Source organism: Dromaius novaehollandiae, chromosome 11 (genome assembly GCF_036370855.1).
Source record: "Dromaius novaehollandiae isolate bDroNov1 chromosome 11, bDroNov1.hap1, whole genome shotgun sequence".
Taxonomy (NCBI): domain Eukaryota; kingdom Metazoa; phylum Chordata; class Aves; order Casuariiformes; family Dromaiidae; genus Dromaius; species Dromaius novaehollandiae.
In genome coordinates this window covers 11,447,132-11,591,310 of record NC_088108.1, presented here as the reverse complement: position 1 = coordinate 11,591,310, position 144,179 = coordinate 11,447,132, and the positions used below count along the sequence as shown (strand labels likewise).

Here is a 144,179-nt window from a genome sequence, read left to right as displayed (position 1 = left end):
TCGGTGTACCCCATAGATATGGTTCAAATACCTAGGGAAGGACAGTCACAAAGCCCAAAGAATTCATCTAAAGAGACAGGGCATGAGGGAAGGAAAGGAGGGGAAGGTTATGGCTACTGCATGGCAGCCAATTCTCTGCAACTTTCCTAGATCTCATTCATTTCACAGCTAGACATATGCTTCTCAGACCCAAGGAGCAAATAAGCAGGGTGCATAGAATATCCAGCACACACTGTCAAAGGCCAGGAAGAACTGCAATCCTTGCATTTAAGGCAGCACTCAAGGGAGGGCAAGGCAGGAAAGTAGTGTTACTTCCCCAGAACAGTCAGCAACCACTCGCATGTCCTGATGCCCTCCTATGCCTGGACCACTCAGTTTAGCCCCAGGACCTGCTGCACAGGATGTTCCAGCCTCGTAAACGAAGGTATTAATCAACTCATTCCCTCATGCACCAGGTGCATTCGAAAAGAAGCCACTAGCAACACTATCCAGCCTAATTTTAGCTGTTCCCAGACTAAATAGGAACGTAGTCTGCCCTGCCTTTATTTTTCCACAGTTATCATTCAAGTTTTCATAAGACAGTACAGAAGATGACCAGAACATTAGAGGAATCTGGTGTTCAAACACCTTCTCAGCTATTGACTTGTTTTACTTGGGAAGGACAGCCTGCTCTGTGCTGTATCAGGAATTTCTGCTTTCAGGGCAAACCATGGGAGAATGGCTGACCGCCTGGAGGTGGCCACTCATTAGACCCAGAGCCTCTACCTAAAAAGCCATTCCACATTCTGCAAGAGTCTTTTGCTGCCGACTCTAGCAGCTGGCCTGTAGCTGAAGACACACTCTCTTCTGCTGTAATGGTGTTGGTTTAGGATTCAGGCATGGCAAATGTTTCTGCCTTCTTCATTAAAGGCACTAAGAATGAACACTGAAAACTAGTAGGCTGAAAGAATGTTATCTAGGTTGTGAAAAAGAAAAGAAAAAAATTTTAAATGCCAGAGCTAGAATCATTGGTGCAACCTTAATTCTGTTCCCTTGTGAATTTCTACCTAAGTCTTTATTTCCCAATAGTTTATCATGAGACATCTGCCTTATTTAGTGAATAGGCTAGGCCTGCAAAGGGGCAGGCTTAAGGTTGCAAGGACAGCTATAAATCTGGCAGCCCCAGCTTGATTTCATAGCCTAAATAACACTCTTCTGTAGTAAGGCGCTTTGGTACATGTATGCATATGTGCAAATTATTATAAATCCCCGGGGCTTTGACAGAGCTTTTCTTCTACAGTTTTAGTTAAACATAGGCTGGCCATGACTTCCACAGCTCCTATGAAGTGTCTAAAGTAACACGATGAAAGCATACTTCATTTCTCTCTGGATCCAGAATTAAATGTTCACTACACTTAAAAGTCTTATTATTTTTTAGTTCACTGGCTCATACCATCATATCTGTTATCCAATTATTTCCCTTTCTACATGGTTACTTTTACTCCTTAAACCTTCTAGTCCTTCAGCATTCTACAGCCCATCGTTAGTTAATTCCTGTTGACTTTTATCATTTCTACTCTCTCTAATTGGTTTGTCACACTCCTATTTCCTCTTCATTCCCCTTCCATTTTTATTTTCCTAAATTCGAGGAAGGAGGCTAGAATGTATTTTCCTCCTACATAAACTATGATTTTTATTGATGCTGAATGCAGCCCGCAGGCCAAAAATAATAGTCAGTCCAAAACCAAGTGACCACAGTGCTTCAGTTTTTCACAGATTCATTTCAGAGGAAAGAGGTTCTATTTGGTTAAATTTCCTTTGCTATATTTCTAGCTACAGAAGAAGCTGCACATACAATAAATATTTAATAGGAAATCCCCTCTAGCTGAATTCAGGCCCCACAGCATCTCATTACCATGTCTTGGAATAGCATCCTCATTGTCACTTGCTTAATTATGCTAAGAAAGAGTTGAATTGTGTGGCTGTTGGGATCAGAAAGTGATTAAATTCACTTGGCAAGACTTTGGATATCTCATTATGATCCTCATTTAGCACTTCTAATTGAGTTCATTTTTTTATTTTTTAGTTTTCTACAATCCTGATTTGGGAAAGGCTTTCCAACACTGCAAATATTTCCTTAACTTTTTCCTTTTTTAATACAATTTTCCACCACAAAAAAAAATGATTGAAGGTAATTTGATGCCCTGGTGCGCCACTTATCTTTCTGAACTCCTGTCACCCTTACAGCAAAGGGAAGTGAAACTCCCTGGAGTAGACACTTCATTTCTGATGGAGTTCTCTTTTCTGTGCACTAGCACTTGCTGAGCATATCACTCTCTATTAATGATCGTAAATGACAGCTTGCTCCCAAGCAAACCTCCTGACCACTCTTCTCCACTAGTCTTTTTTGAGAGCTTGTCAGGTGGGAGCATCAGCACGCTGAAGGTGAAGATGAGGATGCTGCTGGAGAGGAGGGGGTTCCTGCTTTAAGAGTGGCTACCTTGTTTGCAAGAAATTCATTTCTGTGAAGTAAACCAGCAGAAAAGCTAGGTATCATTTCAATCACAATTAAGACCTCAAAAGAAGATTCAAGTGATGCACAAGTGCCAGATATCTGCACAGGGGGTTAATTTAATCATAAGAAATCAGAAGACAGAGAGTGCTCTAAAAATCAACATACATATAGTTTACCAGCATATATATAGCTCTCACATTAGTATTGGGAAATCATCTTAATGGCACCATAAGACAAACTCTCATGGCAATGACTACATGCAGATAGAAGTAAAGACACTCATGCTCCCTGATTTGGCATGAAACTTCCCCAAAACAGCCTCATGCAAAAATACCTTCAACAAGCTATGCGAAATGTCTGCACTAATTGAGTTCGATCTCGGTGCAGGAACACTGATGAAAATCTCTTGCTCGCAATGAAATACCTACATAGCCTCAGAAATTATCTGTCATTAAAGGGCAGTGACTATGAATGGCAGGAATAAGGATTGGGTAGGATAGGACTTCTCCCACAAAAAGAAAACAAAACAAGAAATACTTCTGATGGACATCCATAGGACTCTTTACAACTAACAACTATAGTTGAAGAGTGGTTGCTGCTACTTTGTTCTGTGGAGATGTAGTCAGGAAGGAAGGTACTTTAAGAATCCCTGGAGCAATTCTACTGTAATAACAACAGAAAAGAGGAATAAAAAATAGGAAATCATGAATCATCTCAACATACAATAAGGCAAGTACATAAGAGAGAATCTCTGCTTTATACATGCAACAAATGAGATGGAAAAAAGGCTATGTGCCTTGCTCATGCTTACACAAAAAGGCAAGCATGACCTGAGAAACAGATCCTTTAACAGGAACCTTGTCCATGCAGAGCCCTGCTAGGAGACATAAGCTCTGGTTCAGCACACCACCACCACACCTCCAGTCTGCTGCACCCAGCATACTAACAATGGCTAGCCAGTCCTTCTCAAGTCCCACCTAGAAAAGCACATAGACAAGGGTGTTTGATTTTCCAAAACCGAATCATATTCCTTTTATTTCTTATTCCTGTAGCAAGACTCCTTTTTCTGGAGAACCTCTGAAGCACATGTCCCCTTTTTCAATAAAGAAAGGAGTTTTAGGGCTTCCTTCTTCACCGGTGTGAATTTACCCTGACAGAGTCAGGGCCTGTCAACCACAGCTAAGGATTTGAACCTTTACTTTTAACATATTGATTGCTACAGAAAGATTTGTCCCCAAAAGTTGCATAAGGATGTCTTAAAAGTATCCTTAGCTACTCTGAAAGTCCAGATTTTGGTGGTCTTACTTAATTTTATGAGCTACTGTAAACATTTGCTGGCACTAACACACACATCTCTTCTACCAGTTCTTTAAAGTTTATTCATACAAACAAAGGTAGAAAAAGAAAAAGCAGAGAAAAACTAAAAGCCTCAAGGCCACCATCAGCCCTAGGATTTGTGAATCTCCTGCGTGCATTTTTTTAGTGTCTCTGTTCAAGCTGGTACAGGAGATTGACTTTTCAGGTTGATGGTATCGATCTAGTTCGCAGCCCTATACTCATTTATCATGATTCTTTAATCAATAGTCTAGCTACTTAAGATACTAGGAGTTTGGGTCCTTATTTATCTAGATGACATTTTGATAGCACCTATCTCCTCAGGGGCTCTTGTCTTTTAGGTCAGCACTTCATTTCACCTCATCTTTCCCCAAGGTGTGTAAGCAGTGGGAAGACATTAATGTCACTTGCCCCAGTGTGCGTTTGGGTGTGGCAAGACCATGTTTCAGACTCCCCAGCAGGTTTTATCACCATAAATGCATATAGGTCAGGTGCTGAGCTAGTGAAAATTGACATCCTTTCAGCAGAGCCACAGTGATTTTCACCAGCCTCAGCTCTCTCCTTCACAATTCACGTAGGCAACTTTGCTTTATTTTTAACAAGACAAAAGGAGCTGTTAAGCTTAACCAAGTATAATCCGAAGTGCAAAAAGCCTCAATATTCTGTCTCCCCACCTTTTCCTTCCTTAGCATCAAAAGCAAGCAAATGGAGAATGCTTCCTGCCAGTCTACTCAACAAGAGGCTCAGATACTACAGGATGAACCAGTCTGTCTGGAGCACTCAGTTATCTAACTGCTTTAGACTAAATGCTCTCCAGTAAAATCTCTCTGAACTTCTCATACCCAAATACATGCTGGCAATGAGATTACCACAAAACCACACTTCTATATTGAAGCACAAGTTCCTGGTTCAGTTATTCAGTTTAAATGATCATTCCTATGCTGGGTTTGTTTGTTAGGGTGGGGTTTTTTTTTCATTCCAGGAAGAGGCAAAGGTTAGTTGATATCTGCCCTTCACTGCAGAAGGCTTGAGCAATGCACCTACACTGAAAAAGATCATTGTGCTCTCCAGTAAAAGCAAACTAAGAATAGGCAGGGATAACTTGGAGTTAGGCATGGGGTTACCCTTGATGCCAAACAATAGACTGGCTCCAGCTTTGAGGCACCAAAGAGTTGTATGCTACAACCCCAGGGTGGGGTTGAAGTCATGGAAGCTACTTCTAGTTTCACAGCTGAACATCTAGTCCCCTGCAAACAGGCTTTTTATTAGAGAAGTTAAATTTCTTTGTTATTACACAGAGATAAAGACGACAAAGGAGAGAAGCTGGAACCTTGAAAGTCAATCTGGCTGCATCACAAACAGCCCTCAACCTTTGATTGCTCCAAAACTGAATGTAAGCATTTAATGTTTCGCATGCCTCAGAGTAACTGAGACGCAAATATCCTTCAATTTTTTTTCACAGCTAGGCTCCACCTTACTCCAACTGCAACCTAAGCAGTTCTCTCTGACCAATTGCATGCAGAGCTCTGTCAGAAATTCCTGGTCCCCAAGTCTTTTCTGAAACCAGTGAGGAACAGAGCAGCTTCCCAAAGAAACAGGATCTACAACCTTCTGGGGAATAGCAAATGCTGGAAGCTGAAGGGAGAAGGTTTCTGGAAAGAAGATAAGAGCCCAGTCCCTTGGAGACAATGTGTTTTCAGGGGTCTATGGAAATTCACTCGATAAAAACTTATGCTATGGTTTATGCGGAACTACTACTATCCCCACCCTCCCCCCCCCCAAAAAAATCCAAAGCTTACTTTGATTGGATAAGTCTTGAATAATTATAATTTACAAGTGTAAATGCAGGTGTATGGATAAATAAGAATTCGCTGCTCTTGCTTTCATACTGACCACTACTTTGTGTTGGAAGTAATTCTATTTATCTCAGACAGGCTCAAGTTTCCTCAGGAAGTAGAGTTTTGTTATAATCCAGGGCCATGGGATCTCTCCACTTTCTTCTGCTACAGAAGTGTGTCCTCACTAGAGTATGGATACTTCGTATTATTAAAATCTGAGTGACTTCTACTAAGTTTCAGCACGTCACTGTATTGGCTATATTCTCTGTGTGGCACCACAAGGCTTGTTCTGCAAAATGTTTCCACATTGTTCCCCTGTCACTACAAAGCCTTCCTACTCCATAAACTTGCTCATTCAGCCTCAGTGTTCATTATAAACTCTTCTCACAGCACTGGAAGATTGGGGATCATCTCCACTGAGGTCAGTAAAGTTGAAGTGGCACAGTATGGTCATGCTATATCCATTCCTCATTCTAGTGAGTTGCATCAGAAAACAAGCATCTTCCATTGTTTTGGAAAGATGAACAAACAAATCCAGTCCTCACTTCCACCCTTACTGACAGATTTTCCCTAAGCCCACAGCAACTCTTTATGGATGAAATCTATTCCTGTACTCAGGTTTCACAGTCACTTCAGCCCTGCAGATAAGCTTAGCTAGGACAGAAGTGGTACTTGAACCTTCTGCCAGGCCTCTGTGCAGAGGGGTGAATCTCACCCAGTCTATTTACCAAATTCATTGCTTCCCAAATCAATGCAACAACTACAGCTGCTCCCTGACATGCAGAGAAGTGTTGCCTTTAAGATGGTCTACAGCAGGTTGCATCTCAAAGGCAGAATAAGTAATGTGGGGTGACAGATGCTTTCATAGCTGTTTTTGCATTGTAGGACTCACACAGCACATACATAAGTACATCTACCACACGTGCAGGAATGACTTCATTTACACATTTCCTTCTTGTCATATTTAATTCTCTCTCTCTCTCACACTCACACACTCAGTCTGCTATGTTCCAGCTTGGCTAAACCCATGTTCACCAAGCTATCTCCCCTCAGCACTGCAACATCCTAAGGGCACACAACTGTGAGGAGAGGGAAAGCCTATAAAGTGATGAGGAGGCAGTGTTTACAAAAATTAAAATGTGTGTCGGGTATTTGGGAAAGAATGAAAAAAATTTCAAGTGCTGTATTGAAGTGTGCTGAATAATTTTAAAATATTAAATCAAGGCCTTAATTACGATGTCTCTAATCTCATACAGTCACACTTCACTTTGAGGCAATTTGTGATTAAATAATAATACTTTAAGGCAAATAACAACACTTGGCACTTTCATAGTGCCTTTTGCCTAATTAGTTTGGGATTAGTTCCTTCGCATTGGGTATGGGGCTTTGAAGATATAAAGTGCTAAGTATCATTATGACCCGAGGATCTCAAAGCGTTTTACCCATACGCATTAATTAAGCCTTTAGAGCACTCCTATGAGGTAGGTAAGTATTTTTGTATCCCTTTGTGTTCAGGCATGCCCAAATGCAGAGAAGACTGGCCAACGTTTTCAAACTTGCAGCCTCTTTCTGCAAGCACTTATGCACACGAACTGCCTTCCTGGCTTGGCAATCCCCATTGCCCCACAACCAGGAAAGCATCCATATTACCAGCATCTTCAGGTTCAAGGGTGAGGCTCTTGCACCAGAAAGCTCTGCAATGACACCTGGGCAAGCATCCGAACTGCCGAGAAACCAGATCATTACTTAGGAAAAACACATATAAAAGTTCATTCCCATCTGCAGGAGCCCAAGTTAGAAAGCTATCTCCTCACTTTCTTGGCCAAAGTATAACAGAAGCAAGAGTGAAACTGAAATGTTCCATCAGCTCAAATCCAAGGATTTAAGTGGCAGAGTCAGACTTAAAACCACAAGCCATGCTCCAAGTTGAATGGCCCTCAGGCCTTCTCCAGAAACATGAGTTTCCTTTCTTTTGTTTATTTCCTACAAACCTCAGAACTCAGAGGCAGCTTAGGGACCATGGGCTGTTACCAAAGCAAAGAAAGGAAACATCTTCCTTTTTAGTTCATCCATTATGAAAACATAAATCAGCAATAAGAAGCTACAGCATCTTCATTCTATTTATAATTAATATTGTACCTGAAGCAGTCACCTGCAGAAGAAAGAGGTATGAAAGGATTTCAACTTACTTTGATAATTAAGGGTATTTAGTGTCCTTTAAACATAAAGTTTAAAAAAGAGGAAATCCACAATCTGCCTGAATGTTCTTAGTTCAACAAAGTCTTTGCGTTGACAGCTAATAATTAATTAACAATGAATGGTGTCTTTCAGCCTGTCACCGTGATTGACACTATCATCTTCTGAAAAGTGAAAGATTTGTTAATGTGGCAGACTACAGTCTGGGAAACATTAAAGCTTCACAATTCCCACTGCTTTCAGCTAAATGCTTGACATGACAGGTTAGCTCGCTTGAAAAGAAAAGGAGGTGAAGAGAACAGCAGCAACCTCTGCTGGTAGAAGTGCGGTTTCCTCTCAGAATAGTGATTTCACTAAAGACAGAAGAAATTAGGGATCAAAGGACCTGACTGGCTCAGAAAATCTGGGAGCTACAAATTGCTGGAGGCTGGGTCAGCAGACTGGGAAGCATTAAACTGTGTACTTGCCCTTTCCTTATAGCCTCCTGCAAGCCTTTCCTGGTCTCTGTCAGAGGCAGGACACGGGGCGAGATGGGCCCTGGGCAGTTCTCAGCTGGAAAGATTGCTGCAATAGCCCTCAGCCAGGATTACTGAGCTCAGCAGTGCTGCTTCTGCTTTATCCCAGCACAGTCACCAGTGAAATACAAAACGGCTGTCTAACACACTCAGTAACTGGGAGCTCATTTTCAATTTTTTTTAAATCCTATTTTTACAAATACTGCCAACCACTATGAAGTATGTGTTCTAACTTAAAATAACTGACCTAATTAAACTAATTAAGCCGCAGAAAGATACTTCATTCCAGTAAACAATGAATCCTGCCATCTCGCCCCCTCAATATTGCTCCTGTGTACCATGGACCCAGCTTCTCTTCACGAACCTTCCTCTCAGACTTTGAGTTTTAACTCTTTCAGTTTCACCTCAATGACCTCTGCTTTTATATTGATGATCTGTCCGAGATCTTGGCTACCTATCTCCTTGGTCTCACATCTTCAGGTCTGGCTTGGCTCTTCTGCAGAGGTCCTGTTTTCTAATTATCCTTACTAGCTCTGCCCACTTTTTTCACCTCATTCCCTCATTACGTCAGTCAGCTTTTCCACAACACAGTTGCATCGGATATCTATTACACTTGGAAAGTTTGCTTGCCTTAAGTTCTGCCTACTACCTTCTTTTCTATCTCTTCCATTAATAAAGTAGTTGATTTTCTTTGGTCTCTTCAACCCTTGCCTCCTCTTCCCTTTCTCCCATAACAAGGTCCAATTTTCCATCCCTCCATCTATAATTACCTCCATTTCCACCACTTCTGCTCACTCACTGAGGAAAGCAACTCCAGTAGAATCGTGAAGATGAGAATTACTTCCTCCATTAATAGTACATTCTCTCTATCATTTCCCTAATAAAGTAAGTTTGCTTCTCTGATTAAAATAAACGCACATCCATAATCTATTCTGTCTCCTACTTTTTATCCACACAGGATTTTTCCAACTTTATTCCAAGAAAAAGTGGACACAAGACTTTTGGAATTCGACCACACTTTAATCTTCCCCTCTGCCTTTCTCCTCCTCCTTTTCCATCAGACATAGAAATGACTTTGCTTCTGCTAACTCCTTCACTTCCCCATGAAGCCTTCTCATCGTCATCTCATTTCTTATTCTCCTCTGTGGTATTCCTCTGGCTCTTCTTCCACCTATTTTCAGTCTATTTAGTCTCTACCACTTCAGAAAGTCCCCATGCTGACTCTTCTTGCCTTTCCAGCTGTTGATCCAACCCTACTTCAGAGTCTTCCCATGCACATTTTGCTGATTCTGTCTGTATAACTTTTTTCCTGCCTTTTCACATAGGAACTGGTCCATCCTATTGTCACATTGACATTCTTCTCTCTGGCCTTGCCAGTACAAACTTCTCCCACTGCCATTCCTCCCAAATGATTCTGCAAATATTTTTTTCTTAGCTCATCTCCTTGATTATGTGCTGCTGTTTTTCCCCTTCCTCCTTGGGCTCTCCCTTCTCAATTAATTCTGAGTTGTTTGCCTTGACTTTTGAGGCCATGCATGATTTACTGACACTTCTCATTTCCTCTCATCTGTTCCCAAGATGTCAGTTCTTGCCTACAATCAGCCCTTGGCACCAAACTTCTCCATTTTGTACCTTTTAAAATTAGGACTTTCTTACTTTCTTTCCTTCCTCCCTCCCATGTTGTCCCCTCACACAGGAAACATCCTAAAAACTAATTCATTCTGATCTTCAGAACTCTTCTTTCCAGTAATGTCTACAAATAAATTGACAATAATAGGTCAGTTTTGGCTCAGACCTCTTCCTCTACCTTACTCTTTCCTTATACCATTCACTCTGCTGCCTACCAGAATGGTCAAAATTCGTGACTGGGCCTTCTAGTTGCTACAGAAGTGTAAATATTAAAAAACAGAAAGAACTTGTAGCCAAATGAGGAAAAGTATGTGCAATCCATATCGTTTGCTCCTTGCAGAAAAAAAAAAAAACTTCAGAGAGCACCTGCAGATAAAGTAACAGACCCATAACCCTAGAAGGCTTACGTGCCGATATTGATGACAGAAGCTACCCAAATTCTGTACACTGCTTTCTCTGCTCAGAGACCAGCTTCCTTCAAGAATTCTGTTTTTCTTTCTTATTATAAAGAAATAAGGGGGGTGATGGGGGGACAGGGAAGGGAAACCGCATTACAAGACACCCCCAAATATTCAGTTCCTCTGAAGATGAAAGTTAGAGAACTTTGTATTAAGTATGTTATCAACAGCATAAGCTAACAGATGCACAAGAATATAGCAACTTGACTTCAGTGGGACTCCTGCAAGCACAGTCTGCTTAGTAAAGGCCTTAATTAACAACTTTGCAAAGGACAATAAGATTATAACAATTATTCACTGCAGGCAGCCTGTTTTTTCCTCCTCCAGTCTCCAGCATTTGCTTCAGCCTGCATTCCAGATAAATATTTTATTCTGTACAGGCAGAAGGTTCATTATGTAAGGGACAAAAAGAATGCATCAGCTACCATATACATAGATCCTAATGTACCTGGTTAATGTAGTTATAATATGTAACTGCAAAACATCTTGTCAGCATTTTGTAATTAAAAAAGAAAAGCTATTGCAATAATAAAGGCAATGCATTTAACGGAGACAAATATCACATGTAAGATGATCTTTCAAAGCAAAAATAGACATTCTCAAAGTAAAGCCTTGATAACCTTACCCTACATACTTCAGTACCCTTGAATGCTTTCTTTGGACGAATAAAGTGCCCTTTTCCTCTCTCTAATAGCACTATTCAGATAAGTAACAGTGACCAATCTAAAGGGCTGCAACATTTTTCAAAGGACAAAAAGCATCTCTTTCCCATTGAGTCAGCAGGATATTTATTTCCTTGTAACAAAGAGTTTTGTGAACTGCTGAGAGATTTGTCAAAACGGAATCACAAGTGATACATTAAACAACCAGAAGGGGAGAACTTATTATTAGGCATTAAAAGAGAAAGCTGTAAGTTTACAAATAAGAATGGGACTGTGTACTTGACTTTGTAAATTCTCAGTTAATGAGAAATCAAACATGAAAGGCAAATATTTAATCTAGAGTAAATTTAGCCATTTAAATCACAGCTACTCACAATCCTGCTGTCTTACACTTCATAATACACAGTAAAGGGCAACTAGCAGGACATAAGCACATGCCTGCTTAGTGCTCTGAAATACGCTGCAGTTAGACAAGAGTTATCAAACCTCCAGAAGGAACTTCATACTAAACAAAAGGCCAGCTCCTTCATTTGCCATCTAGCCCGTAAAAGACAGGCCCCTGAACAATCCTCAGTGGTTCCTGGAGCAGGAACACACCCGCCCTTGTCCAAGCACATGCCCTGGTCACAGTTTAGGGATGGAGAGGAAGGCTAGGATATCAAGACTGTTGTGCTTCTTGATTTGGACAGTTCCTTTTATTCATCATTAAAAATGGACTCACCCCATCACTTCAGAATCTCCTGGGCTGAACTATGTCTTGGATTGCAGCGCTCTGACACAATTATCCTGCAGTCAAACATATGTTTTCCTCTCCTTTCCTGCTCATCTTTCATGCACATACACGAGCACACATGGTGTTCCTCTTTGATTTGGTATCCTCCAGCAAAACAGTTCTTCACCTGTTACTGCAATGAAGGCTGGTGCTGGAGGATAAAACAAAGAAAGGAAAAACAATACTGGAACTCTAGAACATAGGCTGGCCTATGCTGTGAGCACATACCGAATAACAGGAGCAATATATTGGCATTCATTGCAATCTGCCACTGGTTAGAGCAGCTGAACTGGCCCTGTTATATGTGTATTTTCAATGTTTTGTAACTTTAGAAAGAGCATTGATAAGAATATGTAGAGGATTCCAACCCATCAAAGATTCATCTAATAATGTATTAGGATGTGGCTCTTGGAAACATTCCCCTGCTAGGGACTCCCTCTGTCCTAGGTGCTTTACTTACTCCAATAATGTTTCCCATAAGGAACCCACTTGTTTTCTTCACTGACTTTTCTTTTTTAATCTAACATGTCTCCATAGCAGCAGAAAGTTAATCTTTAATTGATGAATGCAAAAGCTCAGACAAACCACAAATGCACTATTCAGCATGTCAGGCTTACAAAGGAAGTTCTGGTTCTATCAGGTTTCCACACCACATACAGCTGCAACATTGGCTTCTATTACTAATCACTTGCAGTATTTGTGTCTTGGGTTGTAACAGATGGTGTTTGTGAGGCATGCAAAAGCTTCAGATAGCCAAATGGTACAGCAGTTGAGATAAGGAAAAAAATCCTCAAAACAAAATACCCATCCCTACTGCAGAGGCTGGAATGTGAGCAGTGTTTAAATTATTCCTAGTCTCTGCAAGCACATTAGATTTACAGACTCTTAACCCTAGACAGGACTAGATTCAATCTTTCATATTTCGTTACCCCAGTAAATCAGCACAATGCTGGCTAATAGACCTGAAGTACAGTAAAATAAAACAAACCACAACAGATGAAATTACCTTTCTAAGACTTTGAGAGGCCTAGGCTCCAGATTACACCAGTGTCACTCACGTGTGGCTCACAGATGTGGCAGTACCATCTCAGTTCTGACGACAAGAGGTTGTACTCCACGTACTAAGGGACTTGAAAATCAACACCACATACACCATGAATTCAATCTGGTCTTCAGTAGGCAGACAGTGTAGAAAGCTGCTCAGCTGTGGGGAGAGGCAACCTAGACAAGATTGCAATTGTCATGGCCTATGTTTTCTTGTCTGCAAACAAAAGCATAGCGAGGATCAATCTGGCCTAGATGGATCTGTTAGTACAGAGTTCAGGGGCAAGAGGCATCTGATTATAATTATTTGGCTCTTTACCATTGGACAAAGTATCTGGAAAGTGCTCAGGAGTCTGTAGTGGTCTGACAAGTTGCAATTCCTAGCACTAAGTTGTTGGCAGGCAATTTTTAGGGGAAGCCTATGAGTACCCATCTCTGAAAGATCTTTTTCAGACACAAGCTTTTTGCCCACAGGCTAACCTAGATTACTAGACATGGAATGAACGGGGGACACAATGTGCATCTTCATACAGGCTTACTGATGCCTCAGAATATCTCCCAGCAGTTTTACACATGCTTAACAAAGAAAGAAGGATGTTAGAGCCCAGTGCAGCTGCCAGTCAAGATTTCCTAGGCTTGTCTTGAGGGCAAAGAATAGAGGCAACAGAACTAATTTCTGTCAACTCCTTACTGGATTCAAGTCAACAGCAGGACTCTCTAATAGCACTGGTGTAATAATAAAATTACGACTTTTTGCCTCTTACCTTTGGTTAAGTAAAGATCATTCAGCAACATAACATAGGTATTAGATGGAAAAAAATTACTTGTCACAAAAAAGTGTAGCTGATATTGTACTTTTTTGAACAAGGAAAGAGCCCCTTCCCAGTTTCTACTTATTTTTTCATTAAAAATAGAGGCAAAAGGTATAAAGAAATGAAGAAAAAGATTATTTTTCCCCTCAATTTAAAAAAAAAAAAATCAGAGAATGTCAGTTCTTTAAAAATAATTTGGAAAAAGTCCTTTTTTTAAAATAAAACTTTTAGAAGAGACTCTGGCCATTGCTAGATACCGTCACACAGAACTGAATCCCATTATACTGAACACAGCTGGATGCACTTTTAATTCTCTATTTCTAGGGGTTGTTAGCACTGAAAAACAATCTGTGTTGTTTTTAAAACCCTTCCAACATACAGGCTTTAGATTCTCTCACCGCTGGCTAGTGTGTTTAATTTTATGGTGATATTCATGCTGCCTTTGCTTTTAAAGCTGCCTGGTTTTGTTTAAATGATGATAATATTTAAGTACAATGCTCTCTGAATCGCCCTCACTACAGGTTTACATGATCTTGACACGCAGTAGCACAGACATTTACTGCCCATGGGCCTGGAGAGTATTTTGATGTCCCACCATCAAATTCTGAACAACTGAAGGGAGAAAGATTTTGCTACTACTCTTCACTGGAGCAGGGCTGGTCCCATAGAGGGAAATCTCAAAACATCAGCATGAAATCTTGTTGCTGCAGTAGACAAAGCAGAGAGAATTAATATAGCATAAAATATAGAAATATGTATTTGACTGGACCATTTTAGATAACACACCAGCTAAAGAGGAACGCACCATTCACCCAGGAGGCATATTAACACCCCCAAACCACCTGTCATCATGTCCTTCTGTTGTAGCAAAACTACAGTCACCTGCCCGGATAATCAGCACTTTCTTCCTGGGCCCTCAGTATGATGCTTCTGTGAGTGTTTCCAAAGAGCCTGATCCTGAAAGAAGCCAAGTGCTTTCTCATGTCTTCTCTCACAGAGGCCAAAAGAGAGCTGAGAGAAACCTCAACACTGCTCATGACAGGCACACGATATAGCTCTGTGTGCTTCTGCTGCACCACAAAATCATGAGAAGATCAAGGCAAGTGGAAAAAATGGCTCTGCATATATAGCCAGCAGAAAGGCACCCAGGAAGCCCAGTACTTACTCCTTGTTGTACCAGAGGCCTGATGGGAAACCTCACAAAGGTCACCTATCATTTTCACATCTTCAGTTTGTCTTACTATAAAATGATGACACTCGTCATCAGCATGATTGCTGGTTTTTGTTTGCTTGTTTGGGGATTTTTTTAAAGCCATCATCAGTCTCCTGGCACCTTCTAAGACTTTCTTGCTTCCTCCCAATGCACAATACAGTCACAGGCAGAGAATTCGGAGGCAGTGCTGCGTCAGACACACAGAGAGACAGCGTTAGAGATAGCTAGTGCTGCAGCTCTCTGTACCGAGCTTTAACGCATGCATTTAGTTGGTCACTCTCCCATCTAGCTCCTTCCTGATCTTTTCGTTCCACTTCAGTCAGAATACTTTCGTGGTTGATCAGGCGACACTTTTGTCAGTCATGTCCTCTAGTGCTACCATTAACAATCCAGCGAGTATTTCAGATATGGGTCAAAGGTCCAAAGATACTTGTGGAGCTGTATCTGGAACCTTCTGCTGTAGGTTTATACCAGATACTGAACCTGAGGTTGCTAACACTAAAAGCAGAAGGTCGTAACTAGAGGCCTCCCTGCCTGGCAACCCTGTTGCAGTAGACATAGCCTCTTATGTATACTAGCCACTAGAGATGCAAAATCACATGCTACAGTAATGCGAGCTACATTGATTTTTAGTATTATTAGGCAGAATTCTGGATCACTTGATTCCTATTGATGAGTAAAGAGGAAACAGTTTCTCCAAAACGCAATCAGTCTTGCTTAAGAATGTGAGTATAAACTGAATCAGAGCTTTGGAAACTCACTATCATTTTATGTAAAAATAGAAAAAGTAATATATGCAATAGAGCATTAAAATGCATGTCCTTTTGTGTGCAAGTTCTCTTTCTTCTCTTCCTTTCCTTCCTAGCCTGATAAGTATATTGTTGATAGGAATAAAACATTAGCCTCTCCTTGTACACATACCCGAGATCTTGTAAGTCATTACAACGTGTTTTTGAGATTTGCCACTTCACTACTCTATAAAAAGCTTCCTGAGAAAGTATTAACAGATGGCCTCTTACTCTCTGAGACTGTTCGCAATACACCAGATGGCAACCTGAAAGAGAAAATCCAACTTACATTTTCAAAACTGAAAGAAATGTGACAATATCCTCACAATAAATATACAGCATGAAGGTAGCAATAAATGATCAGTTTGAAGCAAACTCATTTTCTTTATTTAAGCAGTGGATCTAGCCCTCATTTTATAACATATTGCAGAATGTTTCATATCCAATGCTGGAAGTAATTTCTGATGTAAGCAGAAAGGTTGCTTTAAATGAGCAACAGATTTATGAGAGGCAAGGTTATCTGAAAGAGTGAAAAAATGGGCCAAAATAGCCTTGGGGGTTAAGACTTTGCATACTGGATCCCTGATATCTGGCTGTGAACTATTTAAGAACTAGTCAGTAGGTTGCAGTATTTTCGCTATTAATGTTTAAAGTATTAAACTCAACTTGGCAGTCAAGATTTTTGGGAGGGGAACTGTTCCAGATACTTACCGCTTCCCAGCTTTCTGATTCACCTGCTAGACAACAGCTTAGTTCCTGTGAGCTGGAGAGCTCTGCTAAGTAAAATCATCCCTTCTGAACGGACAGAAACATTTGTCAAAACACAGGCAAACACCGTGAAAGGTGCTTAGAAGTCCAAAATCCACTGGAGACTATTCCTCCTGCCCAAAGAGGAGTCACTAGTCCACTGCTGCATGTATTAACCTTCACCAAGCGTAACTCAGTACTCAGCTAGTGTGCAGTAAAACTGAGGATTATTTTTCTTACCTTGTTCTTTGTTCTCCATTCTGACCTCTGTGTGTTCCCGTATGTTCTTTGGGGTAGGAACTATCATTTAGATTGATCAGAATATCCTTCCGATAGAGAGAGTAATCCCTACACCACAAGAAGTCCCACTAAAATGCAAGGACTAATGGTGAGACTTAGAGATGTTTCCCCACGCAAGTCAAGAGATCAAGAAACCCTTGGTACTTCTACAGTATTTGCGTGATGGGGCCTCTTTCTGGATAAAGCTTTGAGCTGCTGTCACAATTTCAGTAATATTCACCTAAATTGTGATCCTATTCCCAATGGCAAAGTCCCAAGGGGTTCTGAAGAAAGCAAAACAGAGTTTTTAAGGAGGGAACAGGTAATTTTCCAACTATCTCACACCATAATTCAACATAATTGTTCCCAGCAAGTTCATCTTTCACATGCAGGAAACACCTGGAAAGCCCACCAACTTCCTCCTCCCAAGCGTCTCCAAATTGGTACCTAGAGACTGGCAGTGGAAATATAAATGCCTACACCAGCCTTCAGCCAAAAATATGAGGTTATCTATTGTGCCATCAGGTTTTAAGTGGAATTCCCTATTGAAGTCAGTATGCCATTAGCACTGAATAGCCTGTAGGACAAATTATAAAATTACAAACTAGACAGCTGTCCTATCATAGCCCAGGAAAGGAAACTATTTCTATAAAACTGCTATTTATTATTAATAGCATAAAATATTTATAATAGTACCAGATGTATGAAAATTGTCACAAGGAGAGTTTTCCTCTCTGCTTTCTCATTGGCAGCGAGCCCAATTTCACAAACTATAAACAATAACAAAACAACTCTGTGGAGATAAGACAATAAGGGGACTAATGCTGGTCCTTCTGTGCAAGTGTACCACCATGTAGCTAAAAGACTCTTTTTGTTGTCCAAGATAGCAGACTGTACAAGCCATTTGGAGACTTTCAGGGAAGAGGGAAGGAAATCCGCTAAATTCCAGCCCCTGTAAAGCCGATTGTGATACGCTCACTGATTTCACCTGGAGCTGAAACAACCCATTTGCTGTAAAACAAACATCGTATTAGTTGCTAGTTACTACTGTAGAACTCTGTGCTTTGTATCTGCTTAGACTATAGATCCATACTGTTAAAAACAACACTGTACAAACATTAATCTGCAAAAGAACATAGGAAAAAGCAGTATCACAGTGTTACTGCTGTTAATGTTTTTTAAAAAATCTGTTCAGTCATTAACCAAACAAAAGACACCAATATGATGCTCAAGTCATCATATAGCATGCATTTAAATGGTCTTTTCTGGCTAGAAAGTCAGTGTTGTAGAATCCTGAGCCTGCCTTCTTTGGAAAGTGGTTTTATTACTTATTAATTGCCTGTTCTTGATACAAGCTCACCTCATCCAGTTCCCGCTTGGTGTTCATCACCTTGTGGTGTCAGGCCAGACTGCCACCTTCTCCCCTTGCAACAACACACTAATGCACATCCCTTAATTGGACTACTGCCTCGATTCAACTACTACGTTACCTGTAACATCACTTGAAAAGTTCAAGTACATTGCCTGGAAAAGGACTGGTAACTGTATTAATTGCATCTGTCTTATTCTTGTAGGTGCTGAGTTCTGCAAGGCAGGAGTCATCTTTCAGGTCACATGCTCCTTCCTTTGCTCTGGCACTCCTCTAACTTCTTGGTAGGCTAAATCAGCAGAAAAAATGACAAGTTTTTTGTTAGGTTAGCAAGCCGAACCAGCTCCCAGGGAATCAGACAAGCACTGACAGAAGGGTGAGGGCAGAGCCAGCCAGTCGTGAACGGCAGTGGGAAGGTGGACCATCCCTGCTATTGGCACCTAGCTCAGCCATAACATAAAACCTCCCCCTTACAACGGCTTCTGCAGTATCTAGCACAACTGGGCCCTTATCCAGTCAGAGTCTCTAGACCCAGCTGAGAACTGGTGATTTGAAACACAGAGAATATTTTCTAGTAAAGAAACCACATGGCACTTCTTACACTAGATATCTACCTTTGCCATTGGAGAGAAACCATTCAAGGCAAATCTGCTAATCCCAGTGACTTTGATGCAGTCACACCAGCAAAGAGCTTGATTTCCTTTACGAAAAGGGTAAAATAGGAATTCCCATTGCATTTCCTTTACTCCGTCCTTTCTGTGATCAAATGCATGAAAGTCCTTGTTTCTTCCCCATAAGCTCAGGTTCCCATTTTAAGGCTGATTGAGTGACAGGGGATAACAGATGATGACGGCCTGTCACCATTCACTTCTGGAGCTGGCAGGCTGAAGCTGAGTGTTTTGCCAATGTGCTTACACAAGAAACAGAGATGCCAGAGCCTAAAAGATGACTGCACTGGGCTTTAAAAGCAGCTGTCCTGTTCTACCTCCAGTCACTGACTGCTGTCTACAAACATCTTTTTTGCCTTGCTGGTGCTAAAATGGGAGATGCTGGTATCACACCAAACAGGTCAGTGTTTTGACATACTAATCATGAAGAGATCGAGTCCCAGCTGGCCACAAGAGTTTAGCAGTTCTGAAGCCTGAAGGTTAGTCAGAGAAGATGAAGACCAAAAAAAAGTTTTTTTTTTTTCTTTTAAAAGGACACCACTTTTTAACCTGATCACAGTTCCACATGTAATGTTGTTAAAAACATCCTTACAAAGTAAATAACAATCCCCAAGCTCATTTTCCTTGTCCAGCCTGTAGCATTTCCAAGGCATAATCCTCTCTTAAAACCAGGCAGTTTTAGACTAATGCATTTTGCTGCTCCAACACACCAAAAAAACGCTCCTGTGTCTGCAGTTCACAACAGGAGCCTTACTGATCTGGTTTTATACCGTTAAGTTTTCAGCTCAAATTACAGTGCAAGTTTCCTAATGCAAAGATGACTTTCCATTCCCCTCATAAAAGGGGTTCCCTAAGAATTAATCTGTAGAGATGGTAACCGACTTACCCTCTAGAAAACACAAACAAGTCACAGAGACTTTACTGTATTCTCTCTTATGCTTCTCCTAAAATTTGAAGCAAAAAGTCACTCGGAGACAAAGCGCAAAATTCAGCTGAAATTAACTCCTTGGCTCAGTTTTGAGCCATCCTCATGCAAAAACTCTTTTAGATAGCATAATCATCTTTACCCTCTTATTTGAAGCTGAGATTTTCAGAGTCCAATGATCTTGGCCACGTCTTGGGGCTCTGAGCAGACAGCAGGCCTGCCACTCTTGGTCACTATTACATTGAGAAAGGCTTAGACCTTTCATCCTGGTATTACTTATTAGAATTACACCATTCATTACAATTCTCTGTTGTTAGAAATACTGTACAGTTTAGAAACAACAGACCTGGTTCCACTCTCACTCTCTCCAGTATAAATCAAAAGGTAGCTTGCAAGCATAAAACTGGTGCGAGGGAAGGAAATAGACCTAATATTTAGAGCTCATATAAGACGACCATCAAAATGTCTCATCCTGCATTTCTTCATGCACCAGAAGTGAACTTAAGCTGAGATAAGAAAATGCTGGGAACCAGCAATTTCCCCTTCATAAAGAATTAGAGCATAGCTCTGAGGAGTGCAGCATTCAAATAAGAATCAGCATTTTAGCTGGAGACAAATGCACTAATCATGGTCATGAACACAGCTGAACTAAATGTCTCAGCAAAACCACTCAGTAATGGCATTAGTCATGATAAAGGAAATGAGTATTTTCAGGCTAGGACACACTCAAAGAATACAAACAGAATCCTTTGTGCTTGCTTCTATGGAGCAATGAATCAGAGTATATATTTGAACAACTTGCTACTAAAATATCAGCACAATTCAAGACATCATTTAAAGAAATGTGTCTGGAACAGAAAGAGCTGCTCCATAAATTGTTTTCCAATTGCCCAGATGACCAATTCCTCTATCAGTGAGCAAGGAGCAGTTCAGAAGAAAAAAGAATGGAATGATTAAAGAAACAATAAGGATTATTTTAAAAGTAAACTGAAAAAAAAATCTATTTTACTTCTCAGTATTTCTAAACTTGCTCTTTATTCAAGAGCAACTGATCTATTCTATATCCTATGAAGCTGTAAGAACATGACAAATAGGGCTTTGAGCCCATTTGTAAAGCAATCTACTTTTAAGCACCTCTGCTTCACATACAGATCTTTTCTTCCAAGCAGATTAGCTATCACCACATGAAGAAAATGCCAATGCAACCAAAAAGATTATATGCACTGATTTAGCAACAAAAATTTCTAAAAATCACTTATTTTTAAGCCACATATCAGATGGAAATGTTACTTATCATTATGTAAGAACAAATTACACCAAAAGGGTGACATTTTGTCTTATTGTTTAAAATCTGCAAGCACTACTCTCAACAGGTTTCTAATAACAAAAAAAAGAGAGAAGGAAGCATTCCACGACCCTGGGTCAAATATCTCAGTGAATTATATCTGATGGTGATTAACCATATCAAAAGGCTGCACTTCAAATGCAAAATAAAAATGTCTAACTGTAGCTAATATCCTTCAGTTTATGGTTTGTCATCTCATACGTTCTTCGATGTGTTAGTGACCTCTAGTCGAGGAGCTCTGGAATTACAGGGCATAGCCTCTCCCATGTATGCAGCCATCTAAGGAATGATTACAAAGTCCTAACAAAGAAGCAAAAAGCTGAAGGAATTTGCCTCCTGTCAGCTGTGGTCATAAACCAAAGGCCAAAGACACAGTTCAAAATCAGAGACATGTAGACAAGCACTGTCTATAAATCAAAGGGAAGTTTTATATTAGGTTTGTGTGTGAGATTTGATATGGCAACATCATGTGTTTTTGCTTCATAGTTTTCAGTTTTACTGCCTGGTGACTCAGTTAAATCTCTCAAGTGAAATAAAATGTCATTTACATGCAATCAAGGATAGGAGAAACACCATGAGAAATTCCGACCTGGCTACTATTTCAAACCAATAAATGTGGGAGAGAGAAGGGAGATGAGGTACCCTTATAAGCCTGAGTACAGAAATCCAAATATTTCTGTACTCCTGAAGAGTCAAAAAACACGAGAGTCTTTATGTGAATAACTAACCTAAAAATATGGTGAGTCAAGGTATTTCTCCTAGCAAAAGTCTCAGTAACACTCAGTTTGTCACTGAGTAAACACTCAGTTTACAACAGGTAAATTTCTGACTCCTTCAGAGTCATTAAAAATTTTACTTCTGCTATTAAAGAGGGTCTGAATTTCAGATGAAACCAAAGAACAACAGGACAGGTTGGCATTCCAACAGCAGCTGCATCTAAATTCACCACAAAACATACATGTGAAGTTGCACTTCCCATAAAATAGGGAACAAAAACTTTTAGGTATAGACTGAGTGATCAGCAGTCTGTGCCATACCAGGTTGGTTACATCAGGAGCGGGCGGGTCTCTTCAGTCACACTGTCGTCCTTTGGTAGCACATGCACCAGGATGCATGTGCCCTATTATTGGTAGCAGTCTGCTTGGCAGCAGTATTTGGACACTGACTGAGCAAAGCACTTTAAATGCATACTTAGCGAATGCACTTAAGTGTTTTATTGAATAGGAATGCACTTAAGCACATGGTTAAGTGCTTTGCTAGGTTGGAGCCTATCTGTATTTAATGAAGGTAATGAATGCTAGTACATACTTATTTCTTTCACAGCGTGAATATTAAAAGAATCCTTAGACAAACCACTACTTACAAATGCAAAGACAAAAATTCTCATCTCAATTGCATGAGTCTAAATCAGCAACTGCATTGCTTTCATGGAGCAACATGAAGCAAGCATACAACATCCTCTGGGTGTTTCCACTGAGTGATAACTTGGGAAAAAAAAATATATAGACAGGAGTAACATTTGCGGAAACAAGTCACCCTCAAAAGAGATGAGGTTTAGCAAATTCTTAAAAATATGAAGACATGTTTAAAACAAAGCTATCACAGCTTCCTTATCCAGAGTGCTACACCTCCTAAATAAATAGCTTTAATCTGTACTAATCTTATTTCGGCAAAGAAAAACTAAAGCTGGTGACAAGAAAATGATTATACTATCAAGTTCAATCAGCCAATCTATTTGTTTTTAACATCCCTGACCTTGATTTTATTTAGTAAAACAAGGTATTCGAATTTTCCAGCAGAGCAGATAAAGGAAAAAGATGAGTATCCCACAGCTGCATGTAATGAGGGCTCCCTAAGTAATGGATCATATCCTTCTTACTGTGAGATATTTGAAAGGGCTTGAGTAAAGAGAGTAATTTCCTTCAGCACAAGCTCAAACTCACTTTGAAAACAGGAAAATACGTGGGAAGTATTAGGGCAGTCTATGGGTTCAGTCAATGATAGATATTATACGCTTCATACCTGCCAAATTCTGTCTTCTAGGAATTATATCCTAATTCTATTACCAGGAAAATAGTTCAGAAGGGGCTCTGTTCTTTAAAGCTGGAAGAGCAGACACAGAGATCAAAACAAACTTTTTCCAGACATGTGATTAATACTTGCCCTTTTATTAGGCAATCTGTTGCGAGAGAAAGCCCTGCTTCGAATTGCCTGCAGCTCCTCGGGGAGGGAGGCATTTCGCTGGCTCCGCAGGGGCTGCGTGGCCGGGCTGCCCAGGGAGGAGCACCCAGAGCGGCGGCCTTCCCACAGCGGCATTGCCAGAGCCTCCAAGGCAGCACGACAAAGCACAGTGTTGGGGGGGGGGGGGGGGGGGCAGAGGGAGAGGGAAGAAAAAGCTGCTGCTCTGGTTTTCAGAATTACTGCTCGTCTCTTCCAGTTGGGCACCAGTTCATTGCAGCAGCATCTCCTCCGCTCAGGCTACCTCTTGTTATCTGTAGAGCACATTCACAAAGCTTTGGAAAAGCAAAGACAGCCTTGGGTTAAAAGCACCAAATAAGGATGGGTGTCCTTTTAGATCCTCGTCTGCACACAGTTCTTGGCTGATCTTGAGTAAAAGCATTTCAGCTCTCTAGGCTGGAGTCCCCTATCCGTAAAATGGGACTAATCTTCCCTGACTGCCACTCTCTGCTTGTTTAGTGTGAGTTGAGGCACAGACATCACTGTGTTTCTAGAGCACTGAAAACATAACAGGCCTAAACTCAACGCAGGAACACTATGACAATGTGAATAATTACTTATGGATATAAATATCTGAATTTTAATATGATGGGAAGCTGCACTGTTTGGGATTTTCCCCTCACTTCCTTTTAGTCAAAATTTTGAAATTCTCCCTTAAGAAAATTATGAAAAATTCTACTTTAGAAATTTGAATTGACATTAGTGAAATGTCTCATTTCATTTGACAAATTTGAACACTTGCCTTCTATAGGATCAAAATGTTTTGCCTTGACTTTCTTATTTTGATAAAGTAATTGCATTACCACTTGTTATAAAATCCTTTTATACTATGTCAAAATTATGCAATATAATAAAAATTGAAATGATAAAATCGAAGTGAGGGTCAATGATCTTATCAAAGCAAAACTTTTCACTAAAAAGGTCAACAAAACAATGCTGCTACACAGAAGTTTGATTTAATCAAACATTTTCCTGAGAAAAAACTGCAGTCAGATGATATTTAGCCAACTTAATAGTCTATACAGAAGATGCAAAACCAAGGCTTTGTTCGTAAGATTTGCAGCTAAGTTTCAACTGCACTTGCAGCCCAACACAATCCCGAAGTGAATTCTGTCTTCATTTACATCCAGTTTACTGAACAGCTTTGCTGGGCTGGGTGAGAGGAATCCAGCCCAGAGCTTGGTAGAACATTTAGCACATGCTGGCCACGGAGGGGATCTTCGAGCAATTAGGAGTATCTAGCCTACAGCTAATTGCTCTTCAACTACACTGTAAGGTGTAAACCGGGAACTTTCTGCACAATGTATAACATACTAGAAATCAATGACTTTCATGATTGTCCTATAGCATCAGGACCAAAAGAAAAAAGCAAGGATTTTAAGAACATGGAGAATACCAAACTGAGCACACTTAAGACAAATCATAACACAAAATAGTCCACAGGTATGTTTTCAAAAGTGCTTCAGAGGTGAATTCAGAGAACTTTTGCAGTCAGTCATGACATGTATACAAAGCTTACAGATATTATACCCAAAATAGAGAAATAAATTAGAGCAGAAGCAGGAGGATCTGATTACCTATTGATTTCTGTGTCTAAAACCATAGATAAAAAATTATCTCCCTTTTCCAGTCCTGCTCTCTTTAGACTTCTGTTCTATTTTCTTGCTGGATCCTAATCTTTCATCCGATTATATCCGATTTCACTGTTCATTATGTCTTACTGTTCCTTCCCTCTCTGCTACTTCAGTCTGACTATCATCCCCATTCCATGTCCAGCAGCGCCTACAAAAATATCACAAACTTTGTCATTTGCTGTTGCTTACTCAAAGCTCCATTATAGTTCATCTTGGGGTCTTCACACACTGCTGGATAAAAATGTTCTTCTACTACTCAGCATCAAACCAGCTCTTAATGACAGAGGACTCTTTGCTGCTTCATATGGTGGATCCTGACATTGGCGGTCTATCTCCTTTCATAAGCAGGACTCCCACAGGCTTCGAAAGGAGAGCTGCACATGTAGGCAGAGAAGAATATTGGAATCAAGATCCACCATGCAGGTCTTAGAAGGTAATTTTCATTAGTAAGGAAGTCAGTCAAACACAGAGGCATAACAAGTTTTGACTCAAGGCCATCTTAACTTGGCTGGGAGTTTCTGATGTGAACAGCAAGACAGTCTACAGCCTAGAAAACTACGTGCTGGAAAATCTAGTTACCAAAAGGGTAATTTCATTCTTTATGTAGAGTTTCACATTTGAATACTAAGTAACCATTGAAAGAAAAGAATTCCATATTTAACTAAGGATCTCAGTTGCAACCATTAGGCACTTCCCAAACATAGTCTGAGACTCTCTCTGTCCCAAAGTGCTGAAACATGAGCTGACTGCAGCGCCCTGCAGAAGCAGCATCTCAACCACGACGTTGTGGCTGTTTCGACAACGGTAATATTGCTCCCCTCAGAGAAAATACACGTAAACACTGGGAATTAAGAAGCATCCCTGTCAGAGGCACTGTCTCTATCCCACCCCTCGTGCTGTGGAGCACTCATTCCAGTAGGGGCTCCACTTACCAACACAACGGAGAACCAAGAAGTGGGTCATAATACCTAACACAAAACTGTGATTAATTAGGTAACATCTAACCAATATCAGGACATGGAGCTGCCTTTGCCTGTCTCACTGCTCAACACAAAAACATTTGCAACTGCCACAGTTAGCTATTAATTTGAAGCATACCCTATTTCCCTCAATAAGCACAGAGCACAGGCCAAAGGAAGGAGTCCAACTGTTGTGCAGCACAGTATGTAGGAACAGCATTTCCATACACTCCAGTGTGCACAGCATGTCCAAAATTAGACCCAAATCCTTCCTTTGCAAACTGCAGACATTCAAATAGAATAAACACAGCCAGATAAACAGCCACCTCCCCTTTTCAAAGATTCCTATTACCTCTGCTTTATATACAGTGTATTTTTCCCTTTGATTTGAAAAGAACTTTGATTTTAGGATGTTACACATCTATACACTAGAAACAATGCCATGAGCTATGATTGACTGATGTATGCCTGGTTAGGGATCAAAATTTTAATTCTATTGCTTAATCACTCCTGTACATCAACTTATTAACAGAGGCCTGTTTATTGACTCTGTTTCATGCCAAGTGCTTACAACGGCTACTCTCGGGTCCCCAGTGGAGTCTCTCCATACATGTAGCACAGGTAACATTCCTGCTGACGCAGCATCACGCTGTTCTTCCAGCTGTTCCGGTGCCATCCTGACAAATAGGGTCAACACTGGCATCTCATTTATTTCCTGATGCTTGGCTTGCACCCTCCATCTCTCTAGAGAGAGAGGAGCTGTTTGCAAGAGCACTTTATTTTTATTGCTCTTATTAAGTTCTTTTGTTCTTCAGTGCAGGCTGCTTGGCCTAACAAAGCCCACATTTGGGCTCTCCAGGAGAGGCAGTATATTAGCTTGTTTTAAGAAGTCTGCCTTCTCCCTTCGTCTCCACTGCTTTTGCATTTCTCTCAACCAGCTTCATAACAAAACTGTAACTCACCTAGCGCTTGCAACAGCAAAGCGTGTTCACTGCTATGCCTCTCCCATGTCCTCAAAAGCATTACACCTCAGCTCAGCAGCAGGCAGAAGGAAACTGTGTTCTCTACGTGGACTGCAGTGCTGCTCAGTGACTTGTGCAATTATTCAAAAATGTCCTTGCTCTGAGCATTTGGATACCAGTCTTGTTTCACTGGCTGTTAAAGACAATTCTGTTTCATGTCTCCCCAAAACATTACTAGATTTTGATTAAGAAAGGTCAAGGATAGCTCTTCCCTTTCAATATAAAGAGAATAGCTCAGGGGAAAAAAAAATACTCATCACCTAGCACCAGGACTTTTATCTCCACTTGAAAAATTAAATTGCCTGAAGTGATGGGAGGTTTGGGAAGGGGGATGTAAGAGAAGAATGTTTTCACACAAATGTGTTCTTAAAAAAAAAAAAAAAAAAAAAATCCATCTACATGTGGCAATTTTAAGTCCCCAAAAAGTATTTTTACACGTCCTGATCTGTGGTCTTCACAGAACAGGAATCTAACAATTCCCCATGTAACAATCCCCAGTCTTTAACTCAAGTTGTAGTTTCTCTTACAGCTGGCTTTAGCTCCTGAAGTCTCTAATTTAGTTTATGGAATTGGTGAGGAGGTGAACATTGCCCATCAATCAGAGCAGGACTCCATGAAGTCACATACAGTCAAACAGAATACAAAGTCTGTCCCACATCATATCCACAGCAATGCGGATTCCCCCTGAATATACTGTCTCTGGAAAATGAGCAGGAAATTGTAGCATACTGGGCCATGGAACATACATTAAAACAGCACGAACATACATAAAAGGCACAACCACAGCCCTCCTAAAGCACAGAGGGGTTTTAAAGGAGCTAAAACCTGGTTCATTATGAACAATGCTGTAGGCTGTCCAGAGTTAGAGCGAACCATGGCACTTTTGAGGCAAGATTAAGTTTTCTTCCCCTTTACAAACCGAAGCAGAGGGTTTTCTTTAAAAAAAACAAACAAACAAAAAACAAAACAAACAAACAAACTTGTACTTGGAGATGATCACAAACACCTATTTAAATTATCTGATTAAGGTGTTCTAGCAGAAGAACAAAATGCAAACCTCAGGTAGTGAAGTCTGAGATGATACCAATTTGCCAGTGCAGTTTTAATGCACATTGTGTTACCGACCCAGCATACCAGAGACTTAGATTAATCCTTAATGCTTCAATTCTTCCAAAAAAGAAATCACTTTCCCAATATTCAATTTTCCTTTGAAGGAAAGAGTGTCAGAGATGTAATTAGCTCTAGCGGCAGACTTCAAATCTTTTCCTGGCACCATTCTGAACGAAGAACATCTTCAACCGGTGTGAAATTGGTATAGCTATACTGAATCTGCTACATGCAACTGCAGTATTTCACACCAGCTGAGGATCTAACTCTACATGCATAAGTGAAAAAAGGTGCATTCTCATCAGGAATAATAATGCTGCAGAACACACAGTATCTTAGGCAAAGTAAAACAAAATGACAAGCTAATAAGAAATACATTCTTCTAATTGAGTTTAAGTCACTAAATAACTGCTGTCTTCTAATGGAGAATCAAACTCATGGTGGGTATTTATACATTAATTAGAAATAAGACCATCACAGATTTTATGCCTGTGGCTTCTCTCAAATATTAAAGTCACTTTATCTGAGGAAGACAAGTTACGGCTGGCTCTCTCTTTTTGCAGGATTCAGAGGAACAGTTCATTGAGGAAGGCAGTAGGTGTTGGCATTCTCAGAATAAGTCCTTATCTACTCAGGCACAGATGAATAAATTCTGGAAGTCTTGATCATCAAGATGGAATTGCAGAAATCCAGCAGGCTGACAGAACATAACACAAATTATTGCCCTCACACTAGAGCACAGTATGCTTTATGGCTGTGAGCATGAGGTGCAGATAGCACTTAGGCATAATATTCAGCAAAAGCAGTTACCTGAGATACAAGCTTCCAAACATATCAGCCTTGATTCATTTGGCCATATGAAAATGTACTTATATCAGCATAACCCCGGGCAAATACTGCTCTACATCTTGTGTTGGCTAGCACCACACACACACACACACACACACACACACACACACACACACACTAAATGAAAGGCTTTTAGTGAGCCCTATCCAAAATTTAGATTGCAAACCCCACTCAACATCTGAGAAGGCAGACATCCAAATTTCTGTCACTGGACATGAACAACGTGGAAACCCTAAGTGTGCTAAGTTCAGTCACTAGACACCAGCAAGCTCTAATGGTTAAGTGCTTCTGTCTCTGTTCCACCTGTGGGGCCTCACTGGACTGATTCTCATTACAAACCTGAGAAGGAGAGCATACTAGGGCTATCTTAATCCTTCAGCGTTAGTCACTGTTTCAGTGACTAAAGCATTCACTTAATATCTGTAAATCCCAAATTCAGATCTCCTCCTTTGTCTGAACAGGAGCAAGAATCTCCAAATTAAAGCTTTTATTTTGAAAAGAATTAAATTGAGTGAAACACATCAGATTTCCCCTTCAGTTCTAGTCAGAGCTAAGGCTGATGATGGCAGACACCTCGGTTCCTCATTGCTACCGAACGTCTCCTTGACCACTCAAACGCCGAGCATCCACGGTAAAGCAGACAGGACCTGTTTATTTACACACAACATTCTCCACACAAACTTTTGTATATGAAAGTTTTTCTTTTGCCACCTTTCATACCACAAATTCCAGCAAAGATAATGAGTTTTTCTACTTCAGTCACTACAGCACAGAAGACCATGGAGATATTTCAGCATTGGCCTGCATACCCTGTGTGGACTTTTCAAAGTGTTGCATGGTGGCGTGTGAACACACAATTGCGGAACTGCATTTTGACTACTTAGGGCTAATAAGGGCTGTAACAAGACAAAAGCATTAGCTAATGTTTCGATACAAATAGGATTTTAATTCAATCCAAGTGTTCTCTGTACAACAAAAGTGTTTCATGCAAAAAAAGGAAATATTACTTTACTGGCAAGAATTTGCACAAATGAGTTCCTGAACCCTAATGCTTCAGGAAGCCAAGAATTTTTTTGAAAAGGCCACCATGTAAGGTATTGTTATAGATGTTATAATCCTGGTGTGGATCGCTCTCCACCATGTACAACTCTCCTGCATGGACATCCTTAAAGTCAGCACTAAAGTTGCTAGGATTAAATCCAACCCACAGAGTATATCTGTAGTCATGTGTACGCATGGAATACCCCATGACTCTGATGTCTTTCAGCTTTGGTTTGTCAGAGTTCCACTGAGGAGTGTCTGCAGGTCGGGGATACTGGCTGAAAGCAACAGGTTCTTCATTATAACCTCTGTAAGCGTCATCAAACCCATCCTTCTCTTTCTCCAGCTTCTCTTCAGAGGAATTAAAATACCGGACAATGCTTGCCCCTTCAGTGCACAGTGCAACAGAAAATGAAGTCTCTGGGCATTCAGGAGGAACCTGCAGGCCAGCAAGTTCGGCAAGCGTTGAAAAAAGAGACACAAGCTCAACCATTTTTTTGCTTCGCCCTACAAGAAACATCATCAAAGTACAGGTTAAGGAACATGATGGCTCAACAGACACTGATAGAACATTTTAGAAACTTATTCTGATAATTAAGCTGGTGCTTTATTGGAAGTGTGTTGTATTAGATTTGTGGGGTAACAAAACCAAGGCTATTTAATCAACGTGCAGCAGTTAGCTCTGGGGATGCTAGTGTATACGTTTATGTAATATTTTAACAAGATGAGATTTTGTCACTTCTGTTTCTCAAATGCGCAAACTCTTCAAGACACTGATATTCATTCCTTTGAAAAAGAGCTCTTCAGAAAGACAAAGGAAATTCCAGTGTCTACCGTTTAATATAAGGGTACCTCCACCAAAGCAGTTTCTGAGGCCACCATTTTAGGCACAGATGCTACACAGAGACTGTTTACTAATCACTGTTGGAAAAACTGCTGCAGCCATTATAAAAGGTAGGTCAAGTATCCTTTTAGGCATCCAAGCAACACAAAAATAAATCTCCTGCTGTGTTAATGCAGACATCTAGCTGTTTCCACTAAAGCAGGTCTAGCCAAAGCAAAATTTTTTGTTCAAAGATGTAACATTCCCTTCACCATCTTGTTCCTCATCGGTACAAAAGCTGAGTCGATGACACTGAGCCAAGAATTGGCTGAATGAGTTAGATGCAAACTTTACTTAGGCCTGAAGTGCAAATATATTTTACCAATGATTCCTCCTGCTCTTGCAGTCCTAGACTTAAATAGTAATGCTGTCATATCTTACTGTGTGTAGAGATAAAGAACATCTACACACAGGCATACTAAAGCCTGCTTTTTGCACCAAGCTCTCTAGTCCAGGAGAAAAGGAACATAATCCCTTTTTGTTCTTAACTAGACATTAAAAAAACTTAGCAAACTCCTGCACAGCTGTTCTGCCCTGAGCTCTAGCACAATATCCACAACAGGGAAAAAGTCTGGCAGTTCTGCTCCTAAGACAACTCAAGTCTGTTGACATGCATGTTAAGGCAAGAGAAGTCATTCCGTTTAAATCACAGAAATGTATGGCTGGAAAGGATCTTAAGAGACCATCTGAATATCTGAATTAGCCTTCAACTGATAAAAGATCAGGAAAGTTTAAACCTCTCTTAGAGGGAACCTGGAAGCAAGATTTGGCTTGCATTAGCTGGGAAGCAAACCCGAGCTGCTTGTCTGTCAAGTATCATTAAGTCACCACTTCTTTACATATATCCAGTGTGAATGCAAACAATAAATGCTGGAAATTTACCTTGAAGTACTAAGTCTGAAATATGGCTAAAGGGGTCAAGGTAGGGGAAGATTTTCTTTCCTTGGCTAGCAGAGGAAGAGGTCATTCCTGGTACATAAAACATCAGCGGCACACGGGTAGCAACATCAAAATTGCTGTATTTTGCCCATTCACCATGTTCTCCCAGGGACCATCCTGGATGACAGAGAGCATAATTTAGAGCAGATACTGGATTGTAATTTAGCTGTCATTTCTTTCTCACAGCAAAAGCAACTCCAGCTGTTGAGGCCACTAGTCTGTTGTCAAGGTTGCGCTAACCGGCAAGTAACAATGTGTGTTTAAATGTAGTAAGATATTTCTCTAACGTGAAAATTGTTTCAACAAACCACCTAAATCTTGCCATGTGCTACCCTTGTAGTAAGGGAACAATCACACCTTTCCCTATTTCCCCTAGTCTAGATAAGAATTAAAAAAACAGTATTAAAGCAGCATAAAAGAGGAACTGGAGTGCGTCACTGTGCCTGCAAAAGTCTCAAGAATTCCACAAAACACTCCTTCGAGCTTTACACAGCTGCTAGCTCTCCAGTACCCCTGTTACAACTGAGCATCCCGTGAAGCCAAGGCTGCTGTCTGTTCCAGACTTACATCAGGATGCTATTCCTGGGGAAGCAAAAGGGAGATCAAAACACCTTAGCTCTCCTCTTCATCTTAGATGAGATGCCAACGAGATGTTCTTCTGGGGCACGTTTATTGCCAGCTTCACTTTGGCGGAAGACAAAGGAGCTCCCTAAGAGCTATGCTAACGCATGATCTTTTGAGATAGATTTCTGTGGCATCACTTTGCTAGCCATAGTACTGGAAACACCAATGACTTACAATTAAACAAGGCAAGGAAAAGAAGAGCAATTAAGTCTACAAAGGAAAGAAAAAAACCCAAGTCATAGTGGCAAGTCAAAAGAGATATCTAGAGTAATTTTAGTACCAAAAGTATTAATCCTATTACTCTACAACACACTAAAGGATTGTTTACAGAGACTCACTCACAAAAGTCAGCCCAAATTAACTAAATATGTAGCTTTAAATTGGTTTAGTTAAGCCACATTAAACCCCATCTAGATTCTATCATTCAGAATACAGTAATTTTAATTTGATTTAGGTTATTTCATTTTGAAAGTGAACTAAATTAAGGATTCTCTAAAAAACAAACCCAGCTTAGTTTTCCTCAGTGGCTCTGTTGTAAATGATTCCAAACTGTTCCAGGCCAGCTAAACCATCCCCTGAGGGGACTCATGGGAGGGTTATTTTAATGAACATTAGAGTATTGAAACAAACAGTTAAATGCTTGAGGTATTTGTTCCGCAATTCAAATTCAAACAGGAATTTTACCACCAAGATCCAGAATGTGTAAGACCCCAATCACAAGAAGAGAAGCCATATTGCTATCAGTTTAGATGCTCTGCAAGCAGCAATGACAAGCACAAGAACACACACTTCAGCAGTTAATGAGAAAGCCTGTCACCCACTGTACCAGATGGCTCTCTGCAAATTGCAATGGGGGAGCTATCCTTTAGCAGCACTCTTCCCAGCAGGAGTCACTCTTTGGGGCAGGAGGTGGGAATACAGCAAGCTCAGCCCAGTATCCTGGCAGACAGCCTCATCGCTCACTAGCAAACCCTCTACCTGATCAGGGAGAGAGGTGCCTGCAGGGAAACAGAACTGTGCAGTCACAGAAGCCTGCGTCAGAGTCCATTAATTAGAGACTGACTAGCCACATATATGAGGTATGGTTGCACTGCTGCAAGTTACATAAACATACATGTGATTAATATGCGAGCATCAAGTTGCAGAATTAAGAAGTTATTTACATTCAGCTGGAGAAAGATTTGACTGCTTACCATGATCAGCAGTAAAAACTACCATTGTGCTGTTTGAGAGTCCTATATCATCCAAAGCATTCAAGAGTCGGCCAACTTGCATATCCAGGTAAGAAACTGCTGCATAATAGCTCTGGCGAATCTGCCGCTGCAAGTTATTAAAAAATGACAGACAAAAAGACAAAAAAAGAGAGTCTTTTTTCCACAAAGCCACCCCCTGGTCTTCCTGCAAATAAAGGGACTGAAGAATTTTCCTTGTAAAGCTTTATTTTCAAGTGTCTGCAGCCTGATTAATGTCCCAGCTGAAGAAGTAAGCCAGGAAGGAGGCAGTTAGAAAATTCTAACTATTTCTCAGCAGTTCTTTCAAGGAAGATATTGCAAACCAATCAATTCCCCTTCTTTCAGGATCCGGCCACATAAGCACTTGGGAGTCAACCAGAATCTTGCAAAAAGATATATTAAATGGTGGCTTGAAACAGATCTAGCTAACGAAAACAGATGGGATGTTGATAACTGATGCATACACTCCCTTACACAGGAACACACATCCCTCAGCAGTGATGGTGGAAAACAGAAATAATCAAGAGCACACACTATTATTGTCAGTTGAAGGCTCACCTCTTTGTCCCCTTGCTAGTAGACTGACTGCCTACACAGTGCAGTTACAGAGAAGGTTTGCCTACAAAGTTAGAGGCAACAGCATGAAAGGCGGAGAATTCACAGTTTTTGCAAACTGTCAGGTGCTGAGTACCCTGGAACATCCAGAAGCAGCAAACTATTCCCTTGTGTTTCAACAACAGGAGTGGTTTGACTTCAGTGCACTGTATTGACTGCTTACCTGGAAGTCCTCTGGAAGTGGTCCATAAGGGAAACTAACATTTAACACCTTCACATCATCCCTCTGTCTGATATCCGTCCAGGGGTTGTATGCCACAGAAGGTAGCCTCTCAGGCACCCAGGGATCTGGGGCTAATGTGATGTTTTCCAATGGGTACAGTTTGAGAAATTCCTTTACAATACAAACACATACAAAGATTGGCCTCACTTCTAAGGCCTACTGTAAACTTTTATGTTGTAAAGCAGCAACCATTTTTCGTCTCATAACCCTCCAATTTTCTTACCAATTACAAGACTTTTCCCCCAAGCGTTAAAGGTAGCAATGCTATGTTAGTCTGCCCCAACCAATTTCTGAAAAATACTAAGTTAGTAAGGGATGCTGTACATGAAAAGTCTCCTGTATCTAAAATCAGCAGTAAATCAAAGACTGAAATCATATATTGAGAAGCCACATTGAAATAAAAGGTCCAACAGTGCTTCCTCTAAGAACAGTAGGAGTTTTGCCACTGACTCAAATGGTGAAGGAAGAACAAGATCTTGTAAGGCCTCATTACATCATACTCTGTCAAGCTGAACAACATCGCCATGCAACAGCAGTCACACTATTATGGCAGAAGTAGTCTGCTTTTTGTTTGACTGGTCACAACTCTAAGTATTTTTAAATGTAACACAGGCGGTTACAAAAATTTCACTGAATCAAGGCTGTTTTTCAGCTTGCTTCCCAGAAATGATAACAAACCATTTCTAGGAGCAGCTTTGAAAAGAAAAAGTAGCACTTACCTAAGTTTCTTTCCACACAGGTGCAAGGTTCCTTACCTGTGGGTACCTTAATGGGATATGTGGTTTGTGGTAACCAACAGCCAGGAAGAATTTTTGCTTCTTGGTTTTCATAGACCTCAGTAAGCGTATGGCTTCTTCAGTGCTTTGAATATCAGGCAAAGTACCACTGGGCATTTCCGTCACATTCACTGGACACACCAAGTTAGCATGAAGTTTTCCATCTTTTCCTCTACAAGTCTTTAAAACAGAATTATTTAAGTAACTTAACTTCTGTAAAAGTAAGGAAATAATCCTCTCTTCCATAACTTTAAAAACCCACTCATTTCTGAGCAATTATTCTAACCACAACAAACTCTGTGGATTGGATACAACACGGAACTTCACAACTTCTGTGAAAACTAAAGGTGCCATGTAAGTTGATGTCTAAGACAGACAGCTCTAGGGGTTGAAGAACACACTGGCAACTTGTGTGTGCAAGGAAAAGCAGAATCCTCTCTCTAAAGGTGGCCAGAGCCTGAGAAGCAGTCATATAAAAAAACACTTCCATAATGAATAGGATCTCTGACCTATTAGCAAGAGTTTAAAATTTGGTTATGATATACATATGCATTATTGCTCCTTCTGACCCCCAGAGCTCATAGAAAGCTACCTGGAAGCTCCTACAGACTCATTAGTTGCTGGGCAAATTCCAGCAATCTCTGACGTATAATCAGTCGAGAAAGATGAATTAGAATAAACAGTTGCCAAGAAAATGTGGCCTCAGTGAGGTCTTTGGGAGAGATGCTAAACAGACAAAGAAAAGTATGTTGCTGATACAAACACTGTTGTTGTTAAAACGAGTAATGAGCGGTTTCCCTGCACTATGTTATAATCTCAAAAAAACATAGAATATAGGCTGGTACTTGACACAAAGAACTTCATTATGTCCAGAAAAGCCTTCTTCATTAAGGTCCCACAAATTGTCCTTACCTTATCATTTTCATACTTTTCAGTAGAAGGATGAAAGGGTGGAATGGACCAGCTGTATGGGTAGTCATCACTGTAATTGGATGAAACCCCTGAAAAGGGTACAGAGTAAAGGCATTAGAAACACTCCAGTAGTTCACTAAACTAGCAAGAGCTCATATACAAATTTAACTTGTTTTTACTACTTTTTAAGTATTCCAACTGCAGAAGCATTTCAAGTGTTTTTTGACAACTCAGGGAACAAAGAAAGAATATTTAAGAAATAAAAGTGAAAAAGTTTAAGACAGGCAATTGTCTCTGAAATAAATCTGATAATGGGGAAAAGGAGACTCAAACCTCTTGAGTAACCTTATTTCAGGGACAAAACAACCAGGATTAATGACAGTTTTCACATACATACCTAGTTAGATTTACTATCAACTGAAAGTCTGAGTTTGGGGTAAAGAATTACCAGAAAAGAGTCACATAAGTATTACAGTATTTTTAACTCAGTGTTGTTTTTTTTAAACTGAACTAATTTCCTAGTTTAATTGGTAGTATTACTCATATATTCAATGTCTCCTGACTGAGACAGCCAGCCTACTGTGAAACATGATGCATGTGTACCTGCCGAAAAAGACTGAGACAATGAGGTTGTTCAGTAACTAACTTCTGGACATGTTTGAATATGGCAGACATTTATGCTCACAATCCCCAGACAGTATGTGAAAACTTTTATTAGCTAAGAGCCATCTAATATATTCACCTCTGAAACACTTTAAGATTTAAAGATAATCTACAACTATTCTACAATCTGGCCCATGATAATGATTCAGGTTGTCTAATACATAAAGCTAAGAATCACATAGTTCATGCTTGTATGTAAAGTCTGTTTGTGAGAATATACAGCACCTATGTTAAGTACATGACAACTCAAACGCTACCGGCATGAAAAACTTTCCCCACAGACACAGTCACGTAGCCATTCTCCTTGAAATACTGAGGCATTGTGGAATAGTTTCCTGCATGCACTCTCCAGTAGGAGTAGAAATCATAGAGTCGAGTAGTATCAGGTCTGCGTCCAGTAAGAAATGATACTCTACTTGGAGCACAAACAGCTTGCTGAGGAGAGAGCCAGTTAGAAAGAGAATCAGAACTGAATAAAAAGCAATATATCCATATGAACTGTAACATAGCGACTTAGGTGTTGCTGAGCAAAACACTCAAAGGATCAGGGACCAGTGAAAATATTTCATGTCACTTCAAGCTAGGATGAACAGCATCATTATTATGAATACTGATCCCCAACTGCAAACTTTCATCAGACTATGCATTTATCTGGGTATACTTTATCTCAAATAACCAATTCCTAAGCATGGACTAAGACCTTTGATTATGCAGCTAATAACAAAAATTAAGTCGTGCTTTTGAAATCTAGTAGCTCATACTCGTAAAGAACTAAGCAGAAGTGGCAGATGGACTGTGCTGACAAAAGCCCAAGGTCTAGCTGGTCAGGGCTGCCTTAAGAATAATGAAAAGTATAAACATATGGGAGGTCCAGGTTACAGCCCAAAGGCCTCACCAGTTCTGTCTCACAGCGGCAAAAGCCAAACCTTATTGCTTTAAAGTCCTAATCCCCAGTCAGAATTAGGCCCAAGCTTCTAACTTCTCAGCAGGTACAAGCCTGGAAATGGAGGCATCCTATACAAAGTATCTAAGTAAAGAATAATTAGTGATATTTTGAGTCCTGTATAATAAGCATCCTTCTTGAATACAAGTTCTGGTCTATAAAATAGATTTCCTCACAAGAATAAAACAAAAAGTAATCTTCCATAACAACACTGCTGGAATGGAAAGAACAGAATTATAATTTGGCAAAACAGCATTTTTAAGCAGATTTTGCTGTCAACAGTGAAAATGTTTGGGTGGTATTATGTTACTCCAAGGGTTACACAAATATTAGTATCCACGTGACCCATTTTCATTTTTCTCACTTTAACAAAGACAGGTACAGATAGCACAGTTCAGCCTAACCATTTCTTTGCTACTGGAGTTACTTTAAAGATTAATAAACAGTTTTTCAAAGTGCTTCCCAACACTTGCTGTGATGAAACCAGGAAGCATTTTGCAGAGAGAGAACCATTTTTATCAAGTTACTTATCCTACCTGTGCATATGCATTGCTGAACACAACGCTTTGAGATGCAAGTTGATCAATGTTTGGAGATTTTACAAGCTTGTCTCCATAACAGCCCAAAACAGGACGCAGGTCATCCACAACTATAAACAGGACATTCATGCCATCTGCACCGATGAAACAGAATCAGGCTATATTCATTTGAGCACTGGTGAGTGAGGATTGCTTTATGTTACATTCCGCCTGAAAATTTTCTTCATTAATTTTTCACCCTGAACTATACTTAAAAAAAGATATATACATTATCTTTGTAGGGAACTATAATTATTGGGGTTAATTCCTTAAATGTAGAACAATCCACATGTTCCCTTCTCAGTTGGCCTAGTCAGCATCACAGTATTTTTCATTTCCCTTTTTATTTCTTTGCTTCTTCCTAGAGCATTATATTCATGTATTTTCAGTTAGCTATGAAAAGCAGTATATTTAAAGGAAAGTGAAATAGTTCTGACAAATGCAGACACTTCATAGTTTTGCCTTCTTAATTTTACCATCTACAAGTTGTGGGGGGTTTTAAAATCAGAGATAAAATTCAGATACTGATACATTATTTAATCCCACTCCAGATAGATGAAAGAAAATCATTTTAAAAAAGTGATTTACATGAAATATATTTCTCTTTTTAAAAACACCCTCTCCAAGCAGCAAGCTATCTTATGATTCAAGAAAAAAACGAACAGAAAAAAACCCAGAAAACTGCTGGGGAAAACAAACACACACACACCCCAGAAACTGCTGAGAGCATTTAAATTAACCACCCTCCTGGCTGCACAGGAGGCTTTGCCAAAGCCCCGAGCGAGTCAAACCGCAGAGCGGACGATAACGCCGAGGGCCTGAGGCGCGGCCACCTCCTCCGGAGAGCGGCCGCGGCAGCACCGTCCACGGCGGGGCTGACCCCGCGTTACGCCTTCAGACGCCCCGTTTACCGGGGGCTCCCTCTGCTGCTTTCTGACACTGACGCCTCCCGCCCCGCTTCCCAAGGTCCCCCCGCCCGCGGGGGCCCCAGCGGAGGGCTCCGAGCAGCGCCCGGCGACCTCGGCGCGGTGGGAACCTGCTGCCCCCGCCGCCCCCCCGGCCCGGGGCCCGCCGCACCTGCGGGCGCGGCCGGCGGCCCCCCAGGGCAGCGCGGAGCTGCCGAGACGAGCGCGCCGGCGGCGCAGGAGGCCGCGAGCAGGCAGAGCCAGGCGGCGGCCGCCATGGCGGGGCGGGACGCGGCGGGCAGGCCGCCTCCCGGGGCGGGGCGGGGCGGCCACGGGGGCGGCAGCTCGGCGCAGCTTTTACCGCCAGAGCCGCCCCCAGGAGGGGCGCGCACCGTCCCCCGGGTTTCGCCCTCGGCCCCCGCGGCGCGGGCAGCGGCAACGCGCTCCCCGGGACGCCCTGAGGGCGGCCGCGCTGCGACACGCGTGTCGGCCGTACCCCCGGCAGCAGCTCCGTGGCTCCGCGGAGCGCCGGTGCCCTCCGGCCGCGGGAGCGCTGCGCCCGGGCAGCTCCACGTTCACTGCGCGCCTTCTCAAAGCGGCGACCCGCTGCTGTGCCCGCTGCCAAACCGGCACCACTCCTGCCTCACCTCCCTGGCTGCAGCGTGCCGTTGGTGATTCACGTCTGGAAACTATAAACACACAAGCGAAGTATCAGGAACTGAAAAAAATGTAATTTCCCAAATAAGCTATTTTTTAAAATGGAACTGAACAGCATATGTACTAAGATGACAGCAGGAAAGCCCAGGACAGACAAGTTTGCACCTTGGCCCACACCTGTGGGAGAGATCCGAGCGAGAGCTCAGCTGGGGGCCCTTCCCAGAGAGCAGCCCCTTTGGTCTGCGCAGTTGCGGGGCAAGGAGGGGGGAGGGAGAGCAGGGAACCGGGCCTGCGCTTCAGCCAGCGCCCCAGACTGGGCAAGCGGCGCCCCCAGCCCCGCTCCCGCAGCGGGACGGGCAGGCGCCCCGCAGAAGCGCCCCGCAGCCCGGCCCGGGCCTGCCCCGCCGCGCCCGCAGGGTGGCGCCCGCGCCCCGCCAAGGACCGCGCTCGCCGGCGCCGCCCCGGGAGCCGCCGGGCTGGGGGCGCCCGGGCCGGCCGGGAGCGGGACGGGGGGCTGGAGAGACACCTGCGACCGCAGCAGCGGGGGGAGCTCACGAGGACGGAGAGAAAGAACACCCGAGGAGGAGGACGGTTCACCAAAAAAGGTACGTTTACATGCGATCATTCGAGAGACAGTACTATAGAATAAGAGACCTTAACCCCGTTTTGTTTTATGCCTTCCAGGAGTCTCCATGCACTTACCGTGGTAGTTCTCTGGGAGAGGGAATATTTAATGTTATTCCGACAATGATTTCCTCCACACGCATATACCAACCTTGGGGAATGAGGAAATCAAGTGCATTAGAGTTAACATTTAGAGAAGCTGTCTCAGAGTCATACATCATTTTAATCCTATTTGTTAATCAGTACTACAGCCAGTTAACATTTACATTATATATTTTAAACATACATTTGGATTTTCTGGGTCACTCCAAGACCCAGCAAGTGTCAGCTTGATGTAAGCTGTTAGTGGGAGTGCATGCAGCAGGCAGCATGCAAGTCCCTAATACCAGCCTCTTTTCCATGACTTACCACTTGTGAGACCTGAGAGGCGCTTGGGTTAGCTCAGCTGTTCAGCTGCACCTAAGTTTCCTCCTCCGTGACGTTTTGGCAGGCAGGGCCTTGCTTTTAGACAATTGACCTCTTTTTCTAACTTTGCAGTTTTAGTGTGCGTTAGGCAATTCTGATCAAAGAGTGGAGTCCTGACAGCAGGAAATGTGCGCTAGCAGGACTGGTCGGGATCACAAGTAAAGGATAAGTATGAGGGAAACTACTGGGCTACGTAAAGGGCCAGAAGAGGCCACAGCAGTTTTGATGGATTGTTCAAAAGTTAATCGAAGTCCTATCTTGGCTTTAGCAGACAGAAAAGCTGCCCATTTCCCCCTCCTCATCTTACTAAAAGTTTCAGGAAGAATTGGCTTTATAGAAAGCTCTGAAATTTGGCATGGTATCTACTTTTAATTGTGGCAAAGAGAATATATTTACTGCTGGTATTTTTGTACAATATAAACTCACTATTAACTATGCAAGTGCTTCCCAATCTGCAACTATACAGCTACCAGTGACTAAAAGGGTATCATAAGGCAGCACACAAAATAATTACTAAAAAAGCGAGTTAAAAGACCGTGACTGTGTATTCCTAGACATGCAACAAGCAAGCAAAATGATGAAAAATATACCAAATAAACAACCAATTTTTCACTCACTTGTATGCGAAAGCCACTATGGCAATGCTGCCCAAGATGGCATGTGTATTTTCTTTTTCACAAATGCCAGGTGCTCCTTTGACTATAAATGACTGATAAATAGTGAAACATAGTGGCAAATACCAATGTCTTTAAAATCAGACCCTAAAAAAGAAACCCTAAAGAAAATGCCTGCATTTATAGGGAGGTAATATAAAGAATTATTCCATCTATAATGGAATCTATACTTTTATTCTTTCTGTGCTTCAGGACTTTATTGCTCTCTTATCAAAATTAGAATGTTGGCAGCATGAGTTCTCAGACAGAAATGACCTGTTTTGTCACTTTTTTTTTTTTTTTTTATATTGAGGACAAGCATTTGGAAAGAAAATTGATAGCCAAATGTGAAAAGTTCAAAGACAACAGATCCTGCCTCAGAGGCAGGCAAGTGGGTGGATTAGTCTTTCCGTGCCTCTGGGATTGTGCAAGTTGTGATATTTTTGTAACTTTGAAGTTATCTGCACTAAGAAAAATGACCTTGAAAATAGATTTTCCAATCCAGATTTTCCAAGATGCTCCCCTTTCTGCACCTGCAAATATTATCCAAAGGGAATATGAAAATTCTAAAGGTTTGTCTGGGATTTCTGGATGCCTTGCAGCTCACTCAGAGCCAGGGCAGTAGGTTTAACATTTAACAGGTGCAGTTAATTCACAGCAGGTACAATGCATAAATAGCAAAAGCACATGAAAAATTTAATGCTTTCTGGAGACAGACTTAATGTGCACATCAACTGGAGAATGCACCCACTTGCTGTGTGGATGGCTTGTGCAGTACCTCCAGTACGTGCAAGCCACAGGAGACCTGCTGCACTTGCGCAAGTTCTTTATACTGTATGTGCACAATACATGTGGCACACCCCAGATATGCTAATGTTATTGCATATGTATTAAACTACACGTGCACTCATTGTGTCTGGAAAATCGGAAGTAGAAATATAGGAACTTACCTGAAAACCACCAAGGGATTCATACCAATAGTCCCCAGATTTGTGACATCTTTTACTGGAGCTGATATCAATGCTCAAAAATAGAACCAGCTCAGAACTGAACTATGAAACTTTATTCCATCTAAACATTTCTGTAATGCAAACTAGCTATTTTGTTGAAATACCTACAGGAATAATTTGGAGGAGAGCAGAGTTACTCAAAAACTAAAAAAAAAAAAAAAAAAAAAAAAGCATACAATTAATCAGATTTATATATTTTCAGCTGTTTGCAAACAATACTGAATGTTTTATAGTTTTCTATAATTGATTTGCTTTGCCTAAACTTTTCAGGAGAATGGCGTGGTGAACAGCCTGTTTTTCTGCTCTGTAAGTAAGCATGTTTTCAAGCTTAAGTTATGCACTCAACATAAGCTTATGCATCTTACAGGAGCAGTAGCTAAAATGGTCTGCCACAATCCTACTGTCCTCTGGGATGTGTGATTCAAGAGTCCAGTATGTATATGTTACACAGAATGTGCATATACATTCAAATAAATATAATTTTCTAAACTACTACAGTGAAGTTTATTCTTTATGTGGTTCTTATACTTCCTTTCTACACATATTGGAAATGCCCAAATCAAATCAAGAACTCTGAGGAAAAAAATTCAGTTAATACAGAGCACATTATATGCAACCAGGTCATGAATATTGTTTGGTATATTTGATTGCATATTTTGGAACTAATTTTATCTATAAACATTGTACCTCACAAGTACCAGCAACTGTTCTAGCATAGATCAGCTGCTAGCAGGAAATGTATTTAGCAGTGCATCCCCAAGTGACACTTCTGTCATTTTCATTTGGAGACTTCTCATTGAAAAAGCCAAAGAATTATTCTGCTATTGCACATGTGTTTAATTACTGTATAGCCTGCCTTTCACAAATGCAAATATGTTAAGTGGTACTTGATGTGGATTTCCTGGTTTGCCTAACATGAGTATTTAGCAATCAACTCAAGCTCAATCCACTAGAAGAATAAATTATACAGATACAAAAATTCTTTTTCCAACAGCACCCAAGTTCTGGTGCTAAACAGTGAACAGGAATGATGCCAGCTAAATGACTGCAAACACTGAGATCAGGGCCCTAACAGTATCTCTCTGATGGACTGTAATGATCAGTGAGGTCCCACATCTCAGGTGTCCACTCTGCTCTGGATGTATGGACATCTGACTTGCCTGTCATTCAGCTCCTGAACTAAAACACCATTTTAGGTGCGATTAGTCAGGAATGTCATGGGAAAGCTTAAAACCAAACCGTGCCTGAACTAGAGACATCTCATAAAACATCCCTTCATAGCCATTCCGGTAGAAGCCAGTGCTTCCAGTGGAAGGAAGCCCACACAGATACAAGCCTCCTCCAGCTACCACCACCACCGAGTATCAAATCTGACACGGCTTAACAATATGCTGTCGTATATACTGAAGGTTCTGGGGTCCACAGTAGTGCTTGCATAAGCGTCGTTAACACAGATGGATAACACCATAAAGGCAGAGTATCTCAAAACATCAGTATCCGTGACAGACCCAACTTAAGAGACAACAAAAATGCAGCACAGTAATCTTGTTAGTGGAAAAATCCTACTAATGCAAGTAAATCTGTGTAAGAAATATCTGTACTATCAGATCTATAGCAGATCCCATAAAGTAGCATTTACATACCTGAGGATGCTTTCAGGAAAGTTCCCACACACAGTTTTTCCTAAAAGGAGGATTTCCTCAGTGTCATTCGGAAATTGCACTTTCCTTAGCATTCAAAGTTCTTGAGCCAAAAAATATTACCTCAGTTGGTGATAATCACACAAGTCAGCATCTAAGGAGGAGGTGTTACAAAGAAATTAATGCAAGTATCAGAAGAAAAATAATTTTATTTTACTTTACAAAGTATGTGATGAACTTGGTCATCTCTGCTGTATCCCTTGTGCTGCAAACAGAAGTTGCATTTGGCTCAAAGCAGTAACTCCAAATGCCACATCATTAGCAAATCTAAGGAATTTGCTTCTACACCTACACACTAAGTCACTCTAAGAGGGTATGTCTCCACAAGCAAATGGCTGGGCACTGTGATTAGTTCACTCAAACTCTCAAAGAACCATGCTGTTCTCTGTGAATCAATGTGATTAATCACAAATGGAGAATATTGGCTATTATTTACTTCCCATGCATTATAAAAAGTATTTGACTAACTACTACAGGAAGCCTGCAATTGGCAGAAACCATTTATCCCCAAACTGATATAAAAAACAAACAAAAAAATGATACTTTCCTTTTTGCTTTATGTACTAAACAAAGCTTTATTGCTGCACACGAAAGTTACCATGAAAAAAATGAGAAAGAGGCATTTTAAAACCATTAATACTTGCACTAATAACTGTAACCTTTTCTGGCACATTTGGTGAGGAAGTGAAGTACCTATCACAATATGGATCTGCCTGAACCACTATGCTTGAACTGCAATGTTGATAAATCTCTAAATTGCATTTTTATAAGCCTTCATCTCATACAGTCATTTTTCCTTGGCTGAAGTGAGTCACACAGACCTGCCACACACTCTCCTAAGTCCTACGCAAGTGATCTCATACAACGATCTCTGCCAAACACGTATCATCAGAGTTGTTTCTAAGACACTACTTAGACTGACTTCAGAGTACAGAGCACTGGGCGAGGCACACGCTGTACCACCACAAGAAGTACTGAATCAACGGCACGCCTCAGTCATGGCTTCTCCCATTTCCTGTCTGGCCTACAAATGTGCAAATTAAGTACTACCAGCTCCCGCTCTGATGTGCTGGCCAGAGAAGGGCTGGAAGTACTGAGGAACCAGAGACTTCCTGGCCCTCCCCACAGCCATTCCAGGGAACATCTCTACATTTTAGGTAATCCTCAAAGAGATTGCACTTGCCCAAGTACTTCTTGCAGGCAGGCAAGCACACTGCAGTGTAGCCCTTGAGAAACAGCTTTATGCACATACATATTGACACAGATAATTTCTCAAGCTACATGGTGAGTACAATAAAGAGAGAAGCTCTGAAAACAGGGAAGCCTGTGTAAACAAGATGTCAGGTAATGCTACCGAATTCTTTAATGCAGGTCTCTGGCAAGGACTGATGTAGTATTTAAACATTTACAAACTCTAATCTTTCACTCGGTATTCTGGATTAATAGCTGCTGCAGGTCTTAGAGGGTATTTTGGACAGCATCCTTAGTATAATTACAAAATACGAATTTTGCAGAAATCTGACCTCCATTTATTGCTAATACTGAAATCTAACTGACCCTATATTCCCCTCATTAGAACTGCCCCAGAGGAAAAGTGAATAAGCTCATCAGTATTCAGGTACTGTTAACAGAGAGGTCACCTTCTCTGTTAAGCAACTCTCCATTTCAAACATTAAAACCTTGCAATTAGCACTTTACGACAAGGACACCAAAGTACACATGACTACCTTGTTCAGGCTAAAGGTGATGTTTTGTGCAGTATCATTCTGTTTATAAAGCAGAGGAGGAGTTAGTCCCGCTACCACACAGATCCTGCTCCCATGTGCATGCAAACTGTGGAAATGCAAAGCAAATGTCATGGGGGTGAGGCACAGGAGAGGATGAGCTGGGTATCTGTAATTCCGCAGAGTGTGGCAGAATAAAAGCTGCTCAAGGTTTGGATAAGGCCTTTCGGAAATTAGCAAGGACTTGCTTCCCTTTAGTATTCTTTAATGACACCTGCTATCATGCTTGATAGAAAGGAACAGTAGTGAAACCAACAAAGGCATAAAATAGCAACAATAGCAAACAATAATGTCTTTTGTCAGGATCAAATTCCTTCTTTCTTTTTCTACTACCTCCTTCTTCACAGTTCATCTTAGGGAACAGGTCTGTGATGTAGAAGGTTCAGAACCAGAAAATAATTTTTGTTTGCTGCCACTATGACTATTTCTTGCACTGCTGCATGAGTTTACTGTACGAACAGCAGCAGAGTGGCTATGTTACTAAGCCAGTAGTTCCCAAATTGTGGTCCACGAGGCTATGCAAACTGATTGCAACTGCCCATGAATCACACTTCTTGTGTACCTCCAGAGCAGCCCACCAACAGGCCAGGCATGACCCCAGTAGTGAACAAGCCCTGCAGCAGGCTACTTCTGGTCCACAAGAAAAACTCGAGAGCCATGTTTCCAGTAAAGTCAGCTTACAGAATTCAGTACCTAACAGATAAAGATAAATCCACAAGGTATTCAGAAATTGGCACTATCATGAGTGTGAATGCAGGGTGTAATAATTTCCACTGTATCTGATTACAAAGAGAATGATTCTGCCTGATCATTCTGTTATTACTATAAATAGAGACAGAACCCAGAAAAAAAACATTATTTCTGTCTAATCTGTATCCTCTGTCTCCTACCGTAATCGCTATCAACTGTACCAGATCCCAAAGGCTCTATGCTGAGTTCACTCAGCACCCTTTAAGCATGATGCTTCAACAAGGTTAGTCCTTCCTGCAACATTCTGGATGCCATCATTTACTTTTGAGTCAATGAGAAGAGGAGTCTTGTGGGATCTGCGTTGGATGAGCAGCTCAAACTAGCATGCCCTTTCCAAATGCTCTTTTCCCAGAATTTGGCAATAGCATTTAATGGTCCAAAAGATGCAGGTAAAAAACTGCAGAGGAACAAATGTATTCTATTATGTGTTTATTCAAGTCAAACATCATCTCTGATCACTTTTTAGTTAAAGCACCTTCACATGCATCAGCTTAAGTCACAGCATGGAAAAGCATGAGCCACCTTTGCTCAGAAATGCCCTAGGAGTTTTAAAGTTTAGAAGACAAGCTTCCTAGAAGAAAGAGGTAGCCATTGGGGGGAGCAACAGGATATAGACTCTGAAATTCACCAGAAGTTGTAACTAGAAGATCAGAAGAGTAAAATAAAAACAAAGCCTCTGCAGGTCGTAAAAGGTGAAACTGAGCAGAAGTTTTAACTTCTAAAACATCAGCAACCAAAAATAAGCATTGATTTAGCTGTCAACTTTGATGAACATAGTAATGTTATAAGTCCTCTTTTTTAAAAAAAAGCACTTTGCACATGCTCAGCAGAAACTCCAACCTCAGCTGAGCAGAACTTTTCTTGCAGGTGCTGCCATTCTGGGCAATCACAAGCAAGGTACTGAACCAAGCCGTTAAGGAGGGAGCAGCTATGATCAGGTTACCCCTTCTGCAATGCTGCCTTATTGGCAATGTTTCTATCAGTTTCTAGAAGCCAGCAGGGCAGGGAATGTGGAGGTGCTTGGAGACTAGAGTAAACAGGGAAGAGAGAAAGACTGACTAAAAAGCTATGGAGAGGGGAATGAGGACGCATGCAAACCAGAAATAGGTAAATTGAACTAAAGGGTTGGATTCAGGATTAGGAAGAAAATAGGACAAAATATTTACAGGACAAAGTATTTAACAAACCACTTCAGATGAAGTCTGGAAGAGAACTGAGGTACTGGAGTCTTACCGTTGCTCTGCTGTCTGAGAACATCTTGGCTGGTAGGTTTCAGTGTTCCATGAATGCTGGTCCACGTACAGGATAGAAGCCTATCCTCATCAGTTACACTGTGAAGGGGGTAGAGTCTGCTTGAATAAAAATTTAGGCAAGAAAAACACACAAGCACAGAAATTCTAATGAAAAGAGTACAGTGAAGAGAACATACAAGTGAAGTGGCTAAAAGGTAGTAAATGGCAGAACTGAATTTGTCCTGCATGTATGCACATGTGACTGTCTTCGAGAACATACTATATCCTGTTTTTCCCCCCACAGGATCTGACCCCACTCAGGACCCAGGACAAACAGTACTCCTTAAAATTATGCCTCATTTCTTACATGCTATTCTAGTCCTTTGAACTGTTCATTCCTGCACAAACTCTTTACCAAGAGTTACTCTTGATTTTCCAAACTTTTTGATGTTGTTACATAACCCTTTAATATAGGTTTAAAGGATCATATCTCTTTGTCACAACACTGCTGTAGGTGTGAGTGGTCAGCACTTTTATAGATGATGTCTCAGAATCTCAAACATAGATAGGCAGTGAGTGAGGAATACAAAGTTAAAAAGGACCTGTGAAACCCAGTATGGATGGACTGCACTCTCACAGCAGCAATGCAGCGCAGACACAGGGTAAGATTCAGTTGCTGAAAAGGATACCATTCTTTCTTTGCCTGAAATTCTTTAACTCATTCACAGCACACCTTTCACCTTCTGGAACAAAAAAAACATACACAAGATTATGCTTCACCAGACAACCCTAACCTACCATAGGAACTCTGTGAGGAAAAACAGTATGTGATCAAGTAATTGGAGATTGTTTTGCAACATATCTCAATTTTGTAACAATAGCAATGTTGTAAAACACTAGTGTTTTACATGTAACATATAAATATGTTCCCTACAACACCAAACGGAAAAACAAACACAGGACATACTTTTGTAATGCTGAAAGCCCAAGGCAGATAAATTACCTCATGCTGTCCCCTTACTGAGGACCACTGAGCTGGAGCTTTCTGCCTTTCTCTCTTACCTTTAATATGAACAGCCTCTAGCCATTCTCAAATGTTATCTTGTCAATAGATCTCAGACCTGAAACCAAGGTAAAAAGCTCATCTCTTTGACCTTTTCAAAATCCTGTTCACTTTCATTCAGTCTCCCATCTGGTTTTGTTAACAATTAGTTTCACAATTCATGGCTGAAATGATGAACAGTTAAGTAAGCTGTATAACTTTCTCTTCAGATTTTTTTTATGTATGGCTTTTCAGTGTGGTGAGATATAAGTAGGTTCTTGTCAAAGAATGACATGCAGCAAGTAGCTGGTTAATATCTTCTCTCTGCAACAGACATGTAAATTTGCTACAATCATATTGAAGTTTAACCTCATCGTCTTCCTTGAGGATATTTCAGAACAAGCTAAGTTGTATCTAATTACTGCTAAGATGAAGCTTGATTTATCACTGCCCTGCAACACTGGATAATGTATATGTTGCATGATGTTACCACATCAGGATGTCACTATTTTAAACTCATGGTGTACTGCTGCAAATTATTACAAGGCTGCAAGGCATGCTGAATTGAACTCAATTCTTGTATACAAAATGCTAAAACTGTTATTTATTTTGGTAGCATTTAATCATTCACCTTGTGTTATCTAGCTTGACTCCTGAAAGAAGCCTAAAGGAGCCATGGACAGAAATCTCATTTGAAGTCAACGTTATCTGGACATGCAGGTTCTTGAGATTCCTGGAGAACCTGACCTCTCACAGTACTAAAATTCTTAATCTGAAAAATGCTTTAGGTAAAATTAGTAGGTGCCTTTACTTAAAAAGGGAAGAATGCAAATAGTTGTAATTTTAATCTTACATGCAGAACTCTTCCCCAGTTTCTCTGGGCATAATTTGATAGTCACCATCAGTCCTTCTAACTCACAGACCTTTTCCTTCTTCATGAAAAGTTCATTCCTAGTGGGATTTTCTTAATTAAATACAAAAGTTTAGTGAAGAACAGAGCTTCTAGTTTTCACAATGGTTGAAAAGTCAGTCTTTCCCTTGACCTGGTAACACATGTGAAACCTCAAATTGCCTTCTCTTCATTAGCATGCGGGACTGATCAAGTAGAGCTGGAACCTGCTGTTTTCCCCTCTAAGTGAAGTTCCTCTGTCAGAGTTGTCTGAAACAAATCAGGTCATTTACAAAACATAGACAAGAAAGTTATTTAAAATTACCATTACAGAAAAGAGGGAGAGAGTTTACTGAATTTGAACATACCAGAAGTATATTTTTCTCTCAAAAGAACATGGAGACATGAAATAATTAATGTTTGCATTTTAATTAATCAATATCTTCTGATGTTTTAATTAAAAATTTTAGGCAATGATGACCATGACATTTAAAAGATGGTGGAAGCTGACAAAATCATACCAAATTTAAAGAAAACACAAGCAGAATTGTACTGCAATTTGTAAATTGATTGGACAGATGCTTCCTGTTAAACATCTCTATATATTTCAATGATAAGAATACAAGTTATAGAAATAATTACATTACATTGAACTGAGGTGATGGTATTAGGATTGGTATTAATGGTATAGATTAGTATTAATGAATTTTCTATCAAACATTCTATCTGTACAATCATTCTTACAGTTTAATGTATTAAAATGCAGCACTTAAACAAAGGAAAGCAAAGATATGCTGTATTTTTATTATATAAATACTTAGTGTATTTTGTTTTCTCAGTGGTAAATTTTATTCAATTTCTTATTCAAAAATACTGCAACTTAAGTGTTCTTTTTTATTTAGACAAGGACATTCCTGTTGCAAATGTATTCTTCCTAATCATAAACATTAATGCTTTTTAAAAAATGACTTTTTTATTAAAAAATATTTTGTTAATTGCAGTTATAGAATAAACTACTGTAGGACAGAAAATCTAGACTTTGGTTAGCTGTGTTTAGAATTTGGATGACTACCACTTTTGGCAATTAAATAAACAAGAACAAAGTGTGAGCTGAGAGAAAATATGAAAATCAGCACTGTGCTAACTCAAACAGACAAAGTTCAACAGTGATTTAAAGAAAAGCAAAACTCTCCAAGGAATGCCTCAGGAATATCGCTGAACAAACCACACAGTGACACTGTCAAGAAAAGCCATTAAAGTAATCAAAGATCAAATCTCCTTAGTTCCTGTATCTGTTTACTTCTAATTAATGAAGAAAGCATCACCTGAAACACTTGATGGGTATAACACACATTGATCAAACTAAGGAAATCTAAACCCAGGTTAGGCTGACCTGCATCCTCCAATTAACACAAACCAGACCTCACTTTGACTCAATAAGGATGCCACCACTGATTTTTCTAGGAGCCATATCAAGCTGCGCCACCTCAATCCCCAGAAAGCAGTAGCACAAAGCAACTTCAGGGTAGTTTAGTTGGCCACTGTGTGCTAGAATATCCAATGCTGTGGAGACCTAACATTATCTGGTACAGCAGTTATGACAAAAATAGAAATGCCGGTAGAAAGAACCATCCCGTACTCCACCTGCTCCAATGAGAATTGAGATGTCACTGCAAGTATCCATAATTTTGAGCACCCATGATATAGCTAACATATATCAACACATGTATTAGCTATGGTATCCACAGCACTTACTTGGTATGAGGGGAGGGCACAGAAGAATTGCTATTAGTCTCAGAAGAGTAGAAACAACTTGCATCACTAACATCTCTCAGTGCCTATGATAGCAAAAATCTAAGTTTTTCTGTTCACCCAGAGCTTTCTAAAACACCTTCTTCTCTTGGAGCTAAAAATCTCCCTCTTTGTTCTTTCCTGAAGAGACCACTTCCTTCTTTTCTCAGAATTATATGTCCATTGAGAAATTTATAGAACTATATTAAATGTTTACTAGTTCAGCTGGTCCAAGTAGCCTGATATCAGGATAGTGTTTAAAGTTAAACAATTGAAAAATGAGAGTTATGTTTTTGTGCCGAATATTATGCCTGGGTTTTAAAAATAGGACATTATGTATTTTTTTTTCAGGACATGTAAGATCTGATCCACCATCAAAACCTAATAGAATTGAGAAGGCTTTGAAGGAAAGTTTGGAGACTCTGATAAATCACCATTATTAGGAAACTGATAGGATAGGTTGATTGATAGGATTTATTCTTAGAGAAATGCCCTCTTTTCCAACTTTATCTCAATAGCTCCCAAACACAGAGGAAGGGAAAGAAATGTCAGAAAGCTTAGGCTTAAAACTGCATCAAAAGTGTGCAACTTTTAAACTGTGGCCACACAAGAAAAAAGCAAAGATTACAGAAGCAAAAGAGCATGGAGCACAGCTTGCTTAAATAAACTTCCTCTCAATAGAAAGATGAGCAATGAATAAAATTAGCTGGGCAGTTTAAAAGGGAAAAGTAGAGCATCTCTAACTAAATCAGATACATCTTTTGCAGGTGATGTCAAAACATTATGTCAAATGCTGCTTTGGTGGCGAAAGTGTTACATAACAACAGATTTTCTACTATCCCACTGGCAGAATGGCTTAAGAAATTTATGGTTCTTTAGTTGTACTATATAATTTATTTCTCATCACAAAAATTATGAGGACTGCATCCCAGGTAGTTCATTAATGTTTATACAGTGCCTTAATATGTGAATATTCCAGCATAATTTGGCAGCAATATAAACAACTTGCTGAACTGCTACAATTATGTAAACAGGTAATAGTTTCAAGTTGGAGGATATTAACTTAGGGGTACAACATCCAACAGATGGATGCAAATAGATTTAAAGCCACTGCCCTCAAACTAATCTCCTAAATAAACATAAAACCGTATTCCTTACGGATAGGATTGAAACTGATTGAAATACAGGACTCTAATTTCAAAACTGATCAGCTGCATGTACTGACAATCAAATCTGTGCAGACACTAGGCAGATCATTATTGTTTTTAAATATGTAAAGTTACAGGACAGTCTATTTTGTAATGGATTATCCAAGTAATACATGTTCTTTGACATTTACTGGTCAAACACTTTTTACTCTCCTGTGAATAAATGTTAACAGCAAGGCCTATTTCTACAGTGATATCAAAAGAAACTCAAACCAGGATTTTCAAGCCTGGAGAAAATGACTTTTTTAAAAAACAACTTGCTGTTCTGTCATAAGACCAGGAACGATAATCCTAGAAATAGTTCCTGGTTACTTTCAGTCATCCACACGAATCAATTACTACTCAACTACTATCTTCCCTTTAAATGCTATATTCTAGTAATCTAACAGTGATACTTTGAGAAAGTCTGTAAAGACAACAGGACACATGAATTATCAGGTGTGCTGGAAAGGAATCAAGGCTGACTGTCAACAAAAAAAGCAAGCTTGACAAATTAGAAGGGCAATTCTATCTACATCTTCAGGTTTTTCCTTCACTTTGTTCAGTCAAGGACTGGAAACCTCCTGGCTTATGATTTTTAAATACAGTAAGGCTACAAGTAAATGGCTTATAGAAGCAGTAATAGCATCGACTATAAAACAGATGTTATGACATCTTTTTAAACTAACTTGAGGTGCTGGCAATATGGAAAGAAAGCTGCAATAGGGTATCTGTCTGTCTGGTCGCCAGCATAAGCTATCTTAGGGGATTCAATTCAGTTCCTAGTGCTGAAGACACAACGAGCAGCAGACAAGAAGTCTTAACAGAGAGCAGAAGACATTGCTTTTTATCTCCTCCCCATATTCTTTTCCCCTCTCCCTTTCATTTAAATGCGCATAAGATGTAAACACAAGAGAAATCTTCAAATTCTGTTTAGACAACAGCTTGGCTTTTCTTTGCTGCCCAATTCTCTCCTCAACATCACACTCATAACTGAAGTACCCAGACATAGCACTTGAGAAACCTGAGACCACCGAAAGATATAAGAAAGCCCCAGAAATTCCTGTCACTAATTATCTTACTTCAAGTCAAAATACAGTATTTACCCTGTGCTTTCCCAAGGTAACGTCTTCCAAGGAGGGCTGAGGTAATGTCTAGAGGTTTACTCTAAAATTTCCCACATTTTACCTTTTTTAATGACAAGACTACCATTTTGCCCTGGGCTTTCCAGGGACAGATAAATAACAGAACCGGCACTGGTGTGCAACAGGCAATACACAGCTCTGTGGCAGCCATAATATTTTCAATTAACATTAGCACTGGAAACTATTTATTTGAATACTTTCCATTAAAAACATCAAATCATTAAGCGTACTTTACCAGCTAGAAAAATTAGGTATCAATATCAAAATGTCTTTATATTGAGGAATACTGATTTTTTTCTTTAGCAAAAAAATAAAAAAGCTATCTTGAATAACTGCAAAGTTTCATGAGCTCACAATAGAGTTGTTGCATGGATGACAAACAGCACTTGCATTATTACTGGTATTATTAGTGCATCCAATAAATGCATATTGGCAGAAATATACATACATTCATAAATAATTACTTAGCATGTACATATTCTTCATTGCAATCCCACCGCGTATCGGACATTGATTGTTTTTTACATCTGCAAAGAAAACGGACATAAAGCACTTAAGTCCTTCTCTCATTGCAGTCAGTGATGAAACACTCGCAGAGTCTGTCAGAATAGTCAAAACTGTTCAGTGTCAGAGTGGACCCCTCCGTTTCAGGCCACTCCTTGCAAGCAATAGGGAGGCAACAGTAACGGCTAATAATTTTCAGTGCCCGGCCATGCAGTACATATCTTCTCTCTGTGTGGATACAGCAGCAGAGGTTCCTCAGAGGTAAAAGTGGAAAGCCAGTTTTGCCCAAGACATAAGTAGGATGGCCACAATGTAAGTGACTTCCCTGGGACAATGGGAACAGGTTCTGGCAGAAAATTGAGAAGGAGAAGCTGAATGTTTTAAGTTCTGAATGAAAAACAGCTTATGAGTCAATGTCTGGGGAACACTGGAAGAAAAGAGATACAGGTATTGCATGGAAACTGAAGTTCTAACCTGCTCCAGAAAGCAAATGAACTCCAGCTGACTGAAGTAGGGGACGGATCAGAATCTATTACCACAGGTGACTATCTGTAACAGTACAATATCTACGTGCTCTGAACAGCTGAGCCCAATTGTAGCCTATCTGTATAACACTCCATATTTATGTTAACTTTCTCATTAGTATTAAACAAGCAGTCTTTGAATCCTGATGTGTTAAAAGGAGTACTGATCCTGTCACTTTCCCCAAATACTCATACATCAGTAGCAATCCATCTTTATGTTCTGTAACATTTGGTCAATATTCCCTTCTCCCAGTTATACCAAAGGAATAAACAAGTCTTAAATGAACAGGGTATATAAATACACAGGTAAAGCAAAAAAATGGTTTTCTTACTAACCTTCCTCCCAGACCTAACTTGTCTCCTCTCACTTATTCCTCTAGTTGTTCCTCCTAAATCTTCCTGTTTCAGCCCCTTAAAAATCTCTACACTTCTCCCCATGTTCCTCTAGCAGTGTAACATAATCGAGGAGCCAACATTGTATTTTTCTTTTCTAGAGCATTTCATGCATTATATTGTTGTATCTTGGAGCACTGATGGTTCTAAACATATGAGATGTTCAGAACTGTAGAAGTCATCTTTTAGAAAATGTTTGACTATTTGCATCACAGAAATGCATCACAGAAAAGCCAAGATAGACCATACAAAATAGCACAGCAAGGGGCCTCAAACTAGGATTAAGTTAGGTTCCAAACATACTTCCTAAACAAAGTTTGGTCAATAAGAAAAGGCTACAACTGGGGACTTTGTTAGGGCTGGTTGTGCTGCAGCATTTCCCTGAAACTTCTTGGTTTGCCAAGAACAAAGTCAAAATTTAGTAGGAGCCCTGCTACAGTAACAAAACCAGTGGGATGAACCTTCAAAAGCCTCTTCTAACAACAGCCCTAGTAGAATGGACTGCAGATGAGAACGCTCTAACTTGGAACAGGCTTGCAAATCCCAGTCACATGAGCTAGCTTTGCAGTTAAGATGTGCCTTAAACTGTAAGATGGCATGGTTGAGGAACCAGAAGACTTGTATGCTCCTCAGCAGCCCTTTGGGCTAAGATAACCATTCTGTCCCCTGACAGCAGACTCTCTTATACATCTGTGCTTTTACTAGTGGTTTGGACAAAGTTTGCAGAACAAAAGTTGCACTTATTTCTTAGCCATGCCAGTTTATAGCCTTACATTTTAATTTAAACCTGCTGATACAGGAGCCTGTCAGAGCCTTTCTGCCTCATTTTCATCATCTGCCCATTATATTGATCTGTGTTAGAGGTTCATGTGAGCGTAAATAAATCAAAGTTTGTAAAGTTCTTTAAGACACTGTAGACACTAAGAACAACTTATATCTTAACGGTTCAATATTAGGCAGATGTCTGTATGTATTTCCTGCACACTTACCATTTTAAGTAAAAGAATAGAAAATGAAGTGATCATTCTTTTTCCCACAGAAGTGCCCAAGAGCATGCCCACTCTCTGGAACAAACTCTGTCAAAGCAGTAAAACTGAGGGAGAAAGTCAATTGTGAATTTTCACACCAGGAGATTCCAGGTAGATGAAAGCTTTGTGGAGGAGACAATTCATTGTGAAGCTTTTGCTCAGGATCAATGATGAATCAAAAAAGGCATTATTAACCCTCACTGTGAACCTTGACCTTTCTCAGAACTTCCAGCATCTTCAGTATCTTTCAATCTCCTCTACAGAAATTCACTTCAGGTACACAGGAATGCAATGGCTATATATTTATTCACACAAAAGCCCCCTTTAACACATGCAGTTAAACAGTGGGTATGGGAAGATCCTCAGGTGCTTCCTTTTTCAGCCACAGGATATGGTAAGACAATGACTAGGCCAGCAGCTAATTCCAAGTAAAAACAAGAGGCCTGGAATTCTTTTCACATAGCTGTTTTATATTCTACCTCCATTCCCTCAACTCTAGGTACCTATAACTTTCTGCTTAAAAGGTTCACACCTGTGCCTGTTACACAACAGATCCAATAAAACAAACTCTTAAGAGTCTTCTCCTGTAAGCCTCCCTCAAGAACTTAAGAATGCAGCAGTCAGGACCTTATTTTCTAAAAGGTGAAAAACTGAACTCTACAATAATCTTTAGCTCAAGTTATTTGAGCAGATAGAACTACCAGTGAAACTATATATCTAGCAGCATAGGCACTTCAAATTATTCCATCTGAGTGTACATTATCTATCCAGCAAATTCAGTCTTGCGACTATTGTTCCTTGGATAGGTGTTGTGGAGGTTCACTTAGGCAAGCAAAGCAAATTCTGTCGCTAAGGTAAACAACTCTGAGTATATGTATATACACACTGTTTTCACCTAGCCTTTCTCAGAATACGAAGTATACAATTATAAAGTAAAGGGAAAATGTATTTAAATTTTGCCCTTCTGGCTATATAAGATAGTTTTCATAGGAGTTTTTCTTTTCCTGTAGATCTTTTGCATATAAAGTATACAGTCCTTATTTCCTTCATTTTCATGATAAGCTTAAACATCTCTAAACAGCAATAATATGGCTTCTGCCAGCAGCTTTACATCAGATTATCACAAAAGGCAATTCTCATGTGACTACACTATTGCATCCTTCAGTGACCACATCTAAGGCTGCTTCACCATCTAGAAACACATTCTCATGTCTCCCCTCCCACCCAAAAATACAGGTGCCCCATGATTTGCACCTTTCTCAGTCACTTCTAAGTGAACTTAAAGGAACTGTTTTGAAGTTACAGAATCCATATGTATTAAGTCCTCCTCCACAATCTTTTGGCAGCTGGGTTCAACTGAGCCTTTCAAGCTGACAGCCCTCTAATTCTGGGCTTGATCATGCCAGACATTGAACCCTGACAGAGCACACAGACATACAAGTGGATGTGCATGCATAGAGATAGCACCACAGCTGGTATTTCCTATGCACTTCTTTAAGTGATAGTTTTAATAGGCTTTCCATTTGTTGTGGAGGAAAGGCTGCCCATCTAAGACTAGTATGGCTATGCAAATACAAGTGTTAATGGTTAATTTATCTATGTTTGCAGTGAAATACATTGGTACACAGAAAACAGAAGAAGAAAAATGTGGTTTTCAGGCAGACAAATTAGTACACATACATGAATCACTGTTTCAAGTGCAATAGTATCTGTCACCTGAATTTAACCATGAATTTAATAGGAATTTTATCACAGCTAACAATATAGTAAGAGTTTTATGTTACTATTTGAAAGTCACAGCTTCAACATACAATTTAAGGGAAAAATAGGATATAACAATTAATCCAAAAATGCCTCTTTTCTTTTAATATCATATCTCCTACCAGCCTGAAAAAGGGCACACAGATCATCATAAATCTCAGAGGAATCAAGTTGGGGGGGAGGGAATATTTTTGGCTTACCTGAGGGTAGGGAACACTGCTGTTTTCTCATCGCTTTATTACTATAAAATATCAGTTGTTTTTTTCACAGCACTATCAACTTTTGGATGGCATTGGAAAAATGTGGATTAATTGCTGAGATAAGCAAAACAAATCACTTTTATTTCTGTGCTGTTAGATTTACCAGAAGATGAACTGTTGAATGGAGGTGACATCAGGGCCAGCTGTCTGCACACCGCTGTCCTCTGCATCATTTTCATCTCAGTTGTTAGAAGGCAGAACTGAAATGAGCACATACCCTGCACCAGTCACATCACAAACTGCTCCGCACCGTGTTTTTTTGCATCTAAAATCCCACAGCAGCTCTGCAGACCAGGAGTTCTCATCCTTTATAAAACCATCCAGCTGCAAATAAAACACATCTTTTAAAAGACCATAGGAGGAAGTTAAAAGCCACACAGAGAAACCTACCAGTCAAGCAGGAGGAAACAAACCCATTTCATTTGGCTCTGAGTTTGTACATAAGCTGCTTATAGGTGCCAGCTGCCAGACTTTTGGCAGGGCAGCACAAGGCAGCGATTCCCCAGGGTGTGAATGCCCTGGGCCAGGGGCACCTGTGAGCCCCAGGCTTGGCAGCAGCGCACCCACACTCAAACATGGTCACTGTTCACATCCCTGCAAACTTACCAGAGGGCCATGCAGACCCCAGAGACCGCCAGGCCCCCCAAGTCCTATTGGGGCCCACAGGCTTCCTCTCAGTCCTAGTCCCACCTGCAGCACCCTTGCCGTATACAACACTCTGCCCTCTGCCATCGCTCCTGCACTCACCGCTTCCCCGCTGAGCCTGGCTCTGCTGCTTGCTGGGAGAAGAGTAGTATTTTACAGACAGAAAAATGTCACTCAGCACGTTTATCAGATCTGAAAGCAGCTGCTAAGAAGCCAGATCTTAAACTTTCCTAAGGAGGAGAGAAGGGGGAAAAGTCCGCTGTCTTACAGAGGATTAAATTTGCTGTATATTTCTTCAGGGAAAAAGCAGTTGCACATGAAGCGAGTGGAGCTTTTCTCAGCTGGAGCACCCATAGGTTAGATCCAAAAGAGCTGTTTTCCTTCTATATAGTTATTTCTCTCTTTTTCATTTTTAAAGCTTTATCTCTATCATGTTTTCTGTAGCTCAGGATTTCTTTTCTAGTTCTTTGTCCCTTGTGGGAACTATTTTACTGCCTGGGCAGTCAGCCAAACATTATAACTGCAGAAGAAATCTTTCTTGATTTACTGCTACAGCCCTTCATGAATATTCTTAGGATCAGCATGCTGTTTTATTAGACTTCTAAATTATTAACAGTTCTCAAATTGAGATAATTTCTTGTTAATATTATTTTGCCTTTGTTTTATGATTGCATCTGGCTGAAGATAATGCCCACAGGTACTGTCTTGTCTGGTAGCTTCTTTATGTGTTGCAGCAGATATATTTTATCTGAATAAATATATTATAATTGTTCTCTTTTTCCAAATCAGCAAGGCTCGACTTTTGGAAAAGTACAATGAAAAACAAAACTCTGATTTTACATTTTTAAGCCTTTCTGGACAGCCCTGGTAGTTCTTTGGTTCCTTAGAAATTGGTGTACTGCCTAGCCCACAGGTCCTACTGTACTGACACTTTTCACCTCATCAGTCTGTGGAGATCATCCTTTCCTTTCTTCTGTTTTCTTCCATTACATTTTTACACTTCTCTCTCATTCAATTGCTTACCATTCTTCTCACACATCCTCCCCACTGCCATTATTTACACGGACACATCCTTGCATTCACATACCCTTTGACATACCCTTGCCTTATCAGAGTTGAATACATTATGCAGAAAGCTAGACCTCCTGGTGTGGAAGCCTGTCATGTATTTGTGTTGTTGCCAACAAGGTTAAAATTGCATCTACAATTTCCCAGTGAGTATTTCCAGATGAAGCACATCTCTGAGTGGACCAGTATTAGCTGATGAATGCTTTCAAGGGCTATACGTAGTTTTGGCTTTTAATAAATCATCACATTGCACATAGGCCTAGATTCCTAGCTGGTATAAATTAAGAGTCCTGTTAACACTGAATGAAGACTTAGATCATTCACTTTCTATTTCTTTCTTCATCTTCCTGCAGAAGCTAGGGCTCAAGATATGATTGCATTTCTCTTTTATTAGTATTTCACTTGCAGTGTAATCTTAATTAGTAAGGGGAGGGATTTTAAATTCAGAAAGAATCATGAGATAATCTATCCCTATAAAGAGCCATCATATAATCTATTCTGATCTGCTATGTAACTTCATAACCCTTGTTACTGTCAAGCCCATTCACTTGGCTTTGATTAATCCTGGAATATATCTTCCAGGAAGGCATCCAGACTTCATTTAAAAAATGAAAAATCTCCTGTTTCTCAGGGTCATTTGTTCCCAACAGCTAATTATTTTCACTTATTAAAAAAACAAACAAACAAACAAAAAAACCCAAACCCCCCACACAACTATCTCCTTTCTAACCAGAATTTTTTTTTAGCTTAAGTTGTCAGTCTTGATTCTTGTTATGTCTTTCCTGGCTAGGCTGAAGAGCCTTTTAGTATCTAACATTTTCTCTCCATGAAGGTACTTACACAACATAACGAAGTGATCTCAGCATCTTTGAAACACACTCAACTCCTTATATTTTTTTCCTGAATATTTAATCACCTTTGAAGCTTTTTTCTTCATGGTTTTCAACATTTATTCTGATGCAGGAAAATTTAAGAGACTGATGTGACCAGTTCCAGAATATACAATGATAGCAGTTCTCAACCTTTTTAGAATGGACTCCTTACACACACACCTTTTTACATTTTTTCTTTTTTCCCCCACTGTACACATGGATTCCTACCTGCAGTAACAAGCAACTGTATTGCTGAAGCAACTGTTCTGCAGTTATAAACCATAACAAAACTCCTGAAATGACATCCATGGAAGAGGAACTACTGATAACAATGCAGCTAAAAAGAATGCTGGCATATGAGCTGCCCTTCTTCTCCAGGTTACTCTTGTACTCCATCAGGCATGTATACAGTCCAAGGTACAGGACAGAAGGGTAAATAGCACATAACAACTTTTTTCAGTTCTTCAAACTACTTGCTGGTTAGTGCTCAAAAAAACTCAGAAATGAGCCTCTTTTCTCCACCTCTAAAATAACACTTACAGATTTCCTAGAAATTTTCCTGAAGATAAATTTAAATAGGCATTATATGTAGAAAACAGAGCATAAGTGCCATGAAAACCAGTAGGACATATATAGTAAAATGAATGTTCCCAATATGAATATGCAAAGGAGTATCACCTGTAGAAAGGGTGGTTTGAGGGGGCACATCTGTAGACATTACTCTGATGAGTCTGCAAAGATGAAAACTTGCTCAAGGTTTGTCTACTGCTACCACTGGTTTTACTACCCAGAAGAAGCTAAGCCCATAGCGGGTAGCATACCTACCTCCAAAACCACTTCCTGCAACTCCTCCCTTCTTACTTTCTGTGGTATTTTCTCTTCTAGCAGCATTTGTTCCTATTTCATTTTAATGTCAGACTAGCCTGTTCAACACAATGATGGCTAAACACCACTATCACTCAATGGGAAGGTATCTAAAGAAAAGTAGACACTCATGACATGTCTGTCCAATTAATGTATGATTTCATACTGTAAGAGTGCTATGACAGCAGCCATGTCACAAGCTGCACCAGAAACTAAGTGGCAGAATCACAAACAAAACCTGCCTCCAGGTGCTTCAGGCCTGGCTTCACTAACTGTCCCGGGAGCGGTCGATGAGGGCTTCTGTGGACACCTGCAACACAAGACAACATAACCTTGCTCAGATGTGAGCTAAAACACAAGTGAATGAATAACAAATACTGCATTCTGAACAAAATCAGAACAGACTGTCTAAGCCCACATTTTTTAAATAACCAAGCTCAGTGCTTACCTTGAAACCCATTTCTAAGTTTAAGAGGAAATCACACGACCCAAGATAAATGCTCCCAACGTGACCCCAGGGACGTCACCTCGCGCGTCTCTGCAGCAAGCCCTTTGCCAAGGGCCCAGGTCCAAGCAGCCATTACGACCCGTAGGCTCCCCGAGGCGCAAACCCAACGCAAGCAGAAGCCAACAAGGCGCAGAAACGCTGCTTTTCACCACAGAGCTGGACGCACTGTATGTTCTTTCTTTTTCCAGTAAAGGGGCAGAACTGCACCAGCCCATCACGAGGGTTTTAAATGTAAGCTCAAGAAGGCCACGCTGACTTCCCAAAACACCCTATACCAAGTTAACGGGATTTTTTTACATGCATACTTGAAACGTTTTCAACCGGCAACAGGTTGTAGGAGCCTTCGCTAAAGCCCAAGTACCAAACACGCGCTTCCGCAGCCCCTACTGGCGGCCGCCTCTGCTCCCCGCACGGGGCCCAGCAGCCCGCTCCACCGCTCGCCCCACGCAACAGCAACGGCCGCGGCCGCCCTCGCCGGCCCTCCCAGGCCGGGCCCGCGAGCAGCGCTGAGGCAGAGCTGCAACGCGCAATCTCACACCCCCCCGCCACCGGCCGCCCGGCCCTTGGCCCAGCGCGCAGGCGCTGACTCTTGAGCGTGCGCAGCGCCGGCAGCGGGGCCGGCCGGCGGGGGCAGGCGTTTCCCGGCAGAGGAACCGCAGCGCGAGGGGCTCCGCGGCGGGCGGCGCGCATGCGCGAGCGGCTCTGCCCGGTTCCGGTGGTGGCGGCTGCGCCATGCGCGCCTTGTAGAGCGGGCGAGGGGGGGTGGCGCCGCCATGAACCTGCGGGGCTTGTTCCAGGACTTCAACCCTAGGTGAGGCCGGACCGTGGCTTGCAGGGGGTCCGGGCAACGGCAGGGCGCGGCCCCCCCGGCTCACGGCGGCCCTTGCCGCCCGGAGCCCCGCTGCTGCGCGGCGGCCGGCCCTGCCGCTGGCCGCGGCGCGGGGGCCACGGCTGCCCCCCGTGGCGGGGCGCGGGCCGGGCTTGGTGCTGCTGCCCGGCGGAGCAGGGCCTTGCCGGGCTCGGGGCCGCCGCCGCTGGGCGGAGAGGGGCCTCGGGGCCTCGGTCGAGAGACCGAAGCTAACCGGTCTCTCACGGCCACCGGCCCTGCCGTGGCCGGTAGCAGCAGTCGTTGCAGACCTGGAGCGTGTTAGGATCGCGTTCAGCGGTGTAAGTGCTCGGGTGCCCGCGGCTTGGTTCAGGGAGCCGCCGGGGAGGGGTCGGGGCTCCGGTTCTGCCCAGGCTCCCTGATAACGCGCGTAGGGCTGGTGCGTGCTCCCCTCGCCTCGTTCTTTGTCACTGTGAGCACATAGATGGGATTTAGTCATCTGGTCTCTAGGCCAAATTTCAGGCTACCGATTTCACCCCGATTATTTTGTCAGAAGCCTTACGTTCAAGAAAAACTTACTATCCAGAAAGGTGGCAGACATTTAATTGAAAAAAGAGGGCTTTTCCTTAAATATGTTGAAAAATTGCAAGCATCTGTATTTTCCCAAATTATTCCAGATTTTTTTTTAAGTGTTTCAACTTTATGATTTCAGATACAAAGTTTTAAACCAGAAAGTAAGATTGCTTTCTACTTTAATGCAGGCATTTAAAATATGGTAAAGGCTCATTCTTTGCAGGCATGAAAGTGTTGCACTTAACAATCCTAGTCTAGACATGGAGAATTACTGATGGCGATTCTTTATTCTGGGCTCATGGCTCCCTTAAAAAAAAAAAACAAAAGTCACTGCAATGTGAGCTTCTGCTCTCTTGCCAAGAGTTTACGACTGCATACAATTTTAAAAGAGGCTGAGAGAATGAGTTGAATTTTACTGGTTCTATTGTTGTAGACTGTTTTAAGACCACAGAATAAAGTCCTCCAAGTTGTGCAGGATGGCATGGAATGCTGGAAGTCCTGGAAAATGTTGCTTATGAAACAGGCCTTCCACGATCATAATCACACTCTCAAAAAGCTGTGTTCAATCAGTTGTCTAGACAAACTGAAGAATAACAAGTGCTTCAGGAAATGTGTTGTTGCAGAGAGGTTGAAATAAATACTTGAAATATATATGCAATGCCTAGTTGAAGGAAATGGAAAAGCAAGAAGAAAAACTCCAGAAGTTTATAAGGTTTTGTTATTGATAAATGATATTTGCAGCTTTCTTGGATGCAATTTAAATGATGAATGATCAAGATTTAATTCTCTGCAATAACTGCAATACTCATGTTAAATGTTTTGATGTTTGCTGAAACATTCAGTGCCCCTTGGTGTTTTTTTATTTGTGTATTTATTGAGGGGCAGGGAAAAGCTTACAAATTACAAAAATATTAAATTTTGAAAATGCATGAATAGCCTAGAAGCTTAAAGAATCTCTTTGCTGCTGTGAAGTGTGTCCTCCCTTGAGGTATCAAGCATGCTAGGAAAGGCAGACACAATAAAACTGCTTTTTGCTGTTAAAGGGCAGCTGAAACATTTGTGCTGAACCAAAGTAGCCTGATATCTAAACCAGGCAATGCTGAGCTATTGAATATTTTATCATTATTTGATAAGAGTGAAAGCGGGTAGTTTGAGTTACGCTGTTGGAGTAAGGATACTATTCCTGACTGTTGCTGCTTTACTCTGTAGCAAGTATTTATTCTGTTCCTTAGGTTATCCATGATGTAAAATACATATAATTACTTCACTGAAGTGATGTTGAAGCTTAATTATGTGTTTTATAAAGCACTCTGTGATCCTCAGGTGAAGGATGCTTTAAGTGTGAATGACTTTTCCCTTCCTGTAGTGTGAGGAAGTCATGTACTATGTAATTATTTTGTCTGACTTTGGGTGGTACAAACAATTGCTGTGCCATTGTTCTCAAGTATTCCAAAAACACTTATTCATTCTTAAATTGACTAGTTTATAAAATGTACTGACATAACTATCTTAAATTTATAAGCAGCATCCTAAGTGTTTCAGTTAGAAAGTGATTTCATAGTATAATGAGTAACTTCATTGAAAGTTTAAGCTTGTTTCTCTACAATGTTGTTGGTTTAAGTGTGTGTAAAAGGCTAGTGACCTCTGTAGCATCTGCCATGTCAAGATATGTAACAGTTAATTTTTCATCTGTAGTCAACTGTAGATGTTCACAGTTAATTTATGAAGTTTCATCCATGCTATTTTTAATTCATTAATTTGTGCAAAAGAACCCATTTTCCAGAAACATGTACAACTGGTAGATTTCTGAGTCTCTAATAATACAGCTCCTGACTGGATCCTTGTGGGAGGGAACTATTTTTAGAAGTCCATTCATTAAGTTTGTCATGCAAGAATGCTTTTGATGTGTTCCCTTGAAGCAGTGATTTTGTAAGTGGGAGAGGTGGCATATGCTAATTTATGATAGAATATTTGACTCTTCAGAACAGATTTGACTGTTTGCAAATAAATTTGAGACATGCGTTTTCTGTTAAGCAGTGTCCTGATTAAATTTTAGCTGTGACTGATTTTTTTTCTTTTGTTCTCTGAAAAGTTTGTCAAATTGTCTGCCGTAAATTCTGAGTGTTTTTTTCTTTCTTTTTTTTTAAATAGCAAATTTCTTATTTATGCCTGTCTGCTGCTTTTTTCTGTGTTGCTCTCTTTACGTCTGGATGATAAAATTCAATGGAGTTATTGGGCTGTATTTGCTCCAATATGGCTATGGAAGTTAATGGTGATTGTTGGTGCCTCAGTGGGAACAGGAGTATGGGCCCGAAACCCACAGTATCGGTAAGTTGAGGGTATTTGTTTTCCAAAACAGAAGGAACATAATAAGTTTTCCATACTGAATCAAACTCATAAATAGGTTTTGAAAAATACATAACCTAATATGTTAAGAACAAACTTTCTGGATGCTATTTAAAATAATTATTGTAACCTATAGCATGTACAAACATAGCTTTATGTAGCTATGGATTTTTCGTACTATTCTCAAGTGTATTGTAAGCTTTAGCGGTATTGTTCTGGGGAACTTAAGACTTCTCATGGAGTGGTTGCCGTTCTGTTACAAAGTTTAGAGTACTTTGCTGTAGTATTTATGTAGAATTTTCATATGCATTAGGAATGTACTATATTTATCTGGATTATTTTCTAAATCAACATCCCAAAATGTACAGATCAGCTGAAGATTTTTTTTTCCTCCTTGATGTTCGTATAACCTCAGTGAACATAGGGATGAATATTCAGTGATTCTTGAATATGCAGTGAACATAGAGAATTTTCTTCAGACTTCAGCTGCAGTTTTATAAGAAATATTCAAGTTGTTTAATATACTAATATACGCAAGTGTATAATGTGTGCAAAGTAAAATGCTTATGGGAAGAAATTCTGTAATTTCTGTTTCACTTCTGTTAAAGTTGTGTAACAGCCAGCTTTTAATTCTCAGTCTAGGGTACAATAATTTTCAGACCTGTAAATACATCAATGCTGGCATTTTTGGGGGGATGTGAATAATGTGGTAATAGGATGTGAATCGGAACATGCTATGAAAAAATCCCCACCATCTTACACGTAATAAAATGCTTGCATTTTTTCATTGTGGTGAATATTAAATAAAAAAAGTTTCTGCACAGATCTCATATATACATTCTGTTGTGCAGTTCAGATCTGTGTTGCCCAAGAAACTGCCTTTTTCACCCCTCTAGTATTGGTTCTGCTTGTGTAGGAAAAAGTGTGGTTTCTCTGTGTGTGCTGTCACTTTGAAGATGATTTACTTCTTAGTAATAGATGATATTCTGTTGGAATATGCTGATTTATGTGAATAAAGACATTCTGCACAAAGATTTGATTCAATGAACACTGGGATAGGAACCAAGCAGGTAGATCTAGTCTTGGCTTACTTCCTGGCAGTCTGCATGGTATCTGAGAACCTCGGTAATAACATAGAAATCCTGTTTTAGCTGCACAGCAATGGAATCTTTAGAAAATTTTCAGCTTGCAAAAATCCTTTTGGCCTTTCTCTCTTGGGAGAAATACTTTAAATGTACATACAGCTTAATGGGCAGGAAATACTGTTATTTTATCAGCACTGTGTTTTAAAAGTGGCTAGTTAGGCCAAAAGTGTTTACAAGAGTTCTAAGTTTCAGAAATTAACCTGTTTTTTAATAAGCATACAGTGTCTTAGGATGTTTGCATGATAGCATGCTTCCTTACTGACAAGTAAATTGAATGCTTCCTTAACCTCTCTTTAGAGCAGAAGGAGAAACGTGTGTGGAGTTCAAAGCTATGTTAATTGCAGTAGGCATCCACCTGCTACTACTGATGTTTGAAGTTCTGGTGTGTGACAGGATCGAAAGAGGAACCCATTTTTGGCTTCTGGTCTTCATGCCATTATTCTTTGTATCTCCAGTGTCAGTTGCAGCTTGTGTGTGGGGATTCCGACATGACAGATCTTTGGAGGTAATGCCTCATTTGTTAGTTGTAAAAATTGGAACAATGCAAGACTATCAATTTTGTTAGAGCTCACCTCTCAGCAACGCATAGTATGGATGACTGTATCAGTAGAATTGGGGTCAATGGGATTGGAAATCAGTGGGATTTGGATCAGTGGGATTGAAAATATATATTTTTTTAACTTTACTACTTTTTTCAGTTGCCAAATTGTGGCATGTTTTAAAGCTGCCTTTTTATTGAATGTGTTTAAAAACTCACCACAAACTCTGCAATACGGACTAATACTGAACACTTAAAAACTGAAATTACTAAGGAAAATTCCTCAGATAGTAAGTACTGTCCCTAGGCAGAAGTGAACTTGCAGAATAGATAGAGTTGAAAATTTTTCACCTTCCCAACCTGCGTGCTTAATTTTTTCATCTGGGAATGCTGGTGGTAGGAGCAAAACAGTAACTTGTTTCTATTTGCTACCTTCTTTCCTCTCTAACTAGCTCTTTTTAGTTTGAGCAAGAAATTTCCAGGAATAGGAGGGTGTGGCAATCCTAGTGACATTTTGCAATAAGCTTAGCATTTTTTTGAATATTTTAGGAATTTTGCCCTATTTTCAGAAACCACCCCTATGTCAATGGAAAATCTGATAGTCAAATGAGGTATTAATTTCAAAGGGATATATCTCTTTAATGTTAGCATATACTGAGTTTACTGTCTATGAGAGAGAAAACAAATGTTGTTAAGTGACTCTCAGGATGGCTAGCATAAACTGATGCCTTAAACTGTTGATTTAGAAATACTTACAAATAGAATTTCATTTTGCAGAGTTCTGTTGAACCTTCTTAAATGTAAAATTCTTAAAGTAAAATTTGTGTGAAAGTAGTTGTTTTACATTGGATGCTTGATTACCAGTTGATTTGCAGGATGACTGCACAGCTCTTAAGTACTGACAGAAAAAATTGGCATCTAGTCACCTCTAAAAGGCAACAGCTATCTCCTAAAGAAAATAAGTTATAGAGTTGAACTGCCAACTCATTTTTTTCCACTATTTTGTCATCTTCAGTCTGTGCTGTTCTACTTCCTACTTTGGGAAGACTTCACTGTTTCTCTTTCATTTGCTAACAACATAAGAAGGGCCTGTTTTTAATCCAGGATATTCATTGTTGGCATGAGTAATGTAATGAGTAGTTGTTCAGCTATCGTTGTTTTCATAAATATTTCATTTGAAAATACTTTGTCTGCTTCTGCCTATTCTGAAACGGATTGGTCTTGTATATATCATGATGAGCTCAGAAGAAGCTTGCTTTTATTTGTTACATTATTTTTTATAATCAATAAAGCATTGTTTATTTAAGGCATATTGAATTCATTAAATTTTGAGCCTAGTCACTGCAAATATATGCTCTTACCATATATACCTCAAATGTTAACTTGATTATAAAAACTCTTTACAACAATCCATCCTCTGATTTCCTTCCTCTCCCCTGCCACCCCATTCATTCTTGCACTTTTCTGGTTCATTGATTTTCTGTTTGAGTGTTTTCTGTCGTGTTCTGTTCTTTTGAGAAAGCCAGTGGTACAAAAATATTTTAAATACAGCCTTTCCAGTCTTTTTTTTTTTTTTAATGTTATCCGTACTTTGATCGTGAAGACTTAGGTCCAGAGCCTGAGGTGTGTAAGTGCCTGCTGCCTGTTGGAATGTAATTTTTTACTCCCTGTACTACAAATTTCAAAGGCAGTTAACCAAGAGAACATATTATGCAATCATATGTAAGTTGGTGTAAAGGAGCATCTAGTTTCTGACTTCTGAGAAATACTGCATTTCAAAGATGCCTTACATACCTACATGTTTGTTTAAAATAGAAAAGAGTATTTAACTTAAGGGCTTCAGTTAGTCATTTCAGAGAATAATTTTGTTTGATCTTTGAAATTCCTACCCAGACAAGGTTGTCCCACAACTTTTAGAAACGGAATCTTTCCAAGTCTGATGATATTTCACTATTTGGCTTTCTCTGAGCTAATCACAAACTTATTTTTTAGTATAATTTAGGGTTAATTGTAGTAGTGGTGATAGGACACATGAAAGGCTTTCATTAATATTTTTTACAAAAGCTATTGCTTTTGCACATTGCCTAATAAACTAAATGTCTTCAGCGTAATTTAAAGACATTCTCAATTATACTGTAAAATGATGGAGTTTGGATGTTGAATTTCACTAGTATATTTATTTTTTTCCTGAGTTAGAGCTCTGACACTTAGGCTGTTCTGCTCTTAGTTAAATCCATGTAAACTTTGATCAACTAACAGAAGTATTTAATATATTACTGCAACTACTAAAAGAGGTATTTTTAAAGTAAAGACAAACATTGCTAATTTAAATTTAAATTACTTTTTCTTTCTTGTTAATTTAAATGTATCTTTGATATATGAAGAAAATAGTTTGTGATTTGGTTCTAAATTCTTTGCTTCTGACTTTTTTAATTTATTTTTTAATCAATCACTTTGGCTTTTTTTAATTTCTGCATTTCTCCAGTCTCTTTATTTTGGCCACTTATGCACAGCAAGAAGGCAAATTTTCAGTGCTTATCTTAATTCAGGATATCTGAAGTCACTAGAGAGAGAGGTTAAGCCCTCAGAATCACCTGCTAAAGACAAGGAGGGACTTCCTTGAGACATCTGCCTCTGTATGTTAATGGTATTGGGATCAGAGCCTCCCAAATTCAGGCATGCCTAATAATGTCTAATATAAATGCAAATGATGTTCCATATTGAAACGATAAGCATGGAGTCAAAAAAGTCCTTTGATGGATTCTTTGGCTATCTTGTAAATAGATTTATAATGCTGAGAGTGAACTCTAATATCTCTTCTCTTTCTAGCTGGAAATCTTGTGTTCAGTCAATATTCTACAGTTCATATTTATTGCACTCAGATTAGACGAGATCATCAGATGGCCATGGCTTGTACGTAAAAAGTGGTTTTGTTCTTAACTTTGTTTCTAAATGCTGAATTTAATACAGATATTGACTGTAGGGAACAGTTATTCTGATCAGAGTCTTGATCCCATTTTTGCTCATTTAACAATCCTTTGCTGAAGGTCTGGCATTTCATTCAGGAGTAAGGGAAATCAGACGCTGCTCTTTGTGTAAGAGAGCATAGCATTTCATTCTTCAGGGGGAGAGAGGTGTGCCATCAACTGTAATTAATCTCTGATCAGTTCTTGAAAAAGAAATCCTAAAGGAGTTTCCAAATGGAACAGTAAATCAGCCAACAAAAATAACTGGTGAGTTAGGGAGCAGGTTGGGCAAATAGTGCATGGTAAATAACTTACTTATTGTATTAGCACACATGTAAATCCACTTACTATAGTAGTTAGTGGTAGTAGTAGTTAGTATAGTATAGGTAGTATAGTAGTTAGTATAGTAGTTAGCAAGTAGTTAGTGTCAAAATATGCTGAGATCTATTTTTCCAAGTAGCTTTACAATACAAAAACCCTATTTCTGTATCTGGGTTTTTGTAAACCTCTGTGAAGCTGATGATCTGGCATGGTTGTGACTGTCCTTCCTGTTTTCCTAAAAATCAGGAAAAGGATCTCACTTGAGCTGCTTCAAGTAAGGTGTCTAGTGTAGAAAATACTTGCTAAAATCAGTTTCAAGTACTGTTTGAGCCCACTCAAAATCACAGAAGTTTTATTCAGATTGAACTATGTTGACAGAACCTTGAACTGTTTCAGCTTGACAGGGTTTACAGAGCTTACCAAGGAGGCCAGAAGAGTTATATGGCTTGTAACAGTGCATGTGACTTGTGAAGCTTTTTTGTTAGAGATAATATTAGTTACAGAGCATTACACTTAAATTACTTTTTTTCCCATTTAGACTTAATATGTGGAATTGCTTAATAAAAACCAAATCCATTTGTTAAAATGTTTCACTGGGGAAAAAAGGAATTAACTTTCTTTTTCTTTTTCAGGTTGTTTGCGTTCCTTTGTGGATCTTGATGTCCTTTCTGTGTCTAGTAGTGCTGTATTACATTGTATGGTCTGTTCTGTTCTTGCGCTCAATGGATGTGATTGCTGAACAAAGAAGGACACACATAACAATGGCTGTCAGCTGGATGACAATTGTAGTTCCACTTCTCACATTTGAGGTATGCAAACGTACAAGTTTTATGTATCTTGTTCTTTTTTCAGTGAGTGGATGTTGCTCTGTCTCTTTCTGAATTTGCTAAATTGAAGATACTGCTTCTTGGTTTGAATAAAATCTTAACTGCAAATATGAAGGAAAACCAGGAATTTTTTGGTGTTTTGGGGTTATTTTTTAGCAACTTTTTGAGTAAAATATAATTCAGGTATTGGAACTGTAACTTCATGTTTCTGTGAAGGCCATTTTTCTTCACAAATGTGTAAAGTTAAAGATCTGAGATGAGATTATATCTTAAGCTTGGAGTTGGGTAGTGCAAAGAAACTGACATTGTATTAATTCTTTTTCTCCCCGCATTAGATTTTACTAGTGCACAGGCTGGATGGGCATAATTCTTTCTCTTTTATACCCATATTTGTCCCTCTTTGGCTTTCACTGATAACTTTAATGGCAACAACATTTGGACAAAAAGGAGGAAATCACTGTAAGTATTTCATAATCATTTCTTAGTAAAACTGCATTACCCTCAGATTGAAACTCAAGACTTAAATGTATCTTTATTAAGATTTATTTTTCCTCAAAAAAGGGGTTGGTTTTGGTATATTCTCTCATAAAAGAATTACTGGACAGATGCAACTGTTACTGTTCTGCTGAGAAAATTTTAATGCTTTCAGTGTTCATAGTGTCTCTCTTTATTGACATAAGAACTGGTCTTCTACTTGGACTCGAGCATTCCCAATGGGATTTTGCTTGTAGCTCAGCCTTTTATCCTTCTGTAGTTCCATGGGGTTCACACTCAAGGGGCATGACTGGATCTTTCTACTCTGGGTTCTGAAAATAGTGTAGCAGCTACCATTTATAACTAGGACTTGTCCTCGTAGCCTGAAATGGTATTTTGTTTCCTCTTTAGCCAAATAGCACTCTGCTGCTTAGTTGTGACTTCATTTGCCTAGATGGTCAAGTATAGATTTACTAGGCCTGCATTCTTCACCCCCCGCCCTTCACCCCAAGCATCGCCAGGAGTGTAAACACTTTGAAGCTTCTAACATTATTGAACCAGTGCAGATGAGTCGCTCTTCCTGTCTGCATTGCAGTTACTGTTAGTTTTTGACAAGGCAATAAAACTCAGTCTGACCTTTCCGAGTTGAAAGGAAACAACTGTGTTTTTTGTTTTATAAATTTACTTTGGTTTTGGTGTCATAGTAAAGTATATTAAGAACTGCTCTTAGATTATAGGAAAGCTTATCTTCATGCATTCTGTTTATATTTGTATTGTTCTTGTACGGAAAACTAGTATTGGTGATTTTATTAAAAATTTGAATGCTGTTGAGAATTTAGAGTCCATTTAGTCTTTTGAAAAGCCTTATCTCCATATTATCTTCTGTAGAGTTAGTAAGAACTCAAAACTGTTTCTTTAAAATTATTCATCTGAAATGAACTTCAGAAGATTTGCATGAAAATCCATAATTAAAGTGTTACATGAAATACACCAGTTGATTATCAAGTGTAATCTCTGCACAAAGATGTTGAATGGGATCTTCCCTGGCAAATACTTAATACCTTGGCTTTGTTCAGTGTGAAAGATTTGACTAAGTGGGCAGGCTGTTCCTTGTAACACTGCCCTTTGTTTAATAGAAGAGTGCCATCTACTGAATTACCAGTACCATTTACTTAAAATAGAGATACGCACAGACACTTGGTGTACTGGCTTTTATATAGCACAGCTAATACCAAAGATGACATACTTCTGTCATCGCATCACACTTAGCTAATACCACAAATACTTGTGGAATGCTGAGTACATATGGTACTAATCTGTGAAGCCTATGCCATCATGTCCCTTCTGCTATCGTATCCTCTACATATCAAACAAAAGCTGGCATGACATGTCCGTCCATGTGACCTTCATTTGCTGGGGAGATGTAAGGCTTCTTGTGCTCTTTCTGTGTACTAATGTGACCTGACACTGCTTAACATGTGAAATTGAATGGATTCTTGCTGTCATCCTGTAGCTGCAATCTATTATTTCACATCACAATCTGTAATGCTATTACACTACAGGTATAAGCAATGCACTGAAAAGCAATGCTAGCAGAAATTTTATAGCTGTTAATATGAAAAAAGTAAGCTACATGAGAACTTAAAATAGGGGACTGCTTAGTCTATTTAGTCAAATTTTAACTCCCTTCTGGAAATTATTATTTTTTTTAAGGGTGGTTTGGAATTCGAAAAGACTTCTGTCAGTTCCTGCTTGAAATTTTCCCATTCTTACGAGAATATGGAAATATTTCCTATGATCTTCATCATGAAGATAATGAGGAAGCAGAAGAAACACCAGTTCCAGAACCACCAAAAATTGCACCAATGTTCCGAAAAAAGACTGGAGTGGTCATTACACAGAGTCCTGGAAAATACGTGATTCCACCTCCCAAGTTAAACATTGATATGCCAGACTAAGATGACAACAGCTTATTACACTGGAAATGGGAATCAGCAGAAAAATGTATTTCATCTCATGCCTTGTTCTGATTACTTAAAAATAGGTATTTGTGAATCAGTGGCTTGTATTATAGAAATCGGAGATTTTTAATATAATTTGAGAGCTTTACATGTTTGTGTAAAAATCATATCGAAGCAAATCAAAGTGGGAACACTAGTTCTAGTAAGGTTCACAGATGGAAACAAACTTCATACAAAAACGTACCCCATGAAATCATTAATTTTAAAAATGCTAATCCAGAGATGGGGACATCATTTGTACTGAACAGGGTGTTGAAGACTTCTGGTTTTGTAACACAGTTGCCAGCAGATGAGACTCATTGTTCTTCACCTGAGTTTTCTAAGCATTGTGACAATTCCCCGTAGAGATAAATGGCTGTCTAACTTGTGAACCTTCCCAATGGATTGGTTACACACTTGGCTGTATAGTATTTATATGAACATTTTAGCAGTGTAATATATTCTGTTTAAAAGTCTAGTCCTGTACAGTATAAATATTATGTAAAAGTATTTTTTTAAAAAGCCTGTATGAAATGCCTATGCTATTACAGATGTCTTTCAAGTCTTAAATGTACACTTAATTTTCAAGTTTCAAGTTCTGTGGGTATGTATTAGTGTAATATCTCTTCACTTTTTTCTATTCAGCTACAATCATTATCTTAACTACAGAGGCACAAGAGTGTTGCGCTTCTCAGGCAAGACTTGAAAGCTTTTTTTTTTTTCCAAATTAAATGTTTAACAGCTTACATTATTTTTTGAGTTAGCTATGTAAATTATTATGTAAATATTTCAACTTTTGCACTGGCTGGGGGGGCTAAGTGTTGCTTTTCTAGCTTCATGTTCTAATTTTCCTTAAGCAACACATACACCATTCTCCCATTATTTCAGCTGTTTATTAAACTGTTTCTTCTTGTATGATGTGTGTAATCTATGCCAGAAACATTAGTTACAAGTCTTACAGCTCTTAGCTGGGATAAATATCATAACAAATCTGGTAATTAATACCAAGTTGTTAGATAGGTTCAGTTTAAGTGATTAAACTGTTTAAAATATGAACTGGTCCATGTTGATACAGCATTTTCTCATTTGAGGAAAGATACACCTTGACAGATTTTCTTTGACTCCATATCTGTTTGAGAAATTAGTCTTTTAAATATATACTGCATTACCCCTTATTTTCCTAAAGTTTCATGTCTCTTATCTATGGCAGTGCACTCTTGTGCTATATCTCAGGGATATTATCTGATTATCCACTGAGTCTGTGGAGTGGCTATTAGAGTTCTAAAAATAGATCAAACGGTGGTAAGGAAGAGCATCATCTACTTGTTGAGCCTGGCAGGAGGATGGACCGGTGAATCTCTTGAGTTGCCTTCCATCACAGTCTCTTGAATTTCAAACTAAACTGTTCCTTAAATTACATAGCAAAGAACAGTCTATCTTGTAAATAATACTACTAGTTGAGGTATTTGCTATCTTCATTGCTTTGGAAAGTGGATGGCCTATATCTTTTCTTTCCTAGAGAGCATATAATGATGGGAAATAGAGCTGGCTCAATGTCGGGGTACTTCCTTCTTGTCAATTACCATACCTCTAGCTCGTTTCTGCCAACAGGTTAGCTCTGGATCCCATGTTGTGATAGGAACTGACAATCATTGCTGCTTTAGAGCAGAAGATGTAATGAAAAGGATTCTCTTTACGGAGGATGCTTCCCCATTGCATTACTATAGTGAAAACGCGTAGGCTGACTTCCCATACTGTCCCTAGCATGGAGGTAAATGTCAAGTCCTTGTCTATTAGCTTTCATTCCTTTCTTCTTTCTGCTTTTTTTTTTTTTTTTACAGAAAGTTGTCTTCCTGGTTTTATTACACATTTCTTTACCACTTGAAAAAGTGGATGATTGGATGAATTCTCCTCCTTTCCAAGCCTTTCCCTGCTTTTTAGACTACTTTCCTTTTTTTCCTGGCAGATGCTTCTTGCTGATAACAACAGATGTCTGATACTCCCATAAAACTGCAGCTGCACTTTGCATTTATGTGAACCAACAGTTTAGGTAGCTTAAATACTTTGGATTAAGTTTCTTTACAGTTAACATCCAAATGACATGAATAGAGACTGTACAGACACTTCTGCATTTGTGAATGGTACCCAACTGAAAAACTTTAGAACTACGTCACTCTAACACTGCAAACTTCCATATTCCTCATTGTGGACCAACTACTAGATGCAACTGGACACAGCACTCTCCTATCATTATATGTTATATTCAAATTAAGTTTTATTTAGTCTTTGACTATTGAGACAAAAAAATTCCTAGCTTTATAAATGAAAAGCAACAACTTTTATTCAGCAATTTTTGTTACTGCTTCATTTTGCTAGGAAACCCTGTTATTTTATGATGTCATGGCAAGACAACATGAGTATCATTATGATGTTGTAGAATTCTCTATTGAAGTTCACAGTAAGCTAGCATCATTTCATTTTATCTTGCTGTCTAGCAGGGTGAAGTAGTGCAGATGGCTACATCTGAAAAATTTAGTCAAAGCAAGAAAAAAGAATCTGAAATGGATCTCTCTTTAGCAGAAACATCCTGTGTTTCTGTTCGGGATAAACTAGTTGATTCTGTAATCTCAATTTCTTCTGTCACTCCACTACATGATAAAACAGCAGCTTGCGATTCTGCCTTGAGATCTGTAATAGAAGAAAATGCTTTTCAGGCTTTGAGTGATGAACCCTGGGCAAAAAGACCACGTCTTAATCTCTCTGAGGATAGCTCCGCCAAAGCCAATGATTTTTCATTCCTCACCTTTCCGAAGAAACTCTGGAAAATTGTTGAAAGTGATCAGTTCAAGTCAATTTGGTGGGATGATGATGGGAACTGCGTAGTGATTGATGAAGAGTTCTTCAAAAAGGAGGTGCTAGAAAGGAGAGGACCTCTGAGAATTTTTGAAACTGACTGCATGAAAAGTTTCATTCGTCAGCTTAACCTTTACGGATTTAGCAAAATGCGACAGGATTTTCAAAGATCTGCCTCACTTGCTGAATTTCTAGCAGAAGAAAAAGCAGCTTCTGCTTTTAGCAAGGTATGTCAATTTCTCTAAGCATGATATTCTAGTATGATATATTTCTTATTTACAAAAAAAAAAGTCCTTACAATTTAGAAGATGAGGATGTTAAAAAATGTTCTGATTTTAATTCATTTCTCAGGTATTTGCATGAATTTAAGGTAGTATTTCTGAGTAGTAAAAATGACGCTGAAAAAAAATCTGATTATTTCCAATTACTTTGAATACATGGAAGAAAGGTTTTCTTACCCTAATTATGATTTTTTTTGTTCTTGTTGCATTTATTGTTGTACCAGATCTAAAATGTCTTTCTTCTGGCTTTTGCTGAATCCTAAGAAGATATATACCAGCATCATACTACTACCTAAGTATTTGTTCTCCACTTCTGCTGAAAATTAGCGGCGTTTAGGTTTCTAAATCAGTTTTTATGCTTCGGAAAGCCCTATGCTCCAAAACAGCTAAAACCCGGGGTGGTAATTACTTAACAGAACTGTATCTAAAATTTTATTCAGCCTAAACTTTAAGTTTAAAATGCCCCTGATATCTCTGTTTAATATCAGTGTTTGTCTTTTGTGATTAAAATTCTTAGTTATCATATCTTTGTGTCTTTGAATCTTGAAATGGTGGCAATTAATTCTTCTCATTTGCCTTCTTTAGTTACAGTTCTATTATAACCCAAATTTTAAGAGAGGTTATCCCCACCTGCTAATAAGGTGTAAGCGAAGAGTTGGCATAAAAAATAAACCGCCAGTTGCATTGTCACTGAATCAAGATTTTAATGAAAGCCGCCTGAGAAGCAAGGGAAGAAGCCCTGATGTTCAGTCTGCATTAGGACCTACTTCTGCAGAGGAGAACAATTTGTTCACAGCAGCTCCAAAGGAGAATACACAGATATCTGCACCAAGGAGCTCCACAATTACCAAGGGACTTGCTAAAGCAACTACTCGAATCAAAAGGGGTTATACATCCCCCCACACAACCTCACTGAGCCTGTCAGACCCTGCTGTAGCAGAAGACAGGGATGAATTAAATCAGCTGGCCGCATTCCATTTACCACAGCACAGCAGCCACGCTCAAGTCGGCATACAGGATACTGATACCACTACAACTACATCTTCTACTTCACTATATCATGTTATACCTCCTGTACCAAACAGTCCTTTTAGACCTGTTATGGGACTTCCTGCCTTTCCATCCATGTATCCAGATTTATCAGCTATGCAAGCTCACTGGGCTAGTCTGCTTCCCTTTTGCAACCCATGGTTTTCAATGCCTATGATTGCAGCAGCCTCTGCTATTTCTATGTCAAGATCATCTCACCACCAAAGTCCAACATACCATCATTGCCCTAACTGCAACTGTACTTCAAATAGTGCACCTGCAGGCAAAGGGGCTGGACCCAAAACTACTGAATACACAGGATATCATAGATAAATAGCTATTTAAGTTGCATATGCCAAGGGAATAAATTCTAACATGCAATTAAACCATCTGAATAATAAATAAATATTCCCTAATTGTCTTGTCATATTTATACAATGGAATCTTAGGTTGAATTTATGTTTCAGCAGTCAAACAGATCTACAAGCAATTTAATGATTTTTCGTAACAATCAAGCATAGATTCTTAGCAGTAGAGAGTAAGACTAGGGTAAGCGATAGAGTTCTACAGAGCATGTGCCAGGGTATAAAGAGCTTGGAAGTACTGCAACTCTTGCAGTATAGCAGTGTCATAGAGCCAAGGCTCTACTGTGGAGGGGAGGGGAGAATCCATTATTCTGTTATTGAAGGAATAACCTCTGATAAACGCATTTACTAAGGCTTAGTTTAGAGACTAACGTTTAACTGAAGTATTTATACCAGATGCTACTTCATGATCCTCCTCCTCTTCACAGTACAGTGGATTTTTTTTTTTTTTTTTTTTTTTTTTTGTGTGTGTGTGATAGCAGACTTGTAACACATGCTGTGGAGGATCACTTTACAATGATTTATGTTAACTATCATAAGAAATAAGATTACAAGTTCATAAGTTCATGGTAAACATGCAGTGCTACACAGTCCAATCTGATCACAGAAAGATGTCCTAAATCAGGTCCTAAGATAATAGAACTATAAAATCAAGAGATCAAAACCAAAAGAGATTGGTGTCATTCATTTTCATTGATCAGAAGGTGTATGCTTGTTAAAAGAAAAAAAAGAAATGGAAAAGGATTTGGAAATTACCATATTGTATCAAATACCTTGAAAAAGACACTACTGTGCTAGCATCTTTGAAATAAAATTTCAAGTGTTAAAACTATTTCCTTCATTTTCATTGTAGCTACATGTGTAACATAACTACAGGTCAAACCTCTTGCCTAATGAAATCAACAGTAAAGCTACTGACTTCCGTAATGGGAATAGGTTCCAACCCATTTGAGAGAGCAATCAAATTACACTTTTTTTTTAAGTATTCTTAAAAGATAGACTTTTAGAACTAAGAGGCAAAACAGAATTTCATCTAGAAATAAGCAGCACTATGTTACTATTATTATGTTTCGTATTCAAGAGTTCAAGATCATTGTGTGAGTTCCATACAGTTCCATACTCTCCCATCTCTAGTGAGTTGTGCTTCATAATGGTTGTTCTAAAATACTAAATTTGAAAAAATTACTTTGAATTTTTTTTTTTTTTTTTTTTTTTTGGCCTATGTTGACTTTAGGACAACCTGGCTTCACCCTTGTATCTAGGTATTTCCAAGAAACACCTAATTAAGGTCAGTCGAGGACCACTTACTCAATCCTTTCTCAGACAAAAAATTTACTGGCCTCTAAGAGACTGTTGTTTGCATCAGGTGTGCCTTGCTGTACAGTAAAGAGCAATGCTTATCATTAATAGTACAATTTAATACTATAAAAGTCTCTAAACAAAGCCTAAAGTGTTTTGAAGAGCAGATAAAACTAGGATTAAATTTTGTGTCATGAACAGTGTGCCTGTATCTAGCTCTATGTTTTGTGTTTAGCTACACAGATGATTACTGCATGCAACTTCAACATTTACATTTTATATGAAATAAAATGACAACTACCATGCAATCAAGAAGTGTGAAATGCATCACAATTTTATAGGCAATTTAAAGATCAGAGGGTCAGTGCAGAATTGTTAAGTCTGCAGTTGAGCAGACCCAGTCACAGGACTGTGCTTCTACTGGGCCTGGAGAGCACTAACAACCTGACAGCCCTGATCAGCCTCACCTGGGGCCTCCACTGCCCCTGCCCTGACCAGCCTCACCTGGGGGCCTCCACCCACCCCTGACCAGCCTCACCTGGGGGCCTCCACCCACCCCTGACCAGGCCCAAGAGCTCATTTAAGCTCAGCTTGGGGTTACTAGTACCCCTAACCTGAGCTATACTGCAGTAGCGCTAAGCTCTAGCTTAACTATGCGTGTACTGATCCAGACTCTGACCCACAGACTGGCCACCTGGCTTGACCTTGGATCTGCCCCACTGCCATAGACTCCATCCTGACCCTTACCTACAGATTTGACTTCCCAGCTTCATCTTGAGTCAGCCTCATTGTGATAAGTTTGCTGCAGATCTGGGCTCTAGGCTGAACCTGGCTGTGATCCCCAGGCCAGGGGATGGCATTCCCTTGCTCAGGTACTGTGGGACAAGCTGGTGAGACCCTGGCCCTGCTGGCCATGTCACTGTATTTGGCTCCTGACTCCCCAACCCTAGGTGAGCAGCCAGCCCTCATGGCCCCCTTGTTAAATGGTATGTCTACTGAGAAATGATTTGCTTTGAATTATCTTATTCTTCAAATGCTCTGTCATACTGAAATAGATCCTGTTGAATGCCACTGAAAACAAAGTTCTCATTCAATACAGAACAGGACCAGCCAAAACAAGATATGGCAAAAAACCCAGGTGTTTGTACATGACAAATATAATTCAAGCTTCTTTGGGGGAAATTATTTCCACAAATACTTCACTATGGTCAAGTAAAAATCTTGCCTTTTTGCAGAAGGAGATGGCTGGCTTCTATGAAATAGTCTACAACTGAATGGATACAAAATTGCTATGTGTATCCACTAAATGGTAATAACTTTCAATCACTATTTTGGAATTTAATTTGCATGCATAAATGAGTCTGAGGACTCAATATATCATTAACATTCAGTCTTTTAACCTAAGAAGTATTTGTGTGTGTCTCTTGAGTATATTATTACATATACTTATATAAAAGTATCCTATATATACTTTTACTGATACATAAGAATATATTACTTTTTATACACAAAGTAATATAAAATGCTTACCTTTTAGGTATATAATTTAGCTTTCTCATTGTGATGCTCTATTTTTGAAAGGGGTCCTGTTACAAGGGTTTGCACGTTCACTATTGTGATGTTCTTAAATCCCTGTAAAAAAAAATTGCTACTCGGAGTTACAGATTTTTTAACTGTCTTAAAACATTACTGGAAGACTAATAGACAATGTGACACTAGGCAAAAAATAGGTAAGAAAAAAACCTTCTGCTAAGAAAAGAATATTTGAAATGTAAACAACTACAAATTTTGCCAATAAACATGACCGAAGATCTAGGAAAAACTGGCAACATATCACATTTAGTGATTTCTGTATAAAGTATGTGTTCCTAGCCATTAAAATAACTTTTTTTCCCTCCCACTTCACTCTTAAAAGGGACTACACTCGTAGATTACAGGCAGTATCTTGTGGAGTTGCACCAAAATACAGATGCGCATTCAGTGATGTGTTGATATGCATGTACTTTGATTGCTTTAGAGAAAATCTACTTTTTAGGTACGAAGTATAGTAAAATCTATCTTATTGAACTTGAATGCCTTAGGCTGAATTCAGCTAATCTTGTCTAGGAAGAAGCTGAGAACTTTGAACAGTTTTATGGGCTACTGGCTATCCCAGATATGTGCAACACATGCACAGGGAACGAAAGGCAGGAAAAGTGACTACCTACCTCCTTAATTATTTTGCACCCATTCCAAGAACACCAGCTCTAAGAGTGGTATAGACAGATCTACTTTTTTGTAAGCTACAAGGTTTCTGCCAGGAGACAGGTCTCAATTTCAAAGTCTCACCTAGATTATCCTAAGAACTTTCACAGCTCTCCAACTCCATTTTACCATCATTCTTTCAGTTAATTTCATAGATGCTACCAGGAGGATAGGTTGTGGTCACCCCATTCCTTTCTTTACCAGGACTTATTTTTTGGTTGTCATCTTGCTTGAGTTAACTCTGCTACTCATTCTGCTGCCATTCTGCGCTTTCCCGTGCTAGTGCAACCAATGGGTGGAAGTGTTTCTCATGTAATTCAGAGACAGAGCAGTGAAGTTGTTCTCTTCTTTCATTGTTTCCCCCTCCATGCCCCCCTCCCCCCCCCCCCCCCCCCCCCGAGAAGGCCAGGATTGTTTAGCTGTGATATCTGACCACAGATTTGAGAAGACTTGCATCTGCTTAAACTCTGAAAGGCTATATTTTTATTTTTCCATATAAAACCTAGAAAGACCATAATACACACACATTGGTAATGGTAACTCTCCTTGCTTGCCAGGATTTGCAGAAACCTGGTTGAATAGGTTCTTCAAGCTTTTTTATGGTAACAGTAGAATTTATTCATATGCAAGATAAGAAACAGATTGAGTCCTTTCCTTTTTATGTAAATGCAAACTAAACACAGAGCTATGCTGAGTAGATGTTATGGCAAATTTTGGCCTATAAAATAGAATGCTGAGAATGCAACTTGAAAAGGCTATTTTCCAAAAGCAGCACAGCTGCATAGTTGCATGAAGCTATTTTAGAATCAATATACTGTTTTCTTTTGTTACAGTTATTATCAAGTATTAGAAGCTGTTATTTAGTTGTTACTAGTCATGAAAAAAGGGAAAATAACAAGTTATACTGTGGCCTGAGAATCTGACAACAGTGGTATGAAAGCCATGGGTAAGCTCTTTGGATACTCTGGAATGTGCATCTGTGTAACAGAAGCAAACGGCAAACTGAATCACCATCATATTCCCTACAAAACAGCCAACAAAAGCTGTCAGCATCTCAAGAATTGAGAACAACCACTATCAAACTAAAAACTTACTCAGCTATCTTGACAGAAAAGGCTTGCAAGAACTGATAATAATGAACTTTGAAGTTCATGCAACTCTACTTCCTGTGCCACTTCAGAAAAAGTGGGTCAACAGCCAATTGCAGTATGTCTCAAGGCCTTCATGGAAAAGGGCTCATGGGAACAAAGTAAGATTGGCTACAGAGCCAAAAAGGATAAGATCTACCACTTTGATCCATACACATATGCTCACCTAAATCTGGACAGTAGGTATGGCACATGGTGCTTTGAATTACCACTGTCCTTTCCTTCTTAATCATATGGCAAGATTTGGTCCTATAACTGGGCATCCTATATATGAATCTACACATCTGGATTTAGCAGCAATGAATATTTACTAGCTTGCTGTACCAGAATTTTCCTATCTTTGGTTTCCTGTGCTCACATTGTCATTATTTTCTGGTAATTTGCTTTATTACCATTAGATAAACTCTCATTTTTACCATGAGATTTTTTCCTGCCTTAAAGTGGAACTATCAAATTCAAAGTAAGAATTTTAATCAAAGCAAATAAAATTAAGGTATAGGGATAAGGTACAGGTATAAAATCCTTTTACTGCAGACTTCCAATTTACTATAGGAAAAAATAAATTCACGGGAAGAAAATTTTCAATTGTTTCTTCTCATTCTTTTGTCTCCCACCCTACCATCCCAACACCTGAGTCTAACTCACATTTTCAAAAAGTACTTAAGAAAAGCATGTGCTATCTTTATCTTGCACAGATTTATTGGTGAAATGCATTACCTTGAAAAGGCACACAAATTACTACTTTAGATACTTTTTATGTCAGCAAATGAACATTTGAGTATTCTGAATGGCAGCAGAGTATGCTTGCTTTTTTGTGAACTGTAATGTCATTTTCCTGAACCAAACATTATGCCATCATTTTCAAAGGTTCCTTAGAGGAACATCTAGTCAAATACTCAGTAGCTAATAAAAGAGCTCTCCCTTTGTCAAAACCTAGCCATCCTTTATTATTATTATATTTTTATTTCAAGTACAAAAGGAGTGCTGGGAATCTGAGTTAAGCAGCAACTTTTTCATTGGTATGACTCTATTAGGTCTGTCTTATTTTTGTCAAGGACATTTCCCCACATGTAGCTTAAGCATGATTATTTTGATTATATCAAAAGCTGATATAAGGTAGTATGATGTATTATTTGATGCAACAACTCTGGGGTCTACTTCCAGTTGCCATGGATGTGCTAACAAGTCACCATCCTTAAAACAAGTCACCACTTAAAATGGGGATACTAGTCATTGCTTCACACTAATACCACAGAGCGTAACAGTGTTTATAAAGTCACTTTGAGATTCTCTGAGAAGCTGAACAGTACCACTCCATAATCTAAGACTGAAATTAAATAGACTGCATTTGAGATTCTCTGAGAAGCTGAACAGTACCACTCCATAATCTAAGACTGAAATTAAATAGACTGCAAAGTTGTTCTCATGAAAGATTTCGTCATTAATCATATAGGAAAAGGTATACTACTATAACAAAAGATAATCATACCTCATATTTGAAGTTGTAGGAAGAAACTGTAACTTTTTACTGCTGAATACAGAGATGTGCTGCCAACTTCTTTCAATGCCACAGGTGAAGTACTACTTTCTAGAAGCTCAAGTGCCAGTCTTTATCATAAAAGCTGCTGACTGAGAAGAGGTCATTAGCATTAGCCTTAATGGCCTAATTTTGTAATGCTTTCTAATGAAATACAGGACCTTTGTTTTACCAGTTCAGATTTAAAAACAGTTTTAAAGTGTTTTTTTCTATTATAAACCTACATTTAAAATTACCCATGTGGAGCAGAATCTTGCCAAACCTAGTACTACATAACACCACTGTTATCATAGCTTATGCTGGAGTTGATCCTACAAAATCAGTTGTTTTCCTATATTTTAGGAAAATGAAGAAAAATACTAAAATCTCTTTACTATATGGCAAAAAGCTTAAAAGCAGCACTTTCACATGTCACAACTGACATGTACAAGTAAGTTACCTGCAACCTAAGCTAATAAAAGAAATTGATTTGAAATTCTATGATAACTAAATGAACAAGGTAAGAAATGTAAAACTGAGGTGATTTGGAAAATAAGAAAAGAGGCTGGTTTTGGTATGGTTGATTGCAACAATTTTGGCTACAAGAGATTTTATTGATATCTTAAATGCAAGAACTTTTTTTTTCAACTAACCACTCCATTTGTTGCATGGGTTTCTCAGGGGGTACTTTGGGGAAAGAAGAATAAGACTCGTTTTACTTTATATAACTTGAACATGGAAACCCTGGTTACAGCTACTACTGGATCAAAGATATCTGCAATGAGAACTGCTCGGGAACAGAACAGAAATTTGAACTTAGGTATTCTGGCACTTTAACTATCAGGCCACTGAATGTAAAGAAACACTCCAGAGAGTCAAAATGAATCTTCATTGTAATACAGTAGGTGAAATTTGAAAACTTCTAAAACTGCCATAATTAATCGCTTTTCTTCATGATTCTTCACACTTTAATATTTAAAAAATGAATATTTATCATCTTAAGGGAAAAAATGTTGTTTTATTTTGTATAAGCACCTTCTTTCTGACAAAAGCCTTTCCACAGAGGCTTACTGTCAATTCCTAGTGCCATATACTGCAGGCTGCTCCCTCCCATCATATGCACATGCACTGTACCTAATCTGTGCATGAGAAAATCTGGTCTTTTGTGAAATTTTTACATTTACAGCAGATTCATGACAGCCTATGCACAAACCCCCATCACAAATTTCTGCCTTGATCTGAGAAGCCACCAGGACTAGCTTTATCTCAAATGTCTTCCTTCTCTCTGATGCCACAAATGTAGGGTAGTAAGGACTGTGAGACAGATAACATATTAATGGTGAAAGCTTGCTCTCAAATATCACTTGTTTTTTTCCAAGGATCCTATAACTTTCTTGTATAATCACATGTGCATCATGCAACATGCCTCTATTCAGTCACATTTTAAATTGCCATAAAACACATCAACCACGTATTAAAGTCACATTTATTTACAGTTGTCTATACATGAAAAATTACTAAATCATAACTACTTTCCAGTAATGGTCATAAGAATGAGATCTTCATTATTTTGTCTCAAAACAGCAGTTTTATAAATACATTTACTATTTCAGACAATTACCTTTGGAGGGCAATCCTAAATAATTCACTTGCATTCAAGATTTTGAGTGGTGAATCACAAGTTTTATTTAGAAAGGAAAAATATAGCATGAGGCAACTCCTACGATTCTGGAGGGATCAGTTCTTCAGGGATCTCTATCTGCCATACACCTCTGCTTCCTCTGGCAGGAACTGGTTCCAGCAGCCAGCGTGCATTTGAAAGAACAGTCAAGTATTTCTGTTCTAGATTACTGAGGACAGCTTTGTTTTCCAGCTCCAAAACCTTTTCAGGAGGTAAGTTTTCAGGATACATGGATGTTTCTCCAATGTCAATTAATCCTGTATTATAAAATGAAAAAATCTGGTTGGTTGGTTGACATTCTAGACATTTTCTTCCAAAAGCAAACCTCCCAAACTATGTACAAACCATCTAATTTATATTACCAGAAGAACATAGTATCAAATATGCACACCTCAAACAAGTGTCAATTGCTACTATATGACTGAAGTTAGGTGAAGAACAGTTGAAGCATGCAGTTATAAGATTCCAAATTCAGTGAGACACAGTTCTGTCAAAGTAGTCTGCATCTTTGAGGGCTGCTACTGAAAACTCCTAAGCTACAGCTGGCCTTGAAACAGCTAACAGCTCCTTTAAAACTAAAACTGCTCATATCAAGACACCATTTTATTACATTTTAAGATCTTTAAACTATATGGATATACCTGCTCTCTGGATCCCTTTCCACTTTTGTAAAATGTAGTTTATTGAATGTCACAAGAGAGAATTTCTATATTGTTTAATGTTAATAAAGACCAAGTAGCTTTTATAGCTACTCCAGTTTAACATGCAATTTATGCCAAGGCTACAAATCTTGGTATTAATATTACTTAGTACCTAACAATTTTCAGTACTATAGAACTGGAACAATTTTCTGGTATATGTGATAATTTCTTTTGCAGGAATAGCAAAAAATACTCAAATGAGAATGCAAGATAGATGGTATGACAAGCAAACTGACACTCAAGAAAAAAAGTATAAGTTTTGTAAGTTTTATACAGCATAGCTGCATACATTATATTTCAGCACAACACAGGCAAAGAAACACCACTATCCTAACAGTGTTACAGCAGTAATAAGTGAGCATTTGTGGCACCTGTAGCACTTGTAGAACTGAAATGGGACTTATTTATACGATACTCTAATATATTAGACATGTAAAGCAATACAATATGACAATTTCACTTAACTACATGAGTACCGTAAAATGATTTCAGCAAGAGTTCATAATCTCAAAAAGCAAAAATGTGGAATTGGCATATTTAATAGGATGAAACTATCCAACCTACTTTATACTATCTTACTGTATGACAAGGTGGCACAAATCAACTTTATTTCCTGTACAGACTTCAGAGTTGTAGCACCTAAAACTTTTAGCAGAGGTCAGAGTGTGTTTTAAAAAGAACAAGGGCCCTCATACAGTATTTTGGGGGTCAGTACTCCTGTTTCTCCCTTTAAGCAGGTTCCACAGCCCAAAGTTAACAGTTAAGTGGCCCAGCTATGCTCTCCTCCATCAGCTTTCCTCTCCTGGTGAGGACCCTGAGAAGGTTCTAGGGTTCAAAGATAATTTTAAGAACCCAAAGCAGTTCTGGGTACCGCGAGGCCTGACTGAAATTCCTTATCCTAAAGGTCAGAGGCACTTCACAGCATGCATTTCAACACATTAAAAGAAAGAACACATTTTATTTGGAAGTGCCTTCAAGGACCTCAGCTTGGGTGACACACAGCCACCCGAGCAGCCCCCCCGCACAGCTCGGACGCTGCGGCCTCAGAGCAAGCGTCAAACAGCGCCACAATCAGCGTGACTGTGTAAAGCGGGCACGCGTCTGTCTGTAGACAGCACGTCACTAGACGAAAAGCCAGTTTGGAAAACACAATCCCGGGTCGCTTACCTGCAACAACTCCTCTGCCAAATTTTTCCCCTTCATCCAGCAAATCCTGGAGCTGTTCCGGGGTCATGCCTAGCCTGTGGAGCACGGCTCGCCAGTCCTCGCCCTCCCAGTCCTGCAGGGCGATGTGGACGGCGACGGTGCGGCCCTCGTAGGCCGCGAGCAAGGGGCGCCAGCGAGTCTCCACGGTTTTGACCCTGTTCAAAACTAACCCCGCGTAGGGCTGCCGGAAGGAAAGGCAGCCAAATTTCATCCTTTTCCTTACGTCAGGACCTGTCTAGGTCACGTAAACAGAGAATACGCCGGTGCCAGCCTTTAAAGCGCGCCTGCGACCCCGCCGAGCTCCTACGCGCGTCCGAGTGAGCGCCCGGCTGCGGCGGCCCGCGCGGCGCCCATCTCCCCTCCGATCCCCCTTCTCTCGCAAAGGCGACCTCCGCCACGCGGCGGCCCGCGGCCCGCGCCACCACAACGCCGCGGCCACCCCCCGCCCCCGGGCGCTCCCCGCGCGGCGCAGGCCGCGCTCCGCCGCCGCAGCGGGCACGGGGCGGCCCAGGCCTCCTACCGGCGGGCGGGTGGGGAGGCGGCCTCGCTGCTCGTGGGCGGCGCGGGGCGGTGGCTCCCGCTCGGAGCCCGCCCGCCGCAGGCGGCTCTAGCCAGGCCCGGGGCGAGGGGTGGTTGCGCGTGTGGGCGCCCGCGGAGGCCGCGTTACAGCTGCTTGCTGCGCTCTCCCTCACGGAAGGGGCCCTTTCCGCACGGGCGGCGCCTCTCCGGGAGGGAAGGGAGGGGGCAGGTTGTTCTTGGGGGTGCTGGGGTAAACGCGAGGGGTGACCGCGGGCTGGCCCTTCCCGGCAGTTCAGTAACGCGCTTCAGCGGGCGCCGGCAGCCAGGGCCCTCGGAGGCTAAAATGGCGGCAGGAAACCACCTCACTTTCCCGCTCCCAGCGCTGCTGGAAGGCGGCCTGCCCGCTCCAGGCCGCACCGCGGGAGCCTGGCTTGCACCCGGGCTCCTCTCGGAAAGGTAACCAGAAACCCCGGCACCATGCGAGTAGGCCGTGAGGTAGAGCTTCTGGGCCTGCGGGGAGACCAGAGCCTTAAAGCAGAAAGCGAGGAGGCCGAGCTGCCGGGGCTTGGGGAGAGAGCGGCGACTGAGTGAGAAGGAGGAAGGCAGAAATTGGAAAAAGAGAAGGAGCCGGAGGGAAAAACACTATGGAAATGGACAAAGAAAATAGTGACAAAACACACAGCTTGTGGGTTCAGTCTATCGTTATTTTATTTTTCTCTTTCATGTTATTTTCCTGGCATATATCCCAAAGCTACGTCAATAGGATGAGATAATCTGTGAGATCTGAAAATGAGCTTCAAGTAAAGTAATTAAAATACTGCTTTACTAAAATACTGAATTTGGGCATCATGCTGCATGTCTAAATAGATAGGCTAAATGAAAGGCATTTGGCACATCAGTAATTATAAAAATTCAGTGGTCGCTTCCCTTCCCTCCCCTCCCTGCTTTCTTGGGCCGGTAGCTCATCTTTGTCACCCTCCCGGAACATGCTGCGTCAGCCCAGCTTGTTTAGGAGACTCTCATTGTTTACTATTGCCATTTATAAAGTATTACTTTAGCGTTCCTAATGCAAATATTTTGAACAGCACAGTTGTTGTTTGGCAAAGGTGCTTAGAGGTGTTATCTTTGCTAGTTTTGTTGTGGTCCCTGGTAGGCTCTCCCTTCGAATAGGTAGCAGTAATACGTGAAGGCCTACTGAACACCATAAAAACCAGTGACCTTACAATAAAAGATAGTTTGTGAAAGAAGGAGATTAAAATAGATGTGTGGCCCCATTGTATTTGTTCAGTTTAAGTGGTATAGCCAACATATATTTTACATCAGTGTACATATCTATTTATATTTTAACAGAGTTCGTTTCCAAAACAAATGGAAAAATAAAGTGACTTTCCTGAGGCAGCTTGTTTACTCACGCTGTGCGAAGGGTAGTAAACGTGTGAAGTTTATAATTTTGGGGAGATTTTCCTTGCATGTAGCATCTTTGAAAAAGAAAAAAGGGAGGGGGAAAGAATATTCACAAGAAGGAATGATTTTTGCAGTAGAAGTAATCAAATCCTGATTTCAGTGGCTTAGAATTTTTCCTGTTAAACCTTATTTTAAAACGTGAGAAATTTCAAAATAATTTTAAAAATCTCAGGAACTCAGAGTGGAAAGAGAGTTGTGATCTGCTAGAGCTCCGTAGAGAGAGAGAGGTGGGTTGTTCCTGTAGTTCTCTGAAGAACCTGTCTTCCAGAAAGGCAGAGGAGCTTCACACAGCAAAAGGTAAGATCAAATTATTTCTTCTCCAGATGTATGCCCTCATGAATAATAGGTATTTACAGGTAAAACTTTACCAAGGACCTTAGTAGGGTGTAACAGCACTGGACAGCAGAGTTCAGTGATTCTTTTCTAATTGTAAGTCCTTCAGGTAGTTCTTGTGATAGCTGCTTTTGCTGTATGCTTCAAATGTAGTGAATGTTTTGTATTCTAAATTACATATTTTATAGCTGGTAAGAGTTTAACTGCTGAGACTTTGCTTTCCTTATTGCCATTTTCAGAAATTCCTACTGTTTTCATTATCTTTTTTTTTTCCCTGCATGGTTTTAATATGTTCAAAATGTTCTAGATGGAGTCATTCTAATCCTTTATACAGTGCCATAATGACAAGAGAAAATAATAGATGACATAAACGTAAGGTCATTGTAATTTTTAAAGGGTTATTATTTTAAATGCCTTTAGCTTTAAGCTATTTCAGTCTTATTAGATGTGCATGGTTAGTTGAAGAACCTGTTGAATCTGTTTAGAGTTGCAAGTATTTAATGAGTTTTCTTGCTTTTTCTGGTATTTGCTTTTTGTATTTTTCCACTGCAAAATTACTGCATATGTGAGAGTTGCTTATTTGAGGAGAGTACAGGCCATTTTTTTTCTCTAAGTGTCAAATTTGGCTTATAATTTATATAATGTATTATAACGTATTTATAACGTATAACTTAGGCCAGGATTTGTATCGTGTTCAATCACAGAAATAAAATATATTTTGCTTAAGAGAAAATCTCCAAGGTGCTTAAACTCAAGTCTAACAGTTCTAAATAAAACGTAAATAACAAGAGACCTGTGTACTACAAAAGGTGAACAAATATTACATTGAAATTGTCATGTCAGAAAACTAGCATATTCAGTTTGTAGAAACCTTGTCCAATACATGATGATTCACTGGAAGACTGAAAAGCGATTTGCAGCAGCACCTGAAAAAGGCCTCAGATAGTCAATATTTGTATGTCTTTGATCTTACAGGTGATGAATAGTAAACTGACTTTAAGTTTCCTCAGGATGTAAGATCATGATTTGACGTGTACAGTGGTGAATATGAAAAAGAAAATTCTTTCAGATCTTAGCATATGATCAACTTATGCTTAAGATCTTAGATCCATGTAATTGTTTTGGCCACTGTGGCTTTGACATGCTAACACCAATTTCAAATTATATCATCTTGGCACAGTATCAGAGACAATAATCTCAACAACAGAAAATTCTACAAGTTTGCTGTACGATTCTGTAAAGTACACTTCATTTCAGTATCTCTAAATGTGCTTTCCTTAGAGTATCCCTTATTTTAATTTTATGGTAGAATAAAAATTGTGCAATTTCCATTATGGAATGTGTTATTGCTTTCTGTGCGGCTAAAACAATGCCTAGTACATCATTTATAAGGACTCAGGTCTGATCTCATCTAGATAGGCAAGCATTGCTGTGTTTCCTGTCAAATCTACTTAGTAGCTGATTTTACATGATTCAGCACACAGCAATATGTCCTGGAATATCTTGGGTCAAAATCAGGTCAAGATACATAGTGCTCAGTTACAGTATAATCTTCATTTCAGAAGTGGGTAAAGATATGCCAAGGTATGTTCTAGGACTCTGGAGGTCAAAACTGAATTTTCAGCTGTTAATAAACCATGAAATACAAATAAATGTATTGAAAGGCAAATGTTCACTATTTAATTATGAGCATTCACCAGAAGCTATGACATATTGACATATGAACATTCATAGCTGTTTGCTGCCTCTTAAAACACCAAACATCTGTGAAGTGTGAGGCTGTGTTTCAATATTCGTTTGGCAGTGATACCATCTTGAGGAGTTCTACTAACCTTCTCCATTTTCCCTGCTTTCCCTTTGTTTTACTCTGTCTCTCGATCTCACTGCCATTTGCTGCTAGCTGAAAGTGTATATGAAAGTATGGCAAGAGGGTTCCCATACTTTAAAAGTTATTTTATTTTTTACCCTCCAGGGTTATTTTTAACATTGATCAATTCACTGATGCTGTTCACAACATAATCCCTAAACATCTGGTGAAAATGTTTCCATGTGTGGAGCGAAGATGAGTGCAGGAATCTCTTAATGTAGCTTTAAAAAGTAGAGTGCAAGCATTAGCTTTTTGCATTTGCTTGCAGTCAAATATACTGCCTTTTGTAGTAGAGTGTAGTAGTGACATTTAGACTTGCAAAAGTTTTAGTGTTAATTTACCAGGGTTTTTTTTCTGATTTAATAACTCCTTGTCTATATCACAATTGCTGTAAAGAAAAAATTTCACTGGAAAACTTTCTCCTTTATTATCAGTATTAATGTGGGTAGTGTCATGTGAAAATGAAGTGTGCTATAGTGATATAATAAAGCCTTACTTTCCTGGTTTAGAATTAGCTCTGTAAATCAAATCCAAAGGCATTATCAAAAAGAGGTCTTCTGTCCAGAGGAAATACATTTATTGGTCAAAGAATGCAAGGAAGCTTTCTGGCATATTGACAGAAATGAAAAACAAATTTAATGTGCTTTGAATGTGCTAGGTGCTCCTTTTCTGTTTGCTTTTGTCTGCTGTTCAAGCAGCTGAGTGCCTTTAACTTCAAACTCTTGAATACAGACAGAATAAATGTCTTCAGAAAATACTTGCATGCACATCTGTTTAACAGGTGCTTTGCAGGTGCGGAAGCATGTAGGCTGGGCAAAGGTGAATTCTGAGACAGAAGTGTAAGAAGGATCCTTTTTTGGGAGTCAGGTGAATTAACACTTAAAACAGCTTCTGCTCATATAGTAGCAGCCTCGGTGCTATTCCACACGCTGTTCACCTCCTGTGCCTATGAGACACATTCACTTTTCTGGAGTATATACATAGGAATTTTTGGCAAAGAGACATATTTTAGACACATTCCTACTGTGGGCACACCTTCAGTTGTACACATTGCTTGTATAGTTCTGCAGTGTGTGCAGTGGGAGAAAGCCAACAATTCATGTGTCACATCTAGACCTCAGTACATGCAGTGCAGCAACAGGAAGATCTGGAGATCTTATTTTCTTTGGCAGTTAAACCCTTGAACTTCTGTTACAGCCAAGGGTTTTTCAGACATTTCATTGCAAATACTGGGGTCTGTGACAGGATCATCATTTATCTCAGGAAAAAAAAATGGAAATGTCTAATAGCTAGGTGAATGTGTGTTTCTTTTGGTGATACTCGTATGCATTCCAGTCTCTGACTTTATGGCAACCTTAGTACTAAAAAATTGCCACAAGTCCCTGGTTTTCTTACCTGACTGAGACAAGGAGACAAACAGACTGTTACTGCTCTCCAGAATACTACATTCTGATTAAAAAAGTTGTCCAAACACTATTATTTGGCCTCTTATGTCCGGTGGGAGTCCAAGATACCTTATAGGCAAATGTCTTTACTTTCTGCAGTTATGCATATTTTTGTATGTTATTTAAAGTATCTAAATCTGTATATGAGGCACCACTTTGTGCACTTTTTTGAATGGAAGGTTCTTCTCGGTAGTGTCCAGTAGACGCCCTCTCCCCAGCATATGAAATGTTGTGCCTTGGCCCTTTTACATCAGTTCTTGCTGCTGAATTTTTCATGTGTGAATTTGGAGTCTGTTGTGTGAGCACGAGACCTGACAGGTCTGCTAATGAGTGTTAACTACTTAGTGATTTGTTCCTAAACTTTTAGATTGCTAATGTTCAGAGATTGTCTTGGTCCTTCTGCTCCTCTGAAGGTTAAAAGAAGGTTGTAAATATAGGCTGAGCACCAAGCTAGCTGATTTAGAAACATCTTGTGTAGCTCTCAGTAGCAATCTTTTTTTGGTTGAGATACATGGCTTCATGCTGAGGTAATCTGCAGGGGAAGGAGAGCTCATTACTATGAACTCTCCTTCCCCTGCTGATTATTATGTCCTGTTCCACAGGCAACTCTGAATGCAGTGTGCAGCTGCATAAAACATTTTTAAAGATAAGACTGATCAGCACCCTTGTGTGGCCATGGATCCACAACCAAGGTTCATGCCCTCTAAAATATTGATTTTTTTTTTTTTTAAACTGTATTTGCACTCCTGCTATGAAGGAGTCCATGCAGCTTCATAATTATTTCACTTCATCTCTTTTCAAATGCAAGATGTTACAGAAAGTTTTGAAAGATCGTTTAGAGCTATTTCTAATAGCTGGAAAGTTTGCAGTACTGGTAGTAGCTATAATGGATTCCTGTGTTTCCTTAGTAACATGTACCTTATATAAGAGTTACTATGTCTAGGAATTCCTCATCAATTTGTGCTATGTTTGGATAAGTACCTTTTGATTCTGTCTCATCTGAAAGCACTTAAAGAAAGAGGAGAAAACGAATTGGCTCAGTGTTTTGAATTAATCGCAGAAGATATTCCTGGCAGGAACTACAGGGAAAAGAATTTATGTGGCAGAAATAAATGCATTTTCAAACTGGTCCTGTATGTTCTTCTGGAATCAAAACATTACTTTTTGATTATTGATAAAATACCCTGATAAAAATGGAAAATGCAGAAGTTTCCTTTTCTGAATTCAGTGGATATTTGCAAACACTATCTTCACTGAGAAAGGTGCCCCCATCTCAAGGGTCAGTCTAGTTCTGCTTCATCTTGTTTCCTTTTCTAGATTATCTAGTCAACATAAGTTGTATTAAAGAAGACAGCAAGAAATGGGCAATTATACGGAAGGACTCTATTAAGCAACTCAGGAAAAAATGTTTCTTCTAACTGATACAGGTTGCTTTTTCTACTCTTAACGTCTAAAATATTTGAGATAAAATGGAAACTTATAACACAGATATCCACATAGATATCTATATGTTGTCTGTATAGAGTTGGTATGCGTGTTTATTATCATGATGTTTGGAAAAACTTATAAAGGCTAAATCTATAGCTGTACAATTTTTAAAACTGTTTGTAGCATTCTGTGTAAGATCTTAAAATAGTTCACTTCTGTCTTGCTCTTTCTAATAGTTGTGTGTGCGCGTGTGTTACTTTAATGAGTTTTGTGGGTTTTGCTGCACTCATAACCATTGTATCTGCGTGTCTAATCTTTTATGATTGTTATGTATATGTTTTTTCTTATATTGAGATTTTAGGTCATATTTTAAAATACATCATCTCAGTTTCTCTGTTTTCTTTTGTTTTCAGGGATGTCTCATATATACTGGGCCTAAATGCCCTCTTCATTGTCAGGAGTCTTGGTTTCCACTTCCCTGTTGTCCCCATTAGTAAATACAGGGTGTTTTCATGAGCAGTATATGTGCATTTGTAATAACATCAAGTGTTTTACCTTTTCTTAGGCATGCTTTGAAAGATAAAGCTGCATTTTATCAGTTATCTTCACAGCGTTAATCTAAATGTATGCTGGAGTACTCCATGTTTTATTTTAATCATTAATCAAGATGTCAAATGAACTTCATTTTTAATACATAATCAGAAATTAAAGCAAAATAAAACTTTTTTTGGTCAAAAACCTGAATATATTTTAATTATCAAAAACATACTTTGAATTGAAGGCTTATATCCTCATCTTGGGAATGAACTTTTATAAAAGACCTTATATCATTAAAGCACAGAGCTCAACATACAGCTTAAATAAGACTTTTTATCTCATCAAACCTTAATACGTGTTCTTTGTTTCATAGTTACGTGAGCTGGACCAAATTTTATGAGTTTCATTAACATAATGCTACTGTCTTCTCAGTAACTATGCTTCTTAGTCCTTTTCAGCTTTCCCCTAGGTGGCACCATGACCCACAGAACAGGTCCTGTAGACTTCCGAACAAGTCGCTTGTAACTATAGATGTCTCTCAGCTGAGTGATGCAGACGCATTTTCAAACACTGCTTGGTCACCATTCTTTTAACTGCTTGTACCATTTCTCTGGAGAAAATATTGTTACCCTGCTAGGTCAGAAACACTAATGATTAGGATGCATACAGCAAGTGATTTGAGTAGTCAGAACTGTTAATTATTTGTAAAATTAAATATGGATGTATCTCATGTAGTTATTTAATTCCTTTGCATTAAAGGGAAGGAGGACCCTGACACCTGTACAGTGCAATAGACTATGGGATGTCCCCCTTCTCTTGGGTAGTGGAAAACTATCGTTCTGTGTATGGAGCTTCACATTGGTACATACTTCATTTAGATCTCGCTCGGGTATTTCTGTACTGAACTGTATTGTTCAGAGTAGATACACCTCACAAGGAAGGCAGTTGCTATTAAATGGCAGGGTGCAAGTTTATTGAATCAGGTCACAGTTTTGCAAATGCTTATAACCTTTGTAAACTTCTAGATTGCTTCATATTCTGTGAGAACAATGAAGAAACACTGGTTTCCTATCCCCCACTCCAGGAGAAGTGCTCTACCGGCATAGAGGCATACTAGGATTGAATATCACGCATTATTTCTTTAGCTCCTAAGTATAAAACCCTATGAGATACATGGAAGTCCTGCTTCTCAAACATACTAACTGTTAAAAATTTAATCTGATCCTCTAAAAAAAGTCACAAATTAACTTTTCTGGGAGTACTGTACTGTGTAATCATTAGACACTTGTTTTGTCTTCATACTGGATTCATTAGACACTTGCTTTGTCTTCATACTCAATGGCAAGAAAGCATACCAGTTCTTCTTTGGAGTAGAGAGCAATGGAGACTGAATCTTCCACCACAGATCCTGATCAGGCATCCAGTTATTCTAACTATAGCAATGAATTAAAAAAACAAGCAAATCCCCCTAGTCTTTGCCCATAGTTTTGTTACAGCTGTTCATATCTGAATGAGTATGTCAGATACTACAGCGAATTATTAATGTCAATGTCTAGACTTTATCAAACAAGAACATGTGTATTATTGTGAGTAATTCTAGAGCCAATGTTTCAGTCAGTATTGGACCAAAAAGTGTCATGCTATTTTTAATATACTGGGACAGGAAATGGTCTTTGTGTGCAGCAGCTCCTACTCTTTCATGCTTCCCAAAAAGGCATGTCCACAAGTCTACTTCAGCTGGAACAACTGTTCTGTCTTCTGACACATGTGACACTGAAATAAGAGCAGATGTTTTGGATAAAAAGCATGATTCTGACTTCTTTAATGATTTTAGAATAAATAAAAAGCATTTTGTTGAAATTAATACAGTTACAGTGAGATCAGAACTGTGTCCTAGAACACTGTCTTGTAGACTGTATCATAACCTAACTGAAAATAAAAGATCATCATGCTGTTTTTTTGTCACATAAAAATATGACTTAGAAATGACAGTAAACAACAAATAATGAAATAATTATCAATAGCAGTACTCTTAATTCTATAATTTTTGGTGACATTTTAATACCTACATGGTTATAAATGTCCTCTATTTGCTGTTAGTCGGAGAGTGGAGTATTATTAACAAAACTGTAAAACACTGTTCTTGCTAGTACTTTCTTCCTGTTTTTCTTCATTTGTTAGACTTACTCTTTGTGTTTGCATTAGAAATGACCATAGTGGTGTTGATCCGTACGTAGTTCGTGCTGAGAACCTGGTATTCATGATGCGCGTATTTCAGGAGATCAGACTAGCTCTGATCTGAATCCATGGGGTCAGCTTCAAATCCTTCAGTACTTTGCTTCAGAAGTTCCTGATCTGAACTAAAACACTGATGTAGATGCAGCCTATATGTACTGTCTGCGAGAGTACCAGACTGACCGTGTGACCATATGCATGGTGTAATTTAGGATCTATCCGTGCACACACTTTTGATATCTTTAATAGATCCTCATTGTCTAGTTACCTTTTTTCAAAAGTGTCTGTCCAAGCTTACAACAGCGACATCGTGTTGGCTGTGTGTTGTACCTAGACTCCTTTTGACAGAGATGGAGAGTGAATGCTTGTTTAGCAGCAAATTCTGGTCTCTTTTATGGCAGCACGTTGCTTTACTGCACATTTAATGGGCTTTCTCAAACAGAGCTGATTTATATGATCGTCTAGCAAAGCAAAGTCTTACCACATTACTTACTTTTTTCTGTTTTAATAAAGCATTATACCTGTGAGTTGAAATCAGTTTTCCGAAAGACAATATTCTGCTGGAGCTAAATTCTGGTGTCACTTGCTGTTATGGATCAGCATTGTGTTGATCAGAAATGCATTGCTGTGAGCCATCATTCCTTTCCAAATATTTATTGTGGCTCCAGTGTATGGAATTGGAGGAAGTCCTAAAAGCAGAGAATAGTCTTCTAGGTTGACAGATCTGTCCCAAATATTCTGTGTTTATTATATGCTTATATAGTGTCATTCACATTGATGCTGACTTTTTTGTCTAGATGCTGGTCAGATATTAACGACAGAAGTAGCAGTATGCAAAATTAAGTGGACATTTATTTGTAAAGAAAGAGGAAGCTGAGGGTGTGTGACAGAAATGACAAATTTGGAACAGGTTGGTTGAAGTATTGTTTTCTGATTCAGAATTCAGGCTTTGATACTAATTTGAGGGTATCTCTAGTGCCCGTAGTGGGCTGTAGTGTTGATTTTTAGGATTTCTACAAAACTTAAATTCAAGTACTATAATAGTGTATCTGTATCTGCTTTCTTGAAAGCTTAGTTCATATCTTAGGTTTTCCATTTTGTTACATTATTCTGTTATTTCTTCAATTTTGTACATTTAAGCAGTTTTTTAACCTAAGTTTATCAAAAGTTTGATTTATTCTTTATTTATTTATTTTTACTTAAAGGTGTAATTCAAACTTTGTTTAATCTGTGCATGACTCCTTTTAAATGCTGTATCAATAAGCTATTGACGGTGTCTTTTGCTATTATTATTTTATCACCTTATATGTCCAGTAGAATTTTAATATCTGGGGCAGTATTTATGTAGTCAAATCTCCTTTGAAGGAAGTCTTTCTAGTAGGAAAGTAATTTATATAAATCAGAATTTGAGTCTTGTTTGTTTGGGTTATTTTTGCTAATAGCTTTATGTTTTTACATTTATATAAGAGCTGATATTCTACAGTGTATTTTCCTTAAATATTCTGATTCATTTTGCAAATGTTAATTAGAAGGAAGACCAAAATTTTAAAACATGGCTACATAAGTTTAGCCTGTGAAAATCTGAGCATTTTTAATTCATGTGTTCACTGATGAGGATGCTGACCGAAGTTTGCAGAATGAATCAGTCATGGAGTCATTTCCAGAACTCAGAATCTGTGACTCCCTCACTACAAGTCTCATCAGAAGGAGGTGTTAACCCTCTGGGAGGGTGTCTTTTCTCCACTTCCTCTTTATGCAGCTCCATGCATGAGGAATGGATCTATATAACTAAATAAGTAATAATAATCCTCTGTGGCATTTAAGCAGCTGGCATCCTTGAGTTTAGAGTGGATACAGAAATTACCAGAGTTAAAACTAAATGCAGTTAAATCTGTGCAGAGCCTGAAAATAGAATTCTAGATATAAATATTTAAACCTACTTGAAGTCTGCTGTATCAATTTTGGCAGAGTTGAAGACAGTAAAGCCACAAGCGCTGTTAGTGCCTGTGGAAATGGCACAGAGCAAATGGAATGTAACTAAGTTTTTCAGCTTTATATTCCCCCATGTAAAATGTTTCTTTTCCCACTATTTAACATATAAAATCACACTCTCTTTTAACCCTAGGAGCTATGGAATCATGTTGATGTGAAAGACTTTAGGACTGTTGAGGGTCTACAAAATTTACTTGTATATAACTCATTACACATTCTGTTCCTGTTTAAAACTGTTGTACCAGAAATGCTCCCTGTCACCTACACTACATGGTATTGTTCTGCTTAAATACACTGAATCTCCCTAGTAACTTACATGCTGCAGTTGTGTTCTATTTGTTTTGTTAAGTGCCTACTTCCATTTCAGTAATGTAACGTTTATTTTAATTAAAATTTTTTTCTAATAATTGCCAGTTACCACAGGCAGGTAATAATTTCCTGTGCAATTTCAGGAACAAAAGAATAAACAAATAGCTTCTAAGCACTGGTGTGTTTTCATCTGCATGCTTCCCAACTCCAAACTGCATTCTGCAACACCACTATTTTTAGTCAAATGACAAGCACAACAAACTATTTGATTCGTTAGTATTCTTTTTAGTTGTACTATGTATATGTTATACATAGTATAGCATATATAGTTATACATATGATATATGTTTTTAAATCATATTATTTCCAAGGAAAGTTATTAATAAATGTATTCTCCTGTTTGTTACTAATGCCAGGCCTTAATTTTGCATTTTTCTGAAAGTCATTGGCAAAATTTCTTTTTATTTCACTATTGTAGGATCATATCCATTTCTGTTTACTCTAGGGCAATGCTTCAGGTATTCATCTGAGTGAGTTTTAACGTCTGTTAAAATATATCTTGTTTTCTAGTAGTGATTTAAACTCCACTCTAATTGTGATTGTCTGAAAATAGGTAGGTAGAGCTAGAAATGCGAAGAGCTGAATCCAGCTTACCGCTCATATATGTGGATCAGGTTTCATTTATTTCCTTTGGTGAGTCAAAAGAACGTGAAGCTTGAGATCAAAAGATGATCTTCCTGGTAAATATATGGCATGTAGAGAACTAGCCTTTTAAAATCGTTTTATGTAAAAGCATTTTCAAAATTATCTGCATAGAAGAACCATTGAAAAATAGCTTTACATTCACTGGGACTAGATTTTATTCTTTATCTGTCCACGTTTAATTATGCAAAGTTTTATTAAAACCAAGTGGTATATTCCTTTCTGTATATGCTTGCAGTGAGTAAATAAAATTATATTGCTAGAAAATTAACTTATGAGCAACAACACTAGTTCCTGTCAGTAGCAAAAATATATATTATGAACATGATCTTTTAGGACCTGGTCTTTTTCTTTAAATTATTCTGGTGTTTAATGCCAGAAAGGAAAAATGAATAGAAACAAATTTATTGTATGACACAATACAAAGAACCTATTAATAGAGATGGCATACTGGGAAGAAATCAGAAGCTTCAATCCTTATAATTTAAATGTTGTTTTTATCAAAAGTCAAAAGACTATTTTAACTTTCTTCGACAGATATAGTTATCTCAGGTTATTTAAATGACATACTAAAAATAGATGTAAACTGGAAGTATGCAGCTAAAAATGAAAAGTGGGAGACACTGAGGACAAGGTACCTTTGTGCAATGTCAGTAGCAGTATCTTTTATTAGTGTTCTACGAGTGTGATGCTGCGGTGTTACTAAAATATTAATTGTGGCATTTGACTTGGACATTGAGCATAATATTTGCCTTTCTGTACCTTGGAGGTAAGAAGAGATCATTAAACTAGCCCTCCTTTTTGAAGAGCTTTTAGATCATTGAATAAAAAATGTTTTTAAAATGCCAGCTATAGAGTTTTAGAGTTTATGTTGTAGTAGTCTGCCAGCATAGTTTTCTATGGTAGACACAGAGTACAAAATATGTGAAGCAGTGATTTGTGTAAGGATAAACTGATTGATGCATCATGGCATATTTACTTGGCATCCAGACACACCAGTTTGTATGAATTTTGGTCTAGCGGTTACTGTTTGGCTCTTCTACCTCACAGTTAATGCGGTAAAATATGATAACGGACTTGGGGCCTTCTCAAGCAGTGCAGAGATCCTTAACGACTCTTACTTACCATTGCCTTCTGCAGCATGGGAAGTGTCCTTACCCAAATTCTCAAACATACCTGAGAGAATAAGCTGTGTGTAAGGAAATTTCCGTGAGAAACACAAGAAATAATCAGTCCTCTTGAGGCAAATAAACACTAAGTTCTGTGTGATCCCTTGCTGTACTTGGAAGGGTGTACTGTTACACACAGTGCATCCGATTTCACATGTATGCATGCATGTATGTCCTGTTGCCTTAAACAAGATATATATATAGATAGATATACATATATATATATATATGCCTGTATGTGTGCTTATATATATATATGCATGTCCATACATAAAAACAAATATGAGCTGGAACAGTATCTTATTTTCAAAGTGTCTGTGCATACTAAAAAATGTAGTGGTTTGTATAATCTAGAGTATGTGTAACTCAAATAGTAGTTTCCAAAAATGGCATGGGACCTTCCTAAAATGTGCTTTTAGTTACAGGTTCAGTTAAGCAGTCCATAGAGAGTGAAACACTGAACTAAACTGATCTTAAAAACTAAATATGCTTGGGACAGCAGAAAGGATTTTTATTTTCTGCTCATTTTTCCCTTCTTTTTGCCTTTTATTTTCCTGTCTTGTATCTCCCATTCTTGTTGGATGATGCAAGAATGAATGTTAAAAACTAAATGTTAAAAACAGAATGCTAAACTAAATTATTAATAGTTAAAGCATCACTACAGTCCCCTTCTATAGTATTTGACCAATCCTACTCCTTACTGGCTTTGCCCCTCTACTTATCAATTCTTTGGGAATAAATATTACTAAGACTTGCAGAAAAGGCTCAGAAAAGACAATTGTTCATATAAGAAAAGAGGTAATAATTTTTAAGCACCTGTAAGTAAGCCTTAAGAAATACTTGTCTTTTCGGCCACTTCTTGTTTCCGTTCTCCGCTACTGAATATTAGGATAGTTGGGAAGTATTTCTTTCTCCTTTTACTGCCTATTAGCAGCTACTTTTTATCCGTTTTCTTTTATTTTATTTATTTATTTTTTGCCTTTACCTTAACATTTTAAGCTTTGGCAACAGCCTTTCTAATCCACAAGCCTTTGGGCAAGCATTTGTTTACTTGCTTTAAGAACCAGTCTGCCCAAAGGAGCATTTGGGAAGGGATGATAGTTTCTATGCACCTTATTTTTCAGTGATTATGTAGATTCCTCATGAACAACAAGTAGTTACGGTTTGCATTTTGAATGTGTTTAAATACAGGAATTGGAAATCACTGTTTCAGTTGTGACATTCTTCTGGGGACTTGGTAGGCCTTTGCCTGGATGTCTATTTGGAAATAATAGTGGCGTGCTGATTCTTCTTTGCTATACCCTGCCCCTTCCACACGCACACATTGAGTTGTCAAGTGGCCAAGGAAGCTAGCGATAGCTAGAAAGGATTCAGTGACTGCAGAATCAAGTCGTTGCAGAAGTCTCAGGTCATGACACTGGGTCTTAAATTCCTTGCAGGTTCAGAAATGTCCAGGTGCCAGGCGTGTGAGCTCAGTGCAGGGACCTTCCATGCATTCTAAAAAATTTCAGGTCATTCTGTTGTTCCTGTGTGGTGCTCCAAAGGAGGGCATTCGACAAGTCGTAAACTTAAGGAAAAAAGCTTATGGAGAAAAAAGAACAAGTTTGATTATTTTTCCTTTAGTAAGTTACTTTTATTGCACCTGTTCAGCCACAGTATTATCTTCCTAGACTTTCTGCTTTACTTCTGTTCATGAACTTAAGATTCAGATTGCTATCACATGATCCATAAAGGTGACTTTGTTATGTTCTTTCATTACATTGTACAGGCCCTAGTTTCATTTAGTGAGAAAGAATTTAATAATCCTGAAAACTACCATTTTGGAAAACATTTGTGAAACTATGTGATATAGGTGAGACAGGGCAAAGTTCTGTATTTGTATATGTGCAGTTTGGGCTACAGAGGTGTCTAGAAATCCAAATTAATATCCGAGTTGCTCTGTAGTAGCAGTGCATGTGGAGCTTTTCAGAACTGTGTGGGTGGATAGGAATCCAGCAGACTCCTTGGTCTGCCCTCTGAATGGGTTGAATGCAAACCAGGCAGTCATATTGGCTTGACTGCGCTAGTGCAACTGTCCATTTGACGGACGTGCAGAAAAACTTGGTCCTATGTACTCTTGTTTTTGTAAATGTATTCCAAGGTGATTTTTCCTCAGAAAACTCCTATTAATTTCAATTGGATGGGTAGCTTAAAGTTTCTAATCGGTTTTAAAAATTTCAGACACATCCCAAGAAGACGGTTTCTGACAGAAACTGGCATAGAGAAATGCAGCAAAAAATAAAATCATCTATCCAAGGTCACGTAAGAAATCTATTCAAACATATTAACTAAGACCAGAGATACTGAGTTCTGTTTCAGTTTTTTAACCTTAAATTCATTCTGTCCATGTGCAAAATTTTCATTATTCACAGCTATCTTTTTTCTCATTAGCAAGAAGTGATTATAACAACTGTTTAATCTGTTCTCTGTTTTCTATTGTGAGATTATGTTATTAGTATGCTGTAAAGCACTATGTGGACCTCTGAATTGCTGTCAAAAGGTGACCATTTGTTTTAGGGGTTTCCGCTATCCATTAAAACCAGCCTGAAAGTGTAATAGTTCTTCAGAACATTCAGAATAAGAACTAAGACTTAGGTAAATTTCTTTGTATGGTTATAAATTCAGAAAAATTTTAGTAGGGTTACAGAGCTTCATTCTCTGTCATTTGTATAGCTTAACTTGCTTTCAAGGTGTTAATAATGATCTGTATACCCGTCTAAGTGAACACAGAAGTTCACAGTTCCTGTTCAAATAAAGTTACACTTTAACAATTACCTACTAGTTCTGCTTTGGAAATGTTGAGGTTATATAGTTATAATGTGGGAATCAGTGGCCTTTGCCTTTTTTTGGAAGATACTCTGTACAAAGAGGCTAAACTGCCACAGTAAAGACACAATGTAGAGAGAAGAATTCTGTACCTGTTTAGACAGTCATCTTTTGGTAGTCTATTTAGAAATTGACTCAGTATGATAAATTAGCATCTAGAGAAATTCAGAGTTGCTGTATATCTTATGAACTTATTTTAGAAGACTCCAACCAAAGGTTTATTGCCTTTTTTTTTTTTTTTTTTTTTTTTTGCAGAAGATTGTTGGTGAAAATTATGGATTGCTTTCCAAGAACCATCTAATTCTAGCACAAGATATGGTACTTGTTAAAAGGGTGCTATCAAGTTTTTAAAGTTATTATTTTTTCTGTTTTGATCTCCCACTATGACATTTCTAAATACAGTTTCTTTCTAAATTTATTTTGCTCTTTGCCTTTTGAAATGCACCGTTTCTTCACCTTTTAATGCTGTTGGCATTTTTTACATGGCTTTAGAATGTACTTATTCTGCACAGTGCTATGTGTCAAAGTTGTCAGAGTGATTTTAGAATAGGATTTGTTCCTCAGCTTGGTGTTCCCACTGACACCTTGTTGAGGTGACCTTCTAAAACACTGTCATAGAGCCATTCATCTTGATAAATATCTATGCTGTTCTACGAAATCCTGGCTATTTCAGTCCTATTGCAGGCCTTTTACCTTTTATATGTATTATTCATCAGCATGAAGCAGTGCAAACTAGAACAGCGATGTATAGTAAATGTATGTAAAGTTTTAGTTTTTTTTTTAAATACAGACTTTGCAAATTTTAATGCAGTCAAGCGTGTGATTGTAGCAACCTGAACTGAACTTGTGCTGAAACCTGAAGATGGAAGACTGTGTCAGTGTGCGTGCCACTTAGCTGTGTCAATGATGGCTCTAAAGGAATCTTGAAATCTTTTGACTGGTTTATAAAGAATAAGTCCAGATATTTTTACAAAAAAAATTAAGAAATCTGGACAGAATTGCCCATGTATTTTGTAAATATTTCTATTAGTCAAACTAAGAGTCCATAGATTTCAGGAATTTAAAAACTTATTAATTCCTTGTGATTGGAACTTCCATGTTATATTTTCAGTACAAGATTGTCATTTTGCTTTCATATGCATAGCTATATATATATATATATATATATATATTTAAAAAAACTATATTTGGCCTAACATAATTGATAGTATTACAGTTGGTATTGGATAGCACAAGGGTTTTGTTAATGAAAAACAGAAAAAAACAAGTAAGAGAAACTTGTTGCCACCAGGAAGTTAAAGTTGCCACCACGAAGTTTTAAAAGCACATCTGCATGTGTTTGTATTACACTCTAAAACTGCATGTGAAGTACTGTACAGACTCAATATGTCAAAGGCCTCAGACTCAGGCTTAATATGAACTGCGTAACTGTATTTCATATCAAGAATCCACTAAACTGTGCAACAATAGTTTGGTAGTTTTAAGGGCTGTTTTTTTGTTTTTTGTTTTTTTTAAATCTTCACGTGTTATTCTCTCTCTGAACAAAAGTGCAAGTTAAGGCAAAAAAAGATTAAGAGCCATTTTCAGATTTTTTTGCCCCACTCAATCATATTTCTCACTTCCTATTATATTCAACCTAATAAGCAGTATGATAATGGCCTTTATATAATTCGGTTTGATGCTTTGGAATATCCAAAGTGTACACAAGTAGTGCACTAAATTTTGCCCTTGTTTTGTAATAAATTACGTATTTTCTAGTTAGGACAAAATTGAGCTGTCCTTTTGGGTCAGTAATCATTCTAATGCTCAGCACTCCTGGACGTCGGTGTGTGGATTAATCACGTTCTTGAAGGTCTAAGAGATGTATGGTAAATAAAAAAACATTGCTGGATTCTCTCTAGTTTTGTTTGGATGAGTTCCCCTTATCCATACTAGGAAGATTAGAATGGTCAGTGAGAAACCCTTCAAAATTGCCAATGGACAACCAGTTTTTGTGGCTACAAAACTGGGCCCATTTCATTAGATCTATGTGATTCTCAAGTAGATTTCTTCTGGAGAGTGCAGCAGGCTGTAGGTATGTCAGAGCTTTTGCTAAACTCAACAAGTATGTGCCTGGTTTTGTTCTAGGCGTTTCCTCCAATATTCCTCCAGGAATACTGTCATTAAACTACAACTGCATACATCACATCATGCTTAAAAATGTAGTTTATCACTCTGAATCCATTCTTGTTTCCATTCTCGTTTACCAGAGTGATTAAGGCCTCTCTTCCAAGAGCTGTTGGTCACTTTCTGCCGGTTGGGAATACTTTCTTGTGTGCTGTTGGTGTCAGTGACAGCTGAACTCTCTGAATGCCTTGCAATGTTACTATGAGAATAGATGTCTTCAATGCTTTAGCACCCTCTCACAGTGCTGAAAACAGTGATTTTAGTACTTCTCACAACCCAACATAATACAACCCCCCCCGCTTTTTTTAAACCAAACAAGACTATCAATTAGACTATAAATGATTGAAAAAAGAGCTTTGCACAAGCCCTTTTGCTTTCTACTTACTGTGAATTGTGAATCTGCCTGCCAACTTTAGGCACTCAGTTCTTATTATTTAAAATGGAATGTAGCATCCAAGGCCTTAAGACAATTTAAAAATACTCAGCGTCAAGGTTGAAGATAAAGTATATGAATGCTGTACTTGCAGTGCTGTATGAAAGAGATGGGAATACCCCAAAACAATATATTAATTAAGCTAAACAACTCATGGATGAGGCATTCCACTGATTTATTCCTCATGTAGCCTCACTGAAGTCAAGGAAAGTGCAAAATAAAAACAAAATTGTGCTATGTGAGTACAGACTTCATTTGGAAACAATTATTGCAGTTCAAGGGACTCCCTGTTTCTGGATTAGGAACAGCATTTCTGTCATTGTAGAACTTAGACTATCCATGCACAGACAACACATTATCTGTTTAGTGACAGATTGACCGCTCCAGCTGAAAGTGGTCCTCAAATAAAGAGAGAGAGCTTAGCTGTTGGCAACTTGTAGTTTATCAGTGATCTCTTGGCTGAAAATTCCCAGCTGTCAGTGTGTTCCTGAATCATTCATGTGCAGCCTGTAGAGCTATAGGTACCTCAAGGAAAAAAAAAAGCCTTGTAATTACTGGGGCAGATTAGGAATAGGAAGAGAATGAAGTGTTTTCTTCTGGATGGTTCTTCACTAAATTAAATGTATTATATTGAAAAAGAGTAAGAGAGGGAGTTAGTAGAGAGGGAGCTGTGATAGTTTGATCAATCTGAGTTGCTAAATCCTAGAGTAAAAGAGCAAGTGCACCAGAGCTTTGTCTTGTCTCTAGACTCTTAATCATATTTGCTTTGTCACAAGGAAACTAAGTTTAAAATACAATTTAGACTGAGAACACTAAAGCAGGTATTAACAACCTGCCACACAGGTATGAAAGGTGATGCGTCAGTAGGCGCAGCGTGAGTGGCACAGAGGAGAGCCGGCGTCGGGCCAAAAGCTGGGAGCCGGGAGCCGCGGCGTCTCTCACGGAGGCAGCTGCTGCCAGCTGCCCTGAGCCTCACCTTGTGCAGGGCTGGGAGCGTCTGCCTGCACGCAGGCAGGGTGCCCGCCATCAGCAGCGGCGTGCCTATGTGAGGGAGAATCTCCCAGTTCGTACCGAGCTTCCACTCTCACAGGATGCTTTAATTTGTAAAATATAACTACAGACCAGCACATATCTCTCTTGAGAGATGCGTGAGCTAGTAAATAGGGCAGTCAGAATAGATCATCAAACAGGAACACATCATACTAAAGTGTTTTAAAAATTCTAGTGTTAAATTCGCTGAAGACTAGATAAATATTATGACTAATTCAATGTCTTGGGGATTCATTTAGTGAATTAAAACAGTTGATTTAACGGTATTCATGTTGTGCACGATTCCCCAAGAAAATACTGGCATTCTTTAATGATGCTGCCATACCTGAAGAGGTATTTTTATTCTTATATTCTAAACAATACTTGCATGGTAACTATAATATGTTTGGGTTGACTGGTCAGTACTAAAAATAGAATATACTAGTTCTGTTTTCTGTTTAGATCACAATCCTTGTTCAAGATCTTAAGCTGGGTTTAGAATTGTTAATTTATGAGTTATAAATTACAGGTTATTTACAAAATAACACTTCTGCAATCTGAGAGAATCTTTTACCATTTTCATTTTACAGATGAGAAAGTTAAGGTATGGGAAGCTAGTGACTCTGCAAGTCCCAAAGCACCGTAACAGCATCATATTGAAAGTCGCTTATATCAGGAAACTTTCCTTCATTTTGAATGTATATCTGCAATTAAAAAGATATTCCTTTAGATAAATAACAACAGAGGCTTCCTAGGATGACAAACATCTGATGAATATTCCAACAAAATTTTAATTCCTGGATAGTTGTGGATTCTTCTTATATGGCTGACTGGAATGCATGAAAATTAGCTGGGCCTAAGAAGAGTGGAGTCTGAAGTTTAAGATCTTGGTTTTCACTGTCTTGTACTTAGTATTTTAGGACCTGACTGCCTTGCAAGTGTGTATCTACATGCAAGTTTAAATATATATAATATATATCTCTTTTTCTTGCTTACCAGAAGGCAGAAAAAATATTTGAGCAGAGTAAAGAGTTTCTATGTGTGAGAATAGTTTATTTGTAAGAAGTTATACGGGAGAAGTATGTTTTGCATTTTGTTCTGAATGTAGTGCAGCTGGTAGTCAGCTTAATCCTTCTGACAATGAGTCCAGGAGTGCAGGCCCTACTCTTGTGAAGTCCTCATTTCTGTGATCATGAATTTCCCTACTGCTGGATGATAATTTCATCTTTTATACTTACTGTTTGGATGACAGGAATGTGTGTTTCCTTGCGGCTAGTTCTGTGGCTTCTAGATTGGGGTATGATGTCGGTAGTGCCTGACTAGTGTGTGTTATGCTGCTGCAAACTATGAATCTGTACTGAAGATATGTGCCACCCAGGCCCATTTACAGGTATATGGGCTGCATGCAGAGTGCAAATTGATATGAAGGTGTTTGTGTACCTTTATTGGAATTATGTCCTTAAGCTTAGCACACTGTTTTATGCCAAGTGTAAAGGAGATGTAGTGAGATGCATTAAAAAACCTAACATGTTCAGCTGTTTTTGTTACTACTTGCATTTTTTTTCCATTCTAAGTCCTTTAGAATGCCTTTCTTTATAAAGTGTATTTAATTTTGAAGTCTTTGGGGGAGAGAAGAACAGTGAATAGTTTCTTTGGAGATATGTGAAAAATGTTGACAGATTTGAAATAAAGCATAGAAGTTTCCTACTGAGATTCATACTTACTACTGTGTAAGCTGCTGTGTTATCTGTAGAAAATGTCTTTGTACATCAGAGAAACCAGAAGACCTTCAGCAGATTGTTTTATTGAACTTTTAATAGATATTAAGGAACGTAACGCCAGCACTTCTGCCACATTGCTGTCATTAAATAATAAATCATCACTGTAGCTGCCTAATGGGATATGTAGCAATGCTGATGGTGGCAGTCTAGACCAGAACTGAAGAGGATTAATTTTAAAACACAGAGCAAAAATAGTAGATAGCAATGCTCAGCAGAATGGTTTTGGGGTTGGAACCTGGTGACTAACTGTAGGAAGGAAGATAATAGAAGTTAGATCTAACTGAGGAGTGGTAGCAATGTCTTTTACACTGCTTAGATATCCCTCAGTAGCTTATTGTGAAATTGTTTCCTGAGCGTTTATGAACGTATTTTCAACAGTCCTATTTGTCTCTCTGATCCTAATATACAGGTAGAAAGCAGAAGCACTAGAAGACAAGTGGTCTTACCACAGAAATGAGGATGACTTGTACCTGTCTTTTATCCCAAAGGATCTATGAATGCATAGGGGCTTTGGAAAGTAAGGTCTTACAGTACTTATTCCTAATCTAGTGCTTTAGTCGCATCACCTTTTTAGCAGGATTTACTAGTTAGGGGTATTTCTGAGCAAGCAACACTATAGGGCTTCTGGACTAAAGTTGCCTTGTGTGTAGCCAACTTAGAAGGTGGCCCAGACGAACTAGAGCCTGTCTGTGCTGGCCTGCATACACGTACCCATGGCTTCTGGATTACGAAACTTAATGTTCAGCTAAAAATGTAGAGCTGAAGGTCCAGTCATTGGAACTGCAATGTAAGAGTAGCGTACTTAAATGAGAGCTATATCTTAGTCAGGCAGAGTGTACGTGTGGATCTATCTGAATTGACTGCCTTTGGGAGGTACCCTTGAGATGCCGTCTATGGTTTGGCCTATTGTATATACAACTCAGCAGTGCAGACAAATATCACTCAGAGGAGGTGTATGTAACCATGTAGCAATATAGTTGTGTGTGCCATGTATAGCATGAAATCCTTTATCAATTTACTGAGGTCAGAGAACAAAACAGTTGCTTAAAAAAATAATCTGCTTGGAGTCAATAGACTGTTCTGAAAACAAGTAAAAGCCACTGTGAGGAGTCCAGCAATAAAAGGCCAAGAAAACCAAAAGCAATTGCTGTGCCTCTGCCTGTGTGACTTCGGTTGTTTGCCCTATGTAGGAATCTGTTTAAATGCGCAAATGTTGAATTTGTGAAACTAATTAGCACATAAAAATCCAGCTGCAATAGTAATCAAAACTTGCTGGTTCAACAGACTACAGGGGGTTTTTTGAGTATTACCACGTCCTGCACATATGGCCCCCAGCTGAAGATCTGGAGCTGCTCCTATCAGCAAGTTAATACCAGCAGATTTAGCAGCAAGTTTTTATTGGTGCCAGTTGTGGAACCAACGTGTGGTCTAACTCCAACTGGTGCCTCCAAAATTGTTTGTGTCTGTAAAGAGAAAAGGAAAGTGACTGACACTGCTGCTGTTATCCTCATACTGTAAGAAAACAAGGTTCAGTGTTTTAATGGACAAGTTACCTAAGCTGTAGCTACAGCTAAAGAAATACTGCAGGTTTTCAGTAGGTCACTATCAAGATTCATTTGCTCATATTCTTTTAATTGTAGTATCTTGCTGGCATTTTCTTTGCATTCTTTGTGAAAGCACCAAAGCAGGAGGAAGACTTTTCTTTACATCCTTTGGAAGCATAAAAGGAACTACTTTTTAGGTTAGCCATCTCCCAAATAAAAACAGACTATCTTGCAAAACTTACTTTAAAATTATTTCAAAGTATTTCTTCAGCTGTGATTTTCAGATTTTCAAATCTAATGAAAAGTTCCTTCTTTTTAAGATACCTGTATTTAAGGTCTCCCATCTTGTGGCTTCAGGTGTGAAATTATTTCCAGTGCTCACATCACCTCAGATTTGGATACACATTTTAACTGTACTTGAATATAATGGGTATTCTTAACATAATTTATCCTTGTTCATCTTTCGTAAACTGGTCTGAGTAGAAGGTTCTCTCGTATGATTCCCAACTTGCAGCTTATTAGCCAAAATCTTTATTAACACTATTATTCTTTAACGATTATTTATAGCCTGTTAAGCCAAAGGTATCCTGAGTAGTGTGTGGTTATTAGATTTTTATTCTTTTTTCTTCTTTTAGTAGTTTAATCCATCTTTGGTTGCACTTAACTGCACTTAAGATGTGTTCTCTTCTCTTATCTAAACAGCTTTTTCACATCTTTATAGACCACTGACACAAAAACTCTCTCTCCTTTGTTTTCTTTCATCTAAACTAATAAACTGTCCAATCCTCATATTGTTTTTACTGCTGCTTTTTTAAACTCTTTCTATCATGTCATTTTAATTATGTGGGCCTGCAAGTTTGCAGTGGCAGTCTGATTTGTGCCAGATAGGACAGACAGACATTCACATTGCTCTTTTAATATATGGTATAGTAATTGATATATCTCCTAACATACTTGTAGATCTTCCAGAGTCCTGGCTAGTCATTGTTTTACGGTAATTTCTATCCTTAGCTACATATAAGGCCTATGTAAGTGTGGCATCTCTGGACTTAAATACACATTCGTTTTTCATTTCATTCATTACACTAAAAATTGATATAGCCCATTTCTCCATTTTGATCAGTCCCAAATCACATGTCCATCCAAATTTCGTATCCCTTAGCAGTTCTGTTCTGTGGGCCTGGGTACCTTTGCCAATGCACAAAAGAAGTTTCATGCGTGCAGCAAATGTCTCTATTTTCCCCACAATATCTGCTTGCAATTTAACAATGAACTATTAATTATTCTTTAAAAACAGTTATTTTAGCTATTTTCTTCATTTATCACTTAATTCAGTGTTTTTTAACATGAAATCTGCTATGTTTAGACAAATCGGATTTCAGTGAAAGTCGGCGGGAGGATTTGAAAAGATATGGACAACAGCAGCCCAGTTTTAGGATTCTGCAAGTGTTCTAAAAATTACACCGAACAACAGTAATATTAATGTTTCTGGAAAGCACATTTTTTTAGAGATGAGTCAGGTAAGGCTTCAGTATTTCATTTTGGCTTTTCTTATACTTTTCCATTCTGTGACATGATTTTTTTAGGGTAATACCTGAGGTAGTACGTTGGTAATACCGCTCCTTTAATTGCGTCTTACTGGGCAAATACTACTGTGTTTTCCTGAATCATCGGAGAGTTTATAAAGTATTTTATTGAAACCAAATGTTTTAGGAGAGACTTATGCACTTTCACCCCATATACCTTAAAAAAAAAAAAAGGTTGGAAGTTTTGATGGAAAGAAAAACACAATCTATTTTGTATTGTCTTAGTTAATTACCCAAGGTAGTTACTGAGTTACAAGTAGACAAGTGCTTGTAACTGACTAATAATGGCATTGCACCAGAACATTTGTATACCAGAAATAATTTCTGGTAAGAGGTTTTGCTTAATGTGAAAATACAGTGTTTGGCATGATACAGCTACCTTTGATCTTTGTAAATGACTGGCAGTAAATTATGAATGTAGGAAGCTGACCAGTAGGATGTCTTAGGAAGATGAATGGATGTGATGTTACCTTGAAAAACCTGTAGAGCATTAACAGGGTTCATATTTTGGTGGGACTCTATCCAAGGCACTTCATGGTATTTAGGCTTTCTGTTCATGAAAAGACGTATAATGAAACACTGTTCTTCACATATAGCAGAGAAATTAGTACATTTACAGTGAATAAAGCAACCTAGACTCAGTGGATAATATGCTGATGCTGCATTCCCTTCTCTTCCAGTTTCATTTTAAAGTGGTAAGAATGGATTTTATTAGTACTTTTTAAAGCACTTAAGTTCTTTTAAGCACTTTTAGCCTACTTGTGTGAAATAAGTAAGTTTTTGCTATGTTTAATCAAAACAAGGTTTTCAGATTCTTTATTTTGATAATAATGGTTTCATTTGTGATATTTAAAAATAACTGTGCATATTTTTACTATAAACTGCATTGCCTTTTATTTCCAAGGTGAGTATTCAGTGTGGTGATTCAGTAAGTGAGTAAGTACGTATGTGCGCTTGGGAGGGAGGAACAGTTTTTGGGTAGTACAGTACTTGCATACAAACTACTTCATGAAATAGGACAACCTTATAGCAGGTAAACTGCATATTTGTTTGATTAAAAATATGTTTAGTACCTTTGAGACAAACTGTGGTTTTCTTGATTTCATATTTTATATTCCATGTATTATAGCTGTATTCACAGAACATACTGTATTCTTCTTATTTTGCACCACACATGCTTTTTCTTAGTCAGTTAAGGAATTTACAGTCATCCTGTAATTTGTAAACTGAAATTCTTTGAGAAATGTATTTCATCAGAATGCCCACACCAGACGTGGACCATGAAAGAAATTTTTCAGTTCTAGAAATGTTGTCTGTTCATGGTGATAATGTTGATGATGTTATTTCAGCAAACCACAAATGAAAGAATAGACAGAAATATACTTTTAAGGCTACTGTTTCTATTTACAATTTTTCCTAAGTTTTATTTTCAAAGTTATATTTGAGATGCACAGTGAGAATCTACAAATCTGTGATTCGTAGCCATACTGTGTTTTCAGTGATGAAAAAGATTGCATATTTTACCAAGGTAAGCCGAGACTGTGAGCACAAAGTATAAAACAGATGAGACTATCAGTGAGACTTAGGGGATTCTGTGTTTTACAGGATTCTTTCCTCCCCCTCTGCCCCCCAACATTTAATCAAAGCCACAGTCATTATGTAAATTTAATCACCTTGCAACACACTAATAATTTTATTATCTTCTTTCCATTTGACAGTGCTTAGCTACAACTTTAAAATTACATTACGGAGCTAGGATAGATTTGCTTTAGAATATTCAGTATTCCTGCTCTCTGCCTACAGTAGTTACTGAATATGTGTACAGATAATGAGGCAAATCTTCTTTGATTTACTCATGCAAATAGTCTTAGTGAGCAAGCTCTACAGTATTTAGTCCAATGCTAGCTAAATCTATTTTATATATCTATCTGTATACATATTATAATCAAACTACTAGTGTTACAAAGTGATAAGAATGCATATATTTTTTCGTAGTCATAATGTGAAGAACTAGCAGAACAAATCCCCTTTTAAAGAACATGTTTTGTCTTTAAACATGTGTAAACATCTGTCTCTAGGCACTCGATAGTTTTGAGAAAACTCTTCTGATGTTATTATATAGACCTGACCCAAGTTTATACTAAATCTGTGAACTAGACTGTGATCCATCAAGACATTTAATAATGTGCTTAAGTATGTGAATAATCCCTTTGAAGATCAGTTGGACTACTCAAGTGCCTAAGACTGTGTATGCTATAATATTTTGCTAGGTAAAGATTCCTGCAAGTGCATAATGGAAGTGTACTGCAGTTTTAATATACAGTGCTTTTCAGCACTTGATCTGATGTTTTTATGTAATAAAAATTTAGACATACAGACTTTTCACCTGTGTTTTATAACACTATGCTTGCACTAGACACAACTGCTCAAGTATGTGTTTTCAGGAGGGTGGATGGAGTTTTATCGCTTAGGGGCTGTAAATCATGAACTCTTTGTTCACCTCTAACACTTGAAAGACTCCAAGAAGGTGGAAAATGGTTGTGATTGTTAAAGATGAGAACAAACGAGCTGAAGGTCACAAGTTACCACAAGGAGGATTCTGATGAGACTTGAGGAAAAAAATCTTCACAACAGGCTACTCCAGTGCTGGAACAGGTTGTCCAGAGAGGCTCAGGAATCTCTGTTCCTGGAGTTATTGAAAACTTGCCTGGACTGGCACTGGACAACCTGACTTAACATTAGCCCTGTTTTGAGCAGGGTATTTGGACCAGATGATCTTCAATGGCCCTTTCCAACCTAGGTCATGCTAAGATTATAGCACAGTTATTCTAGGGCTAAGAATGGTGAAATAAGTTATTCTCTAATTATGTTATTACTAAGAGAGAGACTCCAGTTTGCTTTTCAGCAGAAAGTTAAAGCCATCAACAACAGACACCAAAAAGCCTATGGTTCTTGAAGCTTTCTTTCCCTTAGAGGCTATATTACATTGTGGCTGTGCGTATACTGTTAGCAGCAAAGAGATAAAATTTCAACTATGGTGAGGAAGGAAAGGCTAGAGGAGAGAGAGCTGTGTTAGATATTTTTATGATCAGCTGCATCTGATAATAATGTCCTAAAACTGATAGTGAAGTTATTTAAATGCTTGACTCATTGCTTATGTGTAGAACATATACTTTGCATAAGTTTGGCAGCTATGGTATCAGACATGATATACACTGAATATAGGGCCTCTTTCAGATGGAAAGCCTGGCCCTATACCAGTCTAAAACTAAATAGTTGAAGTTTCATACCAGAATTTGGCTTAAAAAGTAGTGCAAAACCAGCTGCTATTCTTCTCATGGAGTATTTGTCTTAGTCCAATCTGTGTGGTTCTAGTGGTGTTAAAATAGAAGTGGAAGAATTCATAGAACAATTGTAAGAGCAGAGGACATTCCTGGTGTGCTGAGCAGCATTTGCTCTTCCTGAAGCACACTTTCAGAGTACCCCTCCAACATCTAGTTGTCTTTGACTTCCTGCTAAGTGCTTCCTTAACTTGCACAGTCACCGCACCCTTTGTATTTGATTCCTTCAGTTTTAAAGTTTGAATAGGAAAGACACTATAGAAAATACTATTATAAATGTGTACTTTTTAGTCCCACCTTTAGTTCTTACTATTTCTTTCTTACCTCTACTTTTAACCTAATGAATTTCTATTTAACATGGTTGTTTTTATGCTTTTTGCCTTGCCTCTGGCAAGCATATGATTTATGTTGTTCTTCACATTGAATTCATGATTACCTTCTCAAAGTTCTTTAACCTTCAGAATGCCCACAAACTAATTTAAGAATTTGTGTAAAAATTGCTGCAGATAACATTAAAACTAACAAAGTTTTGTTTTCTGTACAGTTGGTTTTTGACATACATTACATGCTTCATTAATTTAAAGAAGTAATCTGTATTTATGTCCTTAAAAATAAATTCTTCCCTCAGGTATGGGTATACACAACACTCATTTATGTCAGTAGGGATTGTGTGTAGATACCAGAGCATAAAGTACAGTACTTACTACAGTAAGTCACTATTACATCTTTTTTAAACTACATTCTTGAAGATGTCACACATTGGTACCGTTTTTATCTCAGGTTCTTGCAGAAGAATGAGCGCTTCTTTATTTTCTTACCGATTACCTGGTTTCAAATGATGCAAGCCCCCAAACTGCTAGATGATTCTGGTTGTACTAAATAGGAATTATGTCATTAGACGCTTTATTAGTCAGATCTGTTAAAAACAGAACTCTTTGCAGGCCTGTAAGGGCCACTTTTGTCAAGAATGAGATTTCTGGTTTAAATGAGAGATGAACCTCTTTGAAAACGCACCTTTAAAATTAGATTAGGAAATCCACTAAGGATATATGTTTAAGTGTTGGACTGAATGATATTGTAAAACAGAGTAATATTGTTTGAAAAGCTTCTGTAGAAACTTGGCAATACTTGTTTATTTGCAAGACTGAAGAATGCACTCAAAAGTAGCTCACTGCCCAGCAGGAGCATAGAAATTCCAGGTCCATGCCTGTGATGTGACTCGAGTGCTGTGACTGCGTTCCATTCGTCTGCTCTGACAGCAACTTTTCCAAGTCTCCACTGCTGGAACTTTTCTGTTTTTTATAAATGATTAATATAATATTTGAATTAGGGCTTGAATCTTTTTCTCACGTCAGACCAATGTCCTAAACACTATATTCTTGGGTATTCTGCAAAGAGGTTAGCTTCATCTGTGTCTTTGAGGAAAAAAAAAAAAGTGTTCATTTTAGTGCAAAGTGGGAAAATAAATGAAATCTTCATTGTCAGACATGGATAATTTTCTCATTCAGGTCCAACTCTCAGCACCACACCATAAGCAATGGAATATCTGTGGTTCAGACTCTTATGGTTTTGATCTAGGGGGGAATCAAATGAATTAAGCTGAAGTGGATCCAGCCCCACTTATTTCGGTCTTTCCCAGACTGATGTTCTAATAATGGTACAGTGCAAGTAGAAACTTCCATGTTACATGTGACTGCACAAGCACTGTGTTTAGCTTGGATGTCTTGATAACTGTTAGCATACTGAGGAAAGGTTTCCACTTAACATGTCTCAAATAATGAGGTCAGTGAGGTAAATAGTTACTTTAAAGGTGAATGCAACAATGCAGAATGCATGAAGCATGTATTCTGCCACAGGACTGGGGCAATGTCTTAAAGACAATGTGTATAGTGTGCTTTGGAAAAAAGAAAAGAGACTAGTAATGTGCTTTTAAGTATATGTACTGATGTAATGTGTATTTATTTGTGGTATCTGAAACCAATGGGTTAATTCACATCATCCATAGAACAAAAATATTGTAAAGAACCAGACCATGTCTCCTGGATTAATTCTGGCTTTTACCAACTGTGTCTCTAGAGTAATTGAACATTTATCATTTTACCCCCCAAAATATTAAAGGACAGGTTATTATTTCTGGCTTAACTTGAATTAATAATTTACCCAGGTTTTACATTACCTAGTTAATTTTGTATACTGGTCTAGTTACTCTTTGAATGGTGAGGAATTCTTGAAGTTTATAGCTTCCAGAAACAATTTTTAACTGAAGTACTGTTATAGCTATTTATTATCAGTAAATATTCCCAAATCAGGGATACAAGAAGGAGTATGCAATAATTCCTTTTTTCTCTAAGTTGTTATTGTCTTTCGACAGAGCTAGTGAAAAATCTCTCCTTTCCTCCTTGTTCAGTGAGGCATTTACTTTTTCTTTGCTGTGACTGCATAATGAGTGCCTGCTGAGACAGTGTGTGTAATGCATACTTGTATGTATCAAAACCATGGGAGCTCAACTTTAATCATAGGTCTCTGTTTACATTGAAAAAAAAGTGTTATGTGGGTGTTCCAGTTATATTGTCGAATTTTTCTTGAGAGTTGTTATGCATTTCATAGCATACTTAAAAAAAAAAAAAAAAAAAAAAAGTATTTTAGAAGCTTGATTTGAATGCATGTTGGTATGTGACTCGTTATGAACCGTAGAAAACACCTGAAAATTAAATATATGATTTAGAAATACAAAATTATAATCCATTATTCAGGAGGGGATCCATTTTCTGTTTTCAAAAAGCACTTGTTCTTGATTGTGTTTAGTTATTTGTATTTGCTATTTGGTTTTAATCCCAAAACAGAAAAAAGAAGCTTGAATCTGCTTGATGCTGAGAAATTCTTCATAGGCTCAGTATGACCATTTTACTCTCCAAATTCTGTCTGATCGCCCAGATGCAGATGGAGTCCAGATTCTGTAGTTCCATTAAACTATGGGTTGAAATGGAACCTTTCAAAAGCCAGTTCTACCGCAAAGCCTGACTCTTGCTATGAGCATGTGCTAAAGCTGTGGGGGGTGTTTGGGGCTTTTCCCAGTCCAGTCAGATGCTAGTATGTCTAAAGAAGTAGCTCTCTAATATTATATGGCGCCTAATAGCAGAGACACCATCTTAGTAATTTCTCAAAAGTGAGGAAGGATATTTGACAGGAATTTGGATGAAAGCTCAACTTTCTCTTCTTACTGACAGCTGTGAAACCAATAATGGTACTTATAGTATTATGGGAACCTTTTGGTACATCATCGATCACGTATTGGCCCATCAGAGACCTGCTGTATCACAGGACATAACTTAATCCTGTTTTTCTTTCCAGATTTTTTACTTTGTTTTTTCCTCAAACGTTAACAATATCTTTAAATTAATTTTGTCTAATGCATTTTACTAAAAATTTTATTCAGATACAGTTCAATAGCGATGGTTTGCCATTACAAATATCAGTTAGTAAAGATGCATTGCATATCAATGTCGCCCTTGGAAGTTAGTCTTCTAGACTTTTGTGACTTGTTTGATTCACAGGATTTGCATTTTAAAAATTACAAAACACAAACTACGAATAGGCAGAATTTCAGTTCTTAGATACATTTCATGCTTTCAAAAGTGTGGACTCTGCATTATTTCAAATGTCTTGTGCTTTTGTGCATTATTCCTGTTCAGTGCACATAGAGCATACCCAGTCTGGATAGTAACCACAGTGAATGCTGTCTGAAAAGCTGAACATCTTATAATGTCTGCAGGAAAATAACTCCCAGGATCATTCAACCTCAGTAAGAAGACTTAATTTATTTTAGCTTTTGTAAAAGCTTTTGAGCCCTGATTACACAGCAGCTGCCAAGATCTAAACCCCTCCAACCCCTTCAAGGCAGTTTTTCTAGTTATACATTTGGCAATGTATATAGTTTTTCATCCATTCCCCTAGGCACGATAAAAATCACATAGAAGGTTTGCAACCTTTTGAAAAAAAATGATGTAGTGATATTTAATTGATATTTACCGCTGTTAGTTCAGCCTCTAAGTAGTATATATGCAAATGAGAGAATTTCCTTTTTTTTTTTTTTTTTTTTTTCTTTTTTTTGCATACTGTGACAAGTAACTATTTGGATCTTAATAGCGCCATCTATTTGGGAGCTTATTGCCATTTAAATATAGCACATAGAGTGGGTACAAGGAATGTTACTGTTTTCCAAAGGAGGAGAGCTATAGGTCTAATGGATGCAGGACACAGTTTTACCTTTGAATTGTGCTTTGGCTAGAATGCAGACCGAATCTTATCTTACGTTAGTGGCTGTAATTGTTGGTTGTGAACACATTAATAAAGCCTCCTTGCCACACAGTTTTCTGTTTTTCTTCAACAAAGAGGGAGAGAGTTCCATGATTTTTGTAGTGATGATAGTAGGGTGTGTATTTCCAGGTCATATTTTGCTCCTTAATCTTTCTGATCAGATAATTTGCTATGATGAAGAACAGAGCACATTGTCTGCAAACTTAAAAATATGAAATAAACATACAAATAAACAAAACTAAAAGCATTTGCATGCGTTCTGTGTCATGGGGTGGCAGCAGTATGTGACAGAGTACTAGCATATGCATATTTAAATACTGTTAAGCAATAGAACATTTCTAGGAATGTCTTTTCTAAAATAATACATCATGAATATATTAATTTAAATAGCAATGACAGATCTTTCCACTTCAATCAAACTTAGCAATCAAAGCCATTTTGATGACTTCTGTATTTTTTTTTATTTTGAAATGCACTAGGCTGCAAAAGCTTAACTAACTCAAAGTATATAAAAGACGAATGAATTTGCTGCCTAGTGCTTAGTGTTCAGACACTCATACTGAGACTAATTCAGTATAAAGTGAATAGAATTGAGTATAACCAATACTTTTTAAAACCACTTAGTATTTTAATCAGCATTTTTCTCACCAATATCTTTTGTCCATTCTTACTATTTTATAATTAATCTCATTCTAGTAGATAAATTGTTATTTGGATAGTATGACAAAGGATTAAAGGTATTTCTTACTTGTAATAATAAGTTTCTAGTAAGATTGCAGGGTAGGAAGTTTGAAACTAATATTGAGCAATTTTATTCAGAGACTGAATTCTTCCTGTATTTACTGTCATATTTATAGAGGCCTATATATTCCATATCCAAGAGTTTAAGAAAATATAGCCATGGCAGTAAAATAATGTGATTCAATTAGTGTGTAATGCATTATGGTATTACTCGAAATACCAGTGTTACAACAAGGAAGTTACTATTGTTACCTACTGCAAATGCTTTCACTTGGGGTCCAACTTCAGATGTTTATTCAGCAAACAAATGCCTGAATTCTCAGCCAGTCCTTTTTAGAGCAGTCAGTTTTCATTAGCCTGTTTGATATCTTGTAGGTTGCTGTGTAGCTACAATTAGGACCAAACTACAAATGCCATTATTTTGGAGACTGGAAAACAGACATTGGTATTATGGAAAAAAAAATCCTCTCACCTAAATTGAAAGGATAAAAGCATGTATGTTCACAGAGACCTATTGCCTGAGGCAGTGCAATGATAGAAATTTGGCTCATAGCACTGCAGTGCAGCTGGAAAAAAAAAAGTAACAGTTCTTGAACATTTTAAAGATGCATTTTGCTGTGCTTTGCTTTAGGGATTAAGGGGACATCATCATGATTGTGCACAGCTCTGTTTACTGTGAAAAAAACTTGCTTTGTAATTTATGTACTGTGATTTTGCAGGGGTCACCTAATAGTGTTGCAATGCATAAATGTGTTTTGATTACTTTTTAAGGAAAAAAATTAAAATAGATATCACAAGATTTTTTTAAAAAACTAAAATGTAGATTAATCACCTTTTGAGATGCTTCTTTGAAATTTTAAGCCATTTTAATATAAGGACTTTTTCTTTGTTACTACAATGGATGAATGAACCCATTGTCAAAACTGCATTCAGTATAATGTGACATCCATTTAATGTCTGTGTCATCAAATAAAGATCAAATGCAAAAGACTAATGAATCTATTCAGTACTTGAGCACATTTTCCAAGGAAGACATTTTCATTCTAATGGAAAAAAAAATCTGAGAACTGCATACTAACACTGTGCCTCCCTCTACTTCTAAAATTCTCCTTAATAAGGAAATAACTTGTGGAATTTGGCAGATTTTCCCTAAACTATGAGATAAAGCCCATACATAAACAATAATATCCTGTGGTACTTGGTACCAAATTAGCTGACTTTTATTGCCACTGAATAGAAATGCATAGTCTGGCTGTTTTTCAGAGTTCATGCTTGAGATTCCAGAAATAACAGTTTTGAAGTAGACCACTTCAAAGGTGGTTATTCATCATCAGAAAGCCTTTTGACTGTTTACTGACTGTTGATCTTCACACTCTTCTACCTTTACAATTTCTTTGAAATCACAAAGGAGGCACATACTGTGTAAAGAAGGAATTTTGTGCTCAAAGTGCAGGTTCATTGACTAAGGCATCATTTTGTAATTAAGAATTGTGGTTATTCCTGGGAAATACGGGTTACTCTGAACGTGAAGGGGAGATAGCTGCTGGCCTATAGTGAGGAGGTATTATAGTAATATTTCACATCTTTGCCTATGGGCCTATGCCTGCCATACAGTGCTCCTTAAGTAAATGTTAACTTTCACAGAATGATGCAGCTAGTATCTATACTACCAGTGACTAATTATATCACTTGTCACTAAATCCTGAGGTACCTCTGTGAGATAGCTTTAAGTTCTGTCAGTTTTGCACTAATGGAAACTGAGGGACAGAAGTGATTTTTGCCCAAGTGGTAGAGCCAACATACTTTCCTTCAGACTACATACTTTGCTGCAGTTCTGCTGTAGTAAACTGCCAGTGATGGTCATAATCTTTTGTACTTTGCTCTTATGCTATATATAACGTCCCTTAACAGCTCATCTTCATTTTATTTGTCTTCATTCAGCTCCAGTAGTAATTATGGTGGCGTGGAATGAGTTCCCTAATTGCCTTTGTCATTTTTATCTCTTGGAAAGCTGTATTTCAATTCAATTTCTGACTTTCCAGTAAATGTAGGGTAATAGGGAAGTAAGGTCATGAAAGAGTATTGAGTACTGTAAAGCAGATGGAGCATGGGTTGCTACAATCTGAGGAATATATTGAGGGTATGGCATTAAGATTTGAGATGGAATAAAAGCAAAAATGGAATTTCTGATCATCAGCAGAGGGAGGCTGTGCAGACACCTGCAGAGGCGATGGTAGAACCGTAGGGCTTTACCCTGCTAGTCGGTAGTGGAAGATTTCCCTGATTATTGTCTCTGGACTGTAGCACACATGGGAATAGTGTTGTGACTGTTGATAGATGGCAATACCTGGAATCTGTGTATTTCTTTCATCTCAGTTCATGTGTGATGTAGGCATCATGCTACCCATAGCCTGGTAGTTGATACTACTAGATACGGGGTGTGTGTGCCATTCCCCTAGCACTGCCTTAGTGCTGGTACCTGCCTGTAGTACTGCCCTTCCTTTGGAAGGAGAGGGAAGACTGTTTTGGAGTGGCTTCCCCCCTTTTTTCTGAGAAATCATACAGAGCTCAACTGAACAGTCACCAACCTGTTCTCCAAACTTTTAGCGTGGATAGCATCACACCACCTATACACCCCTCCCTTTCTCCATGCATAGATTATTAACAGGAGAAATCAAGGGATAACTGTTACAATATCTTCAGTAAACTGTTGATGTTCACATCTATGTCTCCAGGTTAACCATTCTGGCTAACAGAGATTAACAGTTCTCTGAATTATAATGAGATTTGGAGGAAAGCTAATTGACTGAACTTCAACCCAGAGTAGCCTGAAGAAATACTCATTATGGGGAGAGAGCAACTAGAAGAAAAGTCTGAATAATAATTTCCCCTGGAAAAAGTTGTGGGCCTGCCAATTTGTTACTCAGTTGCATTTAGTTATGTAAGATCCCACTTATATAGCAATAGGGGGTCAATGAAGGTTTTTGTTCCTAGTGTTTCAACTTCCAGTGAAGTGTAATGTGGTTATCTCTGGGACCAAATATACCAAGTGTTTTGAACTTGATACCAGACATTTCATCTCCTTAAGACAACAGTAATTTGTATATGAGAGGGGATACTTGAATTGTGGTATCTTATGGCTGAAGATACTCTAGCTCTGGAATTTGAGAGTGGGTTTGTTCATTTTAAGGGTACATTGCAATGATTCTCTGCTATGCTGGATTTTCAAAGGTAGGATTTGGGGTTGAAATAATAATTCTGGTAGGCTGTATTAGAGTTACTGGGCCTTTAGTTATTGCTAAGTGGGCCATGGCATCAAATGAAGTGCATGTTAAGGATCCTTTGCATTAATTACTTTTATCTTATTGTTGCCTCTGTATAGTTACTAGTTGTTGTTAGGCAGGCTATAGGTCTAGCATGCCTAGACTTTCAAGAGATGCTCTAAATACATTTAAATGTATGATTAATGAAAGTAGATATTTCAGGAGTTCTGTAGTATTTGTAATCTGAAGTAACAGGTATCTAACAAAACTGTTAAAAGAAATTTCACATTGATCTGAATTTTTTTCATCAAATGTGAATTGTGTATTTTCTTACTAGGGTTTGACAGTATTGGTGTATTGTATGTATTTTTGCTTTTGTATGTGTGCATGAATGTTCTTTCCAATGAATACAGAGGAGAGAAATGCAAGCAGAGCTGAAATAAATAAATAAATAAATTCTGCCACTTCAAGGTTATTTCTGACCTTGCTGTATGCAAAAGCTGTTGCAAAGTCTAGTCTGACTTTGGATTCAGAAGGATTTGAATATAGACCATGATGGGCAGGACTTCCCCATGAAGGCAACTAAAATTTTCACTTGTAACCATGCTCAAAGTTGTTTGGAAAAGCCAAGCTTCTCAGTTGTTTAAGCTTTACCCAGCTCTAGGAAGTGAGACAACACACGCTTGTGATCCTGGCGATGCTATTGGGGCAATCTGAAGATGATCTCTTTCCAATTAAAATGTTGGTATGAAGTGTGCCTAGTGGCTTCAAGAAAGATTTGGGGCTGACAGCGATCTGTGGGAACAAAGAGTTTGGGAAACAATCCGGTATCCAGTTGAAAGTGTGTTGAGATTTTTAGCTACATGACCTCTAATGAGCTGAGTTGCAGCTTTGCTGAGTACTGCACTTGGTATTCCTAGCTTTCCAAAGCTTGCAAAGGCATCCTGAAGCACTTTTTCAGTAAGGTATAAGTCCTTGATTTATATGCCTGTATCAAGTTCTGAAGGAGTCTTAATGCCTCTGAAAGAAAGTAGATACCCAACTGATACACAGCTAGGAGAGCAGAGTACTGTTTTTAATGAAATCTCTAGTAATACTCCTGTTAGTATTATATTAATTTTATTAAGCCATAAAGCAAAGGTATTCTTAAATTCAGGAATTTTAGCTTTCCATTGTATGTAGCTCTTCATAAGACAGATGTTAAATGGCTGTCTTTATTTCTGATGTTCTCACTCTACCTTTTTCTCTGCAATGTATTTAATGTAAGCAATGAATAAAGTTAAAATGTAATACAAAATAAATAACAGTTAAAGTTTTCATGATAAAGATATTCTATGCATTTGAAACAGCTGAACCTAATATAGAATAAGAAGTTGCCTTTTCCATTTACTCTTAGGCCATGTTTTAATGTCAGTCTGAACATGCTGAACTCATATCTGGACTAAATGAAGCTATAATAATTTGTTCAGTTTTGATGGTATTCCCCTCGTTGTCTTTCATTTATCTTCTTCAGATCAGGATGCTTTTCTGCTTGCTTTCTGTTTTTTAACACAAGACCAGATGTTTCTAAATTAGATTTAATTCATTGTATTTTAAAACCTAAGAGCTGAGTATTACTACAGAAGGCCTCTGATTGTCAAAAGCTTATAATAAATTTTAGGAAAGATGGCAGTTAATCTTCCCATGTATAGACTTATTTGTCTATTGCATTCTTTATTTCTTCATAATACCTTGATGGTGTCCTGCTTGGTTAGTCCTAAGATAAAGAAGAAGCGGACAATCTCACCACAGTTTTTCGATCCTTAGAAATTTTTTTCTCAGTTACCCTGTGGTGAGCAGCCACTCTTAATTCTGCTTGCTTTTAAAGCCTCTGTTTTGAGGGTTTGAGCTTTTATAAATTTCTGTTGTTAACATGAGTTTTGTATTTTCCCATTTATGAATTAACCTGCATAGAAAGGCTTGTGCATCTCTATGTGATACTCAGTATGAAGAATGTGAAATAGGAAAATTGTACATTTGTTTTACTGTGCATTTGAGCATGGATTCCTTATTTAGAGAGCATATCTCTCCTTTTTGAAGCATATAATAAATCTGACTGTGCACTTCATTTGGTCTTTGAAAACAAAGTGGTATCCTCTAGACACAAGTAGGTTTTGTAATAGAAGATGTGCAACAGGCTGTATAGACAGAATTCTTAAGCTCTTGTTTCTGTTATTTTAATGTCTTCAAAGCTTGTGTGTTCCCTGCCTCGGCTGCCTATGCCTTGTATTCTCATGGATTTTATGACAAATCAATCTACTTTATTTCTGACACAGCAAGATGCAAGCAAGAAATTAAAAAGGTTCTAAGAGGACATGTTGGTGCTGGAGGTCTCTATACACAAATGGTACATTGTTACTACCAGTGTACCTAGTTATCCTAGCTTTGATACGAGGATCGTGAGATGGAGAGAGAGAGAGATGAAATTAAAGTTGATTGATTGTAAGAAAAAGAGGGCAACTTTTTTATTTAAATAGATGTATTTATACACAAACATCAAAACATTTTAGCAGAAAATGCTTTATTTTAGTAGAGAAATTGTTTATTAGAAGTTTCTTCTGAAACAATGTTTTCTCATAATCTCTTTCTGCTAAAGATAGTTAAGATACAGGTATATTTTCCTGTATCCATTAAAACTGATCTTGGTTATCTTTTAATTATTCCTTAAATTTTTTTGAGAAAGTATGTTTTTTTGGGAGCTTGACCTGCAAAGAGGCAGATGAAGTATCTGTATGGTTCACCGTTCTGTGAACTATGAGTTCTGTGGAGAAATTCAGATTTTATTGTCTGTCCTTTATTAAACAAGCATTTATTTATGAGCTTATGAAAGCAAATGTGTTGTAGAGCCCTGTCCTCTTCCCAGTTCCCATCCAGCTCTCACAGGCAAGTCACCGAGGGACAGATTTAGTTTCTGATGCTTCTTAGGTAAAAAGTAAGCAAGGAAAAAAAATCTTTCAAGACAAAAACAAATCTTTTCACACCTTTTATTAGAAGAGCACAAAAGTCACACAAGGTTATTGTTTAAAACCCTTTGCAGTCCACTCACTGTTAATATAGAAAAACGTCTCCTGAATTGTCATGGTCTTTTGGAGCCTGCAGAGCCACGCACATAGTGGGGCCCATGCTCTCCGTGGCTCCCCACGCGTGGGCTAGCGGGGTCTCTGCGGGGCTTCCCTCCCTGTCCTCCCACCGCTCCTCTGCCCTTCCGCCAGCCCGTGGAGGGAAAGGGCCTAACCCTCTGCCCCAGGGCGCTGCGAGCCCTATGTCTGTTGGTATATGTAAAGTTCAACCTGAACGTACAGGAACGGTTCTGTTTTGTTCTGTTTTGCTTCTGGGATGAGTTGATAGCAGATCCTTTCTCTTGTTCTGTAAATGACTAATGCAAAAAAGTTTCTCTTCTGCCAGGACTAAGGCATGCTTAAGTCAAACTGTGACAGCCAAAAAAGCAAACATCCTTTGCCAGGCCTGCCTTTCCACCAGGGGACTCTGACAGGGAGCCGACATCCTTGTTTCTTCAAGCAAGTCTGCTCCCCTCCTAAGCACTAATTAAGCTGGGCTCTTCCTTTTTAGTTCTTCCTTTGAAGTCTGTTGTTTGCCTCAGGGAGAAGCTGATTAGGTACCCAGCAGCCCTTTAGACTCATATAATGGGCTGTACAAACCCTGCATTATGCCATTGCAAAATTGTCCCGTTGGGAGCAAAGGAACAAAAAGGTTATGGAAAATAAATTAATAATCTCCTACCCCTTTCCACCAGTATTACATACATACAGTGATCTGGACACAGTCTGCCAGGCATCTCTGTAATCACCACGGCACAAGTAGAGCAGAACCATTTTGTAGTGCCTGATTATTAGAGCTGTCGATCACAGAAGAAATCCCACTGAATTTGGAGAAGATGGTGTAGGAGTGAAACTTCACATAATCAAAGCTTTCATAAATTTTCAGAACTGCATTTAAAGCGCCATAAGTCAATTTTCATTATATCTGAGTTGATGGTATAGCCTTCTTTATGCTTGTCTTGCCTGCTTTATCTGCCCCCTTTACTTTTGTTGCTAAGGCCAGCATAGAGTTAGTGGGAAATTTAGAGGTGAGAGGTGTAAAATCGGCTTAAGCAGGCACCATTGTAATGTATCCAAGTTACTTTTTTTATATATACATATATATATACACACACACATATTACATAGAGGATTATCCTCTCTTAATACAGTCCTGAGTGATTAAAATTCAGAGTGAAAGAGCCGCGTGTTCAGAGAGACTCTGGGCTTCTCAACAAAAATGGATTACCATCTTGTTTGCTGATTATTGGACTGTCTTTAGAATTCTGCTAAGAATTGCAGAAAATAAAATGCAGCACTCAGTTTTGTTAAAAATGTCTTGTGTGCCGTGGGGCACTACTGAAAAGAAGGTAAAATTTGCATATTTTTAAGATTTCTAACCATGTCCTTCTGGCTTCAGGTGCTCTTTGTGTAGTATCTACAGTTGTGTGGATAATGAGATAACTGTAAAGACAATGTTCTGTCCTGTTAAGAACTTTATTCTTGATGAGTATGTTATATGCATACTTTAAACATACTGCTCTCTCTCCCTCTCTTTTTTTTTTTCTTTCTTTTTTTTTTTAAACTCCCTTGACTTCAATAACTTCTGTAAAAGAGAGATCAAAAGGCACTCCACAGAGGTTTGGTCGTTAATGAATTGTATTTGATATCTGCTACACAACGGGACTAGCTGAAAGCTTGTAAACATGGTATGAGTTTCTACATGGACGTTCTTCTGTCTCATCCTTCCTGGGTACTGATTGCCTAATGGGATGAGACCTGGATGCTCACGCATCTTCTACTAGAAGAAAGTCAGGCATGTGGATGGAGCACTGCAAGAGCAGTTAGTGTTTTCTATCTTTGGTTCAAAATTTCCATACTGTAAACTTAGTGTTTCCTGGGATACGAATACAGTAACTTCCAGATCCCCAGAATCCTCTGAGACCTGCTGCATTTGTAATGATACAACATTGAACATTAATTGCTGGCAGTTTGCTATGAATGATCTAAAACTATAATCTTCCCATCACTTCTGCTCTATTTTTTTTTTTCCTCTTATGGAATGCTTTTTCTCTGGTAAAAGTCACAGATGGTTTATTTATAAATCTATAGAAGAAGTCAGCCTTTCTGCCAAATTTTTGTTTCAATAATGAGAATTTAAGATATATCTAATATAAAACTGCTCTAAAACTGTAATTTCATTCTATCTAATCATTTCCTCAGATGCTATAGCAGCTTTTTGAAAACTATGCCACTAGAAATCATGAGTCTTAAGAGTCCCAAATTGGTAGGCACTGAGTACGCTCCATGCCTGGTTCACTGTTTTGTTCATAGTTAGCTGAGCTATACTAGTTTTTGCAAGTCTAATGTGAATGTTTATTCCTTCTATTCCTTGTTAATCTATAGAAAAAAATTCAACAAAGAAATTGTTTTGAAAATCTGCTTATAGCCAAGAGGTGTGGTGTGTGGAAAATGAAACTTTGTTAAGAAAAATGACTACTTAAAAGAAATTGTATGGACAGTACTGATAAAGCTAAATTATAAGATCTGCTTCATCTCTTGTCAGTCAGCAGAGCTACTGGATAGTCCAGAGCATGCAGGAATGCGAAAGGGAGACTGAGATACTATCACTGAACTTCTGTGGGGTCTTTCAGCTTTGCTGTATTCATTGTAGTATTAACCCATGTTAAATCCACTTAAATTTGCCTAGTCCAAGTGAAAACAGATAGACTGAAGAAATAGTAGTTAAGCTGTGAAGAGTTATTGAATTACTGTAAGGCATGGCTGTGCTGGCAGCTGACGGTATCTGCTTGCTCCCCTGCTGGGCCATCCAGCTGGAACAAAAAGGTAGGAGTCTGGCTCGTGTTTGGGCCTCAGACTACCTGAAACAGCTGAACTAAAACTCAAATAAATTCTGTAGTAAAGATACTAATAACTTAAAATCTTTGTTCGACTGGATCATGTAATGTAAAGCTGGTCTATTGTTTCAGTTCAGTATCAATTTCAAACCATTCATCTACATTTGATGCTAATTGATATAGCCATGTTTGTTGAAATATAATGTTAGCACCTTAATGTTTTTCTGATGCTTTGTTTTATGAAAGTAAATCTGGAGACAAGGTTTTCAGTTGCTAGTGCGTACGTAATCTGAACTAATCTTTCACAGCAGAGTTTCAGGGTAGATCATCATAGCAAGAAAATCCAGAGAATCATATGTGGAGTACTTAGTCTGAGTTACCTTTTACAGTATAAGATTTTCAGTCTGCCTGAAGAGAGAGAGAAACAGTATAGCCACGTGTCAAGTAATGGGACAGAAGTACTTACATAACATCATTATCATGAGACCAGGAGGAAGAAGGCGAGCTGGAGAGCTTTGTGGGGAGAGAGCACTCAGAAAAAAGAGAGATCAGTTAGGATAGCAGATACAGTACTCTAGAGAAAGTGTGCAGGATCAGTATAATGCAAAATATAGAAAGTGGAGGGGAAACAATAGGTGACGGCTGCTGAGAAAGTGTTAGTGTTCTGGTTTGTGTAGATATGATGTATTTTCTGTACTAGGAGGATTATCAGGTCTGCACAGATATTCATTAGAATGGTATCCTTTATATGGAGGAAAATATTTTTTTTTTCCCCTGTTTAAATGGTCAAGTGATTAATACTTTACAAAGCCGTAGAATATTGTGGAAGAGTTGTTAGTATAAAAATACAAAAGGCCAAAAGCTGAGAGGGAAAGAGATTCTTTTATTAGAGAGACTGGTTGGGAGGAAACTTTTGGAAGTACTCTGAGAAAAAAAGTTCAAATAACAAATCGTGACTGAATGACTTTTTCTGAGGATCACGTATCACTAGTTATTGGGGCAGTCACTAGTAAAAGATATACATGCAAGCAGTAAAGTAGTGCAGTTTGTGAATTAAGTACATAAGCCACTAACAGCACACTAGGATCTTCAAAGTGATATGCTGTTCAAAAAGAGTTTGCAGAACCTAGTCAGAAGTGTTGCTGCTTCTGCCACTGTTCCATTACTCTTGAGTTATGGTATGGTCAAACAGCGCTTGCTGGCAGCAGGTTGTTTTTTCTTATCTCAGGTTGCCACCATTTTTTGGTGCCTCTCTGTTGACTCCTCCTCCTGGCTCTTTCACAGTCTGAGCATCTGATCAGTCCATCTGGTGGAGATAGGTGAGATACATGGGTTTCAGGGTAGGCTGTGGAGCTATGAACATATGCGTTTAGAGGTGGCTGGGTTGGAAGGAATAGTGCTGGGTAGCAGCAAACCTGTGTTGATGTTCTTTACTTGAATGAGCTGTTCTTCTCTGTCTACACAGATATGCACAGTCCTCACAGCTCCTGGGACCTGATGAGGAAGCCATGGTATTGACCGGTTAGATAGGTGTCGAAGCACTTCAGTGGCGTACATGCATAGAGAATCCCTCCTGTCTGACTTGCTAGAAAGACTGTCGTTAATCTGTGACAAGAGGGAAAAAAAAAAGTGTTTTCAGATCTCTGGCTTATTCCAGAGTGCAGTTCAGTGGTACCAGAGCAAACTAAGTTTGAAAAACTCTGTAGTTCCAAGGAGCTCCATGAAGAAGATTAATCACTGATTATTTTTTCTAACTAAGGCGTGCTAACCAGGTGTGATTAAAATGCATGATGGTGTTTTTCACACTACCAAAGTGACACTAGCTAGTGAGAGGAACAAGTTTTCTGCTTATGTATCTTCCCACAGACATTGTTGTTAAAACAGAATAGCTTTTCACTTACCTACTGACTTTGAACTAAGCAATGAATATGTTTTCCACACGTGAAGTTCATTAAGACTCAAAACAAGCTCATTGAGGCAGGAACTTTGTCTTCATTTGGGTAGGTATGCCCTACTTCGGTATGCCTGTAAAGAATATACTATTTTGGTCGTTTTAATAATCGGTATGAGTGAGCAAGCAAAGTCAGGTGTCATAAAGCCAGACAGCAAATAGGGAGAGAGCAGTGAATAGGTACTCTGAAGTGCTGTACTGCACATACCCCACTAAGCTGCAGTTTCCTTTCAATGTGAACCTTTTTGTTTGTTTGTTTCTCTACTTTACACTTCAATACAATGTGACATGTTTCTAAAGAACTGGGAACAGCAGAAGAAATAATTTATAGAGCAGAGTGGATAATATTTGCAAAACTAGGTGATTGAACCCCTGGATGAAGATTGTCCAGTTAGCTGGGGCTAATTTATGTAGAAAGGAAAGTGTGTTATTTATTTAAAAGGTCTGTTCTTTGCTCTCATGTTTGATGGATGGATGAAAGGAATAGGAAGAATTTCAGTAAGGATACATTTTGAGGTCAGCATAAAGGATACATCTCTACAAATATTTCCACTAAACACAAGACAGTCTGTAAAGCTTCTGTATTTGAATTCTGTCTTCTGCTACCTGTACAAATGTGGTCAATCGGAAATATTTTTCCCTTATTTTAATGCTAGCTTAGCTATTATCAAACACTATTCTTTTCTCTCATACAAAAAATATACCTATCCATTTGTGCAGTTACTCTCATTGTTGCATACACTAACCCTAAGCATTCTGAGAAGTTAATTTATCATCAGCCTCGTTTTTCTTGCATGACTTCAGTGGAAATGTGTCTTTCCTTCTATTACAAAGAATGACTATTAAAGCATTTTTGTCAGGGACTGGCAGGTGATTTACCATCCTATTTCTCTAAGCTGAGCATAGAGATAGCCGATGTTCTTTTGCAACTACTGCCTTTCTCCCACTACTGTTTTTTATGCTGCTCCTCTATCCTGACCCATTTTTGGAATCTGCGTTTCATCCCCCTCTTTCTCAGCCATGCAGTGTCAGAGAAATAAAAGCTGGCAATGGTAGAATATTTGGGGAATGTGGTATAAAGAAGGAGATTCAGTTTTGGGGAGAAGAAAACTGAGGGTCTGTTGCTAATCTCACAGATTTTATTCCATATTTCTGCCATAACACATTTTTGTAGCTTCAGGATATCACTGGAGAGCAACAGCAGTAATAATATCTTTAATTTCTTAGTTTCCTTTAACAGCCACCCATCAGAGGTTGTTAAATGGCATGATTTTTTTGTTGATGTTATGTATCTGTGATTTGGGAGGGAAAATTATGTAAAGATTAAACATATTGATATCAGGCAGATAACTCAGGAAGAAGAGAAGGAAAGGACAGTTTTACCTTTGCAGACTTGAACTGAAAAGAACCAAGGAATATATGCATAACATTTTAATGAGGGACCTAAATAAGGGAGCTGAACCTTTAAAAATAGATCTTCTTTTTGTTGTGGGAATTAACGTTCCTAATCTCAGAAGGACTAAGAGTTTGATGACAAGCTTTTGGTGACAAGCCTGGTATGCTCTTTCATGAACTGTTTTGTTAGTGCACCTCAACTGTGACCTGGAGCAATCCTCTCCTATTGTAGCAATGAACCACCCATCGTATTCCCCCAGGAAGCAATGCATGACCTGCAGTATTGTGATGTGCCATAGAGACCGAAGTATAAAAAGCTGGATACAGTAAATGGCCAGGATACTGCTGTTTTCACAGGGTGGGGGGAAGATCTGAGCTGTGGGAGGTTAGTTTGAAGAGCAACAATAAGTTTCTCGCCATGATTTACCTATATCAAAGTCATAGAGCATGGTGGAGTGAGGTCAAAATGCAGAAAGACAGTACTTTCTCTTGCTCCACCTCCACTTGCCTGTGGCTTTGATACTGTATAAACAGCACTGAAGCACCAAGATTATCTGAACTGCTGTTGAACACAGTGGAATCTGCATACAGACCGAGATCGCAGCTTGAAGAGTATATATTTCGTGGCTGATTTGACTTTTTATAACAGAAAAGGCATGAAAAAATTATCAAGGGCAATGATGGGAATATATTGATAAGAATATTTTAAAAGATATGGCTAGATAAGTATTTGGGGATATATTGGTTTGTAAGCATAAAATCTACTCAAAGAAGGCAACTTCTCTCAGCAGACTTGGTGGTTTCCTTCTGGGTTTTAACTAGTCTGTATTTCTCACACATTTAAATAACATAATTGACTGCTTCTCTGAAAAGAGAAGTTTTTGTCTTGTATTCATTCGTTTCCGTGTGATCTTTAGACTGCTCTTCTTTACTCTTTGTGGTGTTCTTCAGTCTGAACTGTCAATTTATGTTTCTACAACTCTATTCCCACTTATTTTCCCAATATATATCCCATGGCAGTCTTTGGTTGTATAAAAAGATAGCCAGCAGTAATTATTAGACTCTACCTACCTTATCTAAAGAAGCTCACCTTACATGCATGGGTCTTCCAACTGGAAGGAATTTGTTGTCAGTGCCTGAGGCTGTTGCTTCTGTTTCTTGCTTCTACAGCTATGCTTGTAAGTGAGAACTATAGCTTACATTTTGACTTGAATTTTGCCAGAGGGCTTTTGTATTCCAACGGCAAGAATCTGTAGTCTGAACAGACCTCTAAATATATTATATACGTACAAAGTTGTTATGTGTGATTCTGTGATTTAATATTTAATTATTTTAGATTTGTTTTTTTCTGCAGACAGCTACTTCTAGTAAAATAAAATAATAATTTTCAGTTTTTAAAAACAGTTTATGTTTGAATACTATATCTACTCTTAAAATTAATAATTTCAGGCTATCTCTTGTGTTAAATCTTTTCTGTGCAGTTTGTGGTCTTCATATACCCTCTCCAACTGGCTGATAACAACTGTTCAGAGTGTCAACACAAGCAACAATGGCTCTCTGTTCATGTGATACAGCTGAAGTTCTCTTTTATAGTAGAAATTTAGATTTCTCTGTTTTCTGGGAGCTGGGAAAATGCATTATTGCATCTTTGAAGTATGAATCTCAAAGCAGTATTTAAGATCCAGTTTTACAAGACTATCTTCAACATTTTAAGGGCAGGATCTTATAGAAATGCAATACCATGGTGTTTTGAGACTTTTCTGAAGCCTATGTATTCGTATACATCTTGCTTCTTAAAAATTGATTCAGAACCAGCTGCACTTCCTAGCAGATTCATGCTATGATCATAAAAGGGGACAACCAAATTGTAGCTGAGTCAGCAAATGCTTTTGCATTAGTGGTATGAATAGCATCTAAGCCAGCAGCATTCATAAAAATAACTGATTATCTGTGCATGAGTGGAATATGTGAGAGTCCGTATGGAGGAAAATGCAGCTAGGAGATGCTTTGAGTGCCTTTCTCTAAAGGCAGTAAAGGGAGGGTCTGAGGTATATGCAATCATCATATCCATTTTCATTATCATTCAATTTTTTACTTCATTATTTTTAAAAATTGCTTTCTCATTTGATAAAACTTTTTTTTAAAGCACATTTTCAGTATTTGAGACCAGCTGAAGTATTTTATAGAACTATCTTTAAATTTTTCTACTTCACTTTTATACATAGGGCTATTTTTGTAGATGGAAAAAAACCTCTGTAGTATGGATTATACTAGCTATGACAAAATTCCACTGCAGTGACTTAACACATTTTCATTATGTTTAGTTTGTCTCTGGAGCCATTAAGTTTGTTCCAGATTCAGTATTAAGTCTTTCTAGTTGTTCACTCCCTGGCCAGCCTCAGATATAATACTAAATATTTACAAGAGAGGGAGCTTCTCTAAATCTTCAGAAGATTTGGAGGATAAGCACAAGATTTGAAGATGAATACAATGTAATACTGTATTGGGTTTTAGGTAATTTTATTTCAAAAGCAGCAGCAAACATGTAGAGAATCAGAAAACCACAGAAGCGGAGGAAGGCTGAGGCTGGCCAGCACCTCTGGGCATGGGCAGCCCTGCGCAAGCAGGCTCAGCCGCAGCAGGTTGCTCAGGGCTGCGTCCAGTCAGGTTTGGGTTATCTGCAAGGATGGAGACTCAGCAGTCTCTCCAGGCAACCTGCTCATGTGTTCGACTGCCCTCACAGTGAAAAAGTTTTTTATGTTTAAACTATGTTTTAATCATGTCTAATTGATGGAATGGTAGAGATACTGAGCCTTTCACTTTTAAGTCTCTTCTATAGAACTAGTTTTTGTTAGCGTCTAAATGGCAGTTGTGCTCTCTTTCTGCAGTTAATATCCAAATGAAGATTTCTCTGTGTTGTATCCATTCTATCCGTAAATGTTGGTCATTTTATTTCTTACTGGGAAATTTCTGTAACAGTATTTTTTCCTAGGACAATGTATGTTTTTAGCTCTTAATATACATAAAAGATTAATTAATCTTTGTGACACCCTAATAAAGGATTAAAATATTAGCATTTCTGTACTTGTAGAGAAAATAAGGGAAATTAGTGGTCTGCAGTATCATGCAGTAATTTGCCAGCAGATGGGAATTAAATCCATGAGCCTTGATTATCTCTTACCTACTCTAACTTACAGCCAAACAAACTAAATCAAAACAAAAGCTGCCAATGAATTGTACAAAGTGTCTTTCCAAACATACTTTGCAAATAAGTGTAATGTTATAATGTGCAAGATATCAGAGGATCAAGGTATGTTTTTTACCTAGCTAGAATTATCTAAAAATAAGTGATAAGCTATAAAAATATGGTATGCTGTTGTTTATGTATATAGGAAATATTACACTGTTTGCATACATAGATTTTATTTGTATTAATATATTTATCTTGGAAGTAACCCAGGCTTGGTTTGAAAATAAACTGCAGTTCCATCTACTGTATAAGTTACTACCACAGATTTATATTTTAAATTTACACAATTTCCTCTTTTTTTCTATATGTCTATTACACATGGAGAGGTAGGTGAGCAAAATAGTTACATAAGGGCATTTTTTTCCTCTGCAGCTTAGAGCTTTATATTTAGAGAACTTGCAGTTAGAACAAAACCCGTTAGATGGTGCCATTCTTTAACCAGGATTTTCTCTCCGTGTGGTTAAAACTAGCTGTATGTTATATCTGGCATGATCTTAAATGACTAAACCTATTCTTCTAGCATGTTGACTTGTATTGGTCAGCCTTAGTCATTATGCGCAAAACCCAGACAATAAATTAAATCCGTAGAATTTTTTTATTTGTTTCAATGAGAAGACTGCACCATCCTGAAAATTCAACAAAAGAGAAGGCAATGGCAGGACAGATTTACTGCCCCTTTTTCAGTTGAAAGCAGTGTGCAATCTAAATGATTTACTTGTTTGCTAGCCCTGCATGGTGCTGTCTCCTGGGTTATCTTTCACCTAAATGGCCAATGTAGTACAATGAAAATGATAGTGTGGTTACAAATTCACAGCAATTTACTGGTTAGAATCTGAAACTGGTAAATTATTTAATTTCCATTTTTTCAGTTACTGTTCAAGGTTGAAAACTTGGACATGGAATGTTAAAAAATAGAACAGAATTTAGCATCTTTGGAAGCCCAGGTTGTAAAACTGTGGTGATAAAATGGTGGGCTTTAATGTGTATGTAAATGTAGTATACTTAGGCTTTTGTACAGCATTTGACTTATTACTATGTGACATTCTGGTAAAAAAATTAACACTACAATATCAATAAAGTCCATCTTAAATGGATTACGTGCTAGCTAACTGACAGATATCAAAAAGTAGTCTTTAATGGGGCATCATCATTTGAACAAGGGTGTCTCTACCACAGTTGTGCAGAGAATGGAGGAGGCCTGACTCCATACAACACTTTTGGACATGAATGATGGATTTAAAATCATAGCTAATATCTAAGGGTGACATAAAAATTGTAAGGATGGCAGATCATGATGTGATCGGGGCATCCATCAAGAACAACTTGGGTTACTCTAAACTCAGCCCATACAAACAGTTTTACCTATTCAATTTAGTACAGATGAATGCAAAGTTACAAAGTTGTATAGTTTGGGAGAAGGAATGCAATCTGTATAAAATTATTCAAAGGTGAGGTTTAATGATCATATTAAGACACTAAGCCCTTGTCGCTCTTGAAGGAGGGCTCTGCCCTGCATTTTCCATTGGTAGTGGCCATGTGGTTGTCCAAGTCAAGGCTCAGCATTTTTTGATAGGTTAGTCTTAGGCTGGATCGGTTCCCTGATCTGACAGAATACGTGGCCTCATAAGCTCTTGTACTGGCATAGCTGAGAGCTGGGGAATGACTGGACTGTGTTTTTTGGTGGAGTACATAACCTGATTATGAAATCAAAACCTATAAACCACTGTCACCGCACAATTCAGGAGGAGCTTCCATTAAGGTGCTGTGAATGGTAGCACTGCAGAGTAATGCAAAGGAGTTAGGGAAAGGACTTTATCTCTATGTTGCAATGTTGAGACTACTGTCAAAACAGTGATGGCAACTCTGGTTGTCTACAATTTTAAAAGGTTTTTATCTGGAGTTTGATTCAATGACTGGAGAAAATGTTTGAAGGAAAGTGACTTCAAGTTCAATAATTTATCATCTGAAAAATGTTGAGGAAGGACTTTGTTACACTGTGTGTAACAAGCCAACCAATGACTAATAAAATTCATAAGCACGTGGTATGACTAGCTGAATCAAGATGACATTTAGCAGTATGCTGACTACGTGTCCACCCAGACATAAATAATGAAAGCCTAGCTGTAGCAGGATGCGTTCATGGCTGCTGGACATTGTGCAGGTGCCTTCTGCAGGTATCTGATCAAAATCCTGATCTTGTCAATCAGAGCGCTCCCTCTGACCTCTGAGCCTTTGCATCAAGGTCTGGTGAAACTCCTGGAACTTTTTTTTTTCTAGTGCTTTTTCTAGTTCAGCAGGGGTGATTCAGGCCTGTCATGTGTTTTCTAGCTAATCCAGAATTAAGGATTAATGTTTTGTTTAACAAAGAGCCTATATATCATAGCTTATTTAATACCCATCATAAACTTATTTCTTGGCATCTTCCTTTGACCTGCGTTGAGACAGTAGGGTGGATGGTTACTGTTGTCTTTTCTTTCTTCATATTTCATATTCTATGAATGAGAGGATAAGTTCAGGATACCATGATTAGGCTTTATTTCCCTTAAAGTTCTAGGAAAATTAAGGTTTTTATAGACTCGTCACAGATATTCCCTCTGCCCCCCCCCCCCCCCAATTTTTTTTCCTCCTCCTGTTTGGCTATCAGATGTATTAAAAAACAGCATAAATGAGCAAAGATAGCTCTTAAAAAGAGTCAAGGGGGGGGTAAAAGGAAGGTAGGATCAGGTCAAGTGTTGCAATGAGTATATTATTTCACAACCTTTCACCTCTAAAGACCTTGCTTCAGAAACAGTTTAGGTCAGGTGAAATGAGCTTGGTCCTCCTGATCTCGTTGCAGGAAGACGTTTGTCCCAAGTACAAAGCCGAGACAGCCTGGCACAGTTATCCCTGATGGCAGACTCTGCCTGGGGGAGGTCCAGGAGCAGAACGGGGGGATGCTGGCGCCAGGCTGGAGCTGCACTGGCCGGACGGCGTCGCGGCAGCTTTCGCCGGGTCGTGGAAACCTCTCTGAAGCTGGCGGCTTGGGCTGGACTCAGCCAAAGCTGCCAGAAAGTGCTGAGCGCTATGACTACCTTTCTCAAAATGTTGACTTTTATTCTGCTATGTAACCACAACATAGTGGTGACAAAGTGAATCACACTAACAAAGAGACTATTTCTAACAGAAATTTGCACTTTCACTTCATTTTATGGCCTAGGCTGTCTGTGTTACAGGCAGTGAATTGTTAGGATGCGTTGTGTGTGACCATCAACTTACTATTTGTTGTTTTAAGCCTCAGAACCTAAGATGCTTCCTAAAATCAGTGTGTTTATAAATGTGAAGGGCCTGATTATTTCCATACTTGTTTCAGGTGGTCTAATTGCGTTTAGATTTTTGCAGTTCCTGATTTTATCCCTCTACAGCTCTAACAGCTTATGTTCCCCATGTAAGAGCATGAAGAGAATTGTATCACTAAGTTCTTGTCCTCTACTTACAGTTTTCAAGATTTTAGAAATGCAGAATAAGGAACTGTATTGAATACTCATATCACATGATTTTTCTAACAAACATTTGTTTGTAATATGCTTGTCATCTTTGCTTAGGCTCTGCTTGCTTGACACAGTAGCTTAGCATCTGCTAGTCACTGCAGAATACTATTAAATAAAGACAAGACTAAAATTCTACCTCAACTGACACCAATCAGTGAAGCAGATGCCACAGAAACACAAGAAATAACTTCTTCCCTTTTTTTTTACTTGTGTGTTAAAAGTCAAATACTCATCTCAGTGGGGTAATGGGCTTAAGGCAATAAAAAAACTAGATTCTTTGTCAGCTATTATTCTATTCATTTTTTTATGTTGTTCAACTGTGGTATTTGTTGCAGACTATGCTAGGCTGTTAAGCATTGTTTGAGGTGTTTTGAGAATGCATTTCATATAGCTAATGGATTGTCCTGACCTGTAGGGACATACTAGCTTTTTCGCTCTAAAAAAGAATTGTTTCATATAAACATTTACTTTTTAAAATTGTTTATTATTTAAAATGCCATAGTTCCTGCAGAATTTTTTTAAATGGGGCTGTAAAATAGTAGTTGTGTTTTAGAACACAGTAAAAAAATTTTAAAGCTGTCTATAATATATGTCAGGAAGGAAACTGAAGTTTAAAGAAAGGTTTATATTGGAGAAAATCATTTTTGTTAACATGATGTCTACGTGAGATGTAGTCTGTAATAGTATTTATGAACTATCAAAGCCAAAACTGATGACACCACCAAGTACTGATGGTGGGGCTACATCAGGTCCAGATACTGTTGCAATTAGAGGAAACAGAAGAATATGTATCAAATGAAGGCAACACAGTTCTCTGTATTCCAGTCTGGCCTCTTCCCTTATCTCTCAAAATAAAAGTAGTAACTGCTAGCTAGGAATCCTGATGGTTTCAGAAGCATAATGGTTGCATCATCAGGAGCCCGTATTTATTCTACTACTTCAGATGCTGGATTTTTGCAGATATTTTGTCACAGTTCTAGTAGTCGTTTCCAGTATTACCAGAAAAGAACAGAAAGCAGAACAAAAAGAAAAAAGCAGTGTGTCTTACTAACCAGAAAGGAGATAGACAGGGCTGCATTATGTCACTACATCCGTTTAGTCTTTAGATCGAAAAGATCACATTCGTTGTTCTCAGCTTCTGTGTCTGGTATGGTTGAGCGAATGAAGTTGCCTTTATTGCTACAGTTGATAAGTTTATAAGTAGAAATGACTGGGCTAACATTGACTTTTATTGACTGTAAAAATACAAAGTAGGAAAGCATTATATTCCAGTACATCCCGACAGACTAGAAGACAAGTGAATTAAGGGGAAAAAAAGCCATTTACCATGGAGTTCTAATGACAGCCACATGTGCCATTTGTAAAATCTTTTATTGTAAAATTTTATGAATATGGGGAGTGGGAGGGAATGCTGGACAATTATCTTGGTAAATAAGATTGATTATTAAATTATTGCTGTATAATTTAAGGGCAAACCTCAGCATGATGTGCTCTGTCTCCTGACACAGGGACTCAAGGAAGTATAAATGTGCGTGTCAGAGTGGGGATTGCGACAGAAAACAAAGCTCCACTGTCCAGATTGTTCAGTAGCTGGAAGGTGTCTTCTGTGACACTTTGTTTGCTAATTATTGATTTTTTTTTAAGATTATAAACATTCTTTGAAGAAAATCTTTGCTGACTCCATTTCTTTTTTCTCTTTTCCTGCTGACTCAATCCATCAGTTTCCTTTTAGCTAGATAGAAAATTCAAGCAAACATTCCAAGAAGAGTACAGGGATACATGTCTATCCTGAAATTTTATGAAATTAAATTAATTAGAGATATCTTTAAAGTGAAAAACTGCTGAAGAATGAGTGAATTGTGCTATTAGAGACATTCTAGAGGAATGTCTGTAGCTAATAGCTAATAACTCTAACTAGAGTTATTTAAACTATTCAAAAATTTGTTCCAAAGAGCAAATAAACATGACCAGGCAGAATGTGATGGAACAAAATTATTATAGTCCATAGTAGGACAGATGTTTGGGTTTAATGAAATAATATTTACAGATAGGAACTTACCTCTCTACACATATAAACCTCTTTACAAGAAGTTTATTCATTGGCTTTTTCACCAAGGCTTTTACTGGC

At 38.6% G+C, this 144,179-nt stretch overlaps 4 protein-coding genes and 1 long non-coding RNA gene across 10 annotated transcripts; 2 read left to right on the top strand and 3 right to left on the bottom strand.

Moving 5' to 3' along the window:
• Positions 1-29,823: 29,823 nt before the first annotated feature.
• On the bottom strand, positions 29,824-63,179 carry IDS (iduronate 2-sulfatase). 5 transcript variants are annotated; one of them, XM_064518259.1, is made up of 17 exons: positions 62,894-63,179; positions 62,323-62,390; positions 58,735-58,955; positions 48,710-48,850; positions 48,109-48,206; positions 44,405-44,435; positions 44,285-44,324; positions 40,592-40,664; positions 39,729-39,921; positions 38,286-38,422; positions 37,064-37,241; positions 36,144-36,232; positions 35,211-35,411; positions 34,396-34,566; positions 33,579-33,705; positions 31,705-31,878; positions 29,824-30,446 (listed from the first exon to the last, which is right to left on the bottom strand). In XM_064518259.1, exons 10-17 carry the CDS (start codon positions 38,415-38,417, stop codon positions 29,944-29,946), a joined length of 1,575 nt encoding a protein of 524 aa, XP_064374329.1. In that variant the 5' UTR covers positions 38,418-38,422; positions 39,729-39,921; positions 40,592-40,664; positions 44,285-44,324; positions 44,405-44,435; positions 48,109-48,206; positions 48,710-48,850; positions 58,735-58,955; positions 62,323-62,390; positions 62,894-63,179; the 3' UTR covers positions 29,824-29,943. The 5 variants fall into 5 exon arrangements, with proteins under 5 accessions (XP_064374329.1, XP_064374328.1, XP_064374327.1 ...); XM_064518258.1 differs by having other exon boundaries at positions 44,285-44,435; XM_064518257.1 differs by lacking the exons at positions 44,285-44,324; positions 44,405-44,435; positions 48,109-48,206; ... (2 more) ...; positions 62,323-62,390; positions 62,894-63,179 and adding an exon at positions 41,596-42,714.
• Positions 63,180-63,190: 11 nt separating this feature from the next.
• Positions 63,191-75,519, top strand: TMEM185A (transmembrane protein 185A). 2 transcript variants are annotated; one of them, XM_026106338.2, is made up of 7 exons: positions 63,191-63,399; positions 66,139-66,315; positions 67,776-67,983; positions 70,846-70,929; positions 71,936-72,112; positions 72,466-72,589; positions 74,318-75,519. In XM_026106338.2, the coding sequence occupies exons 1-7, from the start codon at positions 63,362-63,364 to the stop codon at positions 74,560-74,562; spliced, it is 1,053 nt and encodes a 350-aa protein (XP_025962123.1). In that variant the 5' UTR covers positions 63,191-63,361; the 3' UTR covers positions 74,563-75,519. The 2 variants fall into 2 exon arrangements, with proteins under 2 accessions (XP_025962123.1, XP_025962124.1); XM_026106339.2 differs by lacking the exon at positions 63,191-63,399 and adding an exon at positions 63,541-63,755.
• Positions 75,520-77,117: 1,598 nt separating this feature from the next.
• On the top strand, positions 77,118-79,964 carry LOC112986837 (heat shock transcription factor, Y-linked-like). The gene is made up of 2 exons (XM_026106336.2): positions 77,118-77,684; positions 78,324-79,964. The coding sequence occupies exons 1-2, from the start codon at positions 77,118-77,120 to the stop codon at positions 79,098-79,100; spliced, it is 1,344 nt and encodes a 447-aa protein (XP_025962121.1). The 3' UTR covers positions 79,101-79,964.
• On the bottom strand, positions 77,161-82,973 carry LOC112986840 (uncharacterized). The gene is made up of 3 exons (XR_003260122.2): positions 81,962-82,973; positions 77,408-77,519; positions 77,161-77,292 (listed from the first exon to the last, which is right to left on the bottom strand). It is a non-coding gene; the product is annotated as an uncharacterized LOC112986840 (long non-coding RNA).
• Positions 82,974-86,807: 3,834 nt separating this feature from the next.
• LOC112986831 (protein EOLA1-like) lies at positions 86,808-89,499 on the bottom strand. Its single transcript, XM_026106320.2, has 2 exons — positions 88,889-89,499; positions 86,808-87,277 (listed from the first exon to the last, which is right to left on the bottom strand). The coding sequence occupies exons 1-2, from the start codon at positions 89,136-89,138 to the stop codon at positions 87,060-87,062; spliced, it is 468 nt and encodes a 155-aa protein (XP_025962105.2). The 5' UTR covers positions 89,139-89,499; the 3' UTR covers positions 86,808-87,059.
• Between the last annotated feature and the right edge of the window lie 54,680 nt (positions 89,500-144,179).

What these genes read in the sequence shown, in the direction of transcription:
- TMEM185A (XM_026106338.2), top strand. Translation starts at nt 63,362, where the DNA reads ATGAACCTGCGGGGCTTGTTCCAGGACTTCAACCCTAG. An exon ending in GACATGACAGATCTTTGGAG is followed by an intron (nt 67,984 to 70,845) that starts GTAATGCCTCAT and finishes TTCTCTTTCTAG; the next exon opens with CTGGAAATCTTGTGTTCAGT. An exon ending in TTCCACTTCTCACATTTGAG is followed by an intron (nt 72,113 to 72,465) that starts GTATGCAAACGT and finishes TCCCCGCATTAG; the next exon opens with ATTTTACTAGTGCACAGGCT.
- LOC112986831 (XM_026106320.2), bottom strand. Translation starts at nt 89,138, where the DNA reads ATGAAATTTGGCTGCCTTTCCTTCCGGCAGCCCTACGCGGGGTTAGTT. An exon ending in TGGCAGAGGAGTTGTTGCAG is followed by an intron (nt 87,278 to 88,888) that starts GTAAGCGACCCG and finishes TTTATAATACAG; the next exon opens with GATTAATTGACATTGGAGAA.
- IDS (XM_064518256.1), bottom strand. Translation starts at nt 39,510, where the DNA reads ATGGCGGCCGCCGCCTGGCTCTGCCTGCTCGCGGCCTCCTGCGCCGCC. An exon ending in GCCGCCGGCCGCGCCCGCAG is followed by an intron (nt 38,423 to 39,404) that starts GTGCGGCGGGCC and finishes TCATCGGTGCAG; the next exon opens with ATGGCATGAATGTCCTGTTT. An exon ending in TTCAGACTTAGTACTTCAAG is followed by an intron (nt 30,447 to 31,704) that starts GTAAATTTCCAG and finishes TGTTTCTTGTAG; the next exon opens with GGCGAAGCAAAAAAATGGTT.
- LOC112986837 (XM_026106336.2), top strand. Translation starts at nt 77,118, where the DNA reads ATGGCTACATCTGAAAAATTTAGTCAAAGCAAGAAAAAAGAATCTGAA. An exon ending in CAGCTTCTGCTTTTAGCAAG is followed by an intron (nt 77,685 to 78,323) that starts GTATGTCAATTT and finishes TGCCTTCTTTAG; the next exon opens with TTACAGTTCTATTATAACCC.